The sequence below is a fragment of the Squalius cephalus genome, assembly GCF_949319135.1.
Source record: "Squalius cephalus genome assembly, chromosome: 19".
NCBI classification, from domain to species: Eukaryota; Metazoa; Chordata; class Actinopteri; order Cypriniformes; family Leuciscidae; genus Squalius; species Squalius cephalus.
Genome location: NC_137140.1, coordinates 6,038,736 through 6,182,914, shown reverse-complemented (window position 1 = coordinate 6,182,914; position 144,179 = coordinate 6,038,736). Strand labels below are relative to the sequence as shown.

Genomic DNA, 144,179 nt, shown 5'->3' with positions numbered 1-144,179 from the left:
GATCCAAAATATCTTACATTCATATAGTCAGGATTATTTTTAATATTGTGAACAAATCAGATATTATAACAACATGAAAACATTACAAAATTATTTTTGTATTATTTTATTCGATTTTTTTTAATTCATAACTTGATCTTCTGATCTTCCTTTTGTTGCAATCAACAGCAAGCTCACATTCAGATTTGCCTCCATTTTTGAGTTCAACGCCCACATTTCAACCAATGGGGGTTCAACCAATACTTTTTTTTTGGGGGGGGGGGATAAGCCTTTCACTCGGATGTACATCACAATATGGAAGCAACGATCCGTCGTTACTTTCATTTCATCCCGATTCCTGTGGCCATTGTGTAATTGTGGCTTGTAATTGCATATTTTTGTACAGTGCTTTGTAGTAGAATTTCCAATGCAGATTATACTTTAAACCACTATTTGCCAAGCATTTAGATACCAACTTTTAGTCGTAAGATGATACTTTAACACCGTTAATCTACTATTATTAATAATTCGAAAAAATACTTTTTAATTCCAAAGAATCACCAAGCATATTATCCTCTCTGGATTTAATCATTATTTTACAGTTGCTCGCTATGTATTTCGACCGCAGTCATTTTTCATAATGACTGATCTCAATGCATGCGTGAAATCATATCTACAGCATTCACCGTGAAACCCGACTCTAGAGGAATACAAAGTTCTCTGCATTCCTGGTAATGTGTGGGACAGTGTATCACCCCAACTGGCTGCATGCCTCAACTTCACCTGAGGTGCAGGCAATAAGAGAAACATGCTTTGATCTGCTGCCCCACCCATGGACAGCCTCTTCCAATGGATTAATTCATTACTGGAGCTGTTGATGGCCCTGGCCAACCTCTTCAAAGCGTGGCCGTTTAGTTCAGCTGAGAAACTCTACATTCTGAGACTTTTAAACTCTCGTCCTCCCTTGGGCTACAGGACTGGTATTTAGCGTGAAAGGTTAAAATAAAACACCTTCAGTTCCTCGGGTTGTGCTGTTATTATTGTAAGAGCCGACTTTGCCTCATTTCCCACGGGTAATAAACTTCAATCAGATGGTTTTCCACCTGCTTCAGTACAGGTTGGTGGCTTTTTTAAAACGTTTCATTTTATTTTATTTTATTACTTTTATTTTTAGGTCTGCACAACTTCACGCTCGTTTAGTTTTTAATCCCTTTTCACCCCAAATGCTCAGTAACTTTTCAGATCTTGAAGTTGTATTTCATTCAGTTCTATTGAGTGAACCATCAGTCAATATTTCTCCAAAAAAAAGACACCTTCACTCCTAAAAATAAGTTTCAAAAAGGGGATTTTCACAGCAATGCCATAGAAGAATTGTTCATTCCGCAAAGAAACATTCAGTGAACAGTTCTTAAAGCGATAGTTCACCCAAAAAAATGTTATTCTGTCATTAATTAGTCACAATTAATTCATCTTCGCAACACAAATGAAAATCTTTTTGATGAAATCTGAGAGATTTCTGTCCCTCTGTTGACAGCTACACAACTACCACTTTGACGCTTCAGAAAGTTCATAAAGAGATCGTAAAACTAATGAATATAAATTTAGCGGTTTAATCCAAATTGTCTGAAGAGACTTGATCGCTTTATATGATTAACAGATTGAATTTAGGCTTTTATTCACAAAAAAACATTCATGAACTCACACATCAGTTGTGGTAAACTGAAGCTCAAGCATGTTCGCTTCACGGGCGAGAGCCAATGAGGTTCATTCTCGTGTTACGCAGCACGTTTGAGCTTCAGAAAGAACCAATGAGGTTTGTTCTTGTGCTTCAAGCAGGTTCGGTTGAGCTGATCTGGTTTCGCTGATCAATGTTTAAATGTGAATAAAAGCCTAAATTAAATCTGTTAATCATATAAAGCGATCGAGTCTCTTTGGTAAATTTGGACTAAACCTCTTAATTTATATGGATTAGTTTTATGATCTCTTTATGAACTTTTTGAAGCGTCAAAGTAGTTGCATTGCTGTCAATGGAGAGTACAGAAAGCTCTCAGATTTCATCAAAAATATCTTAATTTGTGTTTAGAAGATGAACGAAAGTCTTACGGGTTTGGAACGACATGAGGTTGAGTAATAAATGACAGAATTTTCATTTTTGAGTGAACTATCCCTTTAAAAGAACCATTTTTTTAGAGTGAAGGACATTTTAATAATCTAAAGAACCTTTTTTACTATAAACAAAAAAACATTTTGTGCAATGTAGATGTTCAATGAATGTTAAAGGTTCTTCATGAAACCATCAATGCCAATATTTTAAGAGAATATGGCGCTAGACTTGACAAATATACAAATTTGCCTCAATAATTAAAAATCTAGTTACAATTAGCGAAATTCAGGAAAACTTGCATGTATGCCAGTCTTTCCTGGACGTGACCACGAGCACGGTGGTTTAAAATGAGTCAGTCAAACCGATTCATGAAACAGTCTCGAACTTGCATCAAACTCAGTCAGTGAACCACTCTCAGTTTGTGATTTCACCCGATTCTAAATGAACCGATTATCATTTCTGTGATTTTAGGTTTGTCTTTATGAACTGTTTGGTCATATAGCAGTGTGTAAGTAAATATATATTCACAACAGAGTTTTGTTTTTATGAAGGAATCCTGCTATTTTAAGAAACATTCAAACATTTAACAAAAACATATGCTTCTGATGGAGTAAATCTGTATTATGTCAACTGAATAATAGTAATTTGGCTGCTAAATCTTTTGTTTTAGGAGCCTATGGCTCCTTGGTCTTTTTTTTTTCTTTTCTTTTTTCGTGCCTGAGAGAAACTGTTTTTTCATCTTGCAGTACTAATAGATCTTTTCTTCGAGTTTTTTGTCCCAGAACAAATGGTATTCTTAAACGTGGATCAAGTTGTATGGAATGTCTTAACCTCAGGCTTCTGGACCACAGTTGGGCATTGAGATCTCACCCACGCAGACCCACATCACCCATAACACTTGCCAAGTCTGATGTCAACCCTGCTACACACAAGTCCCCAGGCTCATGTTCCATTTCTGTTTTGACACCAGGCCCTAATTACTGATGTTAATGATTGATCACCTAGATTATGCTGCAAGGGTGGATGGAAGTCTCCTGCCTATCAAGTGAGACTGGGTCTGCTAAACTAGTACAGAGGTAAACAGATACCCAGCCCATCCTAAGAGATGGGAGATTAGGTTCTGAGCACCTGCAAATTGGACCAAAGGCTTTTCCCATTAGCAGACACTCCACTGGCCACAGTACGTGCACAGGTGTTGGAGGATATCTGTGGCCCTTTTGTTCAACCTAATCCCACTCCATTCTGCTCTCTGGTTCTCTCCTCCAGGTCTAAGCCTTCTTTTTGACACCTGAAGGATTTGACCATTGGCAGGTAAACTCAAGCACTTTTGAAATGTGATTTGGCTAATTGGGTTTGGAGTGGAACGCTAGAATGCCTTTGGGGAAATGCTCCAGATGGCTTCGGTCACAGTTCAGCTGAATGTCTACCGACCACAGCATCTAAAGAAACGTGAGAGATTTCAAAGTTCACTTCTAAAGGGAAATTACTGGCATATCATTACCTTTATATTTTCAGATTGTTGTAAAATGCAACACCATCTTATCATAGTGTGTTTTTTGAAACTCCTAACTAGGTTTATGAATGTTTTACTAATTGCGACAAGATGGTATTTGTGTTGGGACCCATTAAACATTTTAATTTAACTGCACTAAGAATGACATATATCTAAATGTGTATGGTTAACCTTTGGTTACTCATTTGGAAACCAATTCCTAATGTTTTAGGTTTTATGTTTCTTTTAGATTTTATTTTTTAGAACCGTAAACTAACATTCTCAAAACATTCTAGTATCCAAATTGTTAGCTGGGGGTGACTAAAATTTAAGCAGATGTTTAGTCTCATACTTCAATTTGATATTATTTTTAAATTTAGGGTTGTCATTGCCATTTTTATTTGAATTAATTACATTATATCATGATTAAATAATAAAATAAAGGCCAATTAATTGTATTTATAATTAATTGTTGTACCCCCTTTTAAATATTAAAAGACTACATTATTGTAGCCAATGAATAAATTATTGAATTTACAAAAAGTGTCTTTAGTAAATAGATTGATTATTATTATCATTATTATTTTGATATAATAGAAGCATAGTTCTGCAGTCCACTCAATTTTAAAATATAAAATTTAAATGTTTTTGGCTTTTTTTGGCTTTTAGCTCCTTTTTTCTTCTTCTTCTTCTTCTTCTTCTTCTTCTTCTTCTTTTTTTTTAACAAAAAAATACAGTCTTCATTGTTATTATATGCTTTATAACACCATCAAACATTTACATGACATTTACACAAAAAAAAGGACAAATTACTTAATAACTGAAATTGAAACGTGCTTAAAGTACACATTTTGTAAAGTTCTAATTTAAAAAATGCATCAAAATTGACTAGTTCAATTTCGTTACATGCTTTCTGTATGCAAGTGCTGAAGAAGAGGCAGAAAAACAATATTACAAGACTAGCACATATGATAGCATGTTCTGGATTATGACAACATATGACAAATCTATACTGTATCAACCCACACCCCATCCTTATCCCAACTTCACACACACACAGACACACACACACACACACACACCCTAAAGACAGCCAGACTTAAAACCCCCATTCATCTGAAACAGGTATGAAGACAATCTTGCCAGTCTTTCTCCTAGGGGCCAGGCGAGGTTTACCTCAATCTTCTCATTTTCCCAGACACACATGGCCTTTGCAGCTGCAGTCCAATTGATCTAGGTGCTGCAGGGAGATAAATTGGTGGGGAAATGGCTTAATTGACTTCACTCTCACTGCTGGAATGCAATAGCACTTTGTTACCCACCATTACCCCCCAATGAAGCCAAATCTTCACACGTTTAGGTTACTCCTGTTATGTAGTCAACAAGAACTACGTTTTTGCTGTTTATTGCTTGCTGACAATTTGCTGTACACTTTTGAGCAACAATAACTTTAAAGAATATTTTTTTCTATCTGAAAATAACCATTTTTTAATGTGAAGAACTTTTTAATAATCCAAATAATCCAAATCCAAACCTTTTGATCAAAGGAACCTTCAAAGGTTCCATGAATGTTAAAGGTTCTTCATGGAACCACAGATGCCAATAATGAACCTTTATTTTGAAGAGCAGTGTTGGGTGTAATTAATTACAAAGTAATCTGTATTACTGAATTACTGTAATAGTAAAGTAATGGATTACTCTTTTTTGTAATTTAATTACAGTTACTTCTGATTTAATACTGTATATAGAACAATTATATATAAAACAATAGTGAATCAAAATTTTATGTTTAAATGTATGTTTTTAATGTAAACTTCTCCCTTTACACACTTCGGTCAGTTCAAGAATAATTTATGCAATTGTATATTGTTCATTTGAAATAATCACAAAAGTGCAGTTTCGTGTCTATCCTTGTTTTATTCAAATGGTCGAGGTTGATATGGGATTTAGAAAGTAATTAGTAATGAGTAATCCAATACTTTTTAGAGAGAGTGATTAGTACATTAAAATAATTACACTGTTGAAGATGTAATTAGTTGCTAGTAATTAATTACTTTTTTAAAGTAACTTACCCAACACTGTTTACGAGCGTATCCAACAGGTGCATTGTGTTCTAAAGCTGTTCAATATCACCTCAATTAAAAATGTGTTGTTTTTTTCTGTTGAATAAAGTGTGCAGGTGCATCTCTCAGGCTTCCACCAGTGGGCTGGCTAGATAAACAGGCTCAGGTCATGACTCCCGGAGCTGCATAAAGATGAAAGAGTTAAACAGGCAGACGTATGTAACCTGTGCGGCTTTGATCTTCTTCAAAGGTCACTGATCCATTCACATCAATCTTCATGTGACCCTGAGCCACCGTAGAGGGCGCTGTCTTTCACTTCAACAATAGGTCACTTCTTTGTGTGGACATATTAAAATGTGACTGTGGAGCCATGAAGATCACAGTGAACAGAGTTGCACCGACATCATAAAAGATCAATCAGTGCTGAACTCTGAGATTGCCGCACATTTAAATGTGCAACAAACAAAACACTACGGCTCTGTTCCTAAACCTATTGAGATGCAATGCGTTCTACAGCCTAAATAGGCAGCTTGCTTTTTTAAGACATCATACTAATAGAAATGGAACCACATAAATGCTCTACATAAGCAGTAACTCAGTGCATCATATCAAACATGAGGTGCAAATCAGACTCAAATAAGTTATTTCAATAGAGTTTAGAGATAGCTTGTTGCTAAGTTAACAATTATTAAAAATTAAATCAATAAAAAAGTATATATAGTCAAGTCAAGTCACCTTCATTTATATAGCGCTTTTAACAATATGGATTGTTTCAAAGCAGCTTTACAGTGATAATAGGAAATTACTGTAAAGTACCAGAGATTGTTTTGGCTTTACAGCAGCTCTAGGAGAAAGTTATTGTCCAGCTAAAGTTAGTTTTGATTGATTGATTCACTTCCATTGCGAAGATCATTAGTTATTAACTTAGAGGCCACAAACACGACACCGTTCAAAAACAGAAAACCCTCAACGCGCTCCGGCCGCCCATCCGCACAAAACAGTGCCTGGTGTCTCGAGAGCGCACTCCCGGAGATAGTTTCCAAGGTGCAAAACGATTATCAGTTATCTCTGCGCAAACCTACGCAACCTCTGCGCAAATCTATATACAGGTGTGATCGAAATCCGAAACCCCCATTGCAAATCAGGTTTATTGGCAAAATGTACAGACTTTCAGCTGTTTGCAATGAACAAATCAAACAAAAGTAATTGAAATAGCTCATCACAACACATTTTTCAAGCGGTTTCCCTAATTTCAACTGAAAATGCCACTTTTAATGACTTCTGCATTCTCAGAATTATTCAACCCCCTGAATAGAACCCCTCACAACAGCAAAAATCTGCAAAACAGGTGTTGTCTCAAGCACACCTGATGCAACTATAAAGGGCTTCATTAGTTGCACAAGGTGTGCTTGTGCTAGAACACATGAAATATCTGAACTGGCTAGGTTTGTTAAGTGTCAGGTTTTGACTGCATGTTAGAAATATGACCAAAAGAATGATCCAAAAAGTTAAGAGAAGATATCATCGCCCTTCACAAACAATGAACAGGATACTAAAAGATAGCAAAGGCATTAAATGTTCCTAAAGACACCATTGGAGGCATAGTTCGCAAGTTCAGAGTTAAAGGAACAGTGGTTACACTACCTGGACAAGGCAGAAAAAGAAAGCTATCAACGGCTGCAACCAGATTTCTTTCCAAAAACCCTCGAGTGACTGCAAAAGACCTGCGGTAAGACTTGGTGGCAACAGGCATTGAGGTTTCAGCTTGCACAGTAAGGCAAGTATTAAACGCATGCCAGAAATCCCAAACGTACACCACCACTGACCCAAAAGCACAAGAAGAGTCGGCTCCAATTTGCTCAAAATCATATAAATAAGCCACAGATGTTTTGGGATTCTGTTCTGTGGAGCGATGACACAAAACTGCAACCTTTCGGCCCGATCGATCAGCGGTATGTCTGGAGGAAGAAGAATGAAAAGAACACTCTGCCTACAGTTAAGCATGGTGGGGCTCTGTGATGCTCTGCGGCTGCTTTATATCCTCTGGCACTGGAAACCTGCAGCGTGTGAAAGGCAAGATGGATTCATTGAAGGATCAGGAAATCCTAGGAGAAAACACGTCATGCCATCAGTGAGGAAGCTGAAGCTTGGCCGTCATTGGACCTTCCAACAGGACAATGATCCCAAGCATACCTCAAATTCCACCAAGGCTTGGTTGCAGAAGAAGTCCTGGATGATTCTACAGTGGCATCACAGTCACAGACTAGAACCCCATCGAAAATCTCTGGTGGGATTTGAAGAAGGCGTTTGCAGCACACAAAATAAAGAATATTACTGAACTGGATGGATATACTTTGCTCATGAGGAATGGGCTAAGATTCTTCAGAAACGCTTCCAGAAGCATTTTTAATATATATTCTAAATGGATATGTTATATATTATATGAATATTACTACACCACCATCTCAAATTGATTTTTCAATCGTAACAATTCATTATGTTCCTACTCTGTGAAGCATGCAGTACAGTACTTAGATTTGACATGCTGCTTAGTTGAAAAATGTTTCCCAGTTAGTTTTATGTGAGACCAAATATTCACTATAGGGTTCAAATCTGGACTCTGACCAAGGCCAAAACATGAGCCTGATGGACTCGTTCTCGAGCCACTTCTTGGTTGTCTGTGCAGTTTGGGTAGGAACATTGTCCTGTTGAAAAATAACATCTCATCATTGTTCATTTGTGGAAGCAAGCCATTTTGCAATATCCTCCCATATTCCAAAGCATAAAAAAAAAAATGAAACAGTGAAGCAGCTCACAGCTAAAAGGCTGCCCACACAATGACACCTCTTCATCTATGCTTCACTAGATTCATTTATTATGATTATATTTCTCTGCAGATTTCCAAAGACACCTCTCTGGAGCATTGCCATGAAACTCTTGTTTCATTGTGATTCATCACTCCACACAGAACTTCCCATAATCTTCCAAAACCGAGACAGCAATGGCTTTTTAAGTAGTGTATTTGCTTAAATTTTGTTAATTTCCTGACCAATAATTTGTGGTAAAGACAATTAAAAGCTTAATGTTTAGCCATTTTGACCTAGGACCATTTTTTGTTTTGTTTTTTTGGGCCATGAGTGTACATAATGCTCTCAGACTCTAGTGTTTAAAGTTTTAAAGACTGTGTATTTACAAGTGGGAAGAGACGGATGTCTCTTTTCTGACTTAGAGGTTGTCTGAAGCGTGTCTTATGACATTCAAATATGACAGCAGCAAAAATGTGGATCCTTTGAAGTCAGCGGTTGTCCCTCAAATGGCAGACAATCCGACGCTTAGCAGACACAGAGAGAGGAGCAGAGGGAGGGGAATAGCACCACCTCACTCCTTCCTTCTCTTCTTCCGCCCAGGGCCCGGCAACAAGCTTTCAAATATGACAAGCTTAACACCCATGGACACTCTGTCACAAAGCTGCCTAAGGTCACAGGAGACACCTTTATCATTGTGATTTATCTTCATTGTCCTGCTTTACTCATTGAAAGCACATTTTAGCATTATGGTGCACATGTTCTCCAGCATAATCTGGGCATATTTTTACCACTTTCGGTAAATTGAATAGAATGGTGAATTTGATCTTTCAGACCTAAATTTGGGTGCAACTGCTTATTCAGTTTGTGTGTTCCCATCCCTTGGTATATGTCAACGTCGTCAGATGCAACAAACGGATATGCTCTCATGTCAAATATCCCTTATAAATATTGACAAAATTAGCAGCTTTGAGAATGAATTGAAAATAGAAGGTGGTTTGAAACTGTCAGCTCCATCTATTAAAGAAGTTCTGACAGTGATATGCAAACTAATCATACTTTGCATATCACATCATAGTCATTTGATGGTCATTTTTCTGCCCTAGTGAAAAAAAATGTAATGTTGAAATACATTTATTTTATGCTAAGTATAAATACATTTACATATTATGTATTTAATATATCCTGCAATTGTACTTTTAGTATACTAAATTGATATACTTAAAGTCCGCTTTTGTACTTGATGCACTTTAGTTGTCCGGAAATAATGCTGAGGTCCAACTAAAGATAAGTATATTTGATTGTGCTAAAATGGAACTATTTCAAATATACTTTAGGTGCACTTTAAATATCTTTGAATTTAAAGACTGATATTATACAGAGATCATACAATCCTTACTAATAGTGATATTAAAACATGTTTTAGGCTTGATTTTAAGAAATGTGCATAGTGCAATAAAGTTTAATTATAATATTCAGTCAGTAAGCCTCAAGCATTATGTCAGTAAATATGTTAATAGATTTGTTGTAGCCAGGCCTATATTATGAAATCAATGTATTTTAAATACATTTTGGTATAGGTTTTTTTCACTTGGGTGGTGTTATAGATTCTATTGGCAATCTAAAAAACCCAAATAATTACTTAAATGATGGAGCTGACATTATGGTTGTGGGATGAAATATGATTACTTAAAATTATATAAAAAATCTCACCAAAGCTACAGAAATGGACCTTCGGAATAGGGACTAATTTACTGATTTTAAAATGTTTTATAAATGTCTGATGGCGTTAAAAATATAAAATTGCTTTAAAATTGTATTCCTTCCTTCTGTCAGGACATAGGTTTATTTTGAAAATGGGTATTTTTATTTTTATTTTTAATGTATTAAGGTTGTCAATCGATTTATGTTTTTAAGTAACTGATGGTAATCACTTTTCAAGTCAATATTAGCTGAAAAAAAATAAACAATAATAAATGAAGAAAATGTACATTAGGTTAGCAGACGAGTAAATTACTAAATAAACATTACAAAATGTATCTTATAAAATCAGTATTTTGTTTGTATTATTTCAGGATTATTAAGTATAATTGTCCTAAAGTCAACAGCAGTCCATTTTACTATCATGTCTGTCAACCCGTCACACAATGATGCTTTACATAAAAAAGGATTTTAAAATAATAAAATAATCATAACAGATGCTTTAAAAAATACATCTGTAAAAACATGAAAGTGATACTTTCAGTACTTCCAAATGCAGGTAGGTAAATGCCTTAAGTTATGCAAGCATAAAAAAAGTCATTTATAAATTTAATATTTAATGGTGTTTTTTTTTTTTTTTTATGTTATGTTATTAAGCTCTTAGAAGAAAAGGGTCTTAAAGGGTTCTGTCAGACACTTCATTTATAGAACCTTTTCATTCCCATCTTGACATTATTTTATAGATTTAGTTTTAATTCATTTTTAATTTGAATTCAATTTTATAAATTAAACAGCTCGTAACCACTTTATCACTAGGGGGAAAAATGAAATAACCTGTTAAACATGAAAGTATTATGCAATCATTTAAGATATGTCTCCTTATACAAAACCTTTTTGACATAATAAAGGGCTCTTTAAAATTGAGTCAAGAACCCTAGGGTTCTACATTAAACCCTTTTGATTTTAAACATACAGTAGTGATTTATACTTTGGTTGACAGTTGGGTTTAGAGGTAATGAGCGATAATGTAATATAATAACTGTAATAAAATGAAGTACATTCTATAGTGATCAGCTCTGATTAATTAAAAAGTGAAAATGTTGCTTTTTTCAAAACTGGAACAGATATGTTGTCCCATATCTCAGAGATCTGCAGATAAACTGTCCACATCCAGGCTTCTGTGTTATTAATCAGGCAGCAGGGACAGCCCGGGCGCTGCGAGGGCCATTGTGTGCCATTGTAGGTCACAATGGAACTTAACACTTGACAGGGCCGAGGGACTTCTTGTCAGGAGCTGAACTTGATCCTGGTGGTTTGTTTCTATTGAGGACCTTGGGGCAGGCGCTTTCTCAATATTTGATTCGTGGGAATGAAAGGATGGAAAAATCATATTCGTCGATTAGGTGGCAAGAGCACTTCGAGGTGTCTAAAGTATCAGTCGGTCATAGAGAGGCGTTCGTTGTTGAAACTCAAAGAAGTGAGAATGTCTTTCTCAAGTTTCCCGTGCAGGAAGTGCTCTTGTTTTGCTTAGACAGATGTCAGGTCCGCTGAAGCTGTCCGTACAGATGGACTAAACCGAGATGGTTAATCATAATGCTCGGCGGATGCTATGGGCATAGCAGACCACAATACCACGGGCTAGGGGAGGTCACGTTACTGACGGGTTTGGTAACCTCAGAAGGATAATCCCTGGACCTGGTAAACCGGTCTTTAGAAATTCCCTGTGTATACCTGGAAACCTCAGGCCTTGTCGCCATTGTCAGTTGATTGGATGTGCATGTGTTCTGCTCCACTCCCTTGGGATAAACCTTCAACTGTAGGCTGGACCGTTTCTCTATCCATCCTCATGTCCTTCATTCTGCAAAGGACAGCATGCGGGTTTAAATAGAGCCTCTTAAAAGGATAGTTCACCTAAAAATTCTGTCATCATACTCATGTCGTTCCAAACCTGTATGACTTTCTTTCAACCCGGCCTCAGTGGAAAAAATGTGCCTGTGGCGACATTTCTGAAAAATGATATTACGTTGCTTCTTGCAGTATTTGTGACGCTCTCAAAGTGAAATGTCCAGTGAGTGGTGGATTAACGTGAATCTGACGATGGTGTAACACGTTGATTGTTGTACTGTACATATTACGGCAGTTTAGAAGTTAAATATCCAGTGTGAGATGCTAAAAATGTGTTTGAAAATAACGTAGCATCTAAACTAAACACCTGATAGTGTTAACAAAAGACACACTTGCTGAAGCACTCATGTCAATTTAGATTGCTTCTACAAGACTTTGAGCTCTTTATCATGACTCGTGTTTCACAAGTGCAATTTTGTACCAGGTGAGCTACCGAACAAGTTTACTGCATCAGAAAAGCCATACATATAGAAATGCTAATGTGATGCAAACGTCAAAACGTATTAGATTACAAATCATGCACTATGGTAAAAGTGTTTTGAGGTCTTAGCATAGTATTGTACAATAAACTGCACAAAAAAAGTCTTTGTTAATCGATAATCCCTCTCTGTAATGATCATTTTTGTGAAAGGGAATAAAAGTTGTTGGTGTTTTACTGCCACTAGTGTTCATTTCAGCTGGAAACCAACCCGATCTCATGGCAATTCAAATGTATTTTACGAGGTGGCTATTTCGTACGAATTCGTACAACCTCACTCATATGAACGATTTTTGCTCAATCGAATTCATACGAATGACCTACCACTGACACCGCCCCTAAACCTACCCGTCACTGGGGTTTAGACAAATCAAATTCGTACGAGTGAGGTCGCACGAATTCGGACGAATTAGCCACCTCGTAAAATACGTACGAATTGGTAGTGAGATAGCGTTGTGGAAACTGCTGTTAGATCAGCACATCCCACAGATGTTCAACTGGATTGAGATCTGGGGGATTTTGAGGCCAGGGAAACACCTTGAACACTTCATCATGTTCCTCAAACCTCTCCTGAACAATGTGTGCACAGTGTGTCCTGCTGAAATGTCAAATTTACGTCCACACGAATGACCGGATCCAGGGTTTCCAGCAGAACATGCTCAGAGCATCACACTCCCTCCACCGGCTGGTCATCGTCCCACAGTGCATCATGGTGCCATCACTTCCCCGGGTAAATGGAGCACACGTCCACGACCGTCCACGTAATGTAAAAGAAAACGGGACTCAGACCAGGCGAACTTCTTCCACTGCTCCATGGTCCAATTACTCACGTGCTCAATGTAGGTGCTTTTGACGGTGGGCGAGGATCATCTTAGGCACTTTGATTGGTCTGCGCTCCATACGCAACTTGTGTCACAGTAGACGGGACAGCCCTCGTTGCCCTTGGGTGCCCAACACCGTCGCCGGTTTGTGGTATGTTCCTCCTCGGACCACTGTTGGTAAATTCTCACCAATGCAACCCACAAGCCTTTCTGTTTCATGGATACTCCGACCCATTGCCTTGCCATGACAATTCGGTCTTTGTCAAAGTCGCTCAGATCTTTTTATATATAAAATGAATCTGGGTCATGTGATTTAGCTAGTAGCTCTCACAGTGCTCTGTGGAGTTTTGTTTCAGTGTAAACTCTGAAAGGCCACCTCTCATCTCAGTACGTACCACAAAATTCCTGCCGCCCTGTTTTCAGTGACCTCAGCTGAACTGTGCCCATCTCCACCAGCTGCGCCAAAGCGTCCCAGATGCGTCTCCTAGACACCCCCCTGTCGCCGCAACGCCCCCTTCACCGCTGATCTGAGCTCATTTCTGAGCACTTCTCTTTTTTGTGGTCCATGGTGACATTTACAGTGGAAAAAGCCCAAACCTCCTCCCCAGTGTTGTCTCGTCCTCTGGAATGTGTCTTTTGCTCTGCTTGAGTGTCAGAAAACAGCTCAATGGTGCTCCTGCACTCGCTCCAATTCAGTTTTCCTGCCGGCCAGATGTGAATGTTTAGCATGTTGAATAAATTCGGTCTGTCATATCTCATTCTGCTTCTTTTTTCTTTTCTTTTCTCCTCATTATTTCTCTTCGTCTATCCTTCAATTTGCACTGCTGTGTAATTTGATAATGAAATTAAGTTTGAGTAGGATTTAATTTGTTTTGTAGCTATTAAAAAAGTTTATATATATATATATATATATATATATATATATATATATATATATATATAATTTTTTTTTTTTTTTTTAAGCTGTCAAATAGCAGTCAAATACAAACTATCTTACACCGGGTTCTCTGTTTCATCAAATTTCGGAAACTGTGGTCACACACATAGACAGTCATTTAACAGTTGGTCAAGTCATTCGTGCAGAGAGATTCTAGCGCCTTCCCTCACATTTCTGTCTGGCAGCAATTACTCTGGTGATGAATTCAGAGCCCAAGCCAAAAACCAGACACACACACTCATTCACAATTCCCACAAAAAGCAAGAGAGGCTACTTTTCAATACCTGAAAGATTTTCTTCTTTGTCCACTTCTGCAGGTGTCCAGTGACTTTTCCTCACTTGAATGAATAAAATGAAAATATGCAATTAAGGAGCTTGATACAACTATTTAAATGTTTCATTGCAGTAATGTAGTGTATCAGGATTATTCTTTGACTTTACCATATTACTGTTTTTTTTTACTGTATCACAATATTACCGTTTTACTGTATTTTTTTTTCAAATAAATGCAGCCTTGGTGAGCAGGAGAAACATTAAAAAAAACTTTTTGAAAACAACTTTTGACTGGTAGTGTATATAAACATATAGCACAGTTTTAGGTTATATACCAAAACCAAATTACTTTAAAGCATCCTTTAGAATTTAGAAAATTATCTAACTTAAAATTTATTTCAGGAAATTTGAAAGTAACCAAATTATGAACCATAAATCCCTAAATAGATTTTTCAGTGTCACTGATCATAAGTATCATAACTCTTGAATTTTATATGTAGGTCTGCGAGAGCAAAATGACCACAAAATTGAACTTTATGGTTAATCAGTGATGAAAATACTATTTGGATTAGACAGACTTTAACTTGTCAACAACACCACTGCTATTGTTTTCTTCCTTCTCCGCATCTCTTTTAGCTTCTATTTCACAAAGCTATTAGACATGTTTTATAATTATACTTCAGATTCTTCTCTGTCATCGTCTCACTGTCATTTAATCCGTTTTGAGTCACTGTCTTCTGCGCATCGGTCAGTTATGTTTGTGTGAGGAGTGGCAGGCATTCCTTTGATGATTTGAGATAATTATCTTTTTCTACTGAAACTAGATCAATAATCTTCAAGATCTCCCTGCAAACCCCATGCCAAGGTTCCTGCCAATATACAAATGCCCGCATTACCTTTATGATGAATCGGCGAGGTGCTGTGGAGTTTAAGCTGTCTACACAAGAGGAATGAGACCTGAGGGTGGACCGCAGAGAGTCCCATGTCTTCCAGTGGCCCGGAGCACAGATTAACAGTCTTTATTCTACAAAGCGCACCTACCTCTTCCTCTGACCCGTAACCCCCTCTGGCCAAAACATGAGTGGAAAAAGACAAATCCTGTTGTAAACATTGCTGTTTGCAAGAGCCAAGCACGTACACTACCGGTCAAATGTTAGTGAAATAATTAGTGAAATAATTGAAAGAGCTTTATTTGTTTGATGAAAACCAGTAATATTGTGAAATATTACAATTTAAACAAGTGTTTTCTATGTGAATATTATTATTTTTTTAAATGTCATTTATTCCTGTGATCAAAGCTGAATTTTCAGTCTTCAGTGTCACATGATCCTTCAGAAATCACTCTAATATGCTGATTAGCTGAAACATTTCTTATTATTATCAATGTTGAAAACAGTGTTTTTTGTGGAAACCGTGATACATTTTTTTTTTCAGGATTCTTTGATGAATAGAAAGTGCAAAAGAACAGCATTTATTTGAAATAGTTATATTTTGTAACATTATACAGTACACTTCTTTAATGTCACTTTTGAACAGTTAAATGTGACTTTGTTGAATAAAAGTAGAAAGTAGTTATTGTTGTTGTTGTTTTAAATCTTACTCTAAACTTATGAATGGTAGTGTATCATGGATTCCACAAGCGGCAAAAACTGTTTTCGACATTGATATTGATAAGAAATGTTTCTTGAGCAGCAAATCAGCATTTTACAATGATTTCTGAAGGATCATGTGACACTGAAGACTGGAAAATTCAGCTTTGCGTCACAGGAATAAATGACATTTTAAAACATATTAGTATAGAAAACAGTTACTTTAAGTTCTAATAATATTTTTAATCAAATAAATACAGTCTTGGTGAGCAGAAGACAAAAATAAAAAGTCTGAATTATTCCAAACTTTTGACAAGTGTAGCCTAAAGCAACAGGAAATTTTGAAGCAACAAGTTCAAATTGAATTGCATAAGAAAGAAAATGTAATAAACATTCTAATAAATAGTGACAAATTTACTAAATCATTTCTAAAAAAAAATCACAGAGTAAGTGATAGAACAATGTTGATGTGACGTACCGGTTTTGCAACACACTTGTGTAAAGGTGATGTGAGAACTGGTGGAACGATGGATGACGCACGACTGATGTGAGTGACAAGGAACGCACTGGACAATGATTGACTTAACTGGACTTTAGCACGGTCCAAGATGCACACACACACACACTCGCACATGTACCTAGGAACGTTTTGGTTCTTTTCTCGTGTCTCACACACGCACATTCAGGGCAGCAGACGCCAGGCAGTCTGGGCCACGTTCTGCTGTATTGTTATTAACGTTCGGTCTCGTGTGTATTAAGGCACGGTGAGGACACATCCCTGCTCTATGACTCCAGGGCTCCGCTTTGTTCTTCTCCGTAACACAGGCATAATTATAGCCTTAAAGAGCCTATACCTTTCCTTCTCACCCTCTCCACTCTCTCTATCCCACACCCCAGACCATAACAACAGGTTTCCACAGGGATCTGCTCTGCTCCGGCAACAACTTTGCTCTCAAGTTCACTTTGCCACATTGTACTCATACATGTTATTTGTAAAATCACAATTTGCTAAATCATCAAGGACACCATTTATGCAGATTGGGTTGGTTGTCTAAATGATGTCAGTTTCATTTATTTTTAACTTATGCTAATGTCTATATATAAATATATACACAGTTGTTTGTGAGAGAGAGAAGTCTCTTCTGCTCACCAAGGCTTCATTTCTTAGATCAAAAAATACAGTAAAAACAGTAATATTGTTCAATATTATTACAATTTAAAAAAACTGTTTTTTATTTGAAAATATTTTGAAAATAATTATGTATTTATGTGATGCAAGGCTGAATTTCATGAATGTCAGCTGATTTGCTGCTCAGTTATTAATAATGGTTCTTCTCATTATCAGTGTCGAAAACTTCTGTGGAAATCGTACATTTTTGCAGGATTCTTTGATCAATAGATATTTTTATTAAATGTGTTTAATGTCACTTTTGATTACTTTATTGCACCTTTCTTTTCTTTATGTATATATAAATTTTAAATAACTAATGTTATCACAGTTTCCACAAAAATATGAATCAGCAAAACTGTTAATGATGGCTTTTTAAAAAAGAAAACGTATCACGGTTTCCACAAAAATATGAAGCAGCACAACTGTTTCGAAATGTTTCTTGAGCAGCAAATCATCATATTAGACACTGAAGACTGGAGTAATGATGCTGAAAATTCAGCTTTACATCACAGAAATAAATGACATTTTACAATATATTCAAATAGAAAACAATTCTTTTAAATTCTAATAATATTTCACAATATTACTGTTTTACTGTACTTTTGATCAAATAAATGTAGCCTTTTTCAACAACCTTTTAAAAATCCTAATTATTTCAAACTTAGCGTGCATCCCAAAGAATTATTTACTTGCAAGAGAACCGATGAAAGTCTTCTCCAAATGAAATTGTCATGTTGCATCCTCACTGTAATTTCTGAGAATGTGGTTTAGCCATGACAATAATTTGTGGGTATGTTTTGGTCCACTGGGCTTGAAGACCATGAGCTTCCATGGCTTGGTTCTCAGCCCATTGTGGTCCCCTACGCCCCGGAACACTCGGTTGCAAAGTGAAACATGACCAAAATGAACAAGTGGCACACCAGCACTTCAGCAACATATGGAAGTTGCTTTGCTTTAATGATCATGCTCTGAGACAGATGAACAGCGAGGTATTACTGCACAGTCAGTTAGTTATGATGGCTGGGATTTTCAGGGTGAGATTAAAATCCACATGTATTGCATTGTGAGATCCTGGGCAATGCAGTAATCGACGTCAGAACTGGCTGTTATCTTGACAGGTTTTTCAGTGCAACAGCAAGTGTACAGAATTAATTTGCCTATTTCATCTTATTTTTGCCTACTTTACCTGGTGCTTGAATTGAATGCATTTACTGTAAGTTTATGTGAAAGTCATCATTGCTACTCATTTTTGGATGGTGTATGTTATTTATTTATATTCACTGCAAATAACAGTGTAAATTACTCTGTAATTTCTCAAATATATCTCTTTGATATGACATTCCCATATTTGGAAAGTACTACAAAAATCTTCCACTTATCACTAAAATGTGTGCATTTTGTGCATACATTTGTTGTAGTATCACATGTTCTCGTTAAAATAATGATGCCATCTCTCCGATATAGTCAGACGCACTATTTTCATTTGAATTCAAAATGGTAAACATATACATTTTAAATTCAGAACTGCTAAGAAAATAGGAAACAAAACGTGCACTAACTCTAGATATGGGTGTGTATGGGTCCAGTAGTGACTGTCACAACAATCCTGATGATATTTGATATTTCTATTTTTTTCTTGTGTGCATATTAGACTATCAAACGAAACTGTCATTTAACACTTAACATGATCACAAGTCAATAAACCAGACAAGAGATTTTCATTTATTTACATTTTTTGATATTGAGACCTAAAGCATCTACTGACACCTCATGTGGTTCTACATTAGAATCATTTTACCCCCGTGGTTCATTTATAAGTGGCAACACTGACAGTGTGAGTATTCACCCGACACTCCTCACTCTCCGCTAAATAACCAGACTTTAAATAAAAAAATAATAATAACCAATATTGATCTTAAAATAATACTGGCAGATTTTGAATAGAAATTGTTGATTGTTGTTAATGTGTGTGCTGTCATGTGCTCAGAAACCGCTTGGATCCTCCCGCGTAAAACATCAACTGCACTTTTTCTTATTGGTCCAAGAAAACGCTAAAGCATCTTTGTAACTATTTTATTGTTCATTAAATTCGTATTAAAGGATACTGTTATCCTCTTCACCAATAGACATATCATAATTGAATTTTACTTTTAGATTTTTTACTGCTCGCAATTCGTTTCATTTTTAGTCTTTTATAGTCTGATCCTAAAGGTGGATTTGCACTCATATCTGCACTGTATATCATAGTCTATTTTACTTCATTCCGTGGTTATCAAATTAGGTTATCAAATTAGGTTATGTGTTTTCAGCTTTAGAGGGCTGAGTGTGAGAGGTCACGGGATCATATTGCTTATAAACTTTTTTTTTTTTTTTTTAAATGAACTAGTCGTATTTACAATTCAGTGAATGTATTTTTGCAAAATATCAGCGTTTTGTGATTACACGGTCAGATGGGCTCCTCTAGGGATCTTTTCTGCCTTCTTGAGGATTTAATTTAATCAGTATATTATTCATTTATTTATTATAATACATTTAAAACATTTTGTTGTGTCTCTTAAATAACATTTTGCTACCTCAATGCGTGTTTGAAAATTAAACTATTTTCGACTGGTTTCCCAGACCTTCAAACTTAAAATCAGGTATAGGCTGAATTCTGGCTATATAGCTATTTTAAACTTTTCTTTCCTAAAACTCTAATAAAAGCACACAATTTTCAGCTCATTTGATATCTATTTGTTGGCCTGTACAATTCGCATTTTATATGGAAATAATCGCTGTACTCACTATTGCTATCACAATCACACTAAATATTTTAGAGAACAATTCAGAGTTTCTCCCTTTTTAGCGATGGAATGTGTGTACTGGAGCAAACAAAAACTGGACTGGATAAATGGAATGGATTAATCATATTAGTTTTCTGAATGGAAGTGGTGCTCTGTTCCGGCCCACTGTCACACCGGGCGCAATCCACTCGACGAGTGAAAGCAATCACTGTAGGCTACACAACTTCAGTCAGTGTACACAAATGTTTCCAATAAACATAGAGATCACATAATCACATATTAAGGTGGCTGAAGCCCCCCTTAAAAACAAACTGACATGCATTGATGGAAGTTTTAGCTACATTTCTTTTTTTTTCTTTTTTTTGTATTAGTATATATATTTGTATTTGATCCTGGCAAGTTGTCACATAATTGTGTAATATAATATAATACACTAAATATAGCCTAATACTATAATATAATAATTGGGCAGATTTTCATTGTAATAATTTACCCTTACAATCATGCTCTGCTGTTCGGTAGTGTTGTCACAAATGGTCAGTCTTTTCCCTGTCATTTCCAATAACAGTTTAATTTTCCCATATCTTTTTTTAATATAAATATTATTTATTAATAACATTAAGAATGATAATATTATTCTAAAAAATAATATTTTGATTCTTAATATTATAAAGAGTGACTAGCCCGGGTCTCGTTGACTGCGAAGTTGCATTGCATTAAAGAGTTTTTTTTTTTTTCTTTTTTTTTCTTCTTCTAATAATTTCTGTATTCAAGTTCACTTGTTTTTGTGGTTTTTGCCAGATAAAGGTTGTGCTTAATTTGAAGATCATTATGTTGTGACATGATCGATATCGGGGCTCATCACAATTCGATAGCAAATGCTCATCAACTTCATTATAGCTCTCCCTGGTGTCGCATGACGCACCAATCAGCGCGCGCTCTCGCGAAGCGCGAGTCAGTCAGAAACACACAGGACCGCGAGCCCGATGTGACTTAAGATATTGCGCGTTTTTGTCATGATTTAAGAAAGATAAAGTCGTATTTCACCTATGAGATTTATTCCAGTGACTTTGGGAAATACGCTTTCGTTTAAAAGTTCGAGGTTATTTTTTCTTGCTCCCGATCTTTTTGTGATGGATCCGGTTCAAGGTCTTTTTCGTGCACAGTGAGCGTTCAATGCAGCACTCGGACCATCATCGGGCTGTATGGACTTGACTGTTAATGATGTCTATGAGTTTCATGTCTGATACGCTGAATAGTTCAGATCCTTCAAAATCGGCATTTTTAGAGTTCGGCCACGGACTTACAACCAACCAGCAGCATTTATCCGGATTTTCTCACAATATTTACCCAGTACATGGATTGCACTCAGGCGGACACCTCCAGCACGATGGTCCCTACTCCACCGCTTCCCATTACAGCCGGCCGCTGGGATACGCCTACCCCGGGCCGGTGAGCGCTCCTGCTCCGGGGGCTTACGTGCCTTACCAGCCAAACAACCACAGCAGTTCTTTAGCTCACACGAGGGCTGAGGACACGAGTGAGTATCCTCTTAAAACCGTCCAAATGTGAGGTTTTGACGCTACGTGTTTCTTGAAAGATACATGCGTCTGTCGTGGCATTTATTGTCAAGTTCACAACAGCTTTTGCTAATGCACACACACACACACACACACACACACACACACATATATATATATATATATATATATATATATATACACACACACACAAAATGCAATGCACAGGCTACTAAACTTTATACATGCATCATTATTAGATTAGGCTATAATATCTAATATGATCTCTAATAAAAAAAAATTCTGCATTTGTACCAGTAGCTAATTTAATGCACCGTGTATTTTTTAAATAAATACCAGATTTACAAAAAAAAAAAAAAAAGGCACACAGGTCTAATTAATTTTAAAGACCGGGGGTAAATCAGTTACAAATGGTAAACACAAACGTCTGAGTAGCCTATTGCCTATTGGTTCTGACCTTTTATTTTAACGACTTTAATTCAAAAAATGTTTTTCTTTCTTGGGCTTAGCCTACTTATTGGAGGATTTGTGTTTGGTAAACATCTTTTTTTTTTTCTGGAAGGCCTAGAACTTGATTAAAAAACATAAAAAAAAAAACGAATAACACACCATTTCGTAGTTTAGGTATCAGTCTGCATTGTGTAAATTCTTAAAAAAATAATTTAGACTACTCTTGCAAATGAATGTACTCATCATGTGTTCATGATCCAATATCTCCCATTAATTTCGACGATAGCCTAAAAATTGCACATTGTTCACATTTCAGTAGCTTATAACATTAGAGCAATACATACAACATTTGTAGACTAAATCTAAAGTAAATCCATTGTTAAAATATAAGCTATACATGCATTCATATAAATATATAGGCCTAAATAATATGTTGTACATGCACCGACGCTCGAGCGCTGTCGAAATCGATGCCAATTTTGTTATAACATAGCGAAGAAGCCTCTTTTTTTCAATATTAACATGATTGATGCAGTTGTAATTCATCCAAAGATAACGCTGCTGTGGCTTGTTTGTTTTGCTCTTAGGTTCAAGTTTAGGCCCGGTAGGCCTGTAAACTTGACTTTAAAAAGAGTTTAATTATGGTTTACCGATCTTAAAAATGATGACCCATTAATGTTCCCTCTAAACACCTGATACATCTCCTGAATGGCTATTGTAAATCAAAAGACAGTTACAGCTATTTACTGTGACAGAATGTACAATTTTTCTCAAGGTTAAGTAGGGTTAACCTGCTTGTTTTAAGATTTATGAGCATTTAGCCTACTGTGTCATAATGCTGTCGTTTTATTTCGTCTGCATGCCTGAAGACCACGAGAAGCCAGCGGTCATTGAGAATGGTGAGATTCGCCTCAATGGCAAGGGGAAGAAGATCCGCAAACCGCGAACCATTTACTCCAGTGTTCAGCTGCAGGCGCTACACCAGCGCTTCCAGCAGACCCAGTACCTCGCGCTGCCCGAACGCGCAGATTTAGCCGCCAAACTGGGACTCACACAAACACAGGTAAATGTCTGGCATTCTCACTTCTGTTTGAGACTATAGAACTGCAACGTGTTCTTCTTGATTCGGGATTAGAGATGTGGATTAGTCTATGGATATGAGATGTGGATTAGTCTATGGTCTGTTGACGTACCTCATTATGATCGCGTCGGTTTTATGGAATTTGTCACATGGGCGCCGCTCGTGCACCACAGGAAAACAATTCATTTCGGACAAAGAAATGTGAATTTTAGGCCTAGAAGTTGGTTGTTTTACATAGAGTTGCTCGAAAAATAGGCTATTTGGACGGTTAAGCCTCACTGAAAATATAGGAATACCACTGCATTCGAAGCAAAATGTCAAGGCAAGTGGCATTTATTTGAAAACCCTTAAAAAATTAAATTGAAACTCGTACTACTGTAGAGGACACCATGACTTGCATGGCATGTTTATCAGGCATTTTGAGAGACTCAACAACTTAATAGGGAAATAAATGATGTATCAATATTCCTATGAAATTATTATGAAGATGTTGCCAATTATTACTCCCATTATAACACTTCTCATTGATGTGCAAATTATAGACAGTGTATAGATACATTGTATTGACTATTTATGGCCATTTTACACAAATTGCATAAAGTAAAAAAGTATATCAATAAACGTTAAATCTATCATAACGTAGCTGAGAATCATCTTTACAAAGTTTGGTTAAAAAAATCCTGAAACCTAAAAATTGATTGGTGAATGCAAAAAAAACCCATTGTTTCATTCCATGTATTTTTATTTTTTTAAACACCTGAGTCCATGGTGTCCACTAGCATAATATATGAATAAAATATCTAATGAATATATAATGACATGAAAAAATACTGAATTCGAAAAAAGAAACAAATCTGGGTTTCAGGAGGATAAAGTCCATGTTTATTAATGTGATGGACTAGGCTTGTTTATGTGAACTTCAGGGGAACTCACTTCATACATCCACTAAAAACACCAGTTATTAAGTCATTTTGAAAGTGAAGTTCTTCTGTGATAAAGGTCTAGTGTAATTTAACTGCAAATGCCTGTTAGTTTGATATCTTTTAATGCAATGTTTTTTAAGTGAAGCTCAAGAACTCAAGTGCTTTTCGGGGTCACTTTAAATCTGTCTGAAAGTATTTATGCTGAGGTGAGGCTTTAACTCAGTATCATACTGGATGAACGTTCAAATGAGTCAGTCAATACTGGTTTCTGAGCATTTATTTACTTTGCGTCATGTATACGTAAGTAGGCTGATTTGTTTCTCTTTTGTTAAAGCTAAGTGAGGATTTCGTTTAATCCAACCTTTACTTTCATTTTTTAGTTAGCGCACTAGCTTTTGTGTTCTCAGTCTTTACAGTATGAGATAATATTTTTCCCAGTGCTTAAGCTGTTATCCCAAGCATATTTATTCTTGATTGCTTAAGCCTTATGCTTAATAATACATATCCAACTGTTCATGAACGAGTGATGGCTTTAACATAATGCAGCCATTTCGGGGCCAGTGAATGAGATAAATGAGCCTGAAATTTGTGCTGATGATTTTTAGGAATGGAATTTTCACTAAGCAAAAACCCATTTTAGATATTTCTTTTTATTTATACCTATGCAGGATCTTTTGTATACATTCCCTTTGGGATTGATTAATAAGTCGTCTATATGTCTATACTTGTTATGTTGATGTCACACCCATTAATGAGTTCCTGTAGGGTGGTGTATTGGACAATGATTTATTTTTATAAATCCCTCCTGCTGACACGCACGTATTAACGCATGCATCAGTGTGTGTGTGTGTGGAGAAAAATGGAAACCTAACATAAGCCTGGGTGCAGCCATATTGCCCATGGCATACACAGTGTAAGCCTTCCCATTATGCTTGCTCTGTTTTTCATTCACTGCTTTCCTTCTTCGTTTCTTTCCCTCTTCATCTACGTTCCACACTTGCCGCCCTGAGTGTGACAGGTTGCTCCTCATTTTTGGCCATGGAGAATGAGTTCAGTCTGTCCCACAGCTAAAAGGGTTTCCTGTGTGATTACGCCTCGGTTTCCATCAAAGTGTTCCTGTCATCAGCTGAAGAACGCCTCTCACATCCACTTCAGACAGTGCTTGAATATGCATCGCTTGCAAATCAAACCTACTTTATGCGAATGCTGATGCAAAATGTACCTGCGATATTGGTGGCAACAATCTGAAATCCAGAGCATAGCTGCCAGTTTCCATTTGATCCATAAATGTGATTGAAAGCACATAAACAAGTGCCACACAAGCATATGCTTTTGGCTTTTCCAAGTCCCTCCTTACACATATAACATAGGTCTGGAATCCATCACTTCACTATAAAAGCTGTTTGGCAAACAGGTCTTTGGAAATAAAAAAGAAAATCCTTTTTGCATGTGTTTATTAAATCTGTTGACAGCCAAACTAATAACATTGTGTAAAAACCCATTGCATAGATTTTGATTGTCTGAGGTTATGGAAACTGCGTTAGGTGGGCTCTCTGAGTCAGCCTTAAAGCGCGACTGGTGTTTTTCGTGCGGGCGTTCGGCTGAATTCTTCCCAAAGGACAATTTTGGGTCTCGGTCTGCGAGGTGTTTCTAAATTGAGTGCACATTCTGGCAAGGGAACCGTAAACTCCTACATTGTTAAGGACACGTCTCAAATATTTGTGCACTAATGTATTTGCAGTGAAATGAAGATAAAGCTATAAGTTATATTATATGGGGTGGGGGGTGCACAAACACTGCCACTCAAATGTTTGGGATCGTTAAGATTTTTATTGTTTTTAAAACAAGTCTCTTATGCTCACCAAGGCTGTATTTGTTTGATTAAAAATACAAAAGAAAACAGTAATATTGTGAAAAAATATTACAATTTAAAATGTTTTCTATTTTAATGTATTTTAAAAAGTAATTCCTGTTATGCAAAGCTGAATTTTCAGCATCATTACTCCAGTCTTCAGTGTCACATGATCCTTCAGAAATCATTCTAATGTGATGATTAGCTGATCAAGAAATATTTAATATCATTAAATATTATATTGTATTATATTATATTGTATTAATTGACAACAGTTGTGGACCATTTGTTTCATGATTCTTTGATGAGTAGAAAGTTCAAAAGAACAGCATTTATCTGAGATAGAAAGTTTGGGGTCAGTAAGAATTTTTTCGGGGGGGGGGGGGGGGGGGTAAAATAAATAAATACTTTTATTCAGCAACGATGCATTAAATTGATCAAAAGTTACAGTAAAGACATTTATAATGTTAGAAAAGATTATATTTCAAATAAATGATATACAACTTCATCAAAGAATCCTGAAAAAATAAATTGTCCACAACTGTTTTCAGCATTCATAATAATAGGCTAATGAATTTTTTCCAGCATCAAATTAGCATATTAGAATGATTTCTGAAGGACCATGTGACACTGAAGGCTGGAGTAATGATGCTGAAAATTCAGCTTTGATCACAGGAATAAATGATACTTTAAAATATATTCAATTGGAAAACATTTATTTTAAATTGTCATAACATTAAAAAAAAATTTTTTTTTAATTTAAATCAAATAAATGCAGGCTTGGTGAGCATAAGAGACTTATTTCAAAAACATTAAAAATCTCACCAATCCCAAACTTTTGAGCGGCAGTATAAATATATATATATATAGGCCTATACACCTATAGTAATTAACGCAACTTTCACGCACAATTGTCTAACATATAAACTGTGTGCTCCTATTTCAGTGTTGTTAAGTTGAGGATGTTTTCAGCAAGCAGTTTGCTTCGGACACTCAGATTAACAGCATTAAAGAAGGTTATCAAATGTTATCATTCAAATGAAGTGTAAATGCACTTCCCTGAATGAGCGTAACTAATAGATATCACCATATTACCCCTGTTGATTAATCACAGTTAAGTTGTATTACAAGTTTTTAATATGCAAATGAGGCCTTATCTAATTACATGTACATTTCCAGAACAGAAACATTGGATAAAGCCAGGTTCAGAATTTGTTTTGTTGACTTTTTGTTTTACTGTCTAAAGCAAGAAAAGAAAAAAAAAAACTTCAGAATATAGATAGAAATAAAACTAAACTTTGGTGTATGAAAGTGTTAAGTGGAGATTTCTGACTGAATGGAAACTGCCTATGCATTGGAATTGAAATCTTCAGACGCAAATAGATAAAGTGTTATAAATTAAACTCTTAAATTTGTATTTTGGATGTTTTTTTCTACTAGTTATGGTTGCAAGCCCAAAATCTTCAATCTGAGCATGCAGTGCATGATGGTTTTGCCTGTAATGTTAAATATTGGTGTGCCTAAATCATCTTCATGCTAAATGAAGTCCAATTGTCCTTTTATCAAAATCTCCCAAACAAGCTCTCTGGAAGTCATTTCATTTCAACTCAATTTAAATGCATTTTTACGCTGTGATTGTTGTTGTCAGACACACGCTTCACTGCCTTCATAAAAATGGCAGGGCGGAACAATTGCTGAGCGCGCGTGTAATGAAACACAGCAGTGTCACTGAGTCCATGTCTGCAAAGACTGTTCAACTGTGTCAAGGGTGTCAATATCATATAATCAAATACGTTATAAAACAGACCACTGATGCCTGTGTGGCGTGGCCTCAAAATGTGGCCTCAATTGTTGCATCATCTGAGATGTATTTTAATGTTCGTTTTTGTTCAATTCTGTTTTCTGAAGGTAAAAATATGGTTTCAAAACAAGCGCTCCAAATATAAGAAGATAATGAAGCATGGGCCCAGTGGACCTGAAGGGGAGATGCTCCACACCACGTCCTCGTCCTCTCCCTGCTCTCCGGGTCTGTCTCAGCTCTGGGAGGTCTCTATGGCCAACAAAGTGCCATCCATGCACCCAAGCAGCTATATGAACAATTACGGGCACTGGTATCCCTCACACCACCAGGATCCTCTGCCCAGACCTCAGATGATGTGATTGAGCCAGAGAGACTCCTTCGTTCTGCGTGGACACCTGCTTAACCTGTGAAGGTGCTTTCCTTCGCAACTCCATCATGTGTTTTATTGCTTGGTGTGTTTGAAAGGACTGTGTTTTAACTCTATGCAAGCAAATGCCCCTGAAACACATATTCAGTAGCTTTTACAATGTGCTTGAAATAAAGGATTTATGAAAGGATGGATGTGCTGCTATGTTATGAATGATTTACAGAAATTTTCAGAATTTTGATGTTGAAATTTCGATGTCACCATGGAGGTAATAACGTTTGTTCTTATATTCAAAACGGGCATGGTACATTATTGTATGCCATAGCTTATTTAAAAAATTGATTGAATTGATTTTTGATCATATAAAAATATTTTTATTATTATTATTAATAACAGTAATAATAAAAATTAAGTCAAATTAATGTATTTTACATTACATTATGTATTTTAAATAGTAGCGTTTTGGAATAAATTGCACAAAGTTTTGATCGAAATGAACGAGAGATGCTTGAGATCGAATGAAACAGTTAACTGCATAGTTTACATCACGCCATCACTTGTAAATTCACAGATTTATGTGTTCACGTTCTATAGATTTAGCATTTTTCTCGTTGTCCAGCTGTGGGCTGACTGGAGGTTGAGATTTATGAATTATTTATGATCAAGGCAATGACTGTAAGATGAGCTGTTTTATTCGGCTCTGACCAGTTTTTTTATGTCACCTGAAGCGCATGTTATTTTCTTGGTTCTGTACGCTTATTATTATAGCCTACTTGAAATATGAATGGAATTGTGTCTCGTTTAGGCCTGTTTGTTGGAAATTTCTGATGCAATGTCTGTACGTTAAAAGTTGCACCATAAGATAAATATTTCAGGTAAATAGGTCCGAGTTTTATTTTATTTTAAATAAAATGTATACATTTTTGCATAAATAAATGGCGCACGCATGCGTGCTAAATGAGCTAACAACAGAAAGATGAATAATAGGTCAGTCACAATCAGATATCCGTGTTTCCATTCAAATGGACTATATTATTTAGTCAGAATCGTGGAAATAAAATGTGGTCCATTTGATGATAAATACGCGATCTTTAGGCTATAGTTATCGATTTTTAAGTGCAAGATGTTTCGCATCAAATCTGCACACCTCTGCTTTCCACATCTTACATGTTCCTCCTTTTTTTATAATGTAATGTTAAAATAATGCAATGTACTGATTGAGTGGATGTCGTGATGTCAGCATGATAAATCACTACAACATTCAATCACGTGCTGGATGGAACTTCGATGTACTTATATGGACATTTCAGTACTTAAACTAAACACAGTAAACAAGATGTTTGAGTTCAATTAAAACAGCCCACATTACGTTGATGTTCATTTAATGTGATTCACAATGATTTATTGCGTGCTCATTTCGTATCGATGTATTTTGACACAGAAAAACGCAACGCGACTTTATATGTTTCAGGATAGGCTACATAAAAATGCTAAGTCTAACTAGGCTACAGGTTGTTAGGGCTTCAATAAATGACAGTCCATCAATATTAAAAGCAATCAGGAGACACCTTTCGTATCAATGTATTATTATGGAACACGTTGTTCTTGTAAGTCTAAATACGGGTTTTCAGGCCCTCTAAAGCACAATTAAAAGCTATTTAAATCGTTTGTTAGCGTATAGCGATTATTAAACCGGGTTGTGTTTTTCTCTGATCCACTGTAATAAGATGCCCACCTGGAGGAATGCGGGTCCACTTGACCTAACTTTGACCCAGCTCACTCAACAGGGTCTTGTCTAAACAGCCTTGTTTAAACAGGCATATTACAAAGCATCTCTGTCATTTCAAGATCTTTAGACGCAGTTCAGCATGCGGTGGGGCTCTTTCAGCATGAAATAAATCTGTTTTTAACTGCAATAATGTCAATTAAATTTATTCTATGAAGTATTATAATATAAAATAATGCCTGCCACATGCAAACAACAGAAGTTCGAAATAGACAAACCTTTTCCTGCATGAAACCCTTAATATCAAGTACAATAACAGGCCTACACATTTATGAGCTTCTGCAACATATGTGGGAGATTTCCATGCAACGAGTCCCACAGTCTGTTATTTCCTAAACCGTGCTCATCTCAGCGAAACAAGAAACCTAGCGCAGTCACTTACCTCCTCTCTCTCGACAGGTAGCAAACCACACTGAGAAACTTGTGTACCTGGAAACCATCTCTCTGCACTTAATGTTCCTAAAATTATGGAATGATTTTAACGTGCCCCTCTTTATATACTCCCGTCCCTGAGTTTGATTTGTGGAGTTTATGTTGCTCTGTTCAGATGACAGTCATGGGAAGAGAAGACAAGTGTTTTTGAATGAAGTAGCTTGCTCTCTCACAAGGGAAATTATGGGCAATTTTACATCTCGAGATTAGAATAATGGGTGCTCAAGTCGGACGAGCAGAGAAAAGGGGCTTTCAAACAGGGCAATTACGTGGGAAGCTGATTTGGGAGAGCGCTAAAGGGTGATGGGAGTAAAAGGGGATGAGATGGACTGATAGAAGTTCAAGAGATTTCCAGCACTCGGAGGTGCCTGATGAGTTTTAATAGCGTGGCACATCGAAACGCATCTAATTCCGAATGGATTCAGAGGCCTGGAGGAGATTTGAAGGACAAGGATGAAAGCGGTTCCCGAAATCGTCCCCGGTTTCTGGGGTGAGAGAGAGTTCAGTGGTTCACAGCTGTCAAGAAAACCTCTCTCATTTGATGGTATTTACATTTGGAGCAGAACGATGCTGCTGAGTGATGCCTGCGGACTCGAGCTTTGAGCGGGTGTCAGGCAGCTGCCCTCTGTCTTTACATGGCAACATATGCATGTCCCAACCGCAGCTGACCTCCTGTTCAACCACCCCAGAGGCCTCCGGTGCCATTTTTTGGATACGGTTTCTCGTCAAACACGTAAAGATTGGCCCTGCCTATCTTTATTTAGGTGTTGCGGTGCATTGAATCTTAGTATCATGTTCAAGTTCAACAGTTCAGGCATGGACGGAGCGCACAGGGCCGTCGAGGTGACCATGTCAGCCCACACACCCAGCTTTTGGGTTTCTCTGAGTGAGCGATGTGTCCCAAGACGACGCCATCTAGATCCTAGCCTGTAATTGAAGGGCCACACACCACGAACAAGCCCAACGGAAAACAGATATGTTACATACGGCCCAACTTCAACTGCAAATATTGTATCAAACAGATAGCAGCCGTTTCTTTATGGACCCTATGGCATAACTACCTCAGATGAAAGTGGTAAACACATTAGAGGGGATAAAATGTCTTAGGGTTTGAGCTATGGCCATTGTACACAGATGACGGGATTATCATGTTTTAAAGGGAACTAAGTGGCCTGACAGGTTTTAGGTGTGAATATGACTCTTTCTTCTCTATTGGAGGTAGAATAGTAACCCAATCACATGCTACACTGAGGCGGGTATTATAAGATCTACATGACTAATTCCACAGCTATGAAATGCCCAGAAATGACTCAGAGTTGACCAACCAACCAGCCAACCATCTTAATTAACTGAATTAACTGTCATGACATTCATCTAACTACTGTGGCCACTCACGTTTTTTTGTTTTGCTTCTGTTTTTGTTCTGTCAGCATCCACATCCACCTATGAGTTTCATTGGGCAAGATTTGCAGCACAGATGGACTGTTTCTGCTTCTTATACTAAAGCTATAACTGTTGCTGTTTAACTGAGTGGAAAGTTCTATGTGAAACATTTCGTACTGGAGTTATTTTAGTAACTATTTGGCTTGTCCCAATATTTAGTTCTAAAGCAATACCATTTGCCATGATGTGAGTGGTCACATGCACATTATCCATGTACATATTCAAATTCCCTGGAGAATGGTTTGGAGAATGGAGAATGTTTAATAACCAACCATAAACACGATTAAAAATAAAAAAGGGGGAAAAAACTATAGGCCTACCATAAAAAAAAACTGATTAAAGAAGAAAAGACATTCCCACTGATGAATAAATTAATATCAGAGAATAGGCCTATATTTCAATATTGAATGTTGGTCTGTTTAGGACTCCAATAGAGCTTCAGCATTAGCGGCTAGGCTTATGATTTGTGCATGAAACGAAACCAGATTATTTAATGGTTTCTTTGGTTCAAATTATGGTTTTGCGTCCTTTCAAACGTGAGTTCAGTATGTTCTCTGTTTTACACATGAAACAATGCGTCGAGATTTTTTAATAATTGTTCCATCACATATTTAGGAGACCGTCCCTTTTACCAGACAAGCACAAGGTGTTCAGACAACACCTAACAATTACAATTTATTTGAAGTTTTTTTTTTCTGTTTTTAATTATAATGAAATGACAATAAAGCACAGAGAATGACGAATGAATCATGCTTCCCGTGAAATTAATTATGCGCATAAGAAATACAGGACGGCGTCTTTGTAGTCTCGATCTTCGAACTTTTAGTCAAATTGTAACACTTTATAATATCTTTAAAACATTAGCAAACATTATTGAATTATGGTTAACAGTTCATTAATGTAGGATACATTACAATAGCCTAGAATTGTCTTAAAACCTTGCTTCCTGCATTTTCATTTTTAGGCTATTCATAAATGAATTTAGGCCTGCATGCATGAACTGATTTGATCATGTTTGTTTTGAATTTGAAAGTTACTATAAAGTGTTACACAAAACTTTTATGGTCAGTTATGAGTTCATTTTAAAGCGCATAAAATGACCATGGTCTATTTTTACGTTTTAATTATATTATTAGGCTACATCTGATTTTTGACACGCGAAAAGTTTCTATCAAAGCCTTATGACGGATACTATTTTTTTCACACCTAATTTCTCCTGGTGTTTTGGCAACTGGACGATATCTGTCCAATTTCCTTGAATAAACATCAACAACACATGTTTTCAGTAGGACTTACAGGAATTAAATTCTTCCAGAAAACATCTGATGCTGGTAAACTCCAGACCACCAGAAACACACCAACCTATGGCAGACGGACCTGAGACCTCGCGAACCTTTCACAGTTGAATTAGCCAAGTTGTTGCCAGAGGCATTATATGCCCATAGAAACCGATGGGACACGTGCCCCCTCCGTTTTCTGAGCCAAATAGATTTGAAATGCTGCTTCCAAAGACTAAAAAATGACATTGATACGATCACATAGGTGTGTTAATGAATTTACCTCACAGCGGCACGTCATCAACAGCTAAATTCGCAGTGTTGTATCCATATCACAACTTTTCAGTGTTTTCAACCATATAGCCTAATGATTAATGTTTATTTTATGTTTCTGATCTTTAAATACACATAGTAGCCTACTAGCAAAAAAATACACACTGATGATGTCTATGGAAGCGGCAGTAAAAATCCTTATAAGCATATAATTTGACGATGTGTTTATTGAAATCACATAGGCTACACATAGATTATTTAATTATAAAGTTTAATCAGTTCATTTCCCAGTTCACCTGAAACCTTACTTTCATGTCTTTTGAGAGAAGTGGCTGAATTTACTTGTTGTAAATCCGACAACTCTGATTCTGAATTGCAGTGTCTCCCGTCGCCTGTTATAGATCATCTAACATATTATAAAGTTGTTAAAACGACAATAGCCTATAGCCTATACATTTTCTCCCCAGAGGCAAATGCGTAAAATAAACTAAATATAAAACATGGACGCATGCTATTGCTTTGCTTAGCACGTGGATCTTTGAGTAGATCAAATTCGTAAAATAGGCTATTAAAGTTTTATATTTCCATATATATAAAAAAAATCAATTAGGTTTGAATATACATGAACTGCAAGTCTATAAATATAGCACACACGCACCTTAACTTTTTCTCATGACTATGGATGACACTAAATCTCATCTTAGTAGGCTACTTTTGATGAATGGCTGCGCTATTTTTAATTATTATAATTTCACATTTTGTTATATAGCCTAAAAACTAAATTAGCAAATGTTTCTATTTATTTCCTATAATTGGCTGATGCATCATCATCCTGCACATGCTAAACTTAGGCCTAGCCTATATCTAAATATGTTACCATTTAAAAGTAGTCCTAAATGCACATTGTTCTTATCACTGTTCATCTTCCCCCATGTTACCCTATCTGATATGTGTTTTTTCCACGTTAATAGGTCTACATTAGGCTACAGAAAGGCATAGGCCTATAGACCTTATTCACAGCAGCGCCATCTTTTTTTAACGGGAATGAGACTCTGAGGGATAGACATACCAGTCTTCAGTGGGACGTACTGTTATTCAATGTGTTTTTGGATTATTATGCTGATGAAACACGAACATATCTTTCCGAGAATTTCAGTAGACAAAAAACGACGACAACAACAACAACAACAAAAAACAGACAATGTGAGCTGTGGAAAAAGCTGCGCAGCCTCGCTAATACCTGTCATGACGCTGCTCTGAATAAGGTCTATTAAAAACCGCGGGAAGGTGGAATCTGGGAGGGAACAGGTTAAATGCCGCTTTGAAATACCATCGAGCTGTACTCATTTGCATATCTACCTGTAAACCTCATGGGGTTTTTCTAGGCCTACGTTTGATGCCTTTGTTTGCCCTGTCTATTCTTGTTGTGACCGACTATCCCTAAAGCGCAAGGCTTTACTTCAGTAGTCACCCCCTTCTTCGCTGTAGTCTATCTTGTTATCTGCCAACAGAATACTAATAAAAACCAGTGACTCCAACATGTCTGCTCGCCTGTCGCCTCCTACAGCTTCTTTGCACGCAGACCTACCAGGCTGATGCATGCAAACACATCACAAAATAACATCTGTCTGACTTAACCCTTTCCTGAGAGCCGGAACAAAGGGATATCACTGCATATTTGTAAATCATTTAAAACAGAATAGATCAAATGTGTGCACAATGGCAGATTTTTTTTTTTTTTTTTTTGTTGTAACATATTATCAGGGTAAGCTGTGGCATTAAATGAAAGTAGTAGTAAAATAGGAAATATTTTCAATTCTCATTTATTCAGCTTGACAGAATAACAATAAAACTACTTACAGGAATATAAAAATGGTTCGAGCACCACCGTGTAATCTTTCGAAGTGACACGAATTTAGTGGTTCTGTTTTATTTAAACACATATGTACAGCTTTCAACATTTTGTACAAGTCTTTATAACTTATGTCCTGAGTCTCTGACGCTCGCGCCGCACCAGCCCACATTGTGGGTGGCGTGACTGATAACTATATAGGCTACACAATTGGGGTTTAATCATTCTTTAAAACGTACTTTTTAATATTCATCCATCAGTGAACAAAACATGAAAACAAAGGAAGTCATAAAACATAATAACTTAAAACCACTCTAAACTTCCTTTACATGGTTTAACCTACACCTATGTGCATGTGAAATAGGTCTGAGTAGCCGGGACACATTGAAACATCGTTGTTATTATTATAGGCTACTGATATTTCAACACAAAGCATTCATATCAACAGATATGCGTTTAAACAGTCCACAAAATGCCACCACAAGTGTGTCGTTCCCCCAGATACTCGCGGAGCATCTTTCAGCTTATTTCTGTGGAGTTTTTCAAAAGTCTTTCCAACTCTTATATGAAACTCTTCCATCAATGTCTGTTAATACACGGCCCCCGCGCTCGTTGCTGGTCCTGGGTGGTGCACTGGATGCTGTAAATGTGATCCCTGCTGGTACCAGTGATTGCTGTAATCTTCCATGTAGGGGGGTGTGGAACTGAGGGGTGGCTGGGGGATCTGGCCCCGGTTGACCTGGCTAGTGTGCGCGTTACTGTCCCAAACAGCCGGGGATGGAGGGGAGTTGCAGGCCATGGAGTCGCTGGCGTTCGGGCTGTGATCCAGCGGAACCTCGCCGTTCTTGTAAAGTTTCTTGAACTTGGATCTCCGGTTCTGGAACCAGATTTTGACCTGTTCAAAAAGAAAAGAAAAACGACTTTCGCGTCAGTTTTCTTTTGGACATTGTAAACAATACTAACCCATTAATAATTTAAAAACGAATAATTTAAATTGAAATGCTTACATTTTTTTTAAGCGAAAAGCGATAGGCTATGCTAAATTTATAGGGGTCAGATAAAAGTTTGAAGTTCAACCCCCCACAAAGGGATCTTGGTAAATTAAGACCTATAGGCTATTTTATTTCCATACAAGACAACATGGTTTCATTTCAGTGTAATAAAATAGAGTTACAAGTCAAAGCACGTATTTTGGCGTTTCGATTATAGGCACACCAAACGGAAGTCGAAGGAACCATAAAAACAGTTGCTCATGTGCTTTTGATCATTTTTGATATTTTTATGTATTAGGTAACTATAGATTTACAAATCAATAATATATGACAAACACTTTAGTGTTTAAAAGTATTGTGTGACGATTACCTCGACAGACTGCGCCCCGAAAAGTTGGCCTATCTTTAGTCTGCATAAATCTTTAAAATCCTTTATAAGGCTAAACTTATTTACATTATTACATAATTTGCACACTGACTTTGAGTTAGATTACCAACGTTTAAAATTACAAACAATAACGGATAGAAACAAAGATGTTATTAATAATGATGAAATAATTTTTTTACAGTCTAAAAATTGGCCATATGATTAGCTTTTATGGGTAAGCCGTCAATTTTTAAAAGCCTTTCCATAGCGACAAATTGTGGTAAAAAACAAAAACAAATTGTTGTTGTTTTTGTTGGTGTTATAAAACATTACAGATGAATTTTAAACAATTATTACTTAATTAATTATGATGGTAAAAAAAAGAACGAGTAATAACATTTCCACACATCTTTTATGACCTGATAAGACTGCTGCTTATCCTTATCTCAGTGTGCTCAGTGTCAGCGATTGAAGTGCAAGAAATCGCTTTAAGCCGTTAACACAATGTCAAGTGTCAGACGAGTAATTATGTTAACAGTATTATAAGTGAATGTGAGCTGCAGTGTTACCTGTGTCTGCGTGAGCCCCAGCTGTGCGGCGAGTTCCGCGCGCTCCGGCAGCGCCAGATATTGCGCCTTCTGGAAGCGGCGCTGCAGCGCGGCGAGCTGGTAACTCGAGTAAATGGTGCGCGGCTTGCGGATTTTCTTGGGTTTTCCGTTTACCATCCGAACTTCAGTCTCAGGTTCCTCTTTGACTGGAAAGAATAAAATGACAGATCACGTTATCTCAAAGTAGGATCATTTCAGGACCTAAAAGAAAACCGAAAACTGATTGGTTTCATTTTTGGGACTAAAACCCAAAACATTCTCGTTAAATCGTTAAACAAGTAAGCCTATGCTTCTTTAAAATTAAATAAGCGACATGAGTAAACTGATACATGTAGTATTCTAGCTCTGGTAGGCAGTATCAAACGCAAAATGTGAGCACAAACGGACTATAGTCTAGTTAAAACATCTTCAATGAATGGCTGTATAATGTAATATAGGCCAACACCGACAATAAAATATATGATGACATCTATTGCCGGAGCAGCGAGTAATAATGATTAATCGTGTTACAGTCGCAATAAAAATGTCATTGGCTAATTGTTTTACAGCGACCGCAAGTCTGTTGTGATAAAGAGGCAACTTTCTACCCTTCTTAAGTATATTTTATTTGAACTACGTCAATTCTTCAATGGGATAATTATACAGAGTAAAAACAACCAAACAAGAGAATTATTTAGGCTATAATAGCCGATTTCTTTTTCTCAAGAGAAACGCGAACTTGCGTTTCTCGAGCCGCTCACAAACACAATTTTATAATCTCTAGAAAAGTATTATTTAACCCGATATAAAGAAGCCAAATCCAGACAATTTGTAGATGTATAGGCATATAGCCTACCTCTGGCATATTTTCTGAATGTAATATCTCACCCGCGCTTTGTGGTGGCGTCTGCAGGTCTCTGCTGTAATGTCCGTATTGTCTGTAAGTATTGCTGTAAGGATACTCTGTCTTGGTGGGGTAAGGTCCGGCTGATGCCCCCATCCCAGACAGATTAAACTGGTGATATGAATTCATCTGTTGAGAGTATGGAGGACTCTGGTAGTATTCGTGATGGCTGCTGTAATAACCCATATCTGTAGCCGAGGACTCTGGAAGAGTCGGAGAGTCCTTAGAAGTCGGATGGCAACTCATAGAGTTCGAAAGATCGGTTGAAATACCGGGTATCTTCCTGTCATATGTCGGTCCACTCATCCTTTAGGGGAAATAAAACAAGGGTCGTCCACTTTATTTCCAGGGCAGACTTGAACGAGTCATGCAGACGTTTCGATCAGGACGATGCCTGTAACACAATCCTCGATGAGCAGCTTTCTCTAACTCCCTCGGTTGAAGAACTGAAGGTAATGGCAGGAATCTGGTATGAGAAACTCTGAATTATAGGGCACATGGGTGGACGCTTGGCTCCTATTGGCTCCTCGCTTCTGCTTTTTCTTTCTCTCTCTCTCTCTCCCTCCAGCCCTGAGGGCGAAGCAAAGACTCCTCTCCGCCTCTCGCCCTAACGTCTCCTAACTTCAGCTTTTGGGATTTTAGCTGTGAAGTATAGAGCTGTACACTGTAAAAAAAAAAAAATATATATATATATATATATATATATGATCAATAAGTTATGACAACATGCGTTTTTTACATTGCTTTAACTCATCAAAATAAGTTAAGCAATTTTCGTTTTTTAAAATAAATTATACCAGACTCATTTTTTTTAGTCAGTTTAATGTAATTTAAGTTGAAATGACTTTAACATCCACGTTGCTTGTAGCTACTCACATTTTTTGAGTTATAGTAAAGTAGGCTATGCATGTTTTCTTGGTGCATTAAAAAAACATGCTTCACTACTTTACAAAAGGCCTAAATATAGCTTAAACACCTATAAATATAAATAACCTTTATCGTTTTAATTCTGATAAATGTCAGTTATATGTAGCTTACATTATAGCCTATTATTTAATGTGACTGAAGTTTTTTTTTAAAGAGTCAGTTAGGAAATGACACAGAGATCTACACTCTTAAAAATAAATGTTCAAATTAAAACCAAAAACAGTCTTGGGGAAGAAAAATCCACGAAAAGTTCTAGTTATATGAAACAATCGCTTACTGGTGGTGTTTAAAGAACCAAGACCTAGCCTATCTGAAGAAACTGTAACGTATAACATCAAGACCTTTTTCTAGCCAACTTGAGAACCTAAAAGAGTGAAAAGGGATCTTTCCTGAACCAAAGGTGCTGCAAAGAACCATTCAGGAATCTTTATTTATAATAGCGTGTGGAAGGCCAGACGTGCCTGTTTTACATTTTACAAAGTAAACCTTATAAATCATCTTTAATTTAGCTCAAATGTAGGGCATGGTTGGCTATGACTGACAATCTGTTGGAGACATTTTGATGTGATCAGTTCACTTGTTTTCTGGCTGAGAGTGTCTGTGGTGAAAGAGGTTGGAGGAGTTTATCTGCCTCTCTGATCACCCCTGTGGCTCTCACTTGTGTACCCTCTTTATTATGGCAAGGCGTGGTCCCAGTACGTCTTACCTTCTTACACCCATAAGCTTTATCAGCCGCTGACCTGTAAACGCAAACGTGGAATGGACGAGAAGACCTGTTTACTGCTCCGTGTTATTTATTGTCAATATGCAAATGATATGCACGTGAACGCGCTGCTTCACGGTAAACGGGCTCCTCCTGCGAACTTCAGCCGCAAGACATCGGGTTGTCACATACCTGATGTGCACCGTCGTGGCATGTAGTCAAATTCCATGGAGTCTTTTGAAAGATATGCAAACCATTCTTGAGAGCTGGGACATTTTGTGCTATATGTCAGTGTCAGTGTATTCAGTTCGTCAATAAAATAAAATGTTAAAATAATAATAGGCTACATTTATTTAAAAATAAAAACAAACAAATTAAGTCAAATCGTCTTTATAGCTAAAGGTTTAAAATGATCACATATTTTAAATGAGTAGGTATACCTACATTAAATTGATGCCTATTGTGAAATGAATATTGTATGGTAGTAGTTGTGCAGCAGCTGTCCAGGCATGTTCTGAGCGCTGAGATTTTTGGTCGGATACTGCCTCCTTGTGGTTGTAGTGCAATAATTCATACTGGTGGTTAGAGCTACATTTCTCCTAAAAAGGATAGTTCACCCAAAAATGAAAATTCTGTTATCATTTACTCACCCTCCTTTTGTTCCAAACCTGTATGAGTTTCTCTCTTCTATTAAACACAAAATAAAATATTTAGATGAATGTTTTTTTTCCCCTCTACAATGGAAGTCAATGTCTGCCGTCAACTGTTTATCAACATTCTATAAAATATATTTTGTGTTCAGTAGAAGAAAGAAACTCATACAGGGTTGGAACAACTTGAGGATTTGTAAATGATGACAGAATTTTCATTTTTGGGTGAACTATCCCTTTAAGTAGAGGAGAGTGAAAGATGAAGTTTCCACTTTTATTGCAGGAGAATTCTTTTATAAAAATCAAAAGGCACAGTCTGAAGGTGTCCTGTGGTTTCTGGCACCAAGACGTTAGTAGCTGGTCCTTCAAGTCGTGTATTGTGAGGTGGAGCCACCGTGGATCGAACTTGTTCCCACAGATGTTCAACTGGATTGAGATCTGGGGGATTAACAGGGAACACCGTTGTCATGAAGAGTGCTGGTCTGCAACAATGTTTAGGTGCCACATGTCAAATTTACGTCCACACGAATGACCGGATCCAGGGTTTCCAGCAGAACATGCTCAGAGCATCACACTCCCTCCACCGGCTGGTCATCGTCCCACAGTGCATCATGGTGCCATCACTTCCCCGGGTAAATGGAGCACACGTAATGGAAAAGAAAACGGGACTCATCAGTCCAGGCGACCTTCTTCCACTGCTCCATGGTCCAGTTATGATACTCATTGTAGGTGCTTTTGACGGAGATCATAGGCACTCAGCCTTGGGCGCCCAACACCCTGTCACCGGTTTGTGGTTTGTCCCTCCTCGGACCACTGTTGGTAAATTCTGACCAATGCAACCCACAAGCCTTGCCGTTTCACAGATACTTTGTCTCGGTCAGCTTGCCATAACAATTCGACCCTTGGTCCTTGTCAAAGTTGCTCAGATCTTTAATCCTGTCCATTTCTCCTGCACCCAATACTCTTGTATAATCATGCAGCAGGTGGCGCCAGTAACACAGGGTTTCTCTGTAATCTCACCTGCACTGTTAAAGTTACTGTAAACCTCAATTTTAATACAGGAAATTATGCTTTAATTAACAAATAATGCTTAATAACCATTACATTAATAATAAATAATGAATTTTGCTTTGCAATTATGTGTGCATGTTTGCATTTTAAAACCAAACCTTAATGCTGTTTTATTTTGTATTATTATAACATTTATTATATTATATGTTTTTTTTTTCTTCTTTTTTCCACTATACATGTAACAACATGAATAAGAAAGTTTCCTTTCGCCTCTTAACATTCTTGCTGGTCAGTGGAAAGACTGTTATCTGACATACGCCTGGAAATAGACTAGCAGAGGATTAAAGATACATTGTTCACAATTTCCGACCCGATCTCCTGGCACTGCATATCTATAGCATGAGTTCATGCTTTTATTTGGCGTGCCTTTTTATACGCAAAAAAGTAATCTTTTACGTACATCTGGTATTTCGTAGCCTATCGTGCTACCAAAAAGTGTGTATCCCACAGTATGCACAAAGGTAATTTCTACAAATAAAGAGCATGCAAAATGAAAGCATGAACTAGTACTATAGATATGCAGGAGATTGGGCTCCGCTTTCCCTTTCTCAGGAAATCATTAGGCATTTCTCTGATAGGCCTATATCATGATCTATGAGAGTTTGAGGACTCAGCACTTAAAGAGAGATGTTCAGAATACACAGAGTCTTTTAAAAGTCTGGATGGAAGCTCTTGTAGACCTTCTTTATTTGATGTTTGAAGTGTTTAAACCTCTCATTTGTGGCTTGGCCAAAGCATTGAAGTCCTTCGGGGAAGCCTGCAATTACAGGATGAGTGTACAGTTCCACTGGTCATCCAGGTTGAGCACAGTCTTTTGTTGTGACGATTACAAATGGTTCCGTCTTTCCTCAAAGTGCGTAATTTCCATTAAGCGCTCCCAAATCCACCGGAAAATGTGCACAGCTGCGGCTTAACATACTGCCTTTGGCAGGTGATGGTTATTGTTAAACTGCATGAATTAAGCGGCGATGTTCAGATGAAAACATTGTTACAGTTTCTACGTCCGAAATCGCATACTCTCTTGAGTAGAAACTTCTTTTGAAAAAGTACTTACTTTGCAAGCTCTAAAAGAGTATGTTATGTAGTACGGTATTAGCCTATCAATGTAATCCGGTCAGACTACATTCACCATGCTGTCATTATCATGTGACCTGCCAGCGTCAGTTGCGCTGCTTCACTGCCACTCACAAATCCTCTCCCGTGGCCTCATGGGATAGTAAAGTGTCCATGATATGCACACTTCAGGGTCTCGTCAGAAGAAGTAGGTCATCCGGGTACTTTTTGCCTACTCGTTTATGAGTACTGGATGCAGCCAGTGTCTGAGAGTGTTTTAGTATACAACTTCCTCCAAAGTGCATAGTGCATGCTTTCATTAGATTCAATTTAGTTACTGTATTTCTAAATGTATAATGTAAATGTATTATACATGTCTACATACGGCTTTTTCAACATTTTCTTTTTTGAAATATGCATTAAAAATGTGTGTGAACGAGTGCATACATGTGCTTACGTCACACGCTAACTAATGAAGGGAGGATGAGAGGAAGAGGAATTTAATTAAGGTTGGAGAGGCAGGGAACAACAGCCCTCCCACTTGTGATTTTTTTCTCTCTTTTTGTGTGCTGAAAACCAACTCAGTTTCTTTGAGGAAAAAATCAGAGAGCTCTCAGAGATAATGAAGTTCAAGGTTCTCTACATGCTTTCAAGTACAGACTGAACAGCAGGCTTAAACAACGGGAGCTCTGCACGTTTTTAAAGGGATTTTTCTTCACAAAAAGCATAAAAGAAAGGAAGAGAACTTGAACAGTACTATATCTTCATTAGGAGGGCACATTTAATATGAAAACAGAATCTTTCAGCATCTCAGCTGTGCTTCCAAATACGAATGCTGTCTTTTAAAGTGTTTTTTCTATTTCGTGTAATCTTTGTTTCATTCATTCTATAAGGTAGTTCGAGCGCTCACAGGGGTCGTAAAGATTGCTGTGGGAGGCAGTTTAGGGGTTATGAGCTCTCAGTGTATAGGGTGTTCAAGGAAAAGCCCAAGCAATACACTCCCAGAGGACCACAGCTGTCGAAGGAGTCAGTTAGTAAACGACTGCCAGCTGTGGCTGGATGTGGTGAATAAAGTTTTTGCTTGATGCTTTACTATCCTTTACTAACTTTCCTACCGACACACACATATATGAATGCACAAGCATTTACCATCTGTTAAGAGTGATATAATGATTTCTCATGATGTTTCCGCTTCTCGAGCCTTCATCTTTACCCCCTTCACAAGTACAGCTGACCTCTGACCATTAGCCTTACATCATCTCCTCCAAAGGGATCCCGGTTCACAGCAGGTGCAACTCACGTCCACACAAATATACTGCTCCATGTTCTTCTGCACAAATACAGTCTGCTATAGAGCAGATTTTTTTAAGATCATTAACAGATTTTAATGAATTTCTCTTCTTTGGTGCTGAGACATCATAAAGTACCCGTATTATGCACATTTTATTTTGGAGGTCTCCTACGATAGGTTTACATGCATCCAAGTTCAAAAAACAAAAAAAAAAATGTTAATTTTCTCATAATAAACATTGCGCATCACATCTTTTCTCACAGTGTCTGAAATGGTTTGATAAAGCATTCGTCCTCTCTAAACCCCTCCTTTCTGCAAGCCTACTCTGCTCTGATTGGTTAGATGGCCCAGTCTGTTGTGATTGGTCCAGCGCTTACAATGCATTTATAGAAACAAAACGCCCATTACCATATTTGAATTCCTGCTCCAGAGGCTTCCTCAGCACTTCTGTACACTGTGATATGAACAGTAGTAATTGAGGACCATAGAAGACTGCAATTTCTTTTTTTTTTGAGTTTTCTTTTTTAAAGTCAAGAAAAACAAAAATACAAAGTAAAAAGCAACTATACAAATCTAGAAACCACCCCTGGTAGACTTCAAGAAAATAAAAATCAAATACAAACATAGAATGTAGACAATTTCAATTTAGACAGAAATAGGACAATTGCTGATGTACAGTATAGTTAAGGATCCATAAAATGAATGTCAGATCAGTTGTTATTAGAAAGTTAGTTTATATTGAGATCTCTGAGACTGATTGCAAAAATAATCTGAGCAATGTTTGAGATGTTGTTCAGACCACTATAAGATACACATGTGAGATTACGAAAAATCGAAGAAACCATTGCTCTAGGAAAACAAATGAGATGTTTAAGAGATATTACGAGATTTTCCTTTTGGAAAAGAGCTGGCTTTAATAATGCTCACTCAAGGGAATTCCACTGCCTTCACAATTTTATTTAAAGATATTTGATATGAGACTAATCTGAGAGTCTATTTACTAAAAAATATCACATTGCTTCTCTTCAGCAAGAATAGGATCTGCTGTGTTTTCTCTGAAGCTCTTGTAGGGCGGCATTTTCTAAATGTCTTCGTCTGTTCCATTCTCGGTTTTCCAACTGGTATCAGAAGGAATAGACGGCACAGAAGCAGCTGGTTCCTCTGGGTAACGCGAGCGTGCTTCACAGGAATGTGTTCATTTCGCAGGACTGACTCGTTCTGAACTGCTGGACAGAACAGCTGTGGTGGGACAGCCTCAAAGGGGAGAAGGGGGTCCCTCTTTTCTTAATGAACTCTGTCAATGCATTCAATCTCTTCTCATTCTTTAGCACCTCTCAAGCCTTCAGCAGCTACCATGGTGGCATTTTGTGCAGCAACTGTATGCTGAAGATCTCAGAGCTCAAACCTTTTATGAATCAATTAGCAAAACCAGTGTGTGTGAATCAATCAAGCCTAAAATAAATGTTCCAAAAACAGGTTTTTGCAGTCATGCCATAGAAGAACCGTATTTGGTTTGATATCTATACAGGGTTCACAATGCAAAAAAAGGCAGTTAGGATTCATTTTAAAACATGAAGGAAATAAAGAATATTGAAAAATAAATAAAAGTCTTAAAAAAAGTTCATTTGGTGCTGATTTTATCAATGAAATGAAAATGATTTTGAACAAATTTGACATTTATAGACAAATTTTATTTAACAAATAAAAAAAATGATATAGTTTAATTTTTATGTTTACATACTATTACTAATAATTATTATAATTATTATATTATTGCTATCATTATTATATAATATACATTATTGTTGTTGTTGTTATTTCACCATGTTGTGCAGCAATTGTTGTCAGTCTATATCACAGTCAATATATTTACTTCACAATATTTTAGCATTCTTTTAAATCATTTCATTTGAAAAAAGTGCCAGGTGTTTCTTAAAATCAGACACACAAAAAGCCCTGCAATACTGCAATAGGAAGTATTACAGTCTAAAGAAGAAGCCTAAAAGTCTGTTTCCTACTAAAGATAATAAAATGTGTTATTTGCGGTCTGGCCTCCCAGACTGGCCTGTTGTGTTTGCTGTTGTGCCAGGCTTTGGCCTGTGTTCTGCTGTGCTAATGAATGGGTATGTAATGATCTGGAAGAAAGATTCAATTGAGTGTGAAACATATAGGTTCGTGGAGTGCTCTTCTGTTCAAAGAGAACAAAGACCTGCTCTAACACTCAACTCTTCCCGTCTTTCTTTGTTTAATGCACTTCAAAATCCTAGGGATTTCTCAGACCTTAAAGTCGACATGAAATCAAAATTGACCCTATTACTTTGTTAGCGCATATTACTAGTCTTGTGGTGAACAATTAATCCGTGCAAGTTAATACACAGAAAAAAATTGTTTGCCGTGGCAATCTTTAATCAAAATCTGAAAAGTTACTTCCAGTCTGGAATGGCGTTCCTTTTCTGATGACTCTGACGGCTTGGGTTGAAAACGCTTAACCACTCCCCTCAAACCGTTAGTCTGCTATGAGGAGAGATGGAGAGGAGGAGCGCTAGAGTAAAACCCTGCCCTCTGTTCAATATTCCGTTTCACTTGGAAATACGTCACAACACTGGAGAAAAGTCGTTTGCAACTTCCTGTTCATGGGGACTTTAAATCTACTTTCCCAGAAACTTCACCTCAATTATGAATATGGAATAGTCTCACTTCAAAACAAGGCCAAATATCTGCTTTTATGTTCCATGGATGTTGTACTTTCTTTAAACTCCCACCCATGACATTCCTCAACACAAATCAGTAGAAGTATAAAGATGAGATTTACACAAATAACACACTGCTGCTACTATGTTAATATGAAGGAATTTTCTGTATTGATTTTTCACAGGTGTTTTACCTGTTTTATGAATTACGCATTGCATTAGGTTTGTGTTTTAGGGTTAAAGGTAATGTCTGTAAACTTAAAGGATAATATTCTGACATACAACTACCAGTATCCTTTCCATTTATTTACGTTTTTTTTTTTTCTTAGTTTGTAAAAGAAAAAAAGAAAAAAGAAAAAAAGAAAAAAAAATATAGATATAGATATCAGACAGATATCAAACCTAACTGCGTAGAAGTAACTGGAGTCTCTGCTTCAAGAAAGTGTTCTTATAAACGTGAGACTGCAAAGAAACCAACACCTCAGTTTTGCACTTCATCACTGTTTATTTTTTCCCCCAAATGAAGGTCAGACAAAATCCTCCTCAGTTGCCTTTGTTATCATAAGCAACAGAATGTGCACAACACAATGACCTAGTTCAGGTTTATATTATTATGTCCCAGTCGCTAACATTTCCCTTCAAATAAACGTATCAAATCAAATAATATAACTCATTATATTTGATAAACAATTATAGCTAATTAATTCCAAATCTTTTGTAATGATAATGACTATAATTTATTATGGATTTATTAAAAAGTTCGGTCTCACTTTATATTAAGGGTCTTTAACTACTATGTACTAACATTTTAATTAATCATATGATACAATACTTATTGTGACCATACATGTTTTTACATTGTACTTAAAAATGCCTGCCTGTAATTGCATCTGTTTTTATGTCTATAATTATGCTACTGACCTTAACCCAACCTTAAATCTAACCATACCACCCTAACCTTACCCGTATCCCACCTCAATAGCAGCAAAAGAGCTTTGCAATACAACATTAACAAGTACATTGTACCTAACATTTTATATATAAGTATACTATAAAAAGTATACTATTAAAGATAACTACTAAAAAAAAGTGTAACCAAAAATTCATTCAAAAAATCAATAAAAAAAATAATAATAATAACAATAATAATAAAATAAATAAATAAATAAATAAATATACATATATTCCATCCTTCCATCATTCTCTAACTGAAAACCCACACAGGATTGATGATCACACAGAGAGGGGTTTGGAGAGAGAGAGTCGTAAATGTACAGAAAGTGGGCTGAAACAGTGTTATGTGATTTCCTCACACAGTTCTCACAACATGTATCACATAACAGACCCCTATTGTCCAATATCTGATATGTTAAACACATGTAGCACACACCTCATAAGCCGCCGAGATAGCCTCAATCACCCAATGAGATATTCTTTGTTTGGGGACAGCAGCCCCTCTGTTTATACGACCAAAACACACAAACAATTGCTCTGATCTACGCTACTGGGCTGAGCGGTCGACATAGACCTTCAGTGCCCTGACCAGGCAAAGGCAGAGAGACCGTGCATCACTCCCAGTCTCCGAATCAGGAGGAGAAAAAGCCTCCAAAACGACCTGCTGGGAATGAAAAGGGATTGACACGACCTTAGGAACGTATCCGGGCCTGGGACGCATCAAGACTTTAACCAGCCCCGGGGCAAAGTCCATACAGGAGGAGCTAACAGAAAGAGCCTGCAGGTCCCCTATTCTCTTAAGAGAAGAAAGGGTCACCAAAAGAACTGTCTTAAGAGTCAAAAACTTCTCTGACACAGATTCTAATGGTTCGAACGGCTGACCTGCCAGATCTTCCATAACAGTGGCTAAATCCCAAGAGGGAATTCGTACAGGGCGGAAAGGCCTAAGCCGTCTCGTCCCTTGTAGAAAACGAGAAACCAGGAGGTGACGTCCAATGGAAACACCTCCTATTGGTACATGCTCTGCCGAAATAGCCGCCACGTACACTTTAAGAGTTGCGGGGGCCGCACCCTCCGAAAAACGACTTTGCAGGAACTCCAATATTGAGCTCACAGGGCAATGAACTGAGTCCAAGTTGCGCTGGCTGCACCAAGAGGCGAACAGCCTCCATTTATAAGCATACAGGCGCCTCGTAGAGGGGGCCCTAGAATTAAGGATAGTATCTGTAATCTCAGCCGAGAGTCCAGAATACATTAGCGCGCCCCGCTCAGGGCCCAAACCCACAGCTTCCATAGATCTGGACGGGGATGCCAAATCATACACTGGGCCTGAGTCAACAGATCTGATCTGAGGGGAACCTCCCGCAGAGGGCCGACTAACAGACTGACCAGGTCTGAAAAGCATATCTGAGTGGGCCAAAACGGGGCCACCAGCAACAAATGTCTTACTTTGACTTCTTTTACTCTGAGGAGGACCGCTGAGAGCAATCGAATCGATGGAAAGGCATAAAGCCTGGCCCTGTGCCACTCCTGAGCCAGAGCATCCAGTCCCAGAGGCAACGGAGGAGACAGGGAGAACCAGAGTGGCAGCAACACACTCTTCTGAAGGTTTATGCGTAAACCCAAGCTCCTCAAATGGCTGAGTACGATGTAGTTTCAATGTACTATTGCCAAGTCCTGAGATTGAGCTAATATCAGTCAATCATCCAGGTAGTTTAAAATTCAGACGCCCTGGAGCCAAAGCGGGGCCAGAGCTGCATCCATATAATTTGTGAACGTTCGAGGAGCCAGAGCCAATCCGAACGGAAGAACATGGTATTGATACGCTTTGCCCTCGAAAGCGAACCTGAGGAACTTCCTGTGGCTTTTGACGACCTGGATGTGGAAGTACGCATCCTTCAGATCGATAGTCACAAACCAATCTCTGGTTTGGACATGAGTGGCGGAAACCTCTACAACCGGGAACTGACTCATCGTCCGATCGGGCTTGGAGCGGAGTGTCTGGAATGCTGCTCATCGAGGAAGCCCCGCCCAAAACCACCCGAGGCGCAACATGCGGTGTAACGGTTAAGGTCGGAGCACGAAGGCCACAATAAGAGAGGTGAATACACAGAGAGGGCCAGGCCTCCAAGGACGAGTGATGGAATCAGGAACTATTTCAGGGGGCCTGGGGTCGAGAGCTCTTGGCCGTCGGACCCAGGTCTATCCTTCTGCGTCATGAACGAAATGGTGGATGCGTCCTAGGGCCCCAGTCTCAGCGAGGGGGCCTCCATAGGTGATGGTTCACTTCACTGTGCCTCACGGGGGCGCTGTAGGGAAGACGAGCGTGAAAGGACTGTAGGTGGTTGTTGCTCGCACTCCCTAGGCCTACGTCTAGGGATTCATGCCGAAGAAGGCTGCTTCCTAGACTTCGAAACCTTGTGGTGGAGGTATTGGAAGAAAGGGGGAGGCCTACGGGGCTGGGGCGCGGCTAGTTTGGACCTGAGTTTGAGCAGGCTCGCTGTCCCAATCTAGCCCCAGCTTGTTTACAGCACGAGTAACCATGTCTAACAGCTCATTATAGGACGGAGAAGTGCACTTTTCCTGTCCGCTCAGAGGGAGAGAGACACACAAATCACCTATAAGTTCCTCAGAATCAGAGGCCGCCGTAGACAAAATGTCATCGTCAAACCGTCCACAACCAAAAGAAATTGCATCGCGAGCTTCTGGAGTAGGCTGCAAATCGTCACGTACAAAAATGACGGGATGACGGGAGAGAAAGAGAGAGAGAGAGAGAGAAAGGGTGAATATTCCGTCTGCTCGCTCTCCATGCGCTTGATCTCATAATTGTCACCCCAAGCATCCATCTCGTGCGGCACCTCAGCAACCGCAGAAATGGAGAGGCGGGGGTTAGAAACGAGGCCTTCTTTCCTCAGAATGCAGGTGAGTCTAGAGCGCAAAACTTTCAAATGCAGGCTATCACAGTGACTACAGTCAGATAGGCCATTAAGCGCCACCTGGGCATGTTTAAGATCCAGACATTGCACACACCTGTCATGAGTGTCTCCTCCTGCAATGAACCTGTCACACGGGTCGATGCATTTCTAGGAACTCATCGTGTCCGATTGAGAGGAGTGGTAAAACTGTGGTAAAACAAACAGGCTTTCCTACAGGCAAGAGACAATCCTCTTCCTGAAGGAATAAAATCTGAGGAAATAGCGCACAACACACTAATACGAAGCATACGTGACGTATTCTTAGGGTGGTGCTAAGCGCTATTGGCGTGATGGTTTAAGGGCTTCAACTTTCGTCCACACCAAAGGTGTTCCCATAGCGATATTCACATTGTTGAGAGAACAATGAAAGGGAACTATTTTTGTCTTTGACCCTTTGACTTTGTATTTGATATATATATAGATAGATTGTGTCCTGTTTAATTTAATAGTTTTTTTTTCTGAGCAAAAAAATAAATTAACTTTGACTTTTGCCTCAATAAAATAATGCATTAATATGTACTAATAAACAACCAATATCCGAGTAATATGCATGCTAATAAGCAACTAGTTAATAGTGAGAATTGGACCCTAAACTAAAGTGTTAGCGAATTTTTCATTTTGTAAGACTGACAGTTGGTCAAAGAGGACCACAAGAGCATTTCTCTTTGATTGTCTTAAAAACTATCTGATAAAGAAAGTTTGAACCAAAGCAAAAACTATTTTCCAAACAGAGTATTATCTTCCCAGTGCAGAACACCATGAAAGCTTCAAAGCTCTGAAAACACTGCGGACATTCTTTGTGGTCTACACTTTGCAATTGCTTTACTGCCTTTTTGTTGTCAAATAAATACATGAACTAAGCCGGAAGACGTGGATTAGACATGTCAGAACAGGAGCTATATAAGCAAAATAACCATGAGTGCTCATAATAAACTATGGTTGCACACTTATTAATTGTAAGGTATCAAATTCTCAGTTCCTGTAAAGTTGCTCTATGGCCACGATCATGGATTTGATCACTGACTCAATCAACGGCATAAGTTTGGTGCGAGACTGACCGACTGACTGGTGTCGTGGAAATTACTTTCACAACTTTAAATAATAATTGGAAGACAGCTGGAAATGTCAAAAGTTATAAAGATCTTTATTTCTTGCAAGAAAGGCTGTTCACCCATCAGTCAGAGTCTGATAAGAGAAGGCGCTGACTTCTCCTTTTTGCCCAGCTTATATACCCTTAACACATCCTGGTCTGTCTCAAAAGATCGCCTTGGTTACCTTAAAAGGATTTTTGTTCAAGATCTCTTGTCTAACATAAATTCTATCTAGACAGAACAATATCACGTCTGCAAAAGTTTCCTGTTATTAGCTGCAGCTTTTTCACACATTTTGCTTATCTCTATTTCTATCAAAGCTGCGCACATACTTTTCACACTTGAAGTACACAATAGGTCACTTGAAGTACACATTGTCTCTTTGTTACTTAGTCTTCTAACCCAGAACATCTAGTCCCTGCAAGCTTATCTTAACTTATACATTTCTAAAACTTGGTTACATATCTTTAATAATGTACTTTAGCTTATATGATTATATTTCTTTAAATGCTTATGAGTAAAAATAAATGTTCAACGTTAACACAAGTTGCACACATCTGAAAGTAAAAGAACACATCTAAATGTAAAATTTCCATTACACTGGGTGGCCAATGGCAGATTGGTGAAAATTCCGGAAATCAGTGATTTTATTTGCAGTCTTGGTGACCTTGGTGGTGCAGATATTAGACGTGCTTGACCTTAAAGGACTGAGCTCTTTGTTTGTCACAGACTGACTGTTACATTGTCAGTGAGAATCATACTGTCTTTCACAAGCCTTCATGTGTCATTCTCAAAATATGGTGACAAACCTGTCCTTTGAATTTTTGAATTTGAGTCATATTTTCAAATAGTCAAGAAAGTAATGTAAAAGACATTCAATATTTGAATGAGTCAAGTGCCTGAAAAAAATCTAATCTGGTACACCGCCTTTATGGCATTTACAGTTTGTCTACACGCAAATGCAAAAGCCTTTCAGAAGATTTAACTTATTGTCCTTCACTTATAGTCTTTATCAGTGACCATTCCTCAGCAACAATCTTAATACAACTCATTTAGGCTACAAAAACTCACATTACAAGATTATATTGTCATGTCTGGCCCTTTTTGAATTAAGAAGTTGCCACAATGTAAAGTTTCTCTGATACAGCACAGTGAAGCAGTAAAGGTCACACTAGAGCTGGAAAACTTGGCAGGGCTTTAAAAGAACTCAGTGCTCTCACATTTGGAGAGCACTGCGCACATAGCAACCAGGGTCTCCATGACAACGGCAGGCCTTGTTATCTAGGTGCGGACAGGAGTGAAGCCACTGACCAAAATTCTGAAAGCGGTACGCACTGCAGACTTGCTCAGTGAATTTGTACAATAATGGATTAAATTCACTTTAACATTGGTTTGCTTCTGAAAGATCTGAGCTGCGGTTAAGTAGATCAAGATATGTTTTATCAGCAGGATTATTTGCTCTTCCTCCGATCCAGACAATGTTTGCTTTATTATTGTTTGAGGAAGCCGCAATCTGTCTTTCTTTTAGACATTACTGTATAGAGTGCAACAGTCGCGTTCCAGTCTGGAAGGAAAAACTCCATTCATTTTCTCCATAAGGAAAATGATTTTGAACGAAAACGTTTAAACCTTTTAAGACAGACCTACTGTGAACTATGAGGTTGGTAATCCATGGTATTTGCTTCTGCTGAAGCCATCAGCCTGCATGATTTTTTAAAATAATCGTGTTTAACAGTGGAATTCCTGGGGAAAAACGTCATTACCCATAATGCTGTACAGAAAATTACACCAATCAGAGAGCCTCCAAAAAAATAGCTCTTTAACTCCGCCCATTCCCATGAAGCACTGCGAATGGTGTAATCGAGTTGATCGCCCTATGCTTTCAAAATACTGAAATGTTTATATATATATATATATATATATATATATATATATATATATATATATATATATATATATATATTACATAATATAATATATATATGTTAATTTTTAAAGCCCTAATTTGTATATATGGCCCTAATATATATGTACAAATTAGGGCTTTAAAAATTAATGCCTTAATGCAAGTGATACATTTTTTTCAGTTTAACAAGTTAAAAATATTTAAAGCAATTAAGTTTCTAAAAACGAAAAAGTTTCTTTTTTGCTTCAAATCAAAGTTTGTAGTGTTATGATTCTCCTCGTAGCTGATTGGCTTGGTTCATGGCTTATAACTCTTTAACGAAGACAATTTTAAAATCCCTATGGGAAAAATGAATAAAAAAAAAAAAAAAAAAAACTTCTGGAACCAGCGCTGCTGAAAAAGGGGGCAGGCACTAATGCACTCTATTGTTAGCTCGCATATTTACTGTGGCAATGAATACTTGCTCCGACTCGACTGCTTTTGTCTGTATTCAAACTCTTTTGTTTGGACAGTGCAAACAAAACCCTGTTTACGCCAACTGACAAAGTCTAAAACGGATTAACAACTGATAACCCTTAAAGGCCTGAAGAAATAGACATACCCATGGGGTTCATGGGTCAACAGGACTATGCCATTTAAGAACAACGTAACAAGCCTTAAAGTGATCAGAGATCAGATTTCTCCCTCTCAGCTTCATTTATCTTAAGTGGCTAAATTGATCTCACTGAGAAATGGCCCTAAGGTAACGCATATGCATTGTCATTCAGCCTAGAAGATGTTTGGGCAAGAGAATTCCTCTTGTCATGTATCTCTATTATTTGTAGTATTTAAAGGGATAGTTCACCCAAAAAAAATAAAATTCTGTCATCATTTACTCACCCTCAAGTTGTCAAGAAGAAAGAAATTCATTCAGGTTTGGAACAACTTGGGGGTGAGTAAATGATGACAGAACTTTCATTTTTGGGTGAACAATCTCTTTAATCACCCTCTAGGTGTTCCAAACTCGTACATGCTTTTATATTATGTATTTAGTTTCATGACGTGTAATGACATGATATTTCCAATATTTCTACTGTAATTGTGCTGCTTGTTTTCAGACTTTTATTAGCAGAGAACTAGGACAATTGATATATTAAATGAACCATGATTGTGAAACCAGAAGTTTCAAGAACCATATGTTCTTCAGTAAAAACAATTTATTGAGGGGGAAAAAAGGAAATACAATGTTAGTTTACATTTTGATTTGTGGTTTTTACAAGATGAATTTAGATTAGAGTTAAATCTTCACCACTCTTATGGCAATTCAAAACTATTTGGCAAATTGGTGGCTAATTGTTAATTTTTTATAGAATCTCGTACGATCTGCTTTTGTTCCTCTGACAGTTATGTTTAGGGATGGACCTTTGTGCGTATTTTCTTTTCTAAAAATTTGCATTCGTTTCTGTTCACCAGCACCACCAAGTTGAACTTTTATGTAAAAGCAGCAGCTCTGGACACACTAAAAGTGCAATTCTCATTGGCTGGTTACAGTGTTTTTCACAGTACAATGAAAAATAGACCATGAAAAAAAAATCAGGGCATGTATGTTTTCGTCTGTCTAAACAGCTGTTCATTCAAACTAAAATGTTAATCGCACTAAATATTTGCTTTGGTGTGAACAGGCCTTTATGGTGCAGTTTTGTCACTTTAAAACTTTGTTGTATGAAAATGCGTGAAAATTCTTCAATATTTCTACTTTTGTGTGCCTTTTACATGTATATAATGACAGTATGTTTTGGGGAAAGGGTAAAATTGATTCTTTAATTTGTTGGCAATAGCCAATTGCTTTGGGTAGAACACTTTTATGAGTTAAAAATGAATGAGAAATAAGGGTGCTTTAGGCTATATTACTCAATACATCCAAGTATGTACTGTGGTTAGACTCTGTGGTAAACCCTAGGGCCTAAGGTACTAGGGGGCTTTGTTTCGCGGGAGCAGTCAGACTGGTGTTGGTTTACTCAGAGTCTGGGCCTGGGAAACAATACAACTGACATGTCTATCGTTACAGAACTGTACACTGAATTAATCCATTAACATATTGCTACTAATATCCCACTTTTTATCTCTACCAACAATGAATTCACAAGTCATTTGTATCGCTAAGTCTCATTTGCTGTGTAAAATTCACACTCACGGATCCAGCTCAGCATTCCCTTCATGCATATGTAAAAATGTTGTTGTCATGGGCAAGAGTAATATCTGTGTCCATAGAGAGAACAGAGCCCGACTAGATTTACAGAGCTCACTGTGGAGCAGGTAACATCATCTGTCCGGCTGAATAGACTGAGATATATATGTGCGGTTGCTTCAGGTGCGGTGAAGAGCTGGAGGGAGTGTATTGAGACCATTTTACAAGCCTGTATGCTTTACCGACAAAGACACTGATAATGCAAAGCCAGAGGATCCAGTATGACGGGAAAATGGAGGAAAACGGTCACTAAAACAAGATGTAATATGATTGGTGCTTACCCTGCAAAAGCTGCTGCTGCAATGATAAGGTGGTGTTGGGTGGTTTCTAAGGTGTTGCTATAGGCGTTGACTCCCACCAAGTCTTCAGGATATTCCCATCTCTAGATATGCCAGTCTAGATTTTTTCAACACAATCTAATGGCAATTCATATATATATTTTACGTTTTGGCAAATTAAGGGCCAATTTGTGTGAATTTGTCTAATTTCATTCATATTTTTGTGTGATCTGCTTATGCCCCAGTGACGGTTATTTTTCATGCTTACTCATTTCTAAAAATCTGACATTTTTGTATGATTCACACTGTACGAATTCATACAAAATCACCACCTTATAAACTAGTAACATTTGCCTGTGAGATATTTTTTTTGTGCATATTTTATCATCTGCCAGTCAAAAATCAAAAGCCTAATTGCTCTGAAAAGTAAAGCAACTATCGTTAACAAGTTGTGCAAATTCAGGCGTCATTTATGTCTGTAGAACAAATGATGTGCAATAATAGTGATGTTTGCCTTAGCAAAGGCAAACTGTATTTCAGTCTGGTTATAAAACCTGTTTGATATGAAAATCTTTACCCCAAACATATTTTCTGGAGCTTAGGAGTATCTCTGTAGTGTGATCAACTTGGCCTTTGCCATTTACAAGGCACCATCTGTGCTTTGCCATTTCCATTTTTGCCAAAAACGTTTGAGTGTTTTCAGTGTATTCCCCTAAATGGATAATTCTAAAACAGTCTAACGACTTTCATGGGCATACAGTTCAAGGCTTAAGGATAATCCGAGAAGGTCCAAAAAGCACATCTACAGGGAATATAAACTAGCAGCAAATAAAAAAAATAAAAAAAACCTTTCCATGCCCTTTTTAATAGATTTAGATCTGCTTGGAGACTCATATCTGCTGCTGTGTTTTCCCACGAGCTGCAGTCTTCCTCCCTGTTACAGAAGCTGGATCAGTCTGTCATTTTCCTGTGATCTGCTATCTACAAAGCTATTATTTCAGTTCAGATGGAGAATTCTTTCCCCCCAAAACCATCCGCACCTCCATCCCCCACCTCCCTGGAAAAAGGGAGGAGAAACTCCAAGGCATGACAAGGCAGATCAGAAAGAGAGGGTGGTGGCGTTTTAAGGTCCCTGAGACACGTGGGATCAAGCCTTGTCCCAAACCCACAAGCAGGCAAACCTAATCATAAAACTAAGATGGAAATCTCTGGTAATGTTATTTTGAATGTTGCTTCCTCCCTGGTCTATGTTCAGCCAGTTAGACCTGGGGATGACCTGGGGTCAGTCGTTGGTCTGTTTTGAGTATTGCTCTTATCAGGACTCTTTAGTGTGACGGCACCTCTGCTCCAATCAGAGTCTCGATTCTCATGAGGAGCTATTACGATTATTTTTTATTTTTTATTTTATTTAACCTTTATTTAACCAGAAAAAAAAAAAAAAAAAAAAAAAAAAAGCTCTCTGAGATTAAAAATCTCTTTCACAGGAGTGTCCTGGCCAAAAATGTGCAGCAGTACAATCAATTCCATCACAGATAAACATCACACAAACAAATTTAAGACACTTAAAAGCAGTTGCATATTGTTAGATCGACTTCCATTTGCCGGATAACTGATTTGAAATGGTCTAGAGTCAGCAGATTTTCTAATTTTAATTTAGATTGGAGGAAATTCCAATCAAACGGCGCTGCATACATAAAAGACTTCTTACCTAGCTCAGTTCGAGTAAAAGGAACAGAAAGAGTATAAAAGTTTTGCGAACGAAGAAAATAATTCTTGGTAATTTTCTGTTGCATAAAAAACAAAGGTAAGAAGGCAACAACCCCAAGATGGCTTTGTAAATAATTAAGTACCAGTGCATTTTTCTTCTGGTAGACAGAGAAGGCCAACCTACTCTATGATACAAAGTGCAATGATGAGTTGAAGATTTACAATCTGATATGAACCTTAGAGCACCATGATAAACGGCATCTAAGGAAGAAAGAAGATAAGAAGGTGCAAACTGATATACAACATCACCGTAATCAAGGACAGGGAGAAAAGTAGCAGAGACTAATTTCTTTTTTACATTAAAAGAAAAGCAAAACTTGTTCCTGAAATAAAACCCAAGCTTGATTTTCAGTTTATTCTTCAGTTGAGTGATATGAGAGCTAAAAGATAGTGCATCATCAACTATAATGCCTAGATATTTGTACTCTTTTACTAATTCAATCACTGTACCTTGAAGGGTCTGAAGAGATACTAAATTATTTTCAAGTTTTTTTTTTTTGAGTTGGAAAATAACATATACTTGGTTTTATCAGTATTCAGAACAAGTTTTAAACTGTGAAGCCTTGACTGAATAATATTAAAGGCTGACTGAAGCTTAGACAAGGCTTGCTGTCCAGAGGAAGCGCTGCTATACACGACAGAATCAGATTCTTATGAGTAGGCTGATATTCAACTAGTTAATCTTATGTGAATCTACACTGAATCTTACTGCTTTCTGGAAAAAAAGAAAACTTTTTTTTTGGCTCAGTTTTTATGTTTTTTATGAAGGATATATTTTTTGCTAAGTTTGTGCCATTCAAGTAAATGGGTGAATCTCACAAAAACCTCTAAAAATTCTAAATGCTATTTTTATATAATACAATTTTACTTGGAAATCCAGCCATTTTAGGGCGAATCCATTGTAATGTTATTGACAATTATGCACATTTTAAATCAATGCCGAAAAATATCTCTTTTTCATTACCATAATGTCAAAAATTATTTAATTTATATTGAATTCTAAAGTATTTATATGCATCATAGTATTTTTACAGATTTTGTAGCCTAAAAAAACACACTCACTGTCACATTATATTATTAAGGAATGTGCTTAATTGTCATGGACATAATTCCATAAGTAAAAAAAGTAATTTTATAGTCCTAAAATAATCAGATTTATTTTGTAAATCCTTAGATTTTGTTGTGGAATGTGACTTGGACGTGTTCTCTCGAGATATGTGGTCAAATATGAACAACAAAACCTTGAAAGATTAAATCTTATGTACAGCATAGCAACAAGTGAATGCTTGTAACAGTGTGTGTGTGTGTGTGTGTGTGTGTATGAGAGAGAGAGAGAGAGAGAGGGAGAGAGGGGGAGAGGGAGAGGGAGAGAGAGAGAGGGGGGGGGGGGGGGGGGTTGGTTTAGAGAGAAGAACTTTAAGGACTCTCTCCTTATCAGACTTGTGGGACACTTCTAGTCCTCTATTTGTGGAAGAAGCAGGACTAGTAAAGTGTGGCGGGAGAGGCAGGTCGTTATTCGCTGTGAGGGTGTGTGGAGGCGGGGAACAGAGAACAGCAAGAAACACCTTACAGTTCAGTGCCAGAGTGTGAAGAGAGGGGGACGCTTACCTATGACTGACCAGTGATTGACCAGTCCACTCTTATTGGCTTTGGTTGTGCAAGTGGAAGAGAGAGAGAGAGAGAGAAAGGAATATTAAACATGGCTGGAAGGTCTCTGCACTTGTGCGTATTCGTAATCTACGCGATTCAAACGAACACTGGATTTAACATTGATGTGCAGTTCCCGGTCATCAAAGAAGGAAAAACCAAGGGCAGTTTATTTGGATTTTCTGTTGCATTGCATAAACAGACCGAAAAGACCAAGAAGAACTTGTAAGTACCCTCAGTTGCTTTGCGGAATGATACATTATCACATTTGCTTCTTTTCTGTCTTTCTGAGCTGATCTGATACAGACTAGAATAAGGAATTGCCTACGCTATAAATGACTAAACATATTCAACATTACAAACCTTTAGATGTTTATGCTCCTTACATGGATTCATGTATGAATTAATATCTAGCTGTGCGCATATAAAGAGAGAGACAAAGAACCTCTTTCGCACCTGTAGTGCTAGTGGTGTCCGATTCGCGAATTGTTTATTTGAGCCGATTCTGTTGAATGATTCGGTCGAACTAATTCACAAAGCTTTCGTTGCCTATTCTGTATTTTTGTATTTTGCCTATTATTGACTGTACGATAAGGGGCAATTCAAGAGTAAAACTAACAAGGCAACAATAAAAATCTCGAGTATTATATTTCATTAATAATTGGCTATTGTAAACAATACTGTAGCTGCATGATTGTTGATTTCTAGCTGTTCCAAACAGCTGGTGCCGCTGGTAGATCATCTTGGACCAGCAACCAACAACCAGCTGTTCACACAAGCGCAGCAACCTCTCAAAGCATCAGTATTGATTCTTCAGTGACTCGCATCATTGAAACAATCGTCTTAACGAACCAACTGGCTAAAATGAATCGGACCTCTTAACGCTACTGCGAAACGCAACCTTTACTAACTAGCTATTTACTCATCTGCAGTATTTAATTTCAGTTATAAGCCTATTACCTTCTGAGTTGTACTGCTTTATATATGTGACAGAAATGTGCAAGCCTGAAGTTCTCTTAAACTAAATGCACTAACAAAAAATACCACCATGACACCTTGATACTACTATTGTTGTTGTTGTTTATCTTCTGGAAATGATACCATGGGGAAAGCATATGTTTTTGGGGTAATGACGTTGGCATCAAGTAGCATGTGGCATACAACTATCATAAATAATCACTCAGCACTATGCAACAGTGTATGTCACAATACTAATATTAAGTTACCACCACCACTGAACGTTTCTGATTTGTTAAAGGGGGGGTGAAATGCTCATTTTCACTCAATCTCCTGTTAATCTTGAGTACCTATAGAGTAGTATTGCATCCTTCATATCTCCAAAAAGTCTTTAGTTTTATTATATTTATAAAAGAAAGATAGGCTGTACCGAGTCTTTCCGGAAAAAACCGAGCGTCTGGAGGCGGGCCGTGTGGGCGAAGCCAGAGCCATAGAGAGAATCCGTCGATCTGGGCTTTGTTTATAAAACATTCATCGTCGAAATGCAGGGAACAAACAGTCTACACAACTCGTTTTTGCCCCGGAAAAACAATCTGCATCCACTGTTCCTAACGCTGGGTTCTTTGGGAAGCTGAACATGGTAAGCTTTCCCTCACATCCAAAAACACACTATGCAGCGCTGCCGATGATTTCCTGTTGAAGCGTGTTGATGTGCGCGGTCTCGCTCTCCTCTGGTCGACGTGTGCGCGGGCGAGCTTTTCCGGGAGAAATGCTCATATAAGGAGTTCCACTGGTCTACGTCATTAGATCCACGGTCGAAAAAAACCCAGCCGAAACTTGTACCAACCCGGAAGTAAGATTTTCGGCACAGAAATTCTCCGTTATTCGTCCAAAATATTTTTTAAAAACTTTGGCCATGTTAAGCATGAGAATCCATCTCTTTAACACTGTAAACAACTCTGAATACACGAAACACCATTGTACCCCCCTTTAAAGTTACTAGGCTCATTTAAAAATTGTTCTATAACATGGCTATAATTGACAACTTTATATAATACAAGCTCTTTTAGTGGTGTATATCGGTTTACAATTTCTACAGTTACCCTGCTAAGGTCATTTGAATACAAATCCAGTGAAATAGTCCGGGTGTTAACGCACCAACAGACGCCAAGAACAGTCAAAACAATAGGACTGTAGCTGGAGAAGGCAGGACAGAGTAACCTACTGCAACTTTTCATAATCATTTTCCTTCTAATGAGAAATGCCTGCAGCTTCAAAGTAGCCTAATTCAGATGGGTCAGATGAACCTGTTTTAGACTCATTTTACCTTCGCCACTGGGTTGGCTATGCCAAAGAAAAATTGGCCTACACCTCAAGACATGGATTTAAAGCTGGCTGTGCTTTCGTAAAGACAGGAAACAGTCTATCGGATAAACGTAATCTACTTTCTTTAGGCTTTTACAGTTGCTTTAATATGATATCTGGTGTCAGCAGTGTTCAGTTTTCAAGTAAGGTTTTGTTCGGCAGAGCTCTGTCATTCCCTCATATCCTGTGCCGGTAAAACCTGTTGCCTGGAGAGACTGTTTATACTCCTGATAAACCTATTACCCTCTCTGTGGTTGCTTTCAGAAGGAAAACTCTCAGCAATGCCTTGCTGCTATATATCAAAGCATGCATATGTAGTACCAGAAATAGTGACAAATTCGGGTCAGCACCTCTCTTTAGTGAGAAAAAAATGTCTTGAATGTGCTGTATGTAATTGTCGCTGATGTATTTTTTGAAGCTGTCAGTTATGCCTCTGTTGTGGGATGGTAGGGAGTTCCCCCAAACAGCTCTTTCCTTATTTGTGATTTCCTGCTAATTAAGAGCCTATCATCTAGTTTCATCTATACAAGCCCTGAAGGAGGCACTTTCAAAGAACTGTGGAATCTCCTCGGCACATGTTTTTGCAGACGATGACTCTGCTTTGAATGTAATCACCTAAATCACTTCTTTTTTTGACCTCTCTGGTTCATCAAGCTGCTATAAATTTGCCACTTAATGCAGTGTTATTGTTGAAGGACTGGATCGATGGGCTCTGCAATCTGGGGAGCATGAAATTGTCCAGGCTCTGAAACATGAGAGGGGGCCACATGGTCACAGTGACGTCCATCACTCATAGGCGTGTGGGTGCACTGGTACAGAAATGGCATTTTGGATCTTTAGGAAAGGCTAGATGGGCAGATAATGGGCAGTTAAAGAAGACCCAGCTGTGTTCACTTTAACAGCCATCTAAATAGACCCTTTACCCTTTAGAAAAGATGCTTTACATGCTATAAAACTGACAGCACACTGGCTTGTGAAAGGCTAGCTAATAAAGTCAGTGCAGTTTATCTCATCATGAAAATGAGAATGTAATTTTACAAATTACAACAAATGTATTTTTTTATACATTATAATGATAAAGAATCTTTAATATTGTTGAAGTTTAAAAATGAAAGTTCTAAATTCTGACTTTATGTATATGTCATTATATATATATATATATATATATATATATATATATATATATATATATATATATATATATATATAAAGGTTTAACTAAATTAACAAATACAACTTTTGATTTTAGTAATGTATTAGCGAATGTTAAAAACTAACATCAACTAAGATTAATAAATGCTTTATATTTTTCATTGTTAGTTGATGTTAACTAATATATTTAATTCATTTTAACTAATTGAATAAACCTCATTTGTAAAATACAATGGTAGAATTAGTTTTAAATTAATTAAACTAGATTTAAATTTGTATACAATTTTTAAGGAAAATTATCCTGATGATATCCTTGATATTTTGGGGTTTATTTAAATGAAACAATTTTTTTTTTATTGGATGAATGATTGGATGCTTTTAATTATTTTGCTATAGAAAAGAGCACAAAGATTTGTTTTTGGATTTTGGTATGACAATTTGGGATAAAATATGCTTTACAATATATAAACAAAATACTGTTGTAATAAAAAAAATGCATGAGGGCATTGATGCATCTTATGAAAGAGATCTAATCAAATCTCTCTTTACTGTAGGCCATGTTTGTCTTAGCAGGACACTTCCCAGACCCCTCTCTTCTCTCGGCATATCCTGGGAGATGGAATGTGTTGGCTCAAACTGAGGCTTTATTAATGAAAAGAGACAAATATATTTCTCTGCTTTTCTAAATTTTACAATCAAAAACCAAATGTTTGCACTTTCTCACCACAGAGACAGGAATTCGATCTGGTTTTAGTTGACCATGAGGAGTGTGAAGATTTAAATAATGCAGGAGTGAGGTGCGATCACCCTCTTACAACATGCATTAACACTGCTTTTAGAGCTTTTAGTGTGAAATGAAGACATAAGACACAAGGGAGGTGAAGGATTTGCTTTTCAGGGAATGACATGGTGTGCCACACTCAGGGTTATCATCTTTAACTAAAAAAATTGTAACTTGAAATTAAATAAATGTTAACTTAAAATAAAATACATTAAAAAAACTTTAACTTTTATTTTATTTCAGCTATATTTGCCAAGGCAACATTTCTCATTTACATTAGTTTAACTTAAAGTAAGCTAATAAAACTAATACAATACAATCTATATAGATACGTATATTTAAAAAAACAAAAACCTGTAACAAAATTACTTAAACTTTAACTAAAATTAAAGTGAAAATAGAACATTTAAAAAAATAAAATCGAATTCAAAATATTAACAAAAACAAGTAATAAAAACTCAGTGAGTGTTTTAGCGCAATTCCAATGTCATGGGATCACAACACTAAGAGATAGTAAATCTTTTTATGGTTTTTTTTTTTGTGTGCGTTCCCGAGATTAGACCTTCCTTAACATAATGCCGAAAACCCGAAGTCTCTAGGTGGTCTGGTTGAGGAGGAGATAGAAGTGCAAGATTGGTGCGCACAGACAGAACAGAAATCATGAGTTAACAATCGCAATTTTGTCCGTAGGAAAATTGCGCTAAAAATAGCATATCAATGATACTGAGGGACTGTTTACACGACACCATCAACTAAAAGCGTAAAACATTCATTTACACGACAACAGCGTTTTGGGGGCATGAAAACACAAACTTTGAACGCGTAAACTACAAAAACGCATATGACTACTGCCAAAGTACAAAGTATACTGTACAAAGTGACATCGCCAACTACTGGCCTGGCAGCATAATACAGCGTTTTTAGTCATTTTCGCAGATCCGTTGTCGTCTGTGCGCAAAAAAAGCAAAGGAAACGCTTTTCCGTTTTTAGTACATCATTGTTGTATAAATGTACAATAACACTGATATAGAAAACCATCTTCATATCATAATTGTGGAAATTGGTCCAAACAAGAACATGAAGTAAAAACTTGCTTCTTATAAGTCATGTACTTGTCATGTATTTTACTTGGTTTTGTCCATTAGGTATGGGTTGGATCATGAGAAGCAATTAATTATATTTTGATTAAAGATACCACATACCAACATTTTTGTCTTTGGAATAAAGTGCACCGATGAATCATGCACACACAGTAGTATTTTTTAAGAAAGTAAAAGGGGTCATTTTTAATTTCACGTCTGCTAGAGTAAACTGTTCATATCCCTACTTGATCCCTTTTCAGAGATGGCAGCCTTTCAGAGCACAAAACAAATATATACCCCTCTTACGACCTCTTTAAACAGCTCATTCAGCATGGAGTGCCCAGTGGTTCTTTACTGTATGTCCTCTTCCTGTGCAGAATCTAGTGGTGTTGTGTTCAGCTCTATGATTGGTTATTCCAGTCTTCTGACCCTGTGGAATGCTGAGAATTCCTCATCATGCCCTGCTCAAGTGGATCTGCCAGGTTGCAGGTTGGGACAGGACGGGAACCTCTCAAAAAAAGAGGAGGATTATAGCGCTATTAGAGGCCTGAAACCCAGACAGACATGCACAGTCATTTGGGCCTCAGAGTGAGAGTTTATTAAATGCTGGATGTGCTTTTGTTTTTTGATGGAGAGGAAGAACAGATCAATGAGTCTGATTACTCTGAGTCACACATTTAATTAAATTAAGGAAAACGTGTTGCCAGGCTTCAACTGTCTGCTAACTATGGCTTAAGGCAATGTTCTTTCATTCGATTGGCATGATCTTCTTATTAGCTATGTTTCCATTCACCTCTTTTTATGCGCATTTTGGGATATCGCTGGATGGAAACGCCAAAATGCGCATAAATTCTATAAATGCGCATAACAAACTTTTTATCCAATAAGAAAACATGCACATAAACTACGATGGAAACATTTGTTGCTCAGCATCTGAAATGCTGTTTTGGTTGTTCTGAAATGCCTGAGCAAAGTCTGTTGTAAAAGTGGTTCAGTATAATTACCACCCAGAACTGTCTTACACGACTGCCTTCCCATCTGCCTCCAAAAGCAAAATAACTTTATTGTTTCGTCAATTTATTATCATTTATTACAGTTTATTACAAAGTAATGCATTATATACGAAATGATTTGATATTGTGGCTTCTCTTGCTGCAGCAACTTCCATTTTTCTTAGTGATATTCAGTGCTAGTTTATCAGGAAGTGACGATTTTGTTCTCTTCGACTCACTGGATGGAAATGTTTTTATGCGATATTCGCAACTTTGGATGGAAACATATTGAGAGTTTAAACTCGTTGGTAACTAAACATTCCATGAACATATCGACTCCCTCTTAAAAAACAGCACTCTTGCTCCATAAATAATTCAAAAACTCTTTTTCCTGGTATTTCATTCTCAGCTCCCACAATCCTCACTGGCATACCTCCCTCATTTTGATTGTTTATGTACAATAAGATAGAAATAATTAATCAGCTCTAGAGCAAATGTTTGCATGGACTTTCACATTCCCAAGATTACTTTCGTATCACTATATTTAAACGAGAAAAGGACTTTTTTGTTTATGAGTGAATAAACAGAGAATGAGCTGTTCACGGAGCTTCGGTGCATGGCATGGATACGTGAGATTTGGCAACCCTCCAGCATTCTCATTTTTCACCCCAGCCGTTACACTGTTTGATTCAGGTGTCATTCTTTCAAAGCTCCAGCTGTGTACCATGATGATACCCTGCAGCAATTCTTGTTTTGCCCATTCTATTTTTACAAGTGATAATAGACTTCAGGAACAAATTTTAAAGCAAAGGATCACTTGTTGACCCTCATGTCATTCCAAACCAGAGCTGCATTTCCCAAAAGCATTGTTAGCCAACTATGGTCGTAAGTTCGGTCGTTATCAGTTCAACGAGTCGGTTTTTCCCCGAAAACATAGTTTTAACGAACATTCGCAAACAGCATCGCAAAGTTGTGTGGTTGGAACGACAGATCTCGACCTGTGTGTAGAAGCATAGTTTCTTGACATTCATGCATGTTTGCATGACATGTGGACTCAATAGCTCCTTATCTTGACCCTAACCCTAACCCTAACCCTGTACGGGAAACGCACCGCAGTATGGCATTTTTTTCTTTTTATTTCTGTTTTTGCCTGACAACCATCTATTGTTCTAAGAGAGTGCATTATAAATAATCTGAAGAAAATGTGATTTGTGCTTGTCCATTTAGAAGTTCTATGCTGTTGCTTGGGTGTTTTTGGAGGATTGGTAAGTGGTTGTTAGGGTTTTGTAGTTGTAATTTTTCTAACTGTTGTGGGACAGTTGGGACTGAAGTCTGTTTTATAGATTATCTCAAGCTGAACTGTAAATATCTGGCCATCAAAAGACCCCTACTGGGAAGATCATGAAGTCCTCACCATTCTCATCAGGGAACTGTCTTTAATTCTCATCCTGAGCAGATTATATCAGATGAGAAAGAGTGAAGGTGTCTCACGGATAAGTGAAAATGGTCACCTAGGGTGCTGGATACATCTGGTTGTTCGCTCATCATTACTCAGTGCTCTCAGGAAACGTGATACAAAGGGCCCACCTTTCAACACGCACAGGAGAATACTAATTCATGACCCCAGAGTCCAGACACTCTTCACAACACAAGTGCATCATGAAACATCAGGCTATTTTGTTCCACATTTGATTAGAATGAAATGTTTTAAGGACTGCCAAACATTCTAAACACAATATTAAGTGTTGAATATTCACGCTTAACCTACTCAGTGCAAACTTTGATTTGTACAGTATGCATGAAATCTACAGTAGTATCTTTAGTTTTTGTACATTTTTGTAAAAAGATTAAAGGTTTGCAAATATTGAGTTACATTTATCGAATGTTACAAATTGTAACCAACAGGCATGTCATAGTACCATTTGCATACTGAATCACAATTGGTCATTTTTTCTTACAATCATTTGCATACAGAATTATGATTGGTAAACTTTGTTAATTCTTTTGCTGTGTTGTAACCACTGCTGTTTCCTTCAGGACGTGCAAATCTAGTTGTATGTTGATCCTCCTAGCGTGTGTGAGGTTGCAGCGCAAGTCCATAGCCTATGTCCCTCATCAATATTTTTCTTTTTCCTACTGTTTGCAAATCAGTGCAAAGACAACCGCGTAATCTGCAATTAGTTGTGTAGTTGCTCACCAACATGGCAGACTGGTTGGCTTATTCAGCATATTCATCCGAGCACTCCCACCTCTAGCGGGCAATGGTGCATCCAACACAAATGAGCTAAACAAGAGTCAGCAGCTTTCAGAGAGTCAGATTTAAGTCTCCTACAGGGGAAGTGAGAGTTGCTGGATGTGCTTTTCTGGGGCCACTCAGCATGAGCTTCTGATCAGTATGGATTAGATAACTGCATCTGAAGATGTTCAGGTCACCATGAAATGTATTTTGCTCTGGTCATTCACGATCAAGTCAGACTTCTGACTATTGACATAAAGTCTGGTCCACACTGAAGCTTATTCTGGCCAATAAATACCCTGAAACTGACATGAAAACTGCTGTTTTAAAGCAGTAGAAAATAGTTGACAACACAAATAATCTGACTAATAACTATTTACACTGCACAATTAATCGTATTTAACCCAAGGTTAACTATTTAACTAGTGTTAACTAGTGTGAAAAGCCCTCCTGTGTTCCCTCATGAGGCCGGCCGCTTGTGCTATTTGCTGTGACTAAAGACCCTGAAATACTGCAAGCGAAATCAGGGCCTGTATTTATCAAGCCTCTAAGTATTACTTTTTTTTTGTTTGAAACTGTTTGAATTTACTTAAGAGTGAAAAATTATTGTCTCAAAGCTGCGCTTAAAAGTTAGTTATCAAGCATCTAAAGGTCCTTGCACATGCACACTGAATCCGAAATTTTCGCATGCGTTTTTTCGTATCCGTCATTCTGTGGCTCTAAACTGTCAAAACACCATTCAAACCCTTGTTACGGATGCGAAAAACGCAGAAAATCGAACCCGATTCGATTTTTTTTTTGACGGACGAAAGTTTCGGAGGCAGTGTACAAGTGTGATTGACATAACGTGAGGTCGTATTTATTTTTTAACGTGCGAAAATTTCGCGAATTATTACGCGAATTTCGGACTCAGCGTGCAAGGGCCTTAAGTGGTAATTTAAATGAAGTGTAGGTATAAAATCTTAAGTGTCAGTCTTAGAGATGATTCACGACACTTTGCTGTGCCACAAACGGGATTTTGGATGACGACATTTGCATGGACCAATCACTGAATAGATTTCCTTATTTAAGAATATTCTCAGATAAATTCACATTAAATGGTGAAATTCCTAAGAGGAGTTTACATTCATAATTTTCAAAAGAATACATTATGATACACATTGGAAATGAAAGATATACACGTTTTCCACCATGTCCATGTAAAACCGGTCTGCTGTTAACTGACCTGCCTATATATAGCCTAGATTTTATGATATAATCAATCACCATGGATTCCAAAAGAAAACCGAACTGGCGGGAGGAAGAAGCGCAACTGCGTGCTGAATTAGTCGAACAGCAGAAACATGACATAAAAGGCAAGTTCAGCCCAACATTAACCAGCACTGACAAAGATGATGCCTGCTCTGTCCAAACGATACCGTTTGATTAACTGCTCGTCGTCAAACATTACAAAAACATTCTTCCTCTCCTGAAAGATTCGCTCACGTCTCTTGTCTCCTCAGTGCCTTCACAAGCCCCCACTGGCAACTCCTAGCCACTTGAGAGACCTCTCGAGCTGTCTTAAATGACTGGGAGAGTAAGAGTGATTCTTAGCTTTAAGAAATGTAATTACTTGCTTTTATACGTTTGAAAGTAGGAGTAAATTACATGAATTCTCAGCACTTAAGACTAAAATGGCACATTGAGAAGCTTGAGAAATACAGGCCCAGGGCTTCTTGATTAAAGTGAGAAAGATTAATTGAGAAAATATGTCAATTATTACAGAATTCTAATAATATAGAGGACCATTGATAATCATTGAGAGATCACTTAATATAATGTTATAACATTTGAAAAGTTTATAGTGTTTATAGTTATTTTTAGCCATTTATTTATTTGTTGACATGCTCTTAATTAATAGAATTAAAATGCTTTGTGGTGGGGGATTCTCTTCAGGATGTTAAATTGTCTATTGGAGGTGTTTCCATCTCTTCTCTTTATGGTTGCTGATGGCGTGTTTGATAACAGATTTCTTTTCCTCTGTGTCTCTTCTACTAATGGTGGTTGGTGCTGCTCTTACAGGATGTTTGCCTGCTTGAAAAGCCACTGACAGATGTGCCTGTATTGTAGACACACACCTGAGAGACACAACAACAGCTCTGGATGTTGCTAGTGTCAACATTGGAACTGGAGCATCATTTCTGTTAAGAACTGTTCTGACACGGCTGAAGATCCAAACGCAGCTTTTATTTAGGATAATTCACCGTCGTAATCCAGAAACAGGCACATGGTCAAAAATACAGGCAAACAATCCAAACATAAAACAAGGTCCAAGAAACACAGGCAAACAAGGTAATCCAATGAACAGGCAAAAGATCAAAACCATGAAAGAACGCTCAGATTTGCAGTTGTAACACAAACAAGACTTTGCAACAAATGAGTGGAAACACATGTTTTTTTTTTTCAGTAAATATTCGGTTAAATTTCTGTAACGAAGATCTCATTGATTATGTCAAAAAAAATGTCCTTATCTGAAAGTTGAAAACTGTTTGAAGAAAAATGCAAAGAATGGGGGTTAAATTTTTAGTTAAAGAGGTTAAAAACATTTACCTTTTTTCATGGTTGCTAAAGGGATTGTGAGAGATTGCTAGGTAGTTGCTAAGGTGTTTATGCTGCTTTCATGTGCTATCGAAGATTTCCTACTACCCACTTCTGAAGTCATGATTACGAGCTCCTCACTGTATTCAAGTGCTTTAGGGGCTGTTTACACGACACCGTTTTCAACTAAAAATCTATAACTTTTTATGCGTTTTGGCCGTTCATTTACATGACAACAGCGTTTTGGGTGCCTGAAAGCGCAAAGTTTTGAAAACGTGTTTCAAAGTGCAAGTTTTTGAAAACGGTCTCCGTGTAAACAACAAAAACGCGAATCTCTGAAGACGATGACATCATGCACATGCGTATTACGTGTATTATGTGTTACATATAGAGCTTGAGTGATCGAATGGAATTTAAGCGTAGTTCAGGCAGACCACTGATCGCTAAACAAAAGCAGCTGACGCTCAGCTGATTTTTTACTCCACCTACTCTAATCTACTATAGTATTTAAGCTCATTCAACAAATGCTCCGCAGTCTGTCGCACAGACATTTACACCCACCTCCACCCCTTCACCTCCTAGCATCTTCATAATAGAACAGTGGATTCTGTATAGAAACTCTATGTACGTAATCATTGTATCCCATTCTGTAGACATATGCTAAGAAACATTTATTAAACGGCTTGGGGGGATTTGTGTCTCAAGGATGTATCTCAAGGATGTATCTCAAGCTGTCTAGAATGGCAGCTCGAGCACCTTAGGGCCTCTCGCCAAATCCAAAGATTGTCAATAAATTTCATTCTCAAAGTGGTCCTGACTGAACTAATTGCCTGGCAGCAGAAAAAAAGGTTTTTAGACGTTTTCGCGGATCCGTGTGAATGGGAATCATTTTGACAACAGTGTCGTCTGTACGCGGAAAACTAAAAGGAAAAAGCATCGTTGTCGTGTAAACGTACCCTTAGTCAGCTTGCTGACGACTCTGGAATTTTGGTCAAATACAGGCTATTTTTTTGCTGAGTATAAAACATACAATATGCTTATTAGCCCCGCCTCCACTCACTCACAGCAGCTCAGAGATCCGTTCGTTGACGATCACACGTTGACGTGATTGGTTAGTTTGTGACGTCAGAAACACCACTTTCAAACCGCGTTTTTGAGATTGTCTTTGGTTCACTGCAGTTTTAAAAAGAAAATACTCAGCAATGGTGTTGACTTGTGAATTTGCACATGGTTTGATTAAAGTATATTAAAAACACAATATAGACATATAAAACAACATTAAAAGCTTGATTTTCTCCACAGGGGGACTTTAATCAATGTTGATCTATTACGAACCAAACCAGTTATCCATGCATAGTGACAGACAAGAGAAAGAGTAATATGGAAAATATAAAAAATATGGAAACATATGGCATTTTTCACCAATTATACTTTCTCTTCCTTGGGGAAACCTCCACACTTGCTTTGTGGTACTATTTAACGTTTTTATTGAATGAATTTCTGAACAGTTATATGGCAGTAATGTTGATTGATGCTCCATAGTCAGGTTGTGGCTCTCCTGCTCAGAGTTGTAATTATGCCATTTACAAAAGGCTAAATAGATTAAGGACTTTGTTCCCGGCTTGTATTGTCAAATTCAATATGCCATCTGAGTGGTTGTATTACCCTGTTTACGGTATTTGTACAGAAATGAAAATCTGGTCAGCGGGGAACTTCACTGAATAATCCAATCACCAATAATTAAATTCATTGAACAATCTATTTATAGAGAGAATCAACTTCGGAGTGGAGAAGGAGCCCTGGCGTGACTGTGTTTTCAGCTATTTTAGGCTTGTCTGACTCTTGTGCCAGTTTTGTCATGGAGCTGTTTCTGCCCTTCAGGCTAATTCATAAAATAAACGCAAATTCAAAGTGTAGGTTGATATAAATAGGCAGTATTAGTACTTAGTACTATTACTTAGAACAAATACTTCTATGATAATACTTTTTCTCAATTTGTGAAAAATCAAATATACAAAAAACAATGCAAGTAAGTAAAAATAAAAAGTTTTTTGAAAACTAATTTGGGATAACTTGAAAATAATGGAAAATGGAAAATGTTTTCTATTTTGACATGTTCTGACAACTGTGTGAATCACCTGATCGAATCTGATCATATTTCCATACGAGCATAAAGTTCACTGATTCATCTCGATAAGATGTCTACGTTCCATTCTTGACTGGTTTAGTTGAACATACATTGCTTATAGTGATCTTGAGCCATGCAGGTTGTTTGGGTTTTGCCTTATCACAACGCTGCTTGTGTGTGCACTGAGTGAATGAGATGCCTGCTTTGCATAACTATTCAATTCATTTCCATCCTGCCCCCCATCCACCACTCTTGAAAAACAGGTAGTTTTGCTCCAAACTCATGCCATTAGCTAAGCCATAAGTTGTTATGTGTTGGTGCAGTATCAAGCAACATGTCAGAGTATCTACTCTGAGGAGTTCAGTAAGGATCAGTAAGCCTGTCACTTTTTCACAGGGCTCATTCATCACAATCCCAACCTAGTGTTGTCACGATAGAGGAATTTCTAACTCCAATACAGTACCTTGAAAAATAGATTTGAAAATGAGTTGTGAAACCATTTTAAATGTTTCAGTAACAATATGTATAGAAAAAAAGATATTTTTGTCATGACAGCTCTCAGAGTGTTTGGCATGGTAATGGATATGTCCAGGGCTTGACATTAACTTTTTTGCTCACCAGCCACTGTGGCTAGTGATTTTCCAAAGTTACTAGCCATTCAGCATTTTCACTGGCCACAATTTTGACATCAATACCATAAGGAAAAACTGCCATAGTCATCATTTTTAATATTATCTCATCATTTGGCAGCCGGTATATTAGGCTGCTGCCACTTACTGTTTGATATAGCCAATATAATTTTCTTTATGTGCGTGCTTTTTGGTTGTGAGCACAAAATCTGCGGGAATGAGTAAAATTATGCGCAATATGCATAATCCCACGCCGAAAAAAGTAAAGGGATACAGGTTTGTGTGTCAGAGAGATGAGAGAGCGAGAACGTGCAGCTGGTATTGTGTATCCTGCGGAAGAGTTTCAGATATTTCAGTATCGATATGTATCGAAAAATCACTACATTGCACTTAGTTTATTATTTCAGATGCCTTTTTAAAAGACTACAAATAAAAAATGTATATAATGTAGGCCTATATTTTATAAAATTCAACCCGCCAAAATGGTTACTGGTTAGTAGGAGTGACTGAGTTACACGCCCCTGCTGAAATACACCAGCATTTGGCGGGTTGGCGGGTGTTAATGTTATAATGTGATATGTTTGAAATCTGCTACACTGCTGCTGTTGGTTATTGCTGCTTTTGCTGCTGCAAAGCAAGTACGGGACTTGTGAGCAATTAAGACACGCTGCGGCTGTACAATATAGCATACATGAATTCCCCGTAGCAGATCTATAGAGGTGGAGCTGGGGAAGATGAAGGGTTTCTGAAAGTGCGCTGCAATTGCTACAGCAAATGACCAGTATTTTAAGGTTGAGCAGCAAGCTCATTTGCTACTGATACAGCAGGAACCAATCAGCTGTGCCCTATAGAGAACTATGTGATTGCAAGAAGATTGAGTTACGAACCTATCAGCCTACGCCATTTAGTTTCATGACAGAACTTTTATTGTTGACAATCCTTCAACCTACTGATACTTTGAACTAGTAACTACTAAGCATAAACCACCTTACATCATGCAAAAAAGTGAACAGCTTTACATTGGGCCTGTAAGTCACAAAGTAGTGTGAAGCTAAGCCAGAGGTGCATGATCTTAATGTCTCACAGTTCACTAAACACCCCTGCTCTCAGATTAGCATAGCATGGCATGCCCTAATTCCTCTCAGCATTACTGGGACAAACTGAGGTCATGCTTTATGTTTTTTTCTTTTTTTCTTTTTTCACAGACTGCTGTGGTTGTTGGCAAAAGTTAAAGTTAAAGATTTATTTTTGTCGATACAATGAAAGTCAATGAGGTCCTTTACTGCTGCTATTACATGCTGTCGGAAATGACCCACTTCCCACTTCTAAAGTCGTAATTACGAGTTCAAGGGCTTTGTTGTCAGAGAGAACTATGGAGGACACCAGGTTCATTCTTGCCTATTTTATGGGGAAATCTTATTAAAGCCAATATGTATAGATTAAAGAAGATATTTAGTCAATATCCAATTGTGAATAAAATGTTGCATCCGTTCGTTGGCAACATAAACATTACCGTGCAATAGTAGGCCTATACATTCACCATGCTATAGTTAGCTTGCTGACAATTCCTGAATTTCAGTTAAATAAATGCTGTTTTCGCTGTGTAAAATACATACAATATGATTCATATGGTTATTTATATATACAAATTTACATGGCTGGAACAGCAAGAGAAAGCAATGTAGATGTGGGGAAAACGTATAAAATGTATCATTCACTACAGCAATTGTTCTTTCTTCTGCCATGTTTAAAGTTTATGGCCAGCTCAACTTGGAAACTTGGGTATCAAAATGATCCCTGAGTGTCCCAGTTATAAATGCATCTTTTTCATGGATTCATGTCCAGTTTCCTACTAGTAAACTTGAATTTATGGCAATTCCAAAGGCAGCATTTGATGTGCTGTAACATTCAGTGAGCCCTATCTTGCACCCAGCGAAATTGACTTTGTACACCGACGCATGTATCATTCCTATTTTGCACCCGCGCACAGCGGACTTTTCCCTCCACAGACGCACGTTGATAAACTAGGAAATGCATTTGCGCACCTGGGGCCGGTTCAGTGCAAAGAGGAGGCGTGTTCTGGCGCAAACGTTCCCTGGTGCTATTTTGCAGGTTTAGAAAACAGTTCCGCCACTGACCAGGAAAAACCTAGTCTAAAGTCAGTGGCGCGTTGCGCATGTTATTCATATGCTATTTTAAGGGTGCATGCTTGGCCATAATCAATGTAGCGTGTGCACAACACGCATGCACTTTGCTTATCTCATCTACACACAGACGCAGCAGTTCTCATTTTTAGAAAACCATACATTATTACAAGGAAAAATATTCCACACGAGGGAAATCATTGTTGTGTCCATGAAGATGTGAAAAAATAGGCATAAATCTTGCTTACACATTTACCCAAATTATCATGCGCCTGTTTAACCGAAGCTAATTTGGGTGGGTTTCTCCCATCCCCATACAGTGTCAGTTTTCTGTCTTTAACGGCCCTGACGAGAACGTCGGTCTCCTCGGCTGTGAACCGCTCCTGGCGTGTGTCTGGCAAATCCGCCGTTATAATAGCAATCCGCCATGGAACAAGCGCGCCTGCTCTTAAAGGGAATGTGAGATGACGCTCTGATTGGTTTATTTCACGTTACGCCCAAACCACACCTATGAGTAATGTAGCTACTTCAGACCAACCCATTTTAGATTTGCGTCGGGCACAAGAGTCATTTATCCCGCCGGTATAATAGCAACAGCGCCCAAGACCCGCCCACAAAGTTACTTGCATTTCGCGCTTGATACTTGCTGTTCTCAGTCACTGATACAGCGACTGAGAACAGATAAAATACAAAACAACATATTTGAAGTGGATATATACTTTGTTGACTCTCAGAAGCTCTTTTTTGTTAATGCATCAGGCATTTGGGTATGAAGGGAGTGTTCAGGAAACCTGTGAGAAAACAGTCATTACTAACACAGTTTTGTTTGGTGTCACTATTGACACACTTAACACAGCTCTCAATTTAGCTGAACAGTACGCTCGAGTCGCATTACTTTGATGTTATACACCAGTCGGTCTGCACAGCACTGCTTCAAGTCGAACACCATGTGACTTTGTGATCCTGTGACTCATATAACCCTATGGCTCCTTGATTTGTTCGGTCACACACACCCTGACGAAGGCATGTAAAGCCGCAACGCGTAGGTGTATCTGTCACTAATTTTAATGTTTAAGCCATGAATAAAATAAAGGCTTTTTCAATTTTTTCAACATAATTCGAGTGCCTTGGAGTTCCTATGTTCTTAAGGCTCCTTGATTTGTTTTTGTTTTTTCAGGCAGAAATGTTTCTGGAATTTTAATCCCAGCTGTTCAACTCTTCTTTATTTGACAAAACAATTTTACAATTTACAGTGTTAATGCATAGCATACCAATAGCTTTATGTGAAAAATGCAACACAGGTTCATTAAATGTGACTGTGGTGGCATTCCTACATTTCACGATACTTTCAAAGTGTAGTGTCTAGTGAGTTGTGCTAAAATCACATTCAAAGTACTGAAACAGATGAACGTTAATCTGGCCATGTTTTATTAAGTTGGTTGTACGTATTGCGGCAGTTCAGAAATGTAATGTCCAGTTAGAGAAGCTAATAGGCTAATTCTCCATCACATTTGAAAATAATGTACCACCCACACAAATCCTACCCTTATCCTAACTGATAGTGTTAACAAAAGTAAACGTGTCATAAGAATACATTTGCTGAAGCAACAATGCCATTTTAGCTTGCTTCTACAAGTGCTTGAGCTCTTTACAGTGTCTTGTGTTTTACAAGTGCAATGGTGTGTGTATCATGTGAGCACCGAGGAAGTTTACTACATCAGAAAAGCAATGCATATGGAGCTGGTTATATGATGCAAAGATCAAAATGTATTAGATTACAAATCGTGCACTATGGTAAAAGTGTTATTGTGCAAGGAACCGTGCAAAAAATGTCTTTATTAATCGATAATCTCGCCCTGTAATCATAATTTGTGTGAAAATGAATACAAGTTATTGGTGTTTCTCTGCCATTAGTGTTCATTTAAGCTGGAATCTGCAGTGAATTGTATGTTTAGGTGTGTTTTTGGAGTTTTGGAGCTTTTGTTTCAGTTATTTTCTGTAAGTGTTCCTCCCTCCTCTGCGGTTTGCTCAGTGTAAACACTAATGTAAGCAGCAGGGTATCGGTGCTAGTATGAGACAGGTACTCCAATTTTGGGGAGGAGAGTCATTCCTGCAAAAACCACTGGCAAATATTAGTCATGACTGATTATAGGTTTGGTTCAGAACTCTCACCTGTGAAAAATTCCTGTAATGCCATTTTACTGTGGGGGTCTTGTCTGAACATGAGCAAACTGCACTCTGCACCATTTATGGTGCCAATAGTCTCACTCAGACGTCCACTAGATAGTCACCCTACACTCTTGCTTTTCTAAAATAAGGAAGGATCTCAGATAGTAGATACTGCACCTCAGTTTGTCTAAGAAAAGTGGACACACACCAGTTTATCCTCTATTATCAGTGAGGCATGGGCTCGAGTTTTACAACTCAACAAATCCAAACTGTTCGAGCTAAGATCACTGCAGTGACACCTGGTGATAGTGAGTGTCCTCAGGGCTCAGAAACAGTTCCCCTGTCTCTCATGACATCATTCACACGCTCTCAGAGCAGAAGCTGAATTCTTCGCTCCAAGGGCAAATATGTTGCAGTTGTAGGTGAAAGTTAACATTGAAACAAGGAAGGAAACTGTTTAAAAACACAAATTTGTACTTATAAAAAGCTTTATACGTAATGAAGTGAAAAATACATTTAAAATCATGTTCAGCAAAATACTGTCATAATTCAGGGGCGGAAGCAATATGCAAGTAAACTCTTTTATTGTTGGTCAGAAGACACAGCAAAAACACACGGGTGGGCTGGTGGCGCAGGGACTTGATGGTCAGCGTGGAGGTGAAGACAGGTGACGGTGAATCCAGTGAAGTGAACATCCAACACGACGAACACCACGAAAACACCGAACAGGACACGATCAGGAACTGGAACAGGAACTGGAAGAGCTGACGACGACAAAACACTGAGGACACCAAAACCAACGATCTGACAGGGAAAGGAGAGTGCGATGAGTTTATATAGCAGAGATGATTAATGGTAGCTGATGAGGGGAATGAGATCAGGTGGAGTGCTGATCAACTAAACGAGCAGCCACGCCCACTCACACACACCCTCACACACAAAACAACAAATACACGAGACACGAAGAAACCAGTGAATTCATGAACCGTGACAGTACCCCCTCTCCTAGGAACGCCTCCTGGCGTCCCCAGACTCCCTTACCTGTCGATTGTAATCATCGATAAGAGAGTGATCCAGGATGTCTCTGGCAGGAACCCAACTCCTCTCCTCCGGACCGTAACCCTCCCAGTCCACCAAGTACTGGAATCCGCGTCCCCTCCGCCTTGAGTCCAGAATGCGATTAACCGAATACGTAGGTTCCCCTTCTACGAGACGCGGCGGGGGGGGAACCGGGACGGGCGGATTAAACTGAGAACGAAACACGGGCTTGATTTTGGAAACATGGAAGACGGAATGAATCCTCCTGTACACTGGAGGGAGTTTGAGGCGGACTGCCACCGGGCTAATAATTTTAGTGACAGTGAATGGGCCAATAAATTTGGGAGCTAGCTTATTAGAGACGGAGCGGAGAGGAATGTTCTTAGTAGAAAGCCACACTTTTTGACCAACGACGTATACGGGAGGCTTAGACCGGTGGCGATCGGCTTTAGCCTTGGTGCGCGCTCCCGCTTGGAGTAGAGTCTCGCGGGCTCTAGTCCAAGTGTGGCGACACCTCTGGACAAAGGCGTGAGCGGAGGGGACCGCGACTTCGGATTCCAGACTAGGAAAAATTGGTGGCTGGTAACCTAGACTACACTTAAACGGCGATAGGCCCGTAGATGATACTGGTAACGAATTGTGGGCGTACTCCACCATTGACAGTCGTTGGCTCCATGAGGAAGGATTCTTGGAGACCAAACATCGCAACGTTCTCTCCAAATCCTGGTTGGCTCTCTCAGTTTGGCCATTGCTCTGGGGATGAAACCCTGAGGACAGACTAACAGTCGCACCCAGTAATCTACAAAATTCTTGCCAAAATTTGGACACAAATTGGGGTCCTCTGTCGGAGACCACGTCTGTCGGGAGGCCATGTAGCCGAAAGACGTGGTCAACGACTGTTACCGCTGTCTCCTTGGCTGAGGGTAATTTGGGCAAGGGAATGAAATGGACCGCCTTCGAGAATCGGTCCACCACGGTCAAAACTACCGTGTTACCCTGAGAGGGTGGGAGGGCGGTGATAAAATCTAGAGCGATGTGGGACCAGGGTCTCGAAGGGATCGGCAGCGGTTGAAGGAGCCCATCTGGGGGTCGATTGGAAGTCTTACCAGTGGCACAAACTGAGCAAGCCAAAACAAAACTGTGAACGTCACGAGCCATACGTGGCCACCAAAATCGTTGCTTAACTAAAGACGTGGTACGACTGACTCCTGGATGACAAGCCACATTGGAACAATGACCCCACTGAATGACGTTGGACCGTAATTGCTCTGGCACAAATAACCGGTTCGGTGGACAACCGGGCGGAGGCGTTACCCCTTCTAAGGCCGTTCTGACCTTCGATTCGACCTCCCATGAGAGTGTGGAGACAATTAGGGACTCCGGAAAAATGCACTCGGGAGTAGACGGGCGATCGGAATGGTCAAAAATACGTGACAAAGAATCGGGCTTGATGTTTTTGGAGCCCGGGCGGTACGAGAGAGTAAAGTCAAAACGTCCGAAAAAAAGTGCCCACCGAGCCTGCCTAGAGTTCAATCTTTTAGCGGTTCTAATGTATTCCAGATTCTTATGATCGGTCCATACGATAAAAGGTACCCCCGACCCTTCTAACCAGTGACGCCACTCTTCCAATGCTAACTTGACTGCCAACAACTCTCTGTTACCAATATCATAATTACGTTCGGCAGGGGACAAACGATGAGACAAAAACGCGCACGGATGCATTCTGTCGTCTGTAGGAGAACGTTGGGATAACACTGCACCTACCCCCACCTCTGACGCGTCGACCTCCACCATGAACTGACGTGATGGATCAGGGGTAACTAGGATGGGGGCTGAAACAAAGCGGCCTTTCAGTTTGGCAAACGCAGCCTCGGCTGCGTCTGACCACCTGAACGTAGTTCTGGGGGAGGTCAAGGCGGTCAGAGGTGAGGCTAGTTGGCTGAAATTGCGAATGAACCGCCGGTAAAAATTGGCGAACCCCAGAAACCTCTGTAGGGCCTTACGGGAATCTGGACTTGGCCAATCCACCACAGCCTTAACCTTCTCAGGATCCATGCGCATCCCCTCAGACGACACAATGTACCCTAAGAAAGGAACAGACTGTGCATGAAAAGCGCATTTCTCCGCCTTGACAAAAAGACCATTCTCTAACAACCTCTGAAGCACTCGTCTGACGTGCTGAACATGTTCCTGGAGAGACGAAGAAAAAATCAATATGTCATCCAGGTAGACATAAATGAACTGATCGACCATGTCTCTCAGCACGTCATTGACGAGTGCCTGGAAGACTGCTGGACTATTGGACAGCCCGAAAGGCATAACCAAATATTCAAAGTGCCCCCTGGGGGTGTTAAACGCAGTCTTCCATTCATCCCCCTTCCTGATGCGGACCAAATGATAAGCGTTACGTAAGTCCAGTTTTGTGAAGACCGACGCTCCCTGCAACCTCTTGAAGGCTGAAGACATCAACGGAAAAGGATAAGTATTCTTTACCGTGATGTTGTTCAACCCTCGGTAATCAATGCAAGGTCGCAGAGAACCGTCCTTCTTCCCCACAAAAAAGAACCCCGCCCCCGCAGGAGAAGAGGAAGGTCGGATGAATTTGGATGCCAGAGAATCAGAAATATATTTCTCCATGGCCTCCATCTCGGGAATAGATAGAGAGTAAAGCTTGCCTTTAGGCGGAGACGTACCTGGCAGTAGATCTATTGCACAGTCATAGGGACGATGCGGAGGGAGAGAAGCAGCCCGAGACTTACTGAACACTTCCTTCAGGTCCAGATACTCCGTGGGCACGTTTGATAAATCCACTGCCTCCTCCTGAAAAGCAGAAACAATAACAGACGGACAGGCAGACGCAAGACAGGACTCATGACAAAAACTGCTCCACTCCAACACTGATCTCTGCTGCCAGTCAATTTTGGGGTTATGCTTGATTAGCCAGGGGTGACCGAGAATGACAGGTGCCAGGGGGGAGTCCAGGATGTAAAATGAGGTAGTCTCTGTGTGATTGCCGGATACAGTGAGTGTAATGGGTCCAGTGGTGAATGCGATGGTGGGAAGGGCTTGACCATTGAGGGCGTGCACAGCAATGGAATGGGTGAGTGGTAACAGGGGAACGTGAATCTTGTGAGCGAATGTGTAGTCCATGAAGTTACCTTCTGCCCCGGAATCCAAAAGTGCAAGACAGTCGTGAGTGTTGGCTGACCATCTAAGTCTTACCGGAAGGAGAGTTGATGTTGATGAGGTCTTCTCAGCGGAGATCCCACCCGACAGTAGCCTCAGATTTACTGCCGGGCTTGCCCTTTTACCGGGCAGTTGTAAGCGAAGTGACCAGCAGTCCCACAGTACAGGCAAAGGCCCTGGGATCTCCGCCTTTCCTTCTCCTCCCGGGAAAGCCGAGCTCGCCCGACCTGCATGGGCTCGTGATCGTAGACGGGGCTTACCGCGTCCGCGCCGCTGGCTTACGTGGTCTCCACGGTGGTTGAAGCCCGAACCGGTAACTTCATCCGTTCAACACAAGAGAGACGAGAATCCACGCGAAGCGCCAGGTCGATGAGTCCGTTGAGTGTAGCGGGTAAATCCAACGCGTAGATTTCTCTCAGGACGCGGTCAGCCAGCCCATGCAGGAACATGTCCCACTGCGCTTCCTCGTTCCATTGACACTCAGCCGCCAAGGTCCGGAACTCAATGGCATAATCTGATACGGATCTGCTTCCTTGCTTGAGATCCGCCAGGGTTCGTGCTGCTTCTCTTCCCGCGACCGCGCGGTCAAACACCATCTTCATCTCGGCGGCGAGTGTCTGGAACGAGGCACAACACGGATCTTGATTCTCCCACACCGCCGTCCCCCACAGAGCTGCCCTCCCAGTCAGCAGTGTGAGTACGAATGCCACTTTGCTTTGTTCTGTGGCAAATGTTCTGGGTTGCAGAGAGAAATGCATAGTACAGCGTGTTAGAAAAGCTCTGCAAAAATTCGGCTCACCACTGTAGGGTTCAGGGACCGGTAGACGGGGTTCTGACTGGGAGGCGCTTGATGGTGGAACTGGGGGAGCGGCCGGTGTGGGTGGTGGCGCAGTGGGAGCTCGTAGATGTTGAAGCTGCTGGGTGAGCTCGGACACCTGCGCCACGAGAGCTTGAATGGCCCGACCCGACTCCGTAGATGTCCTCTCTTGAGCCTCTATCCGAGAAATGGTTACTCTGATGAAGTCATCAAGCGAAGAGGATCCACTTGCTGCTCCCATCGTCTGGTCAGATCGTTCTGTCATAATTCAGGGGCGGAAGCAATATGCAAGTAAACTCTTTTATTGTTGGTCAGAAGACACAGCAAAAACACACGGGTGGGCTGGTGGCGCAGGGACTTGATGGTCAGCGTGGAGGTGAAGACAGGTGACGGTGAATCCAGTGAAGTGAACATCCAACACGACGAACACCACGAAAACACCGAACAGGACACGATCAGGAACTGGAACAGGAACTGGAAGAGCTGACGACGACAAAACACTGAGGACACCAAAACCAACGATCTGACAGGGAAAGGAGAGTGCGATGAGTTTATATAGCAGAGATGATTAATGGTAGCTGATGAGGGGAATGAGATCAGGTGGAGTGCTGATCAACTAAACGAGCAGCCACGCCCACTCACACACACCCACACACACAAAACAACAAATACACGAGACACGAAGAAACCAGTGAATTCATGAACCGTGACAAATACAGACTCATTCATATCATTAGCCTACTAGTGAGTGGGACGCCTCATGGAGGCAGACATGTTGAGATCACATGAGCTGTGAATATCCCACGTTAGAGCAGATAATCGCTTGAGTTCAGCTTGACAAAATAGCACGTATAGTTTGAATGTCATGATAAAATGTACAGAAATTGAAAGCTGAGACTTTAGCTGCATCCCAATTCGCATACCATCCGTCCTAAATAGTATTAGGATTAGTGTGTTCCAAATCGTAGTATGTTGAAATGAGTATTCCAAAGATACCTGGATGGTCTACTTTTTCAGGTTAGAATCCGAAGTGCAGATCCGTGCACACTCTAACGGCTAATATTGCCCACAACCCATAGCGTGTTGGATAAGTATTTGATTAGAACTACAAACATGGGTAAAACGTGTTTAAAAAACTAAACATGGCAGATGTGCGAGACCGATGGTTAAGTAGAGAGGTTTAGATAAAGGGGTTTGAGTGATAAATAATCAGTATCAAAACTAACGAAAGGATATTTATTTATTGTTATCCACATTATATGTCATCTACAACAGCATTGTGAACTTTTATAAAGATACTTTGTATGTTTCCCCTTATATCTTTCTTTTTTTTATGTTTATTTAGTGTACATGTAACCTTTTGTTGTGTTTACTCATTCGATAGAAAAACAAGATACGTTTGGTCATTAACCTTTATATACATCATTATGCAAACACATGAGGAGTGTCTTCGCATGAAATACCCACAACTGGAAGTTGAATTGAAAATGAAATGAAATGAAATACCCGCGACTGAACTGAACATGGAGGATTTTAACTGTGACAAGATGATTGCCGAGGCATTTTAAACGGTGAAAGGATGCATGATTGACAGAGCTGTCCGTTAAAGACGCAATCATGACGAAGTGGTATGTCACTTCCAAAGCTTGTCTACTATTCTGCTACACACTCAAAAGTATGAACTTTTTCTTCACAAAAACAGTACATACTTTTAGGGCTCAGTATGAGTAGGCGAATTGGGACGCAGCATTTGCTTCTTAAAGTAACGAAACACAAAACTTATTGTGATTATTGGTGGAAGGCACACTACAAATAATGTTTAGTTTGTAAGCTTTGTTCATGCATCAACTTAGCACTGATCTTGGGATTTACAGAAGGAAACGATATCAAATTATTGTCAACAATAGGTTGTCAACTCAGCCTTACTATTTTTAAATCTTACAGTTTTGCAACAACAACAAAAATTCTAAAGAACATGCTAAACTAATTTCCACTTGGTGTTGTTGGTAGTTGCCAGGGTGTTACTATGATATTGCTAGTTTTTAATACTGAATTTTGAAAGATATTTTCACTGTTTACTTTTACTGTTCCACTTTCTAACACCCTTCTGTGAAGGCCAAAGCAATGCATGACTCTAAAGCCCTGAGTCATGTGAAAGAGCCTTTAGCAATCACTATTAATAAATCGTACTTCAGCTTGCTAACATATTTGTGTCATTTGCTTTTTTTTTTATACCTATAGGTCCAAACCGGTGCAGTTTTGTTCTAGTATGTTATTTGATCAAATGCCATGGTGGCAGGTGTTTGGTTACAGGACGTCTCTGCCGCTTTATTGAATCGCTTTATCCTCAACTCATTCTCATAAAGCTTGCAAGAGGGGAGGAATGAAAATAAAAGGTCTTCACTGCGCCTTTCATTTCAGGTCTGGGCTTGTTTGCCTTCTCTAATCCTACTTTTCTCCGTTGCTTTTCTAGACCATACACTTTAGAATTTACCCCCTATGGTCATGTATTTAGGTATGTTAGTTTGTGCTGGGTTTGATCTAAATCAGGAACTAGACAAAATTCTGGTTAGATTTGTTCTGAAACGAAAGTAGTGTTAGATATTTTCTTATTGTGATGTACTTCTGAGTGTAAAGGATTAATGAAAAAGATCAAATGTAGGGCGGGGACTTGAATCGATGCATCGGTTGTTGATTGGATGTTGAGATGTGGGCGTGGCACTCAAAAGTGGAGTTTGCACTAAATGATTGGAGAAGTCCTGTATACATCATGAGAGAGAAGTCTGTCGTTTACACTAGAAGGTCCAGTTATGACATTTTGAATAAACATTGCGAGGTAAAAAAAAACAGCACAGATAAATGATTTATAAGGTCTTTAATATGCAGTTAGAAAACAGATAGGATGAATTTCATTTAATGTTGACTTTAAGCCAGTATTACGAAAAAAGACATTACATGCTTCACAGTGGTATCAATCAATCTAAGTCTTTCATTCAGCATTTGCTGTTTTTCTGTAGGCTCTTAGTCGGGGCGCCCCAAGAGAAAGCCCAGCCCAATCTCAGCAAATACAACATTAATGAAACTGGAGCCGTGTATTATTGTCCCGTCACTACTGAACAGGATGACTGCAGGAGGATGGACCTCATCAGTGCACGTAGGTATTTATATTGCTTATCATGTAAAAGAACAAATAATTTAATTTGTGAAAATATATCAAATACACTACCGTTTTAAAGTTTGGAGTCGGTAAGATTTTTAAATATTTTTGAAGTCTCTTCTGCTCACCAAGGCAGCTTTTATTTGAGCAAAAACACAGTAAAAACAATAATATTGTGAAATATGATTGCAATTTAAAGAAGTTTTTTCTTTTTGAATATATTTTAAAATGTAACTTATTCCTGTGATCAAAGCTGAATTTTCAGCAACATTACTCCAGTATTCAGTGTCAGATGATTCTTCACAAATCATTCTAATATGCTGATTTGATGTTCAAGAAACATTTCTTATTATCAATGTTGAAAACAGTTGAACTTGTGATGCTTAATATGTTTGTGGAAACCTTTTTTTTTTTCAGGATTCTTTGAGTAATAGAAATTACAGCATTTATTTGGAATAAAAATCTTTTGTAATATTATAAATGTATTTAATGTCACTGTTACTTGATCAATTTAATGTGTCCTTGCTGAACAAAATTATTAATTTATTTTAAAAAAATCTTACTGACCCCAAATGTTTGAATGATAGTGTAGATGGTTTATTTATGATGGCATTTTAGCTTTAGAAGACAAATATCATTCACAATGTTAGCTCAAAGGACTATGGACATTTAAGGCATTCTGTTCACAGATTAGATAATGTGTCTCACATCTGCATATCACTCTAAAAATAATAATCTGGAGGGCTCAGACAGCCCTGACAGTTTCCCAAAATTCCCTGCTCCCGTTTTAGACATAAGTGAATGTTAAAACAAGCTTCAACACAGCAACAATAAAATTTACCAGTCTGAGTGGTGTCTCATTCCAAGTTATTCAAAATACCTTTTTTACTCTAGCCTGCCTTTCTCTCTCCTCTATCAGGTCAGGATAATTGGCTCATGTTGCAGGCAGGTATTCAGTTAAGAAATAACTTGATACATTCAGCACATAAAGCACAGGAAGTAACTTGGTCTGCAACTTTAAAGTTAAAGTAGACTTTAAAGTAGAGCTAGCATTTTAGTAAAATTTAAAGAATTGAATTAGTTCTTGTTTGCTTTTTAGCTTTAGTACTTTCTGTGTTGGATAAAGTATGCTAAAAAAAACAAAAAAAAACGTATCTTACCAAACACACCGCAATGCCCTAGCAACCACACTAGATCATTTTGCTTCAGAAAATGTATTAAAGCACGTAGCCCCTGATATCTTTTGAATTCATGGGTAATATTATGGCTATTTACAAGACTAGCATGTATCTTTATTTTATCACAAATATGTCACAGCTTTCAAATTCCTAAGTTCCTCCGTGTTCTTGCCCTGCAGCTAAATGAGGCTAACAGTGAGGCATTCCCCTTGAGAAAAAGTGCATTCAATTTCAGTACGAATGTGCACTTGTAGAGTACTTCAAATCTTAAAAGTATATATTTAAAATCTGTACTTGCAGATAATATAATACAATAAAATAAACACACCAATTTAAGTGCACTTCAAGAGATACTCGTGAGTTTAAAAAATGCACTTTGTAATAATGTCAAATGAAATGTTTCACTTTAAAATACATTTTAAATCACAATGTTTTAATAATCTTTTGACATATTTTAAAGTACACTAATTTTGATGCTAAAGCACATGTAAAGTACCTGTTTATAATTTTAACTAGTGTTATTTAATATTAATATTTTAAACGTACTAAATTAATGTTTATCATTACAAATGTGCAATTACAAATATATGAAATACATGACATACAAGTTTCAATTGAAATGACATTAGATTATTTTAGTTTACCATAAATGCTTGTCAGTACATCAGCAGTAACCTTTAACCATATTTCAAAGAAAATATAGGTAAATATGAAATCAATTCCTAATTAAGCAGATCAAAAGCACTCTTAAGTGTAACTAATATCATTTAATTTAAATTTAATCTATAATACATTTTAATATAATTGTAAATAACATGCAATTAAGTCTCAGAAAAACGTACATTCAGTATATTCTTTTAAAGTACATTATTTCTCTAATAAAACTCTAATTAGAAATGACATTACTTTTCACATGTGGCTACATGCGAATGTTATTATTATTTCTGTTTGAGAATATCTCTCAAGCCAGAAACTGAGCAATGAACTCTTCAACGAACTCATTCAGATTTTGATGTAATGAAATACTCTTTACAGGCAGACTGAGGGAATAAAATATCTGCTCTCTGATGGAGTTTGTTTCTCCTCTAGCGCAGTCAACGGAGATGGTGGAGGGCATGTGGCTGGGAGTGACCGTGGCCAGTCAGAGGAACGGAGGACGTGTGCTGGTGAGATGAGATCCATCTTTGGTTCCCTTTTATTTTAGTATGAACATTTTCAAGACCATCGCTTGAAATTCACAGACAGAATTGTAAGTGTCGGACCCCTACTCCGGACTCAATGAGTAGGTCAGATGCACTTTAGTTCAAACCCTGCTTTTACACACCGGCCTGTCATTATCAAGTAAGCTTGAAGACCTTGATTAGCTGGTTCACATGTCTTTGGTTACAGTTGGAAATATTCTTGAAGCTGGCGTATCACCTTAGTGGAAAAAGAAATTAATACTTTTATTCAGTGAGGATGCATTTAAGGGATAGTTCACCCCAAAATGAAAATTCTTTCATCATTTACTCACCTTCAGGGTGTTCCAAACCTGTATGAATTTCTATCTTCTGCTTAAAGGTGCTCTAAGCCAGTGGTTCCCAAAGTAGGGGTCGCGACCCCCCGGGGGGTCGCCGGACCCCGGCGCAGGGGTCGCAAGATGATTTCTATAAAAAAAGTGGAAAAAATATATAGGCCCTATATATTTTTGTTGCAATTAATTTAACCCTTTCGCACGTACGATCACACGTGATCAGTCTAGGCTGGTCCCTGGAGCGTACGATCACACCGATGTGATTAGAACGGTCAGTGCATGACATGAAATTCAAATGTGCTCTCGCGCGTTGGCTGGCGCTGAGCCAGAGACAGGCGCGCTCAGAGCTGTCATATATCACAACTTTTCAGTGTTTTCAACCACATAATGTTTATTTTAGGTTTCAGACATATAAGTACTAAAAAAAACAATACATTTAGAGTTTGTAAAATACACACTGATGTCAAAGGAAGAGGCAATAATTAATCCTTTCCATTATAATTAGACATGTTTTATTCATGATTAGGGGGGGGTCGTGGGGAAGCAGCGCATTTATCATGGGGGTTGCGGGCTAAAAAATTTGGGAACCCCTGCTCTAAGCGATGTTGGGTGACGTCACTTCTTGTTGACTTTCGAAGTATTGTCAAACAAAACAGAGGCTAGCTCGACCCTCCCTCCTCATCCCGTCCCCTCCCCCTCCCCCTCCCTTCCGTGCTTCCTGAAACAGGCTTTTCCGATGTAAATTCGGGACTTCGCGAGTTCCTTCTCCTTTTCCCTCTTCTTTGCTATTTGTTCATCGGAACATCGTCTCTTTGGTCTTGTGTCGGCCATATCAAAATTCAAGAGAATATAATTCTAACGTTATTCGTTGTCGTTGTCTTGGACATCTCTCCTCTAGCTAACTTCCTTCTTCATGCTTCTCTCTCCTCCACTCCCCAAACCCCTCTTCATGTGCACGCACACTAACCCCCCAACCCCCACCCCCAAACCATTCTTGTCGGTTATTGGCTGGAACACTGTTTGTTATGTTTCGTGGTCCAGGCTGAGCCAGTTTGATTTTCTTGCCGTTTGTGGAGCCTGGGCTGTCTACAGAGGACGTGTGTTTTTACAGTGTGTTCAGGGGACAGCCAGCTAGCGGATAGTGAGGAGATGTTTGCTGTGTGTGACGAAAAAGGTTTTGACCTAAAAAACGTGTGACATCGCTTAGAGCACCTTTAAGTCATTAACTGTTTGGTTACCAGCATTCTTCAAAATGTCTTCTTTTGTGTCAACTTGAGGGTGAGTAAATGATGACAGAATTTTCATTTTTGGGTGAACCATCCCTTTAAACTTCAAACATCAAAAGTGATAGTAAAGACATTCATACGGTTAACAAAGTTTTCTATTTCAAATAAATACTCTACTTTTGAACTTTCTATTTTTTCAAAGAATCTCGAAACAATTTCTGAAGGATCATGTGACACTGAAGACTGAAGTAATGATGTTGAAAAATCACCTTTGCATCACAGGAATAAATTACATTTTAAAATATATTCAAATAGAAAACCGTTCTTTTTAACTGAAATAGTATTTTATAATATAACTGTTTTTCCTGGATTTTTGCTCAAATAAATGCAGCCTTGGTGAGCATAAGAGACCTTTAGAAAATATTGTGGTCAAAATACTAATACTAATCAGAATTCCTCATGTTCAACTCTTCTTTCATGTTGGCAGGCATGTGGCCATCGCTATGTGAAAAAACTGCTGGGCGCTGAAGAACAGCAGCGTATGGTGGGCAAATGTTACGTGCGGGGAAACGACTTGACCTACGACCCTTCTGATTACTGGCAGTCTGACACTTACGAGCTGTGCGACTTCAACTATGACCAGAACTTGGAGGGCATGTGTAACATGGGCATCTCAGGGGGCATGACGGAGAATGATGTGTACTTTGGGACCCCTGGCAGCTTTGTGTGGCAAGGTGAGTAAAAGAAGAAGTATGGGAAAATCCACAAATGGTTCATGTGGAAAATGCACCGGCTTCTTTAGCGTGTGTCAGCTCAACATTATCACATAAAAAGAGGGTCATATTGAAAATAAAAGGAATTCTTCTGTTTATAGGCACTGTCCATATGAAAAGCAGAGACAACAACACAGATTTTGACGAAGATGCCAATGAAAGAAGCTTCAGTATGCTAGGCAAGGACAGGCTCAACATCTACATAGGTATGTACTGTGATTTTTTACTGTGAATCTCATCTTGACAACGTTGGGAAATAACTAGTAGCTGTTGGTGAGTGTAAAAGGTCGTAAGTGAATGTAAATGATCAAAGTGCACAACAAATAAAGTGATTGTCTCCTAAAAGAAAGAATCGATTCTGAACTGTAGAAATGAGTCGTCAGCAATTCCAGTCTCACTTCCTGTTACAAACCTACGTAACAATGTAACAAATTTGCATAATGCCAGCCTATGGTCTTCATTGGCTGCCTGCAAACAACATCTACAAACACTGTAGTCTGAGACAGAAAGAGTTTGGTTTGTGTTGTCGACATGTCGAGAAGATCATGTTTTCAGTGCTGCGAATCCACATTGCATGCATTTCCAAATCGATACGGTAAAACCGACGCCATCGTCACTGCTCGTATCACCGTGTATTAAGTGCTGAGGAAGCCTCCGGCGCTGAAATTCAGGTATGGGAATGGTCGTTTTGTTTCCAACATGCAGTTAGTAAGTGGTAAACCAATCACAACAGACTTGGTCGTCTGACCAATCAGAGCAATCAGAGTCTCAAGGAGAGGAGGGGTTTAGAGATACGGAATCTTCGAACAAACAATTTTCACACTCTTTGAGAAATGAGGTGATGCTGCAAGGTTTATTATGAGAAAATTAAAGTGTTTTTTTATCTTGGATGTATGCAAACGTATTGTAAGAGACCCCCAAAATTAGGAACCTTTAAAATAGCATAAAATACCTTTAAATGAAACCATTAAAAAATGGCTCACTGATTCATATGAATCTCTTTGCAGTTTTCTGCATGGCATTTTAATGAATGACGCTGCATGTCTTTTTTCTATATAGCAAAGGATATTAAAGAATAATCTTACAATAATTTTATCAGTAATGTTTATGCATTAATTACAGTGTTTTTTGTTTGTACTGTTAGTGTTCAGTGTTAAATTATTGTACGATTATTGATCACGTATTGAATCAAGTATAAAGTGTTAATTGGTCAGCAATATCAGTAATATTTATAAAATGTAATAGTGTTTTTGTTAGTATTTAGTGTTATTCAATCAATCATCTTCTAATAATTTGATCAATATTTTTTAATATTATGCTGTCTTTGTGTTTAAATGTGTATTTAAAAGCACACTATGCAAGATTTGTACCTTAATATAACAGCTTCGAAATCATTTCGATGGTAAACGAACTCGTAGTAGGGCGAATCATCCCGATAGCAAAGCGGGGGGGGGGGGAACGCCGCCGCAGCAATGCAGGTTTTAGAGGTGGTGTCCCGACAAATCTAGAATCACGACTTGCTTTATGGCACGACGTCACATACATCAACAACATATGAAGCAGCCTCTATGGAAGACACTAGCACGCATTTCAGACGTGAATCATTGCAGAGTCGACGAAGAAAGCACGGTCGGAAGAGTGCAGAGACGGCTCTGCGTGAGTGGTATTTACGACAGTAACGTTAAATACAAGTACTCTACAGCGACTCTAGGGGTCGCTGTTTCAGAAAAACAGAAACTGCACAGTGTGCCTTTAAATAAATGCTGTTTAATGTTGTCTCTCATAATTTTGTTTCAGATAAATACAGCACTGTTTTCATTGAATAAAATAAAATAAAATAAAATAATAATTGTAGCATAACTTTTTCCTTCTTTCTCAAAAGAGTCTCTTGACTGTAAATGAACTTTATAGTAGCTTGACAGCCTACAGTTGGTCACACACTTCGCAGTTTGAGAACACTCATCTCTTTCCTCAGGTTACTCTGTGCTGGAGGACACGAAGTTACTGCATCGCTCCGAGTACACTGTGGTGACGGGGGCTCCCAGAGACAATTTCAAGGGTTCAGTGATCCTGGCAGAAAAACAAGATTTGGTTCTTAACCCACTGATGACGATCCCAGGAGAACAAATAGGGTCGTACTTTGGCAGTTGCTTGGCGGTAACAGACCTCAACAATGACGGGTAGGTCACTGTGTAACTCAATCACCGTATTGTTACTGTAAAAGTCTTTTTTATTATAATATCATAGTATTTGATGTTTATTTGATTTTATATCACACCAAATCAAGTGTACATATTCAAAAGAACACATCTCAGTTGTTTTTTTGTTAGAAATTCAATGGGATCCAATTCATCACTGTATGAAAAAGCGCTAGTCACACAGTTTTGCACCATTGGTGAAATTTGCCAATGTCACTGTTTGCATATCAAGTAATCTGTTATCATCACAGTGAATTGAAAGGAAGTACAGTAAATCAAAGCATGTCTGACGTTCCCCATGCACCCTTGCAAAGATCCCATTGAGCTTTATTACTTGAGCATGTCAACAGACACACGGCTGAATGCATTTATCTGGCAGCTTTCTCATTCTTTACTAAAGCTTCTGTGAAAATAAACATGAGTCATTCAGACATAACATGTCATTTGTGTGGTTTCATGCTGTTGTAGCTGGAACGACCTGATCGTTGGAGCGCCGTTCTACTTTGACCGCTACAAGGAGGAGGGAGGAGCTGTTTACATCTTCATGAACGAGAACGGTTCCTTCCAGGAAAAATCCAGCTTGGTTCTGAAGGGGGAAAAAAAAGGTTCAGGTTTTGGATTTGCTGTTGCCGCAGTGGGGGACGTCAATCAGGACGGATTTCAAGGTAGCACACCTGTTATGAATATGCAGTTGTTTGAAAACGCCATTTTAAAAATGTATGCTGTCATAAAATATGATCATATTATGTATACATGAGCATGCTCAAAAGTACACTGTGGAGTTTTTCAAAATAATTGAATACTTGTATTCAGCAAGGGTGCATCAAATTGATCAAAAGTGACATTTATAATGTTATGAAAGGTTTCAAAAATTTCAAAAACTTTTCAAAAATGTTTTAAAAAAAAAAGGTTTCAAATTTCAAAAACTGTAAATGCTGTTATTTGAACTTTATTCATCAAAGAATCCTGAAAAAACAATGTATCACAGTTTCCACAAAATGTGAAGCAGCAAAACTGTTTTCAACATTGATAATAATAAGAAATATTTCAGCAAATCAGCTTATTAGAATGATTTCTGAAGGATCATGTGACTGAAGACTAGAGTAATGATGCTGAAAATTCAGCTTTGCATCACAAATTACATTTTAAAATATATTCAAATTCAAAACAGATATTTTAAATCATAATAATATTTCCAGATTTTACTGTATTTTTTTTTCAAATAGATGCAGTCTTGGTGAACAAATGAGATTTATTTCAAAAACATTTTGAATGGTAGTGTATATGCAAAGTGTGTAATTTCATGTGATTCATTTCATAATGCCGCCATCTGGAGGCCTTGGAGAGTTAATCACGTGTTGTGGGGTTTGTGTCTTGTTTTGTTCATTCAGATTTCGCTGTTGGTGCTCCGTTCCAAGACTCTGGGAAAGTCTTTATATGGATGGGAAGTAAAAATGGAATAAGCAAGGAATACAGCCAGGTAAAGCAAAACATCATAGGATTTTTATGGAACAGCTTTACTTTAGATTTTGGAGTGACTTTTCTACAGCTACCTACTGTTTCATATCATTGATAATTACGTGATCATAGACCATAGATCAACAGATGATCATATCTGACATATCTGGACCTTGTATTAGAGCGTGAGAATAAGAACGGTTGATTTACTGTATGCTCTTTCTCTTAGGTGATAGATGGGAAAGCAGTAGGTCCCAGTGGCTTTCAGACGTTTGGCTACTCTCTCAATGGAGGAATGGATATGGATGGAAATGATTATCCTGACATTTTGGTGGGCTCCATGGACGACCGCATCGCTCTCTTGAGGTTCAGTCTTTCAACAGTGTTTGGTATATATAGATGTTAAATGTAGCAATGTTCGATGTTATGGGAAGAAGGAGGCGGAAACCGGCGAACATTCAAAACACAATTTAATAATAAAATGTAAAAGACAGCAGCCCCTCACGGACGATTGCTGTCACTTATAATAAAACATAAATCCAGGCCTGGCCTCTCTCGATCTCCACTGTCGTCGCTCCTCCGTGAGAGATTCGAGACCTGTGCGTTGCGACTAGACTCGTCCTGTAAAATAATATTTTGAAATATTATTTTTACAAATGTATATACTAGGGCTGTCAAACGATTAATCGCGATTAATCGCATCCAAAATAAAAGTTTGTGTTTACATAATATATGTGTGTGTATGGAGTATAATTATTTTCACACATGCATATATATTTAAGAAAAATGTGTTATTTATATATAAAATATTTATATATAATATAAATTATATATAATATAAATATATATACACAGTATATACATGCAAATATTTCTTAAATATATGCATGCATGTGTGTGTATTTATATATAGAAAATAATTATACACCGTACACACACATATATTATGTAAAAACAAACTTTTATTTTGGATGCGATTAATCGCGATTAATCGTTTGACAGCCCTAGTATATACATACAAATACTTTCAATCAAAAGTTTGGGCACACTTAAATGTATGTTTCTCATGACCTTAAAATAAATTTTTGGTTCTTGAAATTTGCTCTGTAGACAAATATAAATTATCAAAGCTTATCAAAGGATTGATTGATTGATTGATTGATTTAGTATATTATATTTTATGTCATTTATAATTATTTTTATTTATTGTATTTAGTAAATGTATGTGTATATTATATTTTATATCATTTATATTTATTTAAATCTATAAATAAATGTATTGTTATTATTAAAAACCACAGTATTTATTTACTTACATAAAGTAACTGTCAAACGTTTGGAATCATTTCAATCTTCTGCTCACCAAAATACCTGTTTTATATGTGAATATTGTTAAATGTCATTTATTCCTGATCAAAGCTGAATTTTCAGCATCATTACTCCAGTCTTCAGTGTCACATGATCCTTCAGAAATCATTCTAATATGCTGATTTGATGCTCAAGAAACAGTTCTTTTTATTATTAACGATAACATTTTTGTGGAAACAATGATACCATTCAATCATTTGTGGTAAGTTAAAGGAGAAGAAAAAGAAATTAATACATTTTATTCATCGATGATGCATTCAGTTGACATAAGTGACAGTGAAGACATTTATAATTAAATAAATGCTTTAATAAAGTTAATAAATACATTTAATACATTTTAATAATAGCTCTTTATTGAACTTTCAATTCATCAATGAATCCTGAGAAAGAAACATAATTTCCACAAAAATGTTAAACTGCAAAACTGTTTTGAACATTGATAATAATAAAAAAATAATAAATATTTCTTGTGAAGCTAATCATCATATTAGAATGATTTCTGAAGGATCATGTGACACTGAAGACTGGAGTGATGATGCTGAAAATACGGCTTTTCATTACAGAAATAAATTACATTTTAAAACATATTACAATAGAAAACAGTTATTTTTTATTGTAAATTGTAAGTTAATTGTAATCATATTTCATAATATTTCTGTTTTTACTGTATTTTTGATGCAGCTTTGGTGAGCATTAGAGTCTGCTTTTTTAAAAACAAACAAATTTTAATTGTTTCCAAACTTTTGACTGGTACTGTATATACATACATATTGTACGTATTATACATGCGTACATACAATAATAACAGACAGCAAGCAGTCAACAAGCATCCAGATGAACACCAGAGACCAAATGGATGTGGTCCCTGCGTGCTTGGAGCGCCCCCTGCTGGTCACAAGCGTTCTCCTAAAAATCAATCCGTTCTGTAAGATAACCTCAAAATACATGATGCTTGATGGGTGTTTTCCAGGTCGCGTCCGGTCATCCACCTCTCCAAAAACTTTACAGTGGAGCCGAAGATTGTGATTCCAAGCCAGTGTGTGAATTCCTGGTAAGATGCACATGCATTTGATTTTTCAGTATTTCAGTCAAATTATTATGTTATACTTGTCCTGTAGTAGCATTTAAAATAATTATAATATGTTATTTTTATAGCATAAAGGTGAAGATGTGTTTCAGTTACACGCTCAGCAATGGAAACAGAGCCTTCAAGAAGGACATCAGTAAGTGAAACCCTGATTCAGGAGTGTTTCATCTGTGTTTTATTGGATTTACCACACACTGTTTGTTTCATCCTGCTACAGCGGTGAAGTACATTGTAGACGCGGACCAGAATCGCCGTGGTGCCCGAGTCCGTTTCCTTGACAACAAGCAAAGCACATTTACAGGCTTTCTCTCTTTCTCTGCTCCCGCATGTCAAGAGCTGGAACTTGGTGTTAATGTGAGAGACCACCTGCTCAGACCACCATGCACATACACTACACACACACACACACACAGGCTTGAATATGTGGTTTAAGGGCACTCTCCATAGGCGTAATGATTTTTATACTGTACAAACTATATTCTATCCCCCTACCCATCACAGAAAACTTGTGGTATTTTTGAATTTGAATAAAAAACGTTTAATACGTTTTTAAGTCATTTGGTGTACGTGGGCACGGGAGGTGTCCTCTTAAACCATGTTTACATTGTGATACCCATGTGATTATACACATTGGTGTGCTTATAAACCACAAGAACACACACGTATTCACACTGATGCAAATCCTGCATTTAGATAGCCATAGTAGGGTATTATTTGTCTGATGGTAGTAATTATAATAATTCACATTAATGATAAATGTATATATTTATTTTTTAATTACATTTTATATAATTATGCATTTATTTCTAAATAAATAAATACATTAATTGATGTATTATTATTATTATTACTATTAATAATTATTATTTATGTTTATTTATATTTATTTAAAATTAATTATATAGTATGTAATACTATATCATTTTTTATAAAGAAGTAAATTAATGAATAAATAAATGTATTATTATTATTATTATTATATTTAACAACAATAGTGCATGCATTTATTTATTTATATTATTTTTATAATATATTTTGTATAATTTATAAATAAATACATTAATATAATTATTATTAATTATTTATTTATACTTATATTAATTCTATATTATATTATAAAGTAAATTAATGTTATTAAATTTAATTAACATGAAATTCAAACACAATTAACAATAATGCATGTATTTATTTAAATTAATTTTATAATATATTTTAGTATAATTTATATTTATAAATAAATTTAAATTATTATTATAACAATAATTATCTATCTATCTAGGAAAAGAAGCCAACATATATATAAAACGTATATTATAATTGTATTTAATGCATACAGAAAATTTGCTGTCAAATTTATTAGTCGCAATTAATCGCATCTAACATAAATGTTTTTACATATAAAATATACATTTGTGTGTATGTATATATATATATACAAACTTTCACATCGATCTGAGTAGTATGGTAGTATGCAATTCTGAACCAGTGATCTGTGTTTAGTGAATGAAAAGAGTTTTTTTCTCCCCTCTCCAGACTCCAGTGCTAGACAAACTTCATCCCATAGTGTTCACATTGAACGTGTCCTTGCATGAGCAGAAAGCAGCAGCACAACAAACATTACAAAACCTGGACGCTTTCCCTGTGCTGAGCGGCCAGCAGAAGCAGACTGACAAAACTGAGGTACAAACTAGGGATGTCCCGATACCACTTTTTCACTTCCGATACCGATACCGATGCCGCAGCTTTGGCTATTTGCCGATACCGATATAAATCCGATATTTTTATTTTATTCTTGAACTAATACTAATAATAATAAAATATAATGGAAGCACTTTGCTCAATTAGCCACATAAAAACATCTCACTCAAATGGAGAACAAATACTTCTCCAGTATATAGTCCACAACAACAGTTGATAATGAAAGACTGCCACCCTTTATTCAAAAGACCTTGAGATATGTTTGGTAACCTGAATGAATTTAAAATTAATTTGCTATATTTCAGATCAATATATTTGTTTCCTTTAAATTTTAATTAACTTTAACTTTATTCTCATCTGAATTATAAATAATTTATTTCTGTATAAAATAATACTACCATTAAAATCACATTTGATTTTCTTTTCAATGTAGAATGTGTAACTTAAAAATAAACAGATTAGTGCTCTGTTTTAGGACAAGAAATGAAAACCAATGCAATGATGAATGTCCAAAAGATGATATCATTTTTGCTTTTAAACAGTGTGTGTGTGTGTGTGTGTGTGTGTGTGTGTGTGTGTGTGTGTGTGTGTGTCAGTTACAGTTTGACAAGAGTTTACAGTTTGACAAAAGCACAATGTTGGGTTTTACACAAATATAAGTAGGCTAAACACTTTTTGCAGTTTTAATGATGTCCTGTATGAAAATGACGGAGTATGTTTTTATGTTTCCACTGTTCGATCGCGCCCGTTCCTCTCTCTCTCTGACACACACACACTCCAGCATTGCAATCTTGACATCGCAGCCTGTTCATTTTGCTGCGTTCACACCAAATGCGAATAGAGCGTCAAATTTGCGTCTATCGCGTCTAGTTCGATGCTTGAACAGTTTGAATCCATTCGCGCGTCCAAAGTGAATAGGACGCGCCGCGCGCGTATAATGATAAAGTGAGCGTTTGAAGCGATATAGACGCGCGTTCAGAGCTACAGATTAGGTGTCCCTAAAGAACCCGCATATGCGCGTATCTAACAGTAACGTTAGTTCCGTATTACATTAATTAATGTGCACGCGAGATTTATTTATTTTTATACCGTGTATTCTCTGTGTAAATCCATGCACCGAACGTACGTTCAGTACGAATACGTACCGTTCCACCCCTAATGAGTATCGGATCATAGGTATCGGATAATTTTTTTTCTCCCCTCCGATATCCGATCTAGCGTTTTGGGCCAGTATCGGCACGATACCGATGCCGTGGATCGGATCGGGACATCCCTAGTACAAACCAGTCTGCATTTCCATCAGCCGAACACAAACCTCTGCTCCAAGGTCTTGAGCGTGCTTTGCTGTGTTTTTCCTCAGATCAACTTTCACAAGGAGTGTGGTGACGACAACACTTGTAGCAGTAACCTGCAGCTGAAGGCCATATTTGCTGATGAGAATTACATCCCCTTCCCAAGGTGAGGATTCTTGATGGAAACTGCTTGATGTGAATATACACACACTGACATGAGCATTTATTCAAAGATGGAGGTTCTACAGCTACAATCAGTTCAGTTGTCTTTTGAGTGAAAGCAGTAATTCAATTATTATTATTATATACTATTATTATTTCAATTATCTTATAATTTTGGCAGGCTTATCCATAAATCGAATGATTACTGTAAGTTCCAATTGTGTGCCATATGAAACAATGTTCAGAGTGGAATAGTACAGCCTATAGTGTAGTGTTTACTACATAGTGCCCACTATTTATTAAAAACATATTTTTAATAAATGAAGTCTGAAATCTGATTATTTTTAAATTATATTATATTATATTATATTATATTATATTATATTATATTATATTATATTATATATTGGCAACTTACCAACACAGTATTTTATTTTATTATATTTTATTTTATTTTATTTTGGGTAAACTGTACAATTAGTTTTGTAATTATTGCAAAATAAACTATTGGCAACTTACCTATATCATTATATTATTTGTGGTGTAATGTACAGTAAGCCAGCCACTATTGGAAAATAAACTTACCAAGGTTTTTTTTGTGGTTTTTTTTTATTTTATTTTTTTAACGTTATTATGTGAGAGGACAGGAGAGATATGACAGACATGAGAGCAGCACATGGACTAAAAAAAATAAAAAATAAAAAAATAAAAAAAATATTAATTAATTAAGTCTGAAATCAAAGTATCTACATTTTATTTTAATTTACAAATTAGCTAGTCCTCCTCAAAAACTATTGTTTGAATACACTTGGAAAATATGCTGGATGTTCTGGTTTGTTCACAGTCAAACTGTGGAGTTCAACAGTAACATTAAGAAGCTGGTGATGATGGTGGACGTCACTAACATGCCCGATGAAGGCAGGCAGGCCGAGGACGCCCATCAGGCCACGCTCAACATCACCATCCCCCCCACACTCAAATACTCAGGAGTGCGCACTCAGGTGAGTCCACATGGGGACGCTGTTTCACAAAGATGATCTCTTTCATGTCTCAAACGTTTGTGCTTTCTTGAGCTATTTTCTGTACTATTTTCACTTTGATTTGGGATTTGCTTCGTAAAATATATTGCTTGGTTGCTACATTTGAATTTAAGTTCCTGCTTGAGACTTTTTCTAGTTAATCTTATTAATTGAATCATTTCAATGCTGTTCTCTTGGTTTGTCTTCATTACAGCCTGGTTTTGATATTGAGTGCAGCGCAGACGACACCATCATATGCAATCTGGGAAACCCATTTAAAAGCAAACAGAAGGTAGCAGTCTTACTGAAACCTGTCCAATGTGTGACCTTTCTGAAGATTTGCATGTACATTAAAAAAGCCTCTCTGATTACTCATTTTCCACGGGCCATTTGAATGAACTCAGCTAATCAATTGTACAGCTGAAATGTTTTGCTAATTTATTCTCTCTCTTGATTTCCGTCTTCACAGACCTCATTGAAAATCATCTTTGAGACTTCTGGTATAACACTTTACACAGAACAGATTGAATCTCAACTTCAGCTCTCCACGTACGTATGCAGTAACTGAGATGTTTTCTGGTTTATACAGTATACAGTTCCCCTCAATTCCCCTCAACAAATTGTGCATAAAAGACATTTGATTCCGCAAGTCGTTTCTGCAGGTGGTTTTCTGTTACGGTGACTGACTGAACGGTGTTTGTGTTTGTCTTCAGTATAAGTGACCAGAAGGAACTGAATCCTGTTCCTGTCACCCTCAGCGTGAAGAACACAGTCCTCACTACCTTTTCCTTGTACGTATCTTGATATATTGTTAAAAATAAGAAAAAATATTTTTATGATTCATCTGTTGAATGTTTAATAAAGGCCACACTGCCGTTCTGTACACACATAATTCAGTAATATATGGGAGTGACAACCGCATTCTACAACCAAATTAAAATGCAGGTAGTGACAATCAAATTTACAATAATTCTACACAGTGTGTAGGTAAGTGAACTGAACAACTAGTTGTTAAGGACGTATTTAAACGTGCACAGGGAAAGATATACAAAGTGTTTACTTACTTGTTTTACCAAATCTTGCAAGAAAAAAACAGCGAACAAGAACAAGCCCATGAAATAAATCAAAATGCTTTACATTGAAAATAAGACCAAAACACACCCACTTTAAAGGTACAATATGTAAGAATTTTGTATCAAAATATCAAAAAACCACTTGCACAGTGTTATATATTTCTTTCAATTGTGTACTTCCATTATGCTAAATGTTTCCAAGAATTTGTAAATTCAGAGAAATTATCAATTTTAAAAAGTGCCCGTCCATTTTCACTTGTCGCCTGTCAATGACGTAATATCCGCGCTTTCCCTGGTTTTTGCCTTAGTAACCATGGCGACAGACGTTGACAACTGTGTTACGTCTAGTGGCACGCTCACGCTGTTGTTGTTTCATTCAAACATTATGGACCATGACAAGCAGACTTTGGGACAAAAGGAGAAATAAAACAAGGATCAATATTGGCGTGGCGTTTTCGAGATGCCGAGAGCTCCACGTCCGTGACTAACTTCAACTTGACAGAGCTTCACGAGTCACGACTTGACAAAGACGCTGCTCTTGCATGTACTTTATTAGACAAGTGAGCAAATGTACATAAAACGTATCAATGTTATATAGCTCAACATGATGAAATGTTAGAATATGATCAGTATGTTATTCTAATGTTGATCTAGCTTACTGCTAGTGTCACATAGCCAACAAACTAACACATAGAATAACATTATAACTTTCAACAGACTCAAATGCAGTTTAGTATGATAGTGTAACGTTAGACCAAATGAAACAGCGCTGCGTTACCTCACTGTCACGGTCACCAGCTAGTCACCACCTCCTCACTACATTTCCCATCATCCTCCCTGGCCCTCACCTGCATGCACTTCCCAATCACAGAGATCACTGTCACCTGTCACCAATCTTCACTGATCATCATACAGCACTATATACCTGCGCCATACCTGCGCCATACCTGCGCGAACTAATTGTCTTCAGTCATCTGCTTCCTTCATCCGTTTTCAGTCGTCTGCCTCGATCTCCATTTCAGAACCTGCAACAGATAAGACCATTACTCATCCAGACATCCATCCTGAACACTATTCATCAGTTACTCACCTGCTTCCATCGTTGCGATCACATACTTATGCAAATAAACCTGTTGATTACTTTACCTGTGTGAATCCTTCTGTTTTATGACACTGACAATTTTAATTTGTCAAATAAACTGACCTGTGTGAGTACTTCAGCACTTGTGTGTCTTTCGGTAGAATGAAATGTCCTCATTCCTTTATATCTGCGGGACTCTCGTGTGGCGCTGATATGTCTGTTATTAGCAATCGCGACCTGCTTCATACTACAGTCACGTTAAAAAACATGAATGTTTTCAGTCATCCATAAACATTATTAGATCCATCAGCATGGCAGCAAGTCCCATCATTCCGCTTATCACTGCGTCATCAACCTACGCATTAGTTATTGTAAGAGGTTAGCGACCCCTAGCGGCAAAAAAATAAAAAGTACATATTGTAGCTTTAATAAATCCATAAACTTGATCACTATAAAAACACAACGCCTCTGTAGATGGTAGTTAAAATTGCAGTCTTTTGTCACTGTAATGTTACTTTGGTCAAAATAGCGGATGTTAAACACGCAAGATGCCAGAATGATGCGATTAGTATTTAAATGCAGTTGTCACTCCTGAAACTTTAGTGTGTTCGTGGCTTGTTACTGTGGATAAACCCTTCAGTGTTAAAAATCTGTGTTATTTCAGTATCGAGACACTATTATAGGGTTTACTAATATTTAGAATTTATTTTTTATTTTTATATTTTCACAATTTTTATTTTTTTATAGTATTTTATTTCATTTAACATTTATTTTACCTCAAGTAACAAAAATGTTTGATTCATGGTTTTAGTTTCAGTTTAAGCTTTAGTTAACTATAATAACTCTGCCTTAAATGTATCAAATTAATGCACTGTTAATAAGTCCTCATACAACAAAAACAGTCCTGATGATCTTCGTTTAAAGGTACCCCTCCCTTCATTGCTCCGCCCCCAGAATGCATGAACACGCAATGCAAGAGTGGATGTCTCTTTATCATAGCTGAAGCGAAGCAAAATAAAGCTTTGTCAGCGAAGATGACGAATGAATGACAAGGAAGAACAAAAAAATTAACATACAGTAAACAAGACTATATACAACATACCAGGTCCAGACAAACAATGACACTCAAAACTGTCCTGTTACTTTAGCTAACATTACACGCAGTGTTGGGGCTAGTTACTCAAAAAAGTAATATATTACATATTACATATTACTCTCAAAAATAGTAATGCCTTACTTTACTTTATTACTCCCTGGAGAAAGTAACTAGTTATATTACTAGTTATATTACTAGTTACATTTTTTTTCTTAATTACTCTATAATTGCCTGAGATGCATCAGATGGAGGGAGAACATACAAAGGAGGAGTGTTCTTTAGGGTCTTTATTACGCCAACAACAGACTGGCACTGTCTAGCACAAATAACTACAAACAACTGTACTTGTACTTGCCGTTGTTGACGCTTCCATTTTTCCCCATCTGTCCCAATAATATCTGTCTGCAGAGCCGCAGAGCCACAGTTTCACCCCAGCAGTTTTACCCGCGCATGCGCAGTTTCAGGTTGTAATTCAAGCCCTATAAATAGTCATTTATATGCAAAATTGTCTATAAAACACAACCGGTCTTCCGACCTTTTACTATATGCGCGAGGGAGAGAGAGCAATACAGCGCTCGTGTTGTTTGAAGGCGGTGAGAGTGAACGGGCTGCGCGCGCGCGTCCGGGGCGCTATATTTTTTTTCCCAGGATGGTAGGGGAAGACTCATGAATATTCATTAGGGAAGTCATCCCTGATTGGCCTTAACTGCCGCGTGTCGACCAATCGGTGATGGTAAATGATACCTCGTGCCAAACCCAGACCAATCACTGTTCCATTCACGCCCTCCTCCCCTTCCCTTCTGTTCTCTGTGTTGTGTGCCTTGTGTGTGATGAAGGTGCTACTGGCAAATGTAACGCAAGTAACTAGCTCGGGAAAACTGTAATAATATTACTATTTTCAGACGAGTAATGCCTTACACTACCAGTTACTGAAAAAAGTAATATTATTACAGTAACGCGTTACTTTGTAACGCGTTACACCCAACACTGATTACACGACAGCATATCTTGGTTCTGTGAATCATAGCAAAACTAATGTAACTCGCATATGGAGCAGAAACAACGCAACCTCAGCATTTTTCAGCAGTTTTCAGGCCTTCCCGCTCAGCTCTCTCCTGCGCTGGAAAGCTTTTGTTAGCAAACACAGGTCCTAAAGCTCTTCCCTGATCATGACCCTTCATTTTCCAGTGATATTCCTCTGAGCTTTTCTCTTTTGTAATGTCTCTTCTGCCCATCTCTCTTTCTACAGTCTTTCTTCAAATCTCCCTCTTTCTCACTCTCTCTCCTCCCCCATCATGAGTGGACACGCCCCCTCCTGCTGATTGGCTGAGTGTGTTGTGTCCACTTTCAACAGCGCTTCTCAGAAATCACTTACTGCACCTTTAATGCTGTGATTCTCATTCTCTTCCTGTCGTGTGCAGAGAAAAGCCAGTGATTGACACGTCCTTCAGTGGAAATGTGATCGGAGAGTCTGCCATGAACAGCACCAGTGATGTGGGGAGTCCGCTGGAGTTTGTGTTTCGTGTGAGTGTGGCTTTATAGGTTTGTTTGGACACACACCAAAAATTATTTTTATTTTAATGTATCAGGCTCAAATCATTTTAATTGTATACAATATTTAGCTGGTGCAGATTCTCAAAAAATCTAAAGTAGACAACATCTAAATAGATCTAAATAGACCAAAATGAGATCTGAGGCCACTTTTAAAGCAATAGTTTACTTAAAGGGATGGTTCGGAGTAAAATCAACCTAGGGTCCTTTGCACCATGACCCCGAGCCAAACACCCCCCAGAAGCCTTTTTTCCCTTGGTCGAACATTATTAAAGATAGAGCTTATCAGATATCACCCGAATTGTTTAGTGCAGGCGCTAATGGATCCAAGGATGTATCTCGTAAATTACCCCACTAATAATGCCCAGTATGGTACCAAACTTCTACAGTAGTACAAATAGGTTCTGTACTCATAAAACGAGGCATTGGAAAGTTTGTAAGTACATCAGGAGTTTATTTAAATAACACTTGCCTGATGGCTTAGGCTACTTGGGATTTGGGAAAAGCACTAAAACCATTCGGCTGATATCTCTAAATATGCTCTAACTTTAATAATGTTCTACCAAGGGAAAAAAGGCTTCTGGGGGGGTGTTAGGCTCGGGGTCATAGTGCAAAGGACCCTAGGTTGATTTTACTCCGAACCATCCCTTTAAAAATGAACATTCTGTCATCATTTACTCACCCTAATGTCGTTCCAAACCTGTATGAGTTTCTTTCTTCTACGAAACACAAAATAAGATATTTTAAGGAATCAGTTTTTTGTCCATACAATAGAAGTCAATGCTCACCAGAACTGTTTGATTACCAATATTCTTCAGAATATGTACTTTTGTGTCACATGAGGGTGAGTGAATGATAATGTAAGTTGTGGGTGAACTATCCTCTTAAGCTCCCTTTAATTAGGTCAAACGCTAAAAAAGTTATTTGTGTTCACATTCCAGGTGAAAGTGCTGGGAGAACCTCTGGGAAATTTGGGAACTCTGATGATTGACTTTAAATGGCCATTTGAGGTAAGCAATGGGAAATGGCTGCTGTATCTCACAGAGATAGTGATCAAAGGAGCGACGGAGTCCCGCTGTGTCCCACCAGGGAAGATTGTCAACCATCTCAACCTCACAGTGAGTCTGAGGAAATGGATACAGCAGCCCACAGTTACTCGTTTTCAGTTTCATTCACTTCATTCGGTTGTCATCTCTTCCAGTTGTCAGATCAAGGTACTAAACGATCTAAGAGAGAGGCGGGCTCTGCGCATCCCCATGCAGAAGCTTCTGTTAAAGTCCTGGGACCTCGTAAAGTGCCCCATTTGCTGGTGAGGCAGACGTTTGCTCTCTGAGGAGTGATTTTCATAGTGTCCCACCAGTTATTTCATCATCCTAATGTCTTTTATCTCTGTTCAGGAGTGTTCAAAGCAGACGGCCCACTGTCTGACCTTCTCCTGCCCGCTGCACAACATGTCGACTCAGGCGGAGATCAGAGTCAGGTCACGTGTGTGGAACGGCACCTTGCTGGAGGTTTGTACAGTAGCTGTTTATCAAGTACTCTTTGTCGTGGTGCTCACTAAATGGCTCCTGGAATCTTTGTGGTTTTCTTGCAGGATTACGCCAATGCCTTGCGAGTGGAGGTAAAGGGGCAGGCCACGTTGAGACTGCTGGCAGACAAACCGGCCATCAAAATGGACAACCAGACCAGAGAGGTCAGAGCTGTTCACATTAAAGTTCACACAATGATGAATGATTTTCTTACCCTAATGACGTTTCATAGTTCATAACCTCCATGGACTGTCAAGCTCCAAAAAAATAACTGTAAAAGCACCATTAAAGTAGTCTAGACCAGGGGCTTTCAAACTGAGGACCGGAGACCCCCAAAGGGGCCGCAAGGGAGTGACAAAGGGTCAGTGGAAAAATCGACAGTAAAAAAAAAGAAAGAAAAAAAAATATACACACACACACATATATATATATACACACACACACACACACACACACACACATATATATATATATATATATATATATATAATGTTCATTTGTCAATTAAAATAAATAAACTTATTAATATAAATAAAAATAGATTCAAATTAAATAAATAAACAAACAAATAAATAATACATTTAACAGTACATTATAACATTATAATATAAGAAATATATAATAATGTAACTTAATAGAAACTCATTTTAGGTTTATATTATTCATTTTTCCGTGGCATTGAAAACATTATTACTCTCTAGACGACTTGTGCACTGTATTGTATAGTAAGTCTTCTTAAAGGGGTGGTTGATTATGATTTCACTTTTCTAACTTTAGTTAGTGTGTAATGTTGCTGTTTGAGCATAAACAACATCTGCAAAGTTACAACGCTCAAAGTTCAAAGCAAAGGATTCAAGGAAGATATTTGCTTTTAAAGAAATCGCTTTTTAAGGACTACAACAAAGGGCTGGTAGGGACTACAGGACATTCCTCCCGGGTTAGTGACATCACCAACCCTAAAATTTACATAAACCCCGCCCCCGGAAAAGCATTTATAGAATATCATGACAGAATATGCTAATCAGTGACTAGAAAATAACTACACATAAGCTACATACATTCATCAATTAACCATTCAGAAATGTTGTCTACATGTTGTCACTTCTTCTTGAGTCTCTCAATCATTGTCCGACTCCGGTTTGAACATAAATATTGACATTTTCAGTGCATGTCTGTGTGAGGTAAAAGGACACAAGATGTTGAAGCTCCGCCCTCTGTGCCGGGAGCAGCAGCTCATTTGCATTTAAAGAAACAGACACAAAACAGTGCGTTTTTGCTCACCCTCAAAAAGTGACAATTTTAACATGCTATATAAAATATCTGTGGGGTATTTGAGCTAAAACTTCACATACACACTCTTATTTGACATCTTGTGAAAAGGGCATTATACCACCCTTTTAAATCTTGTAATATACTGTACAATTCAAATTGACAATTAAAGTGTATCTTTCCTGATTTTCAAAGCGCTATATTGTTACAACGTCGGTAGGATATGTAAATGAACAATGTTTACTCATTCTCCATGTTACCTGGATCGAAAAATTCACGTTCATTTGTCTGCAAAATCCCACCAGATGATGCAAAACGCGTGAATACTACAGATCGGCATTGTTCAGCCTACGGACAGTTTGATTAACAGAGGGTTATTAACCAAGCAGTTATTGTAAGAGTAGGGTTTTCACTGGAAATGGTGCTTTTTTGTGGTCAATATAAACTCTGAATCCTCATCTGTTTATTTTGTTCCATGGAGTGACATGAGAGTAAATAAATGTTGACTGAATGTTAATGTTTGGATTAACTGATCCTTTAAAATATTCACAGTGTAACTCCTAATGAGATGGCTAAAAGCTCATCTGTTTTGAATGTCCTTTTGTCTCTGTAGTTTTCAGTCAACATTGACCCGGTGCTGGGAGAGGAGATGCCGTATGAAGTTCCTCTCTGGATCATCATTGTTGCAGCGGTTGCAGGGATACTGTTATTAGGCATCATCAGTCTCATTCTGTGGAAGGTATCTGTGCACTTATATTTGGTCAACATTCCCTCAAAATCAAATAAGGAATGTTAAAAAAAATAATAATTTGCCCATCATTTAGAATGATCCAGGTCAAAACTGGACTGGGAAGTATTATGTTATACACTTGAGATGAGAAATGTGCTACAGACTAGACAGAATTTAATTAATTGGTCACAGGTGTGTGCTATTTTATGATGGCACTGAATATGAATCGTCTGGTCCATCTGAGTTGATGTCAGTGTTGGGGGTACGTTACAAGTAACGTGAGTTTCGTAATCAGAATACTTTTGTTTTTCAAGTAATGGATTACTTTTAAATTTACAACAAACTTTCTGAATTACTTTTTTAAATAAGTAACGCAAGTTACTTTGTTTTTCCATTTACTGGCTGACAGCTTTCCTGTCTCCATATTGAGAGAAATCAGGAGTAAGTGCAGAGGCGTTGTGTGCACTGTGAGAACTTTACGGTAATTGTAGTTCTTGACTAAATGTGAGCAGGCATTTACGCATCTCTCTTGCACAAAAACAGATTCAGTAAAAATGGTGAAATGCAATCTCAGAAAATGACACAAACCTGCAATAATTAAATATGTTAAATTATACAATTATACTTTATGTATATTTAATATCACTTTATTAACTAATATCTTTGCTGCTGACCTTTGATGATCAAATTCAGCCATACCAATAAGCAAAATAACTTTAGTTAAACATCGCATTGACTTTAGTTAAACATTGAACTTTCTTCTCCTGAACAGCTTCACCAAGGTTTGTTTGAGCTGCGCCCTCTACTGTACAGGCGTGAATCTTTTGGCGTGAAAGTGCCTTTACAATATATAATATACATACATACATACATACATACATACATACATACATACACACACACATATATATTATATACACACTACTATTCAAATGTTTGGGGTCGGATTTATTTATTTAATAAAAAAAAAGTAATATTAAGAGTAATATCATTACTCCAGTCTTCAGTGTCACATGATCCTTCAGAAATCATTCTAATATGATGATTTGCTGATCAAGAAACATTTCTCATTATTATCAATGTTGAAAACAGTTGTGCTTCTTCTTATGTTTGTGGAAACCCTGATGCATTTTTCCAGGATTATTTAATAAATCATACCGACAACAAACTTTTGAACTATAGTGTATACCATTACATAAAATTACCTAAGCACGAAATTAAATTTTGATCATACCATCCACTTTTAAGCATTTTTCTAAAACATTTATCTATAAACCATAAATTAACCAAGGACGGTTAATAGACCCATATGACAGGACAGATTTAAACCACATGCTTGCAGTCCATGAAATTTTACTGCACACCCTTGATGTGAAATGTCACCGCATCTTATTTAAATTAGTAATACATGTCCCGCCTTGGGCTCCGCCCCTCCTCCACAGTGTGGTTTCTTCCGACGGGCCAGCAGGAGGGAGATGTATGAGGCCAAATCCCAGAAAGCAGAAATAAAGATCCAGCCCTCTGAGACAGAGAGGCTGACGGAGGAAAACTGAGCCTGCGGGGCCCGTGGGCCGCTATGGCAGCACCGTTAGGGCCCTTCGGTAAAGCAGAGCCAGGATCTCTCCCTGGTTAACATACGCTTTTTCTGACTCTTCACTTTGGAAGCCTGTTACTCACATTCTAACTCCGTAATCCCTTCACTGCCAGAGTCAGATAACCATCTCCTCTTTTCTTTATTCTGTCTTGCTCAGTAAACTAACCCTAAATATTCCCGTGTAAAATGGACCTCAAATGGGAATCTCAATGCAATTTTTTTTTCATTAATGAAATTTTACGTTTCAGTACATTCTTTTTTCCACTGTAATCTGCCCACTTTTTCAGCAGCTTGGGTTTCCAAAAGTATTTTTTCCATTCATTTTTCCCATAGGAATTGTAGACTTCGTTATAAGCCATGAACCAAACCAGCCCGCTACAAGATGAATCATAACACTACAAACTTTGATTTGAAGCAAAAAAGTATTTGAAAATCTGACAAAAATGCAAAGGTACAAGACTGTGTACTTAATGGCTTTAATGATGGAAAGAACTACAATCCCATGAAGCATTGCAAACTGCATAATTAAATTAAAAAGTATTTGAGAGCGTAGGGAAACTGACTCGATTGTGGCATCCGTAGTGCTTCATGGGAGTGGGCGGAGCTAAAAAGCTCTTTAGGCACGTTTAGCTTTTTTCCCGACTCTTGGTTGGTAGAATTTTCTGCACAGCATCATGGGTAATGTAGTTTTTCACCACATATGTTGCTGTTAAAAATAATGCAGGCTGACACTTCAGCAGAAGCAAATACCATTGATTAACAACCTCCTAGCTCACAGTATGTCTGTCTTTAAAGTTTTATCCTTAAAGATAAATTTCCCTATGTAGAAAATGAATGGAGTTTTTACTTCCGGGGCCTGACTGTTTCATTCTATTGAAGCAAAATATTCTGTTTTTTTTTTTTTACCTATGATCTTTAATCATGTTTATGCATTTATACAGTTACATATTCACCCCAAAACAAAAATTTTGAAAACATCATTTACTAACCACATATTATTTATTTTCTTCTGTGAAACACAAAATGAGATGCACAATTTCCAAGCTGCTATTTTTTTAATCAAGGAAAGTGGATTTTTACTGCAAAGCTCCAAAAATGACAACAAAAAAAAAACATAAAAAAAGTATGATAAATATGACTAATGTCATTTGTGCTTGCATTCAATTAAAATTTTATGCCAGACAACTTTTCTTGTGTCACGTGAACAATCATGGCGCAGCATATTTGAACAAAGCAAATGAGAAACGAAGGAGTGAAATTAAGTATTTCAGTGAATAACAGTTTAAATTTTTGGTCTGTTTCTCACAAATTTATCAAATGGCTTCACAAGATCTGAAATATAGTGCACACGTCATATGGATTACTTTAATTTTTATTGCTTTTGTGACGTTTTTCTGAGCTTTGCAGCATACTTTCATGAAAAACACCTAAAAAAATAGGTTAGGATGAGTAAATGAGAACATTTTAATTTGGGGGTAGTTATATTAAGAAGCATACCTGTTACTCTTACCTGAAATATTTATTTGATTCTCTGTCTGTCTTGCGCAGTGTGGTTTCTTCAAGAGGGCTGTTTACTACAGGATAATGCCAAAGTACCACGGTGTGAAAATACGCAAAGAGGAACGCTATAACTTGGCCTTTCAGCCCGAGCAAGAACTGAGCAAGAAACTCTGGGTCACCAACTGGACTGAAATGCATGAATATTACTACTGACCTCTTCACCTCTCTCCGTCCAGAGCCAGGGGAGCGTGACGACTGGAGGGTGTATTTTGTTAACCCCGGACAACTCAACAGACACTGGACACTGGCGTTTGGAGCCATCATTCACACGCAGTGAGCTATTGAGAAATGTTTGTTGGTCTGTGTGCAATATCATGTTTTGTAGACCATTAAACCACTTTCAGCAAAGCCAGATTTTCGGCATTGTCTGGGACGTCTCTAACCTAGTAATGATGAATTGATTTATTTGACTATTTTTCAATCTCATGAACATGTAAATATGTGTTGGTTTCAAGCGTGTGCTTTATTGCTTTTTAATTTCATTCCACTATAATAGTTTTTAATGTAATCAAGGTGATATACTAACTTCCCCCCTTATGTTGAGGTCAGAAGATGTCTGCTATAGTTTACCTGCCAAAGCAGTGAGTCATTTTTACTTGACATTTCCATCATGCTATAACTGATCTGAGAGCTGTTCTCATAAAACAGCACTGAGGAAATAGACACGATTTCCAGTTCTGCTGAATTCAATTGCATTTTGTTTTGATGCTTACTTTGTAACACTTGTCTATTTTTCCAGCTACTTCCTCCCATGGAGAAAGACTCTTAAAAACAAAGGTTCTTTATTGGCATCAGTGGTTCCATGAAGAACCTTTAACATCCACTGAACCTTTCCAGCGCACAAAAGGTTTTTTAAAGTGGAAAAAAGGTTCTTCAGGGGCCGTATTCACAAAGAATTTTAAGGCTAAAAGTAGCTCCTAACTGGCGAATTTAGGAGCAACTCCTAAAAATAATGGGCGTGTCACTCGTAACTTTAGGACTCCTAATTTTTTTGACTAAGAGTAATTCACGAAGCATTTTAGCCCTAAAAGTAGCACCTAAGCCTGGGACAGCTTAAAAGAAGTTGAGAGGACTCCTAACTCACTAAGACCTTCACAAACCGCTTTTTGTGGCATTTCACGTTGCGATGTTTTGAAATGCGTATGCGGCGGCTACAGGAGCTTCCAATCGCGAGGGAACAATTTTGCATTGTAGGCATAACTAGGGATGCAATAACGCCACCAACAACAACCAAAACTAGGCTACTCATTGCATGTAAACTAATTGTAACGTTTCATTGTGAATCAAATTAAAATGTTCTTCTCTTTGCAAACGTAGGCAGAGGCATATAGTGACAGATTAATTCAATAATGTTGCAAAGATATTGCATCAATCCATATGTTTCATTAGGCTACTAGGCTATTTGTTTTGCCTTACTCTTTATTCATTTAGGCTATTTATTCAGTTATTCATCATCTTCCGTCCTTCGCACTACTTGTGTAGCGCACACATTCTCAGACCTGTCACCTGTCACTCGTCACTCATCATCGTAGGGGAGGTTTTTGGAATCATCCCCGCGTTACAATCATCAGCCAATCAAGGTGGTCACTTCAGTCAAGCTCGTGCATGAGTAATGACGTCATCCATAGCAACGAAGACTCACTCTTAGTTTAGGAGTTGTCATTTTTCTTTACTAAGAGTAGGTCTGAAAGGCGTTGTGAATAACTTTTTTAAGAGAAAACTCCTAGCTAAAATCTTTTAGTGCGATTTAGGAGTACTCCTAGTGGTAAGATAAAATGCTTTGTGAATACGGCCCCAGATTATTCAAATGAAATTTAAATGAAATTTTTTAAAAAGAAAAAAATTGATCTTTTAAAAACCGTTCACTGAAAGCTTCTTTGGGGAACCAAAAATGGTTCTTCTATGGCATCGCTGTAATAAAACTCCTTTTGGAACCTTTATTTTTAAGACTACAATGTCTAAGTGTGTAAAACGTTTGCTCAAATCATTATATTCCTGTCAGAATTTGTTGGGTGAATGAAAAAAAAACCTCAAATATATTTCAGTCATGACAACTCTTGGAGTGTATTATTTAACCAACATTGGTTGATGGTCCCTTTTGAACATTCTGTTGACTATAAGTAACTTTACAACTACATGTCAACTAACTCTCATTAGAGTATTAGACTCTCTGTTTAATATCTGCTAACACTTTATTGTGATGTTCCCCAAAAAGACACATTACTGACTGGGGCATGGAAAGTACATTTGCTTGATTTTGGCAGACGAGATCTGCTACGCTGATGCTGTGCAAGTACAAGAATTGTACAGATCTCTATAAGTGGTGCTGGGGAGGAGGAAGGGTAGACAGAAGTTTTCATAATCGCGCAGTAGGGCTAAGGTACGAAATACTGTACATGTTTATGTGATTGAGGATGGATGTCTGGTCAGCGTTAGAGGAACCAATCAGCGCTCGTTTAGAGTTTCACGACTGAAATATGTGTTTATGCATATATATATATTTAGGATATTTTGTTTTGCGTCAATTTATGACAGTTAAGCACAATTCAATTCTCATTACTGCAATGCAGAAAAAAAAAAAAAACATATTCGTATCATATGAGCAAAAATCCAAACTGACATGTAATTGTTCAATATTCCTGCCCTAAACTCCACTTATTGTTTGAGCCAATGTTTAGTTTTTGTTGATTCTGTGGTGTAATATAACTAGAAATTGTGGTTTGTGCTTTAGTTCGTTTATTCATTTAGTTAAGACGTCCAGTTAAATATGTTTTTGTTAATAATTAAGAATATCTTTGTCTCTACTGTGTCAAATTGTATTGTGTTGACCCTTTTTTGCAGAGGAACAACTACAAGAGAACTACTGTCATGTTGGTGCGATTAATTTTACAAGTGAAGAATGTAGATGTATGCTTGAACAAATGCTATATTTCTATAAAATATGTACAGCCATTGTACTGCCAAGCCACATGGATTGCAGGTTTCATTTCAAAAACATCTCAGATCAGATGATAAAAGATTATTTATGGTGAAGTGGAGTAAGTTTCATAATTTAGTGGAATGTGGTGGATTTGAGTGCATTGTCAGAGAGAAGCGCATATTGTTTAGTTGTTTTATTGTTAAATGTTCTTGCGCTCAGACAATAAGCGAAGCCAGAACGTCTGTATAATTCTTTATTTTCTATAAAGGTTTACCAGTAGAATCAATCAGAAATGTACACAGTTAAGACAATACAAATAATTGAAAACAGCAGTGAAACATTGAATTTTTTTTTTTTTTTTACAAATAAATTACAAGTCACTTTTCATTGCATAGTCAAACAAATTTGACCAAAAATAATAAATATACATTACATTCAAAAAGAGGTGAATCTTGTCCAAAAAATGAATGACTGCAAATGGTAAGAATAGAATAGTTTCCTTTTAGAATCATTTTACTTGAGCTCCATCTGAGACATTGATTTGTCCTGTAAGCGTTTAGTCTTCCTGTATCTGTAGACGAAGAAGACGATGCCGAGCAGGAAGACGATGCTCAGAACCAGCAGGATCCACTGACCCGCTGCAGCGCCTGCCTCATCCACACTCAATCCCAGGAAGCTGACTGCTTTCGGCTTCTCTTCCAACACTGTAACTAACAGGTGAGAAGTGTGGGAGCATTCTGTTAGTTTAAAAGTGCCATGGTCTGCAATTTTGGTATTGATGGTAATGACATTGTTTACCTTTGAGAAAAAGTTGTAAAAACCCGTGTTACTTTAGTTTTATTGAGATACTGTTATAGTTTTTATTCATTTTTGAATCCGTTTTTTTTATTTGAATAGTGTCCATGTTCATTTTAATTTTACGTTTAAAAAAAAATGTATATATATATTAGTTCGTCAAGTTAAACTAAATGAAAATTTTAAATGTTGATGAAGTTAGCTATAGTAGTAACAATTAAGACAAATATTTAAAAGATAGGTTTTATAAAATTCTTAAATATTATAACTAACATCAAATGATTTTAAAATCTTAAAATGAATGATAATTCTGAGTTTCTGTCACTGAGAAATGTTCTCATTTCCATCATAACTAAAAAATCTGTATTCTGTATTCTTTACAAAATTCAGCGATTCTTAAATTATACATATACACCAGTTAACTAAAAAAAATCTGATCCTTATGAAGAGCTTATGAAAGGCAGCTTTTTAGAAATGTATTTTATACATTTTCTAAATGTTTTATAGAAAGGAAGTTAAGACGCATGGGCAGGGAACTAGGGAACTAGTCCGAAATAGAGGCATTTTGGCAAAATATTATAAACTACTGAAAAAGTAGTTATGACACACTGTTTTTATGACTTTTTATTGTTACAATCAGAAGAAAAAAAAAATCTCCATTGGAAGAATCACCTAAATCCAGTGATTTAAAATAGTGTTGGAGCTTGGGAAGTCGTTGTTGGGATTGGTTAACTCACATCTGATGATCAAGAAATAAATACAATTTTATTCTGTTCCAATTCATTTGGCTCAAATTCATTCCAGTTTCCCAGCGGAAGCACATTTACTTTTTAATAAAACACTTCAGTGGTAAACCAACATTTGGATGTCGATTCATGAACTCCATGCTTACTTTTGAATGGTGCCCAGTCGTACTCTGGCCATCCCAGGACGTCCCCGTTCTTTTTGTTCTCCTCCTCCAGCCAGTCGATGAGCGGTTGGAAATATTCCATCAGAGGCTGGACTGACATTTTGGGCTGGCCAGTAATCAAAGTCATGGCTTCAGGCCAGGGTTTACTGAAGCCCATCTTCATCACATCACTGAGACAAGAGGAGACAAAAATGACAAAGAAACTTCATTACTCGTAGTGCTTGTAAAAACTGTAAACAGTCTCAGTTTGTCATCAGTGATTCACTGACCCCAGGAGTTTCCCTGCTTCTTTGGACTGGTAGATGTCACAGTTGTGGAGCGGTGCTGGCTGACCGGCGGCATCACACAGGGCCTTGTGGAACTGGAACTGGATTACAAAACTCACAAAGTACCTATTGGAGCCAAACCAAATATACAGTCAATCCAAAGGCTGTTGTGTAACATTATAGATATTTTCACATTGATGATTTATTGTATTATTATCTATACCTGACATAGGGCACATTAGCTGGGATGTGGAACTTTGCACCAGGGTCGAAGTCGTCCTCAGTGCGAGGTACGGGTGGACACAGTCCCTGGTACTTCATTCTGTTACAATAAAATACAAAAATTCAGCTCTGGTAAAAACTTTACATATTGCACAATTTACATGTTAATATAACTGAAAGCAAACAACAATAACAATGTTTAGATATAAATCAATGCATCGATCAAATGATTACCTAGTTCTGGCATGAAACTCTAGATGGCGCAGGCTGATAGGTCTAAAACTCATTTTGTAGCGATCATGTCATTATCTATATAGCACAGACAGCTGATTGGTTGTTGTTGCATCAGCGGCCAATGAGCTGCAGCTCAGCATTCAAACAAAAACCGGTAGTGTTGCTAGAAGTCAGTAGCGCACTTTCAGAACACATCTACATCATCAACATCAACAACATCATCTGCGCATACACTGCACTGTAAAAAAAAAAAATTGAATTCTTTATCACAATTTTTCACAAATCTTTTGTTAATTCACTGCGCCGCTGGGAACCGAACAATAGCGCTAACGCGCGTCAGCGTGAAGCTTAAAAACGCACTGTGAAAGATGTAGAGGAGCCGAAGCCTGGCACCGTTTGCATATGAGGTTTAGAAGGGGACTGAGGCGATCACAAATTCGTGTACAAGTAGAGAAAGTGTCTAGTGAAGCCCATGGTACCGGCAACATGTCAGAAGTGCCGGTACGCAAGAAGAAGCGAGGGCATGTACCAGCCCAATTCGATCACTGGGTGGGTTTAACTTTAAGGGCACATTCATTTATTTCCAAGAGCAATGTTTTATTAGCTATGCTAAATGTGTGTGGTTGATTCAGATGCCTGTGTGTCCAAGTCACCATTAAAGAACAATCAATACAGTTAAACTAAGTTAAGCGTCATCTCATTCTTTGGATTGCACAGTCTAGTGACAGTCGCATTTGTCGGCCACATACATCATCAAGGTTGCCTCATTTCATAAAAATAACTATTATAAAACTGACTGTTATTCCTCATGAGGCGTAAAGTATTGTAATTTCTGTCTTTCTTTAAAACATAATGGTTACTGTTCTAAAATGAGGCAAACTCAATGACATAGGGCGCACCCTTTCGAAATGAGACACAGCATATGAAATGCTGGTGAATTGAGTCTCAGAGCAACTCTGGAGATGAAGGTCATTTGTTCATGTCCTCAAATAGTGAGACGGCAGAAACAAAAAACACCACAAGCGTCACGATGTGTGTTTGAGTATGCGTAGAAGATCAAACGGTGCCGCTCATTCACACAGAGACACACAGAACATGTAGACTTTCTGTTTAAATAGTCTTTTTGCAGTTTAACCTTCACAGACACTAGTCTATATTGTGATTTGAGTGTACAGCCATACATTTGATTGATTCATCCAAATTTGCCAAATTCCGAGACTTTCCGCATTTTACAGTAAGACTGGATTCTACATCACGGGAATCATAGGGCCCTACTACCCCTTTAACGGTGTGGATTAGAAGAATGGTCACCTCAGGTTCCACCACTCTTTGTTGTACTCTGAGCTTGAGGTCCTTCCATCAAATACTTTCCACCTCCATTGGTCCATCAGGTAGCCGAAAGGCAGGAAGGCAATCTTATCCAAGGCAATGCTCATCAGGAAGTTGATGGTGCTCTCTACAGACCAGTAAAAACCACTTAGAGTTTGGATTGGCATTTAACGTGTGTTTTGTTGCAAGCTTCATTGCGGATGTACCTTTATTTTCCTCCACCTTGTCCAGCAGGCCAATGCTCTTAAGATGTTTAGGTGTGGAGACTGACAGGGCCAATACGTCACCAATGGCCTCGTGGAATCCAGGGTTAGCGCCGTCACGGAAAGAGATGGGTTGATCTTTATACTGCAGGAAGTACTGAACATGGCCCATCTCATGGTGCACAGTGATGAGGTCATCCATGGTCACCACCGTGCACTGCTTGATCCTAGAGATGGTAAGAGGATGGGGAAAAGGTTCACAGTGAGGTTCACAAAATAACACATGGGAAGGAAAAGGCTAAAAAGCTGTTGTTTCAGATGTCATTTCAGCTCCAACATCCTCCCCTTATGAAATGAATAACAGGAATAGGTGAAATTGTGGTTTATTTGGCCTGGCAGACAACTTAGGACACTGTGAAATATAGGCTTTTTCTAAAAACTAGCAAGATTGGTTGTTTACTGCCTATAGGCAGCATAGTGACTGAATCAAGACAAAACCACACACTGTACTGTACATAGAAACTTTATACATTATACCAATAACGCTCCACATCCGATGCGCATGAGAGACTTAACTCGCAATTGATTCCAGTTGAGTTTGTTCCTAACGACGCTTGAGAAAAAGAAGTACACTTTAGCATCCTTTTAAGATTTGAAGTACACATTCACTACAATTAAGCACTTCTTTTTCACAAGGGGATACTCTAGTAAGCATTGTATATGTAGTCCATTGTAAATATATTGAACAATTTTCACCATCTTGGGTGATTTTTGGGATGTTATTGAAACTAACTTCGTCAAAAAATCTTATTGGTTTTTATATGTGGTACCACAGCATTTGTTATTGAATATATCTCACCTCTCCTGCACTCTTGTAAAAAAAGGTACAAAAGCTATCACTGGGGCAGTACCCTTTCAAAAGGTAGGCCTACACCTTTGTACCAAGAGTGCATATTAGTATATGTATTGGTACCAAAAGTGTACATATGAGTACTTAATTGGTACCATAGGACTACCGTCCCAGTGACAGCTTTTGTGCCATTTTTTTTTCTGAGAGTGTGCCACCATGCATGAGTATGACCATCTTGCTGCGATATGAGGCATGTACCTGAAGTCTTTGCGGTTGTAGAAGTCCCAAGCAGAGGCATGGCAGACCACTTCACGGCCATCAGTTGGCTTTTCCAGCATGGACTTGGCCCAAAACTCAGGAGGCATGGGTAGAAGACCCAGAGAAGTGAAGAACTTGTCTGATTCCTCAAACATCCGCTTGGCGTCCCAACCCTGAAGAAACAAAGAGCAGTTTACTAGATGGAAACCAAAGTTTAATATAGATTTATATGCCATTGCACAGTACATCTTTACTAAAAGATTCTAAACCAAACCAAATAAAGTTTCAAGGTTATTAATGTCTTTTACATTTAGTTGAGGAAATCATCATCATCATCGATCGACTGCGAACAGGGTAGGTTGACAGCCGGTCACTAATTTTCTCCATTCCTTGCAAAAATTAGTGACCGACTGTCATCCTACCCCGTTTGCAGCCGATTGATGATGATGATGATGATTTCCTGAGGAAATATCACTTTAAATTCCCAAATATTTAATTTAACTGCCTGAATTCCAATAATCCAATGATTTTTTGTATGCACAAGGAGGCATGAAAGATGTCTATCATGCCTATTTGCACTCCATGTAAACAAGATGCTATTTGTTGCTATTTACACTTGGTGCAAACAGTTTCTACCACTATTTGCACTCAACAACACCTTCTTTAACTCTTAATAAATAGTCGCTGCATTCAGAGAAGGACACACATGGAACCTTTTCCAAGAGTTCAGACTGTGATCAGGGAATAGATTAAAGAATGTGTTTTCAGTTTTGATCTTACTTGGGCAATCATGGCTGGAGTAGCATCCACTTGTGTGGCATCAGGGAATGGAATGGCAAGGTCCATGATCCCAGACCATGTTTGGGCCCACATGTTTCCTGAGAAAAAACAAGCAAAGAAAAATATCAGCCAACTGAACGGCAGGACGTGAGAGATGGTGTAATATCTCTGATCACTGGCACTGGAGGAAACCACTGGGATTGGAATTCCAAGCCATTTAATCTCCAGTCATGTAGAAGTGGAACCATTGCATACACGTACACACAATTTCCAACACGTGCATACCTAATATGTACAGACACACTCACAAAGTCACGCTTGACGATTTTGAATGCACATTAAATCCTGTCGATTCTTTTAGAGATGCCGCAAACAACTACAGAATATCAGTGTAAACCCTCAACAACTAAAACAAAGATGTCAATCCGCAAAGTACTTTTTAGCAGAAACAGTGTAGTTTCAGCAACTTTAGCCTTTGTTTTAGTCTTACTGAATCCTTTTCTGTGTTTTGCCACTTTGCCAACTAAGGACTAGAATTGATTCGAAAATGACTTCTGAAGTGCTGAATTTGAATTGAGGTAGCAAGAATTCAGATTTGGTTTAAAGTAAAGTAACCTCTTAAAAAACCCTCTCTGTCATTGTTCACAAACTCTCACGTCATTCAAAAACTACACAAAGCTGCTGTTTTTCATAATGAAAGTGAATGCTGACTACAACTGTCAAGCAAGCTATTCCATTCTGTTCTACTTTAATATGGATGATAGTGCAACAACAATACATCAAGAACGCTCTAGTCTTCTAAATGGAGCCAAAAAATATTAGTAGTTAGTTACTGTACATCAATGGGAAATAAATAGACATAATTAGTCTGAATCAATAATGTAATAATTTATGCTTTGTTCAACACAGTCGTGGCAGTTTGTGACTACCCTTTTGGTAAATTGGTGGCTAATTCGTATGTTTTCATATGATCTGCTATGCCCCAGTGACAGTTATGTTTAGGGGTGGACATTCATGCTTACTTTTTCAAATCCTTATGTTGAGGTAGTTGACATTCAGTACGATCTATATCTTTCATTTTGAATATATACAAATTTAATTTACGTCTTTTAGTTTGTCAAGAGATTTAAAGTGCCATGTGCGTACGTGCTATAGTACGTAAGAAGGAGCCTTTGATTGAATCCGGAAATAAAGCAAAATAACAGAAAAATGATAGTTAGTCCTCAGATGCCATAGCAAAAAAACTGCCATTGATTCGACTGATTAATTAAAAGAAGTTATTACTCCAACACCTGCGTGACAACATTAACCAACGTGGTTGAACGAAAAATTTTAGTAAACTGGCATGACTAGCTAGTAGATTTCTTCAACAATGCATCGTTCTATGGTAGTTAAGCAGCGAGTTACATCATTGTATGGAAAACCCTGATATTACTGGGCCAGAGAGTTTAGATAACATGTACCATATTACATATTGTTGTTAGTAAGACTTTCTAACCAAAGCATATTGCAATAAAAAGTAATGTGAATAGTTCATCTCTCACCGAGCAAATGAGCTGGAATTGGTCCTTTAAGGTTGATGCGTTCTGGTCCATATTTCTTGTACAGTGCCCTGCGCACATAAGCATGAACGTTGAGGTAGAGCGGTTCTAGATCCTTCCACAAGGCCTCCAGATCCTGTTCAAAGGTGGGGGTCTCATACAGGGAACGCCAGAATGCCCCATTATCAGTGTGACCTGATAATGGACAAACAATCAACATTAGAACATCACTGAAAGATCTCTTGAACTATTCTTATGGTGAGTCAGTCAGTGTGTGTTGCCTGCCACTTGGAAAAAGTTTGTACTCTTTCAAAATGTAGCCTGAAAACCAAATCTTCCCTTCATCAATCTTCCTCAAATTAAATATCTTTCTCCAGCTGTCCTGTGTTGCAAGAGATCTTCATAAAAGATGTGCTTTATTTTCAGTCATTTACCATTGCTCTCTGCAGCTAAGTTGGCAAGCTCCACGTATCTCTTGTAGCTGTTGCGGAGCTCTCTGCCCGAGGCATTACGCCAACCCTGCCAGGCGAACAGCAGCTCATCATAATCCCTGGACTCTGCCATGATCTTATTCAGATCTGAAAAACAAAACACAAACACATCAAAAACGGCGCATAAGGGGGGTTGGAGTAATCAATTTGGCATGCTGTGATTTGAAAAACAGACTCTATAAGTACTTTCATTGTTCACTGTTTCAATATGAACAGTTTGCAGTTAGTATAACTAACAAAAACACAGTGGGTTTTTAGAGAGCATGTATATAACTTCTAAAACATCAAATAAAATCTTTTAGTAACTTGGCGTTATGAGCTGAATTCCACACATTGCTTTGAAATACATGATCAGTTGTATTTCTCTCTGTTTTTCTTCTCACCAAGGTTGCATTTATTTGGTCAAACACAAGTAAAAACAGGAATATTGTATAATATTTTTACAATTTAAAATAACTTTTTTTTTTCTATTTTAATGTAATATAAAATGTAATTTATTCCTTTGTTGCAAAGCTGAATTTTCAGCATCATTACTCCTGTCTTCAGTGTCACACGATCCTTCAGAAATCATTCTAACATGCTGATTTGCTAAAAAATGTTGCTTAATATTTTTGTGGAAACTGTTACAAAAATTGTTTTCAGAATTCTTTGATGAATAGAATGTTCAAAAACAGCCTTTATATGAATTTTAAATCTTTTGTAAGACTATAAATGTCTTTACTGTCACTTTTGATCAGTGTAATGCATCCTTGCTAAATAAAAATATTAATGTCTTTAAAAAAAAAGAAGGTCTGACCCCAAACTTTAAAACGGTATGGCAAAACTAGTAAAAGTTAACTCACCTGGATCCAAAGACAGACAATCTGATTCATCCTTGCAGACTGTCGCTACACTGTACAGGGTCTCCATGGACGCTAGCAAATTATTGTACTATGAACATGAAAAATATGAGGTCATATTTTAGTCTTCCAAAAAACACAAGTTCAGCTCTATCAACAGCAACTTTGACCTGCTATCAATTACCACAGACACATTATAGACTTCAGTTTGTAAAATCCATTAAAAAACACATTTACAGTATTGCACTTACAGTGGGGTAAGACATTCGGCATGGGTTCAATGGTAAAAATGTATGGTTGCAAAGCAATGAAGAAATTTCTCTGTCTCTCTGTACCTCCTTGAGCTGTTCTTCAGGAAGTATAGCTCTCTCAAGGTCACTCAGTTTCATCAGGGTTCTCTTCACCGACTCATCCTGGAAGTCACTGGTGTCGTACTTATGGGCCTCTTCTCCATAGATCTTTGTGTGATTGGCCATCTCCAAGTTTTTTTGCAGCTAAAGCCAAAAAAACAGCAGCATGAGACTCTGAGAATGAATGTTGTTGTAGTACCAGAGCAGTCTGGGCCTCACCATGATCTGCTTGTTGGCTTCAGTGATGTCAGTGTTGTAGGTCCAGGAGGCCTCAGTATAAGCGTTCCAGACCTCCTCGGCTGTGCTGTTGTATTCCTCCAAGAACTTTTTGGCCTGCATCTCATCTGTTATTTTACCTGTGGCTTTTAAGGAAAAACATGAGGATGAGTTTTGCTCATTTTCTGAGGAGGCTTTATAGGCCTAAAATATCAATAAAATGCCAAGTCGCAGCAATGATTTAAAAAGTAGCCTAATTCTGTGGGGAAACCATGGAATTGGCAAGTCTGCAGCTAAGAGACACAACGTTTCCCCTTTCTGTAGGCCAGGGGGCATGCATGACTAAACGTGTTATTTGTAATGCGTTATATTCTTTTTTATTTCTCACATGGCTCTCTGAAAAGCTTGAGATCAGTTATTTCCCAATAGCAATGCTGTGTAATGAGCGCTCATCTGGGTATTTGAGGCGCCGCTTCTTTTTATGTCTCTCGTACCACAACGTGGACACGCTCTCTCTCGTTTCACTAAAACGCAGCAGATGACCTCTAGGGCCTCAAGTTATTGACTGTATTTACTGTTAAATTAAATCAGAGGACTTCAGTAGGCCTAGTAAGGATACAAGAATATTGTTTGTCTTGTTTTCTAGAACTATTGTTTTGTACACTGTAGCCAATAAACAGGTACGATTTTCTTCTAAATATTAATATTTCACATTCCCATCATTATTTATGTGGTGAAGCTGTGTAATCAAAATATTGATACTGAATATTGCAGCATTTATAATAAATGATTTATCTATGCAAATTCATGTGCTTTATAATCTTTAATCCTAATAATTTCCCCTCCCTCTTGCAGCAACATCTCTTCTCTTCTCTGATCGTGTTTATTGGAGCGAGGACGGGGCAACCTGTCACTCAAATGAGATTAGCCAATAGCAAACCACAACCATCCAATCAATTCCAGACTGATAAAATCAAGTCCCACCCTACATTTTTTCTTGTTCGAGAAGCCGTTTCACTCAGATATACGTCACAATAGGGAAGAAAAGATAGACTTTAATAAAGATAGTCTGCACATGGTCTTACTTACCAATGTCTTCAGGGTAGCCTTCTGGTACTGGTGGCACCCAATTAAAATCAGGCCAGCCCAGCGTCTCTTTGGTTTTGTTGTTCTGTTCCTGTAGCCAGGTAGTAACTGGCTCAAAATAGCTCATCAGGGAGCTGGCGTTCATTTTGTTAGTGCCCAGAGCCTCTTGAAGCACCTCTGGCCAAGGCTTTGAAGAGCCCGCCTTTAAGACTTTCCTTCCAAAAACAATACAATAACACTCAGTCCCGATGTACAGACTTTCCATTCATTGCGATGATACAGTGTTTTCATTCAAACCACCATCAGTCGATCTGTATAGTCAATACTTACTGTAAAACAGCTCCAGCCGCTTCCGACCTGTAAATATCACATTTGTGCAGAGCTCCAGTATGTCCAGCCTCTTGACATAGTTTCTCATGGAACTGGAACTGAAGAATGAAGCTCACAAAGTATCTACAAGATTAAATGAAAAAAAAATTGTTAGCCTATCTTCTCTGTGTAAATCAGAGTTTTGATTATTGATTATTTATCACGGGAAGCTCATGATAAGAACCCAACCTGATGTACGGTGTGTTTCCAGGAATGTGATATTTTGCTCCAGCATCAAAATGTTCCTCTGTACGTCTGGTTGGTGGACAGATGCCTTGGTATTTTGTCCTAATAAAAGAAATAAAATATCAATCAATTCAAGAGAGTACTGATGATTGCCTTTTTTTTTTTTTTTTAACACTGTTCAAAGGTTTGGGGTTGGTAATATTTTTTATGTTTTTGAAAGTCTCTTATGCTAATGCATTTATCTGATCAAAAAATACAATAAAAACAGTAATATTGTGAAATATTATTTCAATTTAAAATAACTGTTTTCATTTTGAATATATGTTAAAATTTAATTGATGTCAAAACTGAATTTTCAGCATTATTACTCCAGTCTTCAGTGTCACATGATCCTTCAGAAATCATTCTAATATGCTGATTTGCTGCTCAAGAAATGCTGAAAACAGTTTAATATTTTTGTAGAAACCATGATACATTTTTCAGGATAATCTGATGAATAGAAACTTCAAAAGAACAGCATTTATTTAAATCTTTTGGAGCATTACAATTGTCTTTACAGACACTTTTGATCAATTCAATGCGTTCTTGCTGAATAAAAGTATTAATTTCTTTCTTTTTTCTTTTGACCCCAAACTTTTGAATGGTAGTGTATGTAGAGAAGTAAGCAAAAGTATGTTTTTGACATTTAAACAATTGTGCACCATTTATTTCAAATCATAAATTGATTCGACATTACAATAAAAGTTGTTGATTAGTTTTGGTGTCTCATAAACAAAAGAATAATAATACAGACATCAGTTCAGGAGGGTTACTATGGACCCCTAAAGGGACATGGAAGTGGAAAAAAAATATGAGATGGCAGGAAAATAAACATTGCATTCACTCAGGGGAAAATATTTTGCGATTGAACAAAAAGTTTCTCGGGGGAACACAAAGTATCTTGAGGGAACGCAAAAAAATTGCAAGAGAATGCAAAAGCATTAACATCATTTTTCCTCCCATCTCATATTTTTTTCCCTCTCACCATGTCCCCCTACTTATCAATATGATCATGAACTATTCATGAGATAACAGCACAAATTATCGATTGCTGACCACAACGATCCATTATGAGACACTGGTTTTTACCTGAGGTACCACCAATCTGCATTGTAACGTTCAACTGGTGTTTGTCCACTAAACACACCCCAGCGCCACTGATCAATAAGGTATCCAAAAGGAAGGAAGGCGATCTTTTCCAAAGCCATTTTCAGCAGGTAGTTGATGTCACTCTCTATGGAATTTCAAATACTTCATCAGTTTATCAGAGATTTACACTATACTGCAAGTATCATTTTGAACATCTTTCGCTTACCAGCATCATCGGTCAGTTGTTCCAGAAGGCCAATGGTGTGCAGATGTTTAGGTGTGGACACAGAAAGAGACAGCACATCCCCTACGGCCTCATGGAAGCCAGGATTGGCTCCTCCCCTGAAGCTGACCGGCTGGTCTTTATATTGGAGGTAATATTCCACGTGGCCCATCTCATGATGCACGGTGAAAAGCTGCTCCATAGTCACAGTAGTGCACTGTTTGATTCTAAACAGAATCCAACACAAACATTTAGCTGTTTATTACTCAATAATATCTTTGATGGTGATGTTTTGTTTTTATATTAATCCTGGCTGATATTTTGAAATGAAACAATCCATTTGTAGGTTGCTTTCCCTGAAAAGCTATTAAAATGTTCTGTTTATTTGATCATTCAAACACTCCTCCCATCTTGCCTATTGTTCGGCAAGAACTCGTACCCCAAACTCACTCTCTCAATTGTTTGAGGCAATGTTGTTATGTCAAGCCCAGTAAAGCTAATCAAACAAACATACTGTAATTCTGTTTTGGTGCTGCAAAAATATTGTCTGTTTCCCAAACTCATGACAATGGTTTCCAATCAGAAACAGCAGTGCTGATTCCACTATTGTCATGAGTTTGGGAAACAGACAATATTATTCTTTCAAAAGTCTCACACTCACTATTAGTGTTCAAAACTTTTTAATGTAATGGAAATTTCCAACTAATTGTTATTTCCACCTTACATTTATGCATTTATGCTTATAACCAAAGTGACCAAAAAAGTAATTTGTCAAAAGAGCCAACAATATTCATAATATACTGTATTATATACCATATCTCAAATGATGTAGTGTTTTTTAAACCATGGTGGAAATTAATACAATTAGGAATACCATTAACAATTCTTGATAAATGTTAAAAGTTAATGTATTAACTAACATTAAATATTAATGTGCAATACATTCCTCACAGTATTTATTAATCTTTGTTAATGCTAAAAACACAACGGTTCATTGTTAGTTCATTTTTGCTTATATTTTAACAATGTATTAGTAAATGTTGAAATTATTATTAACTAAGATTATTAAATGCTTTAGAAATATTTTTCATTGTTATTTCAGTCATGACAACTCTCGGAAGAGAATTAAACAGCATTTTATTGATAAGAATGGAATGTGCATAGGCTTTGTCTTGGCGGACTAGATCTGATACGCTGCTGCTGAGGAAAGACTACTGCCGAAACATGCACATGAATACAGGGAATAGGATACGAGCCGCGCAAGGAAAGTAGAGAGAACTCCCAAGCAGATCTAGGCAGGTGGTGCTAGGGAAGGTGCAGGGCTAGGAAAAGTGTTCTCGTCGCTTCGTAACATTAAGGTTGAACCACTGTAGTCAGATGGACTATTTTAACAATGTCTTTAAAATGTCAGAAAGCTCTAGGATTTCAGCAAAAATATCTTAAAGGGTTAGTTCACCCAAAAATGAAAATTCTGTCAGTAATTACTCACCCTCATGTTGTTCCAACCATGTAAGTCTTTCGTTCATCTTCGGAACACAAATTAAGATATTTTTGATGAAATCTGACGGCTGCATCACTTCTCCATAGGCTTTCAGAGGGACCGAAACTCGCCGGCCCAGAAAAGTTATTAAAAACATTGTTAAAATAGTCCAAGTGACTACAGTGGCTCTACATTACGTTTATCATGCGACGACAATACTTTTTGTGCGGAAAAACCAAAAAAATAACGACTTTATCCAACTATTAGTGTACTTCAATGTGGGCCTCTGGCGAGAGTTCACGGGAGCGCCGCGACGCATGCGCGAGAACTGAGATTACGGCGTTCTTCTTCTTCTTCTTCGTTCTACAGCGTGCGTCTTCCTCTGCTTATAAACAGACTGTTTTGCGCTTCCGGCAATGTCGGGACGTCAACTTGTACATAGATATCATATTATTATATGATATCTATGATCTTGTACAGTAAATGGCGGTAATACTCCTAAGGAGTGAGCAGCCAGTAACAATAGAAGAAGAACGCCGTAATCTCAGTTCTCGCGCATGCGTCGCGGCGCTCCCGTGAACTCTCGCCAGAGGCCCACATTGAAGTACACTAATAGTTGGATAAAGTCGTTATTTTTGTTGTTTTTCCGCACAAAAAGTATTGTCGTCGCATGATAAGCGTAATGTAGAGCCACTGTAGTCACTTGGACTATTTTAACAATGTTTTTAATAACTTTTCTGGGCCGGCGAGTTTCGGTCCCTCTGAAAGCCTATGGAGGAGTGATGCAGCCGTCAGATTTCATCAAAAATATCTTAATTTGTGTTCCGAAGATGAACGAAAGACTTACATGGTTGGAACAACATGAGGGTGAGTAATTACTGACAGAATTTTCATTTTTGGGTGAACTTACCCTTTAATTTGTGCTCTGAAGATGAATGAAGGTCTTACGGGTTTAGAACAACATGAGGGTGAGTAATTAAAGACAGGATTTTCATTTTGGGTGAGCTATCCCTTTAAGCATTTACACTATGAAAGCAATCCAGTTGAATGTGTTTTCAACTCTTGAAGTGGTCGAAAGTGGACAGTTTAGACCCCATTTACACCATTTAGCCTCATCCACTTGTGATCCGATTGACCAAAACGCATCTTTATTTCAGGTGTAAACAGCGCCTCTGATGAATGATGTCATTAGCAAATGCAAAACATGACACTACAACCAAGTTATTTTCTAACAATAAATATTGGAATTGTTTATTTCACTCTTTGCTCAGGATATCATAGTTTTAAACATGTAATAATTTTTATCTTTCAAGACTGAAAGTCTGGGTCTGGGAGTAAAAAAATTCTCTAAAGGCATTTAAAAAGTTGCAAAAATAATTAATGAGGATATAGGAACGTTTGAAAGACTGTTTTAATGTAATCAGCCCATGGGACATGAAAGTGCCAAATGTGAAGCTACACCCAAATGTGAGGATAGTAGCCTCAGTAAATACACAAGCATCAGAAACCCTATCTAAAACACAGTCTTCCACTGAGCTACAATATGAACCACTTTCCTGTGATACGATTCATGTACCTGAAGTCTTTGCGGTTGTAAAAGTCCCACGCAGAGGCATGGCAAACCACCTCCCTTCCATCAGTTGGTTTCTCAAGCATGGCCCGGTCCCAAAACTCAGGAGGCATTTCGATCAAACCCAGAGAGGTGAAGAACTCCTCAGCCACCCGGAACATGTGAGTGGCATTATAACCCTATGGGTAAAAATTTAAAGGGGTCATCGGATGCCCATTTTCCACAAGTTGGTATGATTCTTTAGGGTCTTCATGTAAAGTTTGTAACATACTTTGGTTAAAAATCCTCAATGGTTGTGTAAAACAACACCCTTTTTACCTCCTCAAAAACAGCTCTGTTCACAGCGATCCGTTTCGGTGCATGTCTCTTTAAATGATAATGCGCAACTGCTCACCCCACCCCTCTCTTCCGTGGGGCGTGTCGACACAAAACACGTAAAGAGCTGCCTTGGCGGACAGTTTACAAATGGCTGAGGCCGGAGATATGCTAATACGGGACAGTCTGTCAGTGGTCGTGGGCGGAGCAAGAGCAATATGACATCGGATTGCTCAGAAAATCCAAACGGCTTGATTATTGAGAGTGTTTAGGCTTTTTGAGGATAAAAAAAAGGAGGGAATGGATTTTTTTCATTGGATGGTGGTACACTGCAAAGACACATTTATATGCAACCACCATATAAAAGTGAATTTTGCATCCGATGACCCCTTTAACACTCTCTGGAGGGCTCAGGTATTCTCTATGATCTATTATCTAGTCATTGAGATATAGCTCTGTTAGCTTACTTTAGCAGTCATGGTGTTTGTCACATCTACATTGGGTTTGTCAGGAAAAGGGACCATCATGTTGTAGACGTTGTTCCACGTTTGTGACCACATGTTGCCTAACAGAAACCAAACACAATGAGAACATCACCTTGAGTCTCTTAAACACTTACTGTTGTAAATGATGAAAAATATGTTTTACATGTAATTATTAGGCTTGGTTTCACAGACAGGGTTTAGATTAAGCTAGGATTAGGCCTTAGTTAAATTAGGACATTTAAGTACCTTTTATAAATGTGCCTTAGATAAAAAACATTACACTTACACTAGATGAGTAAATGCCATAAGATATTATATCTTATGACATTTTACTACTTCAGCAAATGCATCTTGATTTAAGAATTTTTAGATATTTGGACTGAAAACAACACATCCATAGTGTACATCCAATTCACACTTAAAGGGACAATGTGTAGCTTTTTAGGTATTTTATTATCTAAAAGCAATATTTTTAATCATAAATATGTCCTAAATGGTGTACAAATACCTATGCCAATGATCTGACTTATCCTCGTAAACGAAGAATTTATTATCTTTATATACATGGGACGGGTAGGTCCACGGAGGCTTCCATGTAGTTCCGCCATCTTGAAAAACTATAATAGCAGAGAGGGACAAAAAGTACTAGGCCAACGCGTTTCCACAACGCGTTTTCGTTCAGAGCCAGTGTCACGTGACTGAAGCCAGCAGAAGCGGAGAAGCAGAGCAGTGAGAGGCGCTTGTCACTGCCCCGGCAAGTTTAAAAGGCTGCACTGCACGGTTATTTATAATGGAGGACCATACATATGCTGAGTCACAGGATAAGGAGTCCTCGTCGTCGAAAAAGTCCAAAATAGACCGTAAATGGAAACGTGATCGGAGATTACAAAAAACAAGGGTTAATGTCGGGATAGCTAATGCAGGAGAAAGCTTTCAAAAGAGACGCTGAAGTTGCCTGCTTTCTTCTCGACAGGTAAGTCATTGTTACTGTCTTAATTACAAGCTTTTCATTGCTTGGTTATGAACTTTATTAGTTTATAGACAGTATAACATTTATAGTTAAAAGTTAAACAGGCTCTTTGATGAATAGCAGCTATTGAGTAAAGTAGAGAAGGTCCTAAAAACAAGGTTGTAAGTTTTGTTTGTTCAAAACTAACATTCGTTTGTTCGTTGTGTCAAGTTGCAGTTTGTTTGAAATAACAAACCAGTTCACCCGAAGGAAAACTCGATGAAGTGCTATTAGAAGCTTAGCTTTTTGGTACATAACGGCTACCGTAGATGCAACACGCATTTTAAAAAGCGAGGCGCTGTAGAGCACTATTCGTTTGAATGCAAAATACAATTTCACCACTAGATGGGAGAAAATCCTACTTAATGTCCCTTTAAGTATATTTTTTTAAAGTATAATATTTCTGTAATAAGTCCTTTAAAAAAAGTATGCTAAAGTTTACTTGTTTTTCACAAGGGCTAGTCTTCAAAAATGTGTATTTTTCTCAGTTTAATCGAACTCACCCAGGAGGTGTGCAGGGATGGGACCCTTGAGGTTGATGTATTTAGGACCGTAGTAGTCGTAGAGCTTTCGGCGGACAAAGGCGTGCAGGTTTTGGTAGAGAGGTTCCAGCTGTTTAAACAGATTCTCTAGGTCTTGCTTGAAGTCTGGAGATTCGTACCAGGAACGCCAGTAGTCTCCTGTATCTTCAAAGCCTGAGAAGATCAGATAAAAAAGAACATGGGTGTTAGATCTTACTTTCTTTATCTTTCTCCCCCCCTCAGTTCATCCAAAAGAATGACTCGCTTACCATCCATCCGAGATGCCTTGTTGCTGAGCTCCACAAACTCTGGATAGAGGGATCTAAGTGGAACCCCTGAGGAGTTGTGCCAGCCTTCCCAGGCATACAGAAGCCTTTTATAGCTTCTTGACGTAGCCATGATTTCTGTGAGCTCTAAAAGACACATAAATAGCATAAATGCATAATAATTAATGCTAACTGAACAGTAAAACAGTTTCTGAGTCTTGCAAATGAGCCCCAGAAGAAAAAAAGGACGTTTGTTTACAACAGTGTTCCCGGATATTTGCGGCTCACAGAAGCTAAATCAGTGCCGTCTCTCAGGAAAACGCCTTGAACGGAAGCATTTAGGAGCCAATGATACAAAACATGTTGACTAAAGCTTAGGATCTTATAGCAGGATCAATTAAGTGGCAAGAGTTGATGGACATCAGCTAGGCTAGATAGTGTTGTGTGTTCATACTGAGTCAGATTTACTTGTTTGTGGCTTTTTTGGTGTAAGTGCATTTGGAGATGGGAAACAGCACACATCCGTTGCACTTATATGCATGCATGGTCACATGAATGAAACCCTGTTAGTTGAAACTTTATCAAAGAAACAATTAACAGATATTTTTTTGGTTTTGAATATTTATCATTGGTTTATAATATTTATATAAATAAACTTGCCTTGCCTTATAATAGTGTTGCATGTGATATGGATGTAATGGTGCACTCTTCAGATAAATGCCTTTTAGGTGAGGCTAAATAATTCAAATGCAACATTTTGTTCATTAGCCAAAAAACATAAACCTAACACTGCTAATGTTAACTTTAAACATTTTGTAAAGTTAAATGTTGAGAATAATGCAAGTGGTGGGGATTTTTCAGCGATTCTTTCTGCAGGTTGCATCTTTATACCGGTAGGTGTGTGTCACGTTTTGTTTTGGTTCACGGTTATGTTTCATGTCTTTTATTTTGAAATTCTCAGTCACGGTTTCTGATTTCTTGTCATGTGACTTCCTTACCCTCATGTGATCATGTCTTGTGCTTCTCTTGCCTTATGTGTCATGTTATGATTGGTTGATTATCTTTATTGTTGATTGTGTTTCTTGTTGGTCATTAGTCTTGTTGTATAAATAGTCCTCATGTTTCCATTGTATCTTGTATGAACATGTATGAAGAACAGCTTACAATGAAGTCACTTTCAATCCAAGCAACTTTCTTGTTGGTCAATGGCCATTGCCAAATATGCATGAGAAAATATTTTACCCTCATGCGAAATTCATCCTCTGTGCATTCCCCAATGAAATTATATATTTTTATTTTTATTTTGGGGCTTTTTTTGCCTTTATTAGATACAGTAGGAGGACAGACTGGAAAAAATGGGAGATGAGACAGGGGAATTGGATCGGGAAAGGACCTCGAGCCAGGACTCGAACTCGGGTCGCCCGAAGTGCACCATATGTCGAAGCACTTGCCCATGTGACTATGGCTCTGACCAAAACAAAAAATCTTTCAGAAACAAATAGCTATCTTTATGTGTGAGTCATTGAATCATTCACTACTGTGTGTTGCTTATTTGTTGGCTGAGCAAAAATAAATAAGTAACTTATAAGCAATATCACACTTCCAATCGGCTGTTTAGGCTGAATAGCAACTTTAATTATAAATATTACATTTTAAAGCTGCAAAATTGTCCCTTGTCTAGCATTTTAACAATGTTCTCCATTTAAAAGCTAATCTGTCTGCAAATGTGTCATTGCCACTTTTGTATACTGGATTGTGATTAGTGTTCTTTGTTTCATCTCTTGTAACCATCTTTAGCTTGATTCTCACGCTCATCTAAAACATAATTCTTTGGCTGCATTGCAAGCACTTGTATGTCCTTTTGAGTATACATGAATTTTCACCTTCACTTTGACCCTTACTGACACACATCAACAAAGTGTTGGGAGTGTTTCTCACCAGGCTCCAAAGACCAGCATTCCTCTGGAGTGAGACACACCTTTGCAGTTGAGTAGATGCTATCCATCTGGCTCAGAATGGTATTGTACTGGGAAAACAAAGAGAGCGATCAAAACACAATCTTGATGGATCATCAGGAGCTCTTTCCTCCACAGCTTCAGTGGTGTATGACAACTCACCCTCTCTCTCTCTGCGGTTGGGAGATTGGCCGGTCCCAGAACATTGATATCTTTGATGATTTTCTTCAGGTCTGGATTAGTGAAGGTATCCATGAGAGAATCAGAGAATGTAGCCTTTGCTTTTTGACCCCATGCCTCTGTGAATGCCTGTTCCTCCAAAGATGCAGCCACCTGGAGGAACAAGTGAAGAGAGTCAGAATATTCATGCAAAATGGGTCCAATCATTATTAATGAGACAGACTCTTATTGAAAATCTGAAAAAAATCTATTATTTTTCACAGAAATATAATGAATATTTCTCATTTAAAGTCAATTAAAGTATTCATGATTTAATGAAATTTAATGAAATGAAAACTGATCATGTTAATTTTATTTTCACACATATTAGCCTACAAAATGTCCCCACAAAGATGGCAATTTCTGAAATCTATGGAGCCCTAAAGGGACAGAATAATAAGAATAATAAGATGGGAGGAAAGATTATTTGGCAATGCTTTTACATTCCCTCTCAAATGTTTTGCATTCCCCCGAGAAACTTTGCATTCACTCGCAAAGAACAAAAGTTTTTGCTAGGGAACGCAAAGGTTTTGCGAGCAAACTCAAAGGTTTTGCGAGCAAACTCAAAGGTTTTGCGAGCAAACTCAAAGGTTTTGCGAGCGAACTCAAAGGTTTTGTGAGCAAACTCAAAGGTTTGGCTAGCGAACACAAAGTTTCTCGGGAGAACGCAAAACAATTGCGAGAGAACACAAAAACATTGACTTATTGATTATTTTTCCTCCCATCTAATTTTTTCTCCCACCACCATGTCCCCTTAGGGGCTCCGTAAAAATCTTTGTCCTTGGGCCCATGAGGAAAATAGCTTGTAAATCATACTAAGTGATGTTTTTTGAAAATGTAAAACTGCAAAAGGTTTAGGATTAGGGGATAGAATACACACTTTGCACAGTATAAAAATCATTATGTCTATGGAATGGCCCCATAAAACATGAAGTGAAGGATTTTTCAGACTGCTTCAAACCATTAAGTTGTTCGGGAATCTAAATACACTAGCCGCACTGTTTGTTAAAGGTGAACTAAGTAACTTTTTTACCTTAACTGAACAGCTTCGGAGTCATTGGAATGGTTATATTACTTATTTCGGGTTGAATGGTGGTCGTTTCGCACCCCCCTGGTGCCCGAGAGCGGAAAATACGCACTTGCAACTTTGAGCCGGCGGGCCGCCGGCCGCCGCGTCAGGAAGTATCGCGTGATATCAGGTCTCGCGATGTAAACAATTGCTTTACGGCCAAAAGAAATCTGCTAAAATGCTGTCATTATTGCGCTCCCTCACGCTGTCCGAACCCGAATGAAGAAAACGTTTTAAAGAATGTCCCATCTGCTTTGATGTCGTTGATCTATAGCCTCTGGTGTCTGAGAATCACCAACGAGTTTTGACAACAGTGTTGTCAACAAATATCTATTCCGAAGCTGTGGGGGGAGCTCTAGAGAGAAACCTGCGAGCAAAAAACAAGAATACAGCGAAGAAATCCCAAAGCTACTGAGTGCTGCTTTAAATAGAATTTAAAAATGTTCACCCCCTCTCCTCCAATGAACCAACCAGGTCTGTTCTGGTATGTAACCCCCACTTTTAAAGATAATCAATCCTGATAGATAAAATCAAGTAAGAAAATCAAGAAAGACAGATTACAGAGCGAATGCAATTTGTTGATTCATTTTGTATATTTCATAAAATAATAGAATGTGCACTAAAGTACAGTAACATGGTATGCTTTTGTGGGAGAAATGTGTCATATTCCCATATCTCATTCCATCCCCAAGATTTTCTGTTCTCTCAGTGCAATCTCTCTTAATAATCATTTCTGGCTCTTGCTCAATACTTGAGTTACTTTCTGTCTTGTTATGGTTTCAATAAGAGCTTGGATTGCTTTTTGCAGCCACAAGGGATAGAAATGGGGTGGCTGAGTTAGCACCATCCATCAATTTATCCTTTGAGTCCTGACAGGAACTCATTTCTTCTTGTGGAAGCACCTGAAACAATTCAGGCTGAGGTATAAAGCACCTGCTAGCTCATATGTCATAAAACAGTTGTGTGTCTGTTGTGGTCATGTTAGACATCACTGAGCTGAGAAGGTGGTTATCTTGTCAGGGATGATGACTTCTCCAACTCTGTGTATTTTAAGATACTGTGGGGTGAGGATACAGGGGTGAAGCTGGATGTTTGTCCAAGCGTTGAGCTTCCTAACAGGATTTCAAAGCTTCATGATTTACATGTTACTAAAAGGGATAGTTCACCCAGAATGTTCTTCTAAACTATGCACTGCTTTCTTCTGCAGAACACAAAATAAGATATTTTGAAGAATGTTGTTATCCAAACGGTTTTATTGACAACTATTGACAACTACTGTATAGACCAAAGATTAGTGGAGTTACTGAAGTTCATTACAAATAGACTTTCCATGAATCATGACTAATAAACAAACATGTATTCAGAGTGTACAGTCTATTCAAAAATAATGTTTCATGAGTTGTGAATGTGATTTTGCATCCAAACTGAATGTGGTGCGTTAAAAAAAAAGAGTGTACTACAAAATTAAACAGCTGAATTGTCCTCATGAGCTAGCGTGCAAAAACAAGCATAACAGAGTAGGTTAGTCGATTCACATACAAATGATTCAAATGACTCACAAATTACCGGTTTGAAAGAGTCTAATCAATCCACTGAATGAACTCAGTTATGAATCAAAATCTGATTCAGTTCCTGAACTGTGAGTTATCATTTCTTTTAGTGATGTCTGTGTGCTTAAGTAGTGAAATTTAAAGTAACGTGTATAGACTAGTTAAAACACTCTTACCATTAGTGCAATATACATGAACTAAATAACATCAGTGCAACATCCCTGCAATATGCATATAAGTGCTAATAAAAACAGTGATACAAAACTTTTAAATAAAATATAATCAGATCACAAAGTTTCACCAGAAACTTTTTACCTGCAAAAAAAATAAAAAATCTGTACATATATGCATCGTGTTATTGTATCTTATTCTTTTGCTGTAGATCATAAGCCATTTTCCATTGCATGCCAAAAAAGATTTTATAGCAGTGAAAAATTCCGATATTTTTTTATTGTATATATGTAACGGAGGTCAGCTAAGTAGTCGCTGTGCAAGTAAACCTCACTCCCCTGATCTCAAGAGGAGCTCCAGCGACTGACGCTAGAGACTGTGGTCTTTAGCCTCCCACACTGGAGATGTGAATTCGAGGCCCACAAAGAGCGGGTTACATATTATGGTAACTTAACAAACTAACATGATTTCATCTCGCATTTTTTCTTTTTTTAATGTCAAAATTCCTAACATTTTTAGTGTACATTCTTCCATGGTTTATTGTTTCCTGGTCTTGGGTGCGTCATGCTTTTTTGAAGTTTTACCGTGTCCCACTGTGGACCGTCTGACCCCAGCATCCCTTCTCTGTTATGATAACCGCAGGGCGCATTGGCCCTGTCACAGCGAGCGCACTCATTAGTTCATGGGGTGATGCCTTTGTTGACCCGAGTGGAGATGAGCTCCCTTCCACAGTTTATTTTCCTCCATCACTGATTAGCAAGCTGGTGACATGTATATTTATCTCTATTATCTCCTATCCTTCACTTGCTTGTTCACACTCCGTTTTCCTCAGAGATAAAGACTGCTAGCTTCTTGTTTTTCCACCTCTTCTTCCAAGGTCCCATTTGTTCTGTCATGTTTATGCAAGAAAGTGATGATAAGTCGTAATAGGGTGCAAGGTTCAAGGCTTGACATAGAAAAGTAAAATATTAACTTGTGACTGACACCATCAAAAGGGTGACAAGCTTTAGAGCTCAGTCATGTGCACTTGGCTCTGAATCATCCATGCAAACCTCCCTAAACACTCTCTCTTGTCGGCAGATGTTTGATGGGTATGGAATGTGAGTTTTCAGAGCAGATTGTACGTATTTTCCACCCCATTCTGTCCTTGAAGGAACCAAACAGTTGTTAAAGATGCCTGTGTGTGTGTGCTTTATAGAGGCTAATTTAAAGAGTCTGTTTGATCTGATGCACTGACTGGCCTCACTCAATACAGAAATGAAATGATGGGCTATACACATGGCCACTTTGCCACAGATGTGAAAGCGAGTGCTTCCATACCACAATGCACAATGGGAGTGGCATGGCAGGAAAGCGGATTTGTGGAATTCGCCGCATGTATAATGCAGACTAAAGGGACGCATTTACATAAACAATTTTAGATATTGAAACAAATGTTGAAATAGATATTTGGCATTAAATGTGGTTCTACAGCTGCACAATTTAAATAATAATAAAAACAGTGGCTTTATAAATATTACTACCATAATAAAATCTCTGAATATCACTTAAGTGATTAAATGGGGATAGATTACCAAAATAAATGTCTAAAAATACAACAGTTAATTTATTGCACAAAAAGTAATTAGTATTTACCTAACCAATGATATTTTTAAGATATATTTAAGATTTTTGTTAAACTTCAATCAACGTATTTGAGAATGGAGAAATTATACTGATCAGTTTCAAGAACTACAATTATTACTCATTTTATAAACACAATTAACAATCACATGCAAAGGGAGGGAAATGCTTTTCCCAGCATGATTTTATACAGACTATAAGGAGCGTAATTGTTCACATTAAAATAATTTTCTGTGTTTTTGCACACGATTACTATTGGAGGAGATTATATCTTTAATGTTATTTTGCCATTTTTGGAATACCATTGTTCCTGTGGTTCGTTTGAGGACAGGCTAAGAGAAATAAATACTATATAAATATTAGCATGTTGCTTTATATTAACTCTTTCCCTGCCATTGACAGAATTTGCCGTCATTTATATGACGCAACACTTCCCTGCCATTGACGGAATTTGCCGTCATTTATATGACGCAACACTTCCCTGCCATTGACGGAATTTTCGGGCAATCCATGTTTTCACTGTTATACTTTGAGGGTGTTCTGAACTTCTGACGGAAAAATCAGATTTTGCTACCAACACTATATTTCCATTGTTTTAAGGGTAGGTTTCGTGTATACTATAGATGTTAATAAAGCCTCAAACCACATGAATATGATGCTGGAAGCACAAACTTATAAGGTAGCATTTTTCGCTATCGAATTGTGCTACCTACTGTTTCAATGGGAGCTAACAAAATCTGAGCGGGTAGCACAAATTGTCAGAACGGGCGCTATATAAATATATTTAAGTGTTGATAAAAAAAGAGAATGCATGCATTTTAGAATAAAAGCTAGAATAAAAAGTTTTTTTCTTTTAAAGCAGAGGCCCTGTTCTTTCTTTTCATATATTGCATGTTCAGTTATTGATACATCACAATATTATGGCGGCCATTAAAGTTTTGTAAAAAAAAAATAAAAAAAAAATAAAAAATGCTGGCGATTGCTGGCAACTTTAAAAAAACCTGCTGGTATATGGAAAGAGTTAAAAGTAAAAAATAAAAATAAGAAAATAAGGTGGAGAAACAAACCAATTACCATCATATACTATTCCTCTCCATGCCGATGTTTATGCATCCGTGTTAAATATTTTTAAAATGATCAACAGAAAAGCTCATTTGAAACATTTACGCACCTAAATCTGCAAAAAAGGTTTTATCACAATAATGTAATGCAGGAATTTCGACTCATATGCATTTTATTTGCTTAAAACTAATCTTAATCACGATCATCTTGTTTGCTTAACGTCTTGCACAGCATCACAGTTCATTAGGAGTCGGGGCTTTCCGCCAATTACGAATTTGGCTTTTCCAATTACGAAGTCCAAGTTCAAGTAGCATACTTTTGCACTTTGCAAGCTGTTTGGAAGTCTCAAATTCTAGCTTTCTCCCCTTTTTCCCATGCTTTATACTAAATCAACATCAGCATATGCTACATTAGCATAACCTCCACCGCTCATCTGTTGAACGCACACCACCAAGATGCCTATACGGTCACGATGAATGCGAAAACAAAAATCCCTACTCCAGCAACCATGACCGGGTGTCCTGTGACCGCGCTCTCTGTGGAATGAGTGCAACGGGTGTGTTGCTTTCATACAATGCTGCTTTATCTTCATACGCAGTCAGAGAGAGCCTCGCTCACAGCAACAACCTGGCCTGCCGCCTTCAATAGAGATGCCCGAAACGGAGGCTCTTTGATCAACTCGTTTGATGTGTCTGAAATAATAGACATCACACTAGGCATTGCTCAGGTTCTGCCCAGCTTTCTATCAACTTTTTTGCGGCCTTTTTTGTTGAGGTTTCGCTCAGATGTTGAGCAGCGAGTGCGGTGCCAGCATCCATTTGAAAAACTGTGAGCGAGTGTTGAGACAGCTGTGAAATAGTGTTGAGACAGCTGTCTGAAGGAGGCTTGTGTGTGTGTGTGTGTGTGGGAAGAGCAATGGTGACCACCTCGCCTCTGCATTGATCACACTGGCATTCATTGTTAGCTCACGTTTGCTCAGTTCCATTAAATAATCGTAACACTTTAACACTTTGGTAACACTTTATTTTAAGGTGACGTAATTACACATTACTACAAGTACTTACTATAGTAATAACAGTAAATTATGCATAATTACTACAAATAACTAACCCTAAGCCTAACAGTAGCTAGGTTACACTTTATTTTAAGGTGTCATTGTTACAGTGTAATTATACATTTAAGTACTGAGTAATATTAAGCAACTACATGTACTTACTATAGGGTTAGGGTAGGATTAGGGTTTGGTTGAGGGTTAGTTGCATGTAATTATGCATAATTTACTGTTATTACAGTATAATCCTAACCCTAACCCTATGTTGTTAAATAATATCACACTGTACTTAAATATATGATTACACTGTAACAATGACACCTTAAAATAAAGTGTAACCGTAAGACAATACATAACTGATATTACTCAGTACTTATTTGGAAACTTTTAATAATTAACATTATTCAAGTTTACTAAGTGCTTTAGAAGTATTTTTCAGTGTTAGTTTATATTAACGAATGTAGTAAACTAATGCTGACAAATGGAGCCTCTCTGTAAAGTGTTACCATTTTTATCGATATCACTGATATTTGATGTTTAATTAATTTTACATTATAAAAAAGTTGCTGCCTTATTTTTTAAGTACAATCAGCTTGGATGTTTGTCATTTCAACTTAAATTACATTAAACTGACTTAAAAATTGCTTAACTTGTTAAAGAAATGTAAAAACATGTTGTCATTACCTATTGATCATATCATTTTTTTTACATGGTAGATAACCTTGGCCATCATCTAACACTTGCTAAAATTTCAATTTAATAGCACTGACAATTTAAAAACACTGTTAAATATAATCTTAGACAAAACTCAAAATTAGTATCCGTTTTTCATACCGTATTGTAATGTTGTTAAATTCACTTGCAGCATTTACAGTTGATTTTTGTTTTTTCAAATCAACAATTTCTTGGTTATCGGCTATAACATTGTCCATAAAATAATTATTGGCTTTTCTGAATATCATAAATCAGAAATATGATCTGATAGCATAGCATTGCATAACATGAGTTGGACTTTTACACTATGCATCCCACAGGAAAGAAAATCCCAAATGGGGTTTTAGCTTTTCAATTGCTTCTCCTTGACAGCATTAATATTGAACAGAGAGCAAATGGAGACTTTTGTGTAAGTCTTCTCAGATTCTTCTTTTGAGAAAGAAAAAAAAAAACAGTTATTACCCATCTCTTAATAGAGTTTCTTTTGAAACTCAGTCTTGTGCTCAAACTCCAAACCAGAGATATCTCAACAACTCAAATGTTTCTCCTCAAATTCTCCAAAGCCCATGTTTTGAGCTATGCTAACCACCATCATTTTCATTCAACTCCATCCTCTTACTTCATTTCAACAATTATCTAATTTTAGTCTATTTTCTGAGACAAAGTTGCTCATTCCTAAGCTCTGAAAGAGCAGCAAAATGATGACACGTGGGAGTATTGTGATGATTAGTCATGTCATTTAACTCAACTGTTACACTTTTGCAGAATGTTACTAAGTAAACGCCCAATTCTTGGTCCTACCCTTTAGTGAAAGTTTACAAGAGTCCTATAAAACTATAAATCATAATATGAATAATAATTTTTTTTTATAACAGGCTGTCCAAAGAGCTGTTGAAATGGCTGATTCAACGGTCTCATGTGCAAAAAAAGGACTTCCAGCAGAGCCATACAACCTAAATTCATGGAAGTCAGTCTTGAATTAAATTACATCACGTTTGGCAGCTGTACCCTGTCAGACTATATAAGCAATGTTTCTGGATGTCTGTCAAACACATTGACTGTTACCTGCAGCTGGGAATTGTGTTCAGTCAGGTTTGTGTTGTAGTTCCAGCTGGCCTCTGTGCTGAAGTAAAAGACCTCCTCGGCGGTTGAGTTATAGTCGCTCACGAACCTCTCAGCCCCTTCTTCTGTCATAGAATAATCCCCCGGGATCCACTCGGGTTTCAGAGCTGTGCTCGTGCTGATGAGAGTCAGCAGCACCACTGCCCGGTGCATAATGGACTACAGCTGCGACGTGAGGAATGGGAAAAGTGCAGGAATCAAAGTTCCCGGAGGAGCCGTCTTCACACTCACTGCTGGATGCTCCCGTCAAGTGGGTGTTTTCTATCTCTGTCCTTCTCTCCCTCTTCCCCCTGTTAATCAGGCACAGAATAATCCCAGTCAGCTCTTTTAAGTGCCAGTTTAACCCAACCCACCCTCTCTCTTGGAGGATACGCACAGTTCCTCTTATTCTCTCTTTCTGTCCCTCCTACTTTCCCCTTTCCCCTTCCCCCTTCCTCCTCTCGCCCAGCCTCTCACTCTACCTGTCTCTTACAACTTCTACTGGACACTGATTGAAGGAAAAATCGTTTCTTAATATCTCAGTTGTTTCTCCAAGACAGCAATGAGATTCTCAGATCCTAGTGATTTTGCATGCTTTTCAGTAAACTTCTTAACAATATGTTGAGGTTTCCCAAGATCCCAAAGTCTGCATTCAAAATTCTTTATATGAACATTTCAACCAATAACAAATGATCATTC

At 37.9% G+C, this 144,179-nt stretch overlaps 4 protein-coding genes across 7 annotated transcripts; 2 read left to right on the top strand and 2 right to left on the bottom strand.

Annotated features, from left to right (window-relative positions):
- Positions 1-21,037: 21,037 nt before the first annotated feature.
- dlx4b (distal-less homeobox 4b) lies at positions 21,038-28,306 on the top strand. Its single transcript, XM_079852177.1, has 3 exons — positions 21,038-21,640; positions 22,961-23,154; positions 27,856-28,306. Exons 1-3 carry the CDS (start codon positions 21,322-21,324, stop codon positions 28,105-28,107), a joined length of 765 nt encoding a protein of 254 aa, XP_079708303.1. The 5' UTR covers positions 21,038-21,321; the 3' UTR covers positions 28,108-28,306.
- Positions 28,307-35,135: 6,829 nt separating this feature from the next.
- On the bottom strand, positions 35,136-38,488 carry dlx3b (distal-less homeobox 3b). Its single transcript, XM_079850931.1, has 3 exons — positions 38,013-38,488; positions 37,107-37,291; positions 35,136-36,073 (listed from the first exon to the last, which is right to left on the bottom strand). Exons 1-3 carry the CDS (start codon positions 38,332-38,334, stop codon positions 35,768-35,770), a joined length of 813 nt encoding a protein of 270 aa, XP_079707057.1. The 5' UTR covers positions 38,335-38,488; the 3' UTR covers positions 35,136-35,767.
- Positions 38,489-59,095: 20,607 nt separating this feature from the next.
- itga3b (integrin, alpha 3b) lies at positions 59,096-115,154 on the top strand. Of its 3 annotated transcripts, none has more exons than XM_079850929.1 (26): positions 59,096-59,483; positions 85,529-85,665; positions 87,936-88,012; positions 90,073-90,319; positions 90,460-90,564; positions 92,334-92,538; positions 93,025-93,221; positions 93,948-94,036; positions 94,244-94,380; positions 96,353-96,433; positions 96,538-96,605; positions 96,687-96,823; positions 98,003-98,149; positions 99,528-99,625; positions 100,466-100,622; positions 100,855-100,932; positions 101,110-101,189; positions 101,354-101,431; positions 105,312-105,414; positions 106,383-106,559; positions 106,643-106,750; positions 106,839-106,952; positions 107,036-107,134; positions 108,853-108,978; positions 110,412-110,570; positions 112,112-115,154. In XM_079850929.1, the coding sequence occupies exons 1-25, from the start codon at positions 59,311-59,313 to the stop codon at positions 110,520-110,522; spliced, it is 3,129 nt and encodes a 1,042-aa protein (XP_079707055.1). In that variant the 5' UTR covers positions 59,096-59,310; the 3' UTR covers positions 110,523-110,570; positions 112,112-115,154. The 3 variants fall into 3 exon arrangements, with proteins under 3 accessions (XP_079707055.1, XP_079707054.1, XP_079707056.1); XM_079850930.1 differs by lacking the exon at positions 59,096-59,483 and adding an exon at positions 84,753-84,932; XM_079850928.1 differs by lacking the exon at positions 110,412-110,570 and having other exon boundaries at positions 112,112-115,148.
- Positions 115,155-115,282: 128 nt separating this feature from the next.
- On the bottom strand, positions 115,283-143,858 carry ace (angiotensin I converting enzyme (peptidyl-dipeptidase A) 1). Of its 2 annotated transcripts, none has more exons than XM_079850926.1 (25): positions 143,445-143,858; positions 135,083-135,253; positions 134,904-134,991; positions 132,969-133,112; positions 132,682-132,873; positions 131,152-131,249; positions 130,376-130,548; positions 127,323-127,546; positions 127,097-127,241; positions 125,972-126,070; positions 125,744-125,866; positions 125,417-125,628; positions 124,331-124,473; positions 124,097-124,255; positions 123,765-123,852; positions 122,866-123,009; positions 122,435-122,626; positions 120,891-120,988; positions 120,111-120,283; positions 119,006-119,229; positions 118,782-118,926; positions 117,238-117,336; positions 117,018-117,140; positions 116,731-116,918; positions 115,283-115,753 (listed from the first exon to the last, which is right to left on the bottom strand). In XM_079850926.1, the coding sequence occupies exons 1-25, from the start codon at positions 143,652-143,654 to the stop codon at positions 115,557-115,559; spliced, it is 3,852 nt and encodes a 1,283-aa protein (XP_079707052.1). In that variant the 5' UTR covers positions 143,655-143,858; the 3' UTR covers positions 115,283-115,556. The 2 variants fall into 2 exon arrangements, with proteins under 2 accessions (XP_079707052.1, XP_079707053.1); XM_079850927.1 differs by lacking the exon at positions 115,283-115,753 and adding an exon at positions 116,533-116,577 and having other exon boundaries at positions 143,445-143,800.
- Positions 143,859-144,179: the final 321 nt, after the last annotated feature.

Excerpts from the sequence above, each read along its gene's own strand:
- dlx4b (XM_079852177.1), top strand. The coding sequence starts at position 21,322 with ATGATGTCTATGAGTTTCATGTCTGATACGCTGAATAGTTCAGATCCT. Across the intron at positions 21,641-22,960 it reads CACGAGGGCTGAGGACACGA|ACCACGAGAAGCCAGCGGTC; the intron begins GTGAGTATCCTC and ends GCATGCCTGAAG. Across the intron at positions 23,155-27,855 it reads TGGGACTCACACAAACACAG|GTAAAAATATGGTTTCAAAA; the intron begins GTAAATGTCTGG and ends TGTTTTCTGAAG.
- dlx3b (XM_079850931.1), bottom strand. The coding sequence starts at position 38,334 with ATGAGTGGACCGACATATGACAGGAAGATACCCGGTATTTCAACCGAT. Across the intron at positions 37,292-38,012 it reads GACGCCACCACAAAGCGCGG|TCAAAGAGGAACCTGAGACT; the intron begins GTGAGATATTAC and ends TATTCTTTCCAG. Across the intron at positions 36,074-37,106 it reads TGGGGCTCACGCAGACACAG|GTCAAAATCTGGTTCCAGAA; the intron begins GTAACACTGCAG and ends CTTTTTGAACAG.
- itga3b (XM_079850928.1), top strand. The coding sequence starts at position 59,311 with ATGGCTGGAAGGTCTCTGCACTTGTGCGTATTCGTAATCTACGCGATT. Across the intron at positions 105,415-106,382 it reads CGCTGGAGTTTGTGTTTCGT|GTGAAAGTGCTGGGAGAACC; the intron begins GTGAGTGTGGCT and ends TTCACATTCCAG. Across the intron at positions 106,953-107,035 it reads GGAACGGCACCTTGCTGGAG|GATTACGCCAATGCCTTGCG; the intron begins GTTTGTACAGTA and ends GTTTTCTTGCAG.
- ace (XM_079850926.1), bottom strand. The coding sequence starts at position 143,654 with ATGCACCGGGCAGTGGTGCTGCTGACTCTCATCAGCACGAGCACAGCT. Across the intron at positions 127,547-130,375 it reads TACAACCGCAAAGACTTCAG|AATCAAACAGTGCACTACTG; the intron begins GTACATGAATCG and ends GATTCTGTTTAG. Across the intron at positions 125,629-125,743 it reads GCGGCTGGAGCTGTTTTACA|GAAAGTCTTAAAGGCGGGCT; the intron begins GTAAGTATTGAC and ends TGTTTTTGGAAG.